The 144,179-nt window shown below is 39.5% G+C and overlaps 2 protein-coding genes across 4 annotated transcripts; both read left to right on the top strand.

Moving 5' to 3' along the window:
* On the top strand, positions 47,585-54,566 carry SPP1 (secreted phosphoprotein 1). Of its 2 annotated transcripts, XM_013964504.2 has the most exons (7): positions 47,585-47,691; positions 48,778-48,845; positions 48,966-49,004; positions 51,370-51,450; positions 52,003-52,044; positions 52,829-53,128; positions 53,817-54,566. In XM_013964504.2, the coding sequence occupies exons 2-7, from the start codon at positions 48,786-48,788 to the stop codon at positions 54,132-54,134; spliced, it is 840 nt and encodes a 279-aa protein (XP_013819958.1). In that variant the 5' UTR covers positions 47,585-47,691; positions 48,778-48,785; the 3' UTR covers positions 54,135-54,566.
* PKD2 (polycystin 2, transient receptor potential cation channel) lies at positions 75,915-142,871 on the top strand. Of its 2 annotated transcripts, none has more exons than XM_018049318.1 (15): positions 75,915-76,599; positions 85,473-85,586; positions 112,364-112,497; positions 114,157-114,407; positions 118,447-118,671; positions 121,562-121,790; positions 124,143-124,310; positions 126,814-126,995; positions 128,559-128,679; positions 132,111-132,209; positions 135,178-135,299; positions 135,553-135,670; positions 137,037-137,197; positions 140,168-140,315; positions 140,672-142,871. In XM_018049318.1, the coding sequence occupies exons 1-15, from the start codon at positions 75,999-76,001 to the stop codon at positions 140,906-140,908; spliced, it is 2,910 nt and encodes a 969-aa protein (XP_017904807.1). In that variant the 5' UTR covers positions 75,915-75,998; the 3' UTR covers positions 140,909-142,871. The 2 variants fall into 2 exon arrangements, with proteins under 2 accessions (XP_017904807.1, XP_005681506.3); XM_005681449.3 differs by having other exon boundaries at positions 137,034-137,197.

The raw sequence follows: 144,179 nt of genomic DNA, 5'->3' as shown, positions 1-144,179 counted from the left end.
TTCTCTATCTATTGCTTTAGTAGTCTAAAATGGCCAGAGGGAAGACTCATTTCTAATTCAATGGAATTATTGAATTCCTTCATGGAAGCACCCCTCTCTCCAGTAGTATAAACCCACTCAGACCAAGGGTGAACAGACAGGAAGAAAAAATTCCCCAATTATACATTTGGTATAATAGTTGGAAAGTCCGTTCCCAACTCCAACTCCAGATACATGGATACATGGAAGATAGTACCTTATATTGGATCTGGCTTAAGGTGTTAACTGAATCTTGTACACAGCATCCTCACCTCTTAGGACTTTACTCCTGATGGTGCCAAAAATGAGCCTTCAGATGCCATCCCACGATTCCAGGAGACTAACATGAGCACCATGCACGGTACCATATGGAGAGCAAGCCACTGGCCTTTGGTACAGGTGAACTGGACACACAGTGATGCTGTTGACAAATCAGTCTTGATTTGAGTGTACCCCTGTTGGTGAGCCTAGACATAGTCTCCATTCCTGCCATCATATCGCCATTGACCAATCATATAAAAGTTAAGGGCAATAGGCTGACTGACATCCTGAGGAGTTATCATCTTATTCTCTTAATTTTCAAAAGCATTCATCCACCAGTATGATACCCTCTAGTGGACCTTTACATGGAACACAAATATCCCCCCACCTCTGCTATGCTGAAAGGCCTATCCGCATACCTCTCCCCAGACCTTGTCACCAACATTCCTGTTTTACCTCCCAAAGCCTTAACTTCTGGCCTATCTAGTTTATATAAATTCATACAGCAGGCTAGCTCTCCTTCCATATTAACTGGACAATCAGATGACTGCTTAAAGTTCTGCCCATTGAAAATACTGTCTTTCATTGCTGTCTTTCAGTGCCACTCCTAAGTGAGGCTATACATGGTAACTATCCATTTCTGTTTGATGCCCACATACTATGCATTCACAAACCATCCTCTTTTATCCACTTTCAGCTGGTCATAGGGAGTTCCCCATGACACTTTTGGTGTCATTTGAGGGAATGGCAGGAAAGCAGTAGGAACAGTGACATGGGAATCTAAGCTACTCATTCATGCCATTTATTTATGCTTTCTGACTCTCCTTGGCACTGTCTCACATACACCATTTTCATTTTATATTGGAATGGTATGTACATGTCTACATTATGGTGCAATGGATTGGGTGCAATGTTCTCTAAACACGCAGTACACAAAGAGCAGTTTGGGTCACATTTTCACTTACATTCAAAGATCAGGTTTCAGTCTTTACCATGCCCAGTAGCAAGTTAAAAGATATTTTTTAAGTGGAGAATAGTTGTCAGAAGAGGTCAAGTTTTCCAACCACATAAGGGTCTCCACTGTGAGCCTGAAGGCAGCCCTGTACACCTCTACCTGAAACAAATGCTTAACACCATCAGGTCTAACAGGTCACAAGTGTGACCAACACAGTCTTGCCAAAGAGCCTTTTTTGTTTTTCTTACTCCAAGCTCTGCTCAAAACTGGCAGCATTACACATTTTCCAATAAATGGTAAGACTAGCATCTCCACATGTGGTATATGTGGTCTCCCAGATCCAAAAAGGTTCACAAAGAGGTGCCTGTTCCTTGGAGTGAACCATGTAAGGCACAAGGACTTACATCTCAGTTTAGAAGGGGTATTCCAATAGATCCATGATGACTGATACCTAAGAAACTCCACCTACATGACAGGCCCTTGAAATCAGCAGTTTTTCACTCTCCCTCTGACACATATCTCTTTTAAGATGGCACGTAGATGCTTCATAGTTGCTGTTCACTAGGTCCAAAAACATAATTTCATCAACTTAATGCACTAACATCATGTGCTACAGAGAATTCAAGATGATTGAATTCCCCCTGAACCATATTATAAGAGGACTGAAGTGGGCTGACAGAGATTAGCTAGCCTTTAGGCAAGTCAGTATTCTCCTATCCCTGCTACTGGAAAGCAAAGTACATCTTACGAATTTAGCTGATAGAGATGCCAAAAAGCATTTACGAGGTCAACAGGTATGTACCAGGCAGGGGACTATGCTTATTTCTTCCTTGAGTGAAGATATACCATCCAGAATTGCAACTGCAACCACATTATCATCTTCTTATATCTGTGATGATCTACAGCCATTAATAAAGGGTAAAATATAAAACAAAATCTTAATGAATTTCTCCCACTGCTAAATGGACTTACTAGCAAAAGCATGCAACTCAAAAGCATGCAATGCCCAACTGGCATTGGCAATGCCAGTGGGCAATGGCAACCCCACTCCAGTACTCTTGCCTGGAAAATCCCGTGGATGGAGAAGCCTGGTAGGCTGCAGTCCATAGGGTCGCTAAGAGTTGGACACAACTGATCGACTTCACTTTCACTTTTTACTTTCCTGCATTGGAGAAGGAAATGGCAACCCACTCCAATGTTCTTGCCTGGAGAATCCCAGGGACAGGGAAGCCTGGTCGGCTGCCGTCTATGGGGTTGCATAGAGTTGGACACGACTGAAGCGACTTAGCAGCAGCAAAAGCATGAAAAGGTCATTTCCTCAAATAGAAATAATACCTGGCCTCTTTTTCATGAATGCTGGGATCTCTTGCCCAGGTAGGTGTTAATATGCTGTGAGTTCAGGCCTAGAGTAGTAAGAAAGTAAATTGCCCTATTAGTGGTCGGTGGAGATCTTGGACTTTGAGGTCAAAGGGAGGTCTGATCGTACTCCAGGAGACAGTTGGTTTCCTTGAGTTTAAAAGGATGGTTAAATGATGGTTTCCATAAGAAGTAGAATTCTGTATCTTATCCAGGGTAGCACCCTTGGGAATTGCCAGACCTCTGAATGGAGTGGCAGCATGGATCTGGAATTAAGCCACTCAGCGCCCGCACATCATGCAGTGAGGGTGTGGACAGCCAAGCCAGTGGAATTTCCCATCTGGCAATGAGGGTAAAAGCTCAGGCACAGAGCACATCCATGGTGACTAGAACAGACTCAAACCAGAGGCCAGGTCTCGTGTAATCCCAAGAGACAAGGAAAAAAGGTCCATGAAAAATTCTTGGATTTGGATATCACCTTACTCTGGCAACCTGCAGCTGAGACAGACTGCACATATTCAGTAAGACTCTGACAGGTATTTTGTCTGAGTGTATAAAGCATGTTGACACCTTGATATAAAAATACACAGAAAGTAGACTCCTAACCATACTCTGACAATGTGTCTAAACCCATGGATGATGATGCAGAAGTGAGCTAATGACAATGGGACGGCCCTTTGCTTTCCTTCTCTTTGTCTGTCACTCTTGCTTTCATGCTGCTTCTTCTCAAGTCTTTTCATAGCAGTCATAACAGTCATGTCAAAATACCAATATTAAATATAGTTTAAGAAGCACTACTATTGGAACACTGTATTCAAAGGAAAGGTTGATCCCCTGCTGCTCACATCCCTTGGATCAAAAAATCTTATTTTAAAAAGAACTAAAACTAAAATATTTTGTATAATATTTTCACAAGGGATATTTTTTAAATCACCCTTGCTATAAAAACAATGTAGCTCAGTCCATCAGGCCAGAGTTAATTAAAGGCAGACCTCTCTACACACTTTGAGAAGTAATTTGCCCAATGTCTGTGGCTTTCTGCATTATTCTAGCTCCAGCACAAAGAAAGCATTCTCTGCTTGCATCTTGCCAGTTGCATAATGGCTAAAAAACTAGCCAGAGAATTTTTAGCCCAAAGTTGGAAGCTATGTTTTATTGGATTTTAAAAACACCCTTAAAAACACCCAAGAATTACATATTTTTTACAAAGTCAATGGTTCCTCTCTAGTTGGCAAAACTAATGGCATCTTATTTAACTCAATAGATGTTATACTTGCAATCTACCTGTCAGTTCACATTCTCTTCTTAGGGTTTGAAATGATGCAAATCCCTAGAGAATTTTTTGTTGTTGTTCTAGATCAACGAATACTTAAGCATACAAAAAACTGCAGAATCATCCCAAAAATAACTCTATAAAAAATATTTTTTAAATCCTACTGCATGATAGTCATGGAAACCAAGAACATTTAAATCATGGCCATTATCGATTCAAGAGTCATGACATTCCACAAAGGAAAAAAGAAGAAAAATTGGCATCTAGGTCATTATATGGTCCAAGCTGGGATGCTCAGGGATTTAAAGGGAAAAGACTCAAAATGCCCCCCAGAAGCTTCTGTATACACATTTTTATAATTTATTCCCATTTGCTCTCACTTTTCTACTTGTGGCCCAATAATGATGTAATAGGATCTGTAAACATCATTCATCAAAATAGCAGGTAAAGGTTTTTTCATCAACATAAACTCATACATGGTACATGGTATGGCAGGAGGTCACTGCTTTTTGGGTCTATGAGCATCAAAATTTTGTTTTAGTTTAACTAAAATACTATACTCTGGTGTCTCTCTAGATCATGAATGTTCAAAACACTTGGAAATAGTGTTCTCTAGGATGTTGTCCAGAGAAGTTAGAGGTCCAGTGCTGGATGCCTCTAAGAGGTGTTTGTTTCTAATATGTACCTTTACAGCTTTTGCAAAGAGGAGTCCATGTCTGCCTCCTGGGACACCACAGCCTTAGAGCTGTAACAAGCAACTATAAAAAGGTGATTTCTCTCAGGATTCATAGTCAATGTTTTAAAGCTTCCTTTCCTTTCTTCAGCCAAAATTTGAGAGAATGTATACGCCCTTAAAAGTTGCAAATAAAAGAGTACCACTAAAAACAGCACAGTGGGAAGCACTGGTAGAGAAGCTTTCAAATCTACTATCAATAAGGGAACTGAGTAAACAGAGATGAATATGACCCGTGAGAGCCCTTCTATAATTGCTTTAATTAAGTAGCATCCTAAGTGAACCTAAAATTAGTGAAATGTATTAGAATCAGGACCAGATGCCTCACTCGTAGCTTGCTGACCAAGAAATGAGATCCTCAAAGTTCACACTGGTGCTAAGAATCTAAAATGTATCTTCAATAGATGGATAAAGGATACTTCCTTCTTTTCAGAATTTATCTTCTCTGTAGTACTCTTGCGGCACAAGAACAGTGTGTTGCAGGTTTGGGCACAGTTCCTTTGCAAAGAAAGACTTCAGTGGTAATAGTCATTGTTGATTAGTTTTTAGGGGCAGTTCTGCTTTCTCCCCATGAAAGCAATGTGAATTCAAGCTTGATGTAAGACCTACAGTAACCCCATGTTGGCAAATATTTTATGATTAAAATGAAAACACATAGATTTTACTTCTGAATTGATGATGGACTCCTCGGAGATTAAAAAACAATACAGAGCAAAGATTCAGTTTCTAGTTTCAGGGCAACCATATCTTCCTTTGTCACTGACAATTGCCTGCAATTTATCATCTCCCCAAAAAGGATTGCATAGGCCCACAGTTTGGAGAAGTCAATGGCACCCCACTCCAGTACTCTTGCCTGGAAAATCCCATGGACAGAGGAGCCTGGTAGGCTGCAGTCCACGGGGTCGCTAAGAGTTGGACACGACTGAGCAACTGCACTTTCACTTTTCACTTTCATGCACTGGAGAAGGCAATGGCAACCCACTCCAGTGTTCTTGCCTAGAGAATCCCAGGGATGGGGGAGCCTGGTGGGCTGCCATCTATGTGGTCGCACAGAGTCAGACACGACTAAAGTGACTTAGCAGCAGCAGCAGCAGCAGGCCCACAGTTACTGCACCAAAAAATGCTAATTTGTTTGCTCCCATTCTCCATCTCCAGCCACACCACTCTCATAACTTCTGATTCCTGTTGTTACATAAATTAAACATGTAATCAAACTCATGTGTCTGTGTGGTAGGGGAAGGGACAGTAAATGAGTTGGGAGTGCTTCTTCCTACCCATCTGTCATCAACCTGAAAAGATTTGATTGAAGTTGGATTGTTTGTTTTACTAGAAAAGACTTACTAAAAGGAAGTCAAGTAATGTTATGGGTTGGGTAAGGCTGGTCAAGGCAATTTACTTGACCAGAACAGCATTCCTTTAAGAAAGAGCTCACTACTTTCTTCAGGACCATGTCTGTGTTCTTCTAAGAACAGACATGTATGATCCATCCTGGTTGCACACTGGCAAGGCAAGTCTGAACTAAAGCAAAAGATGTCTACTTGTAGGTACCTCCTATCTAATATAACTGATTTAATCAAGTCAGGAGCAGAGAGAGTACAGTTCAGTTCAGTTCAGTTCAGTCGCTCAGTCGTGTCTGACTCTTTGCGACCCCATGAATTGCAGCACGCCAGGCCTCCCTGTCCATCACCAACTCCCAGAGTTCACTCAGACTCAACGTCCATCGATTCCGTGATGCCATCCAGCCATCTCATCCTCTGTTGCCCCCTTTTCCTCCTGCCCCCAATCCCTCCCAGGATCAGAGTCTTTTCCAATGAGTCAACTCTTCACATGAGGGGACCAAAGTATTGGAGTTTCAGCTTTAGCATCAGTCCTTCCAAAAGAAATCCCAGGGTGGATCTCCTTCAGAATGGACTGGCTGGATCTCCTTGCAGTCCAAGGGACTCTCAAGAGTCTTCTCCAACACCATGGTTCAAAGCATCAATTCTTCGGTGCTCAGCCTTCTTCACAGTCCAACTCTCACATCCATACGGGACCACTGGAAAAACCATAGCCTTGACTAGACGGACCTTTATTGGCAAAGTAATGTCTCTGCTCTTGAATATGCTATCTAGGTTGGTCACAATTTTCCTTCCAAGGAGTAAGCGTCTTTTAATTTCATGGCTGCAGTCACCATCTGCAGTGATTTTGGAGCCCAAAAAAATAAAGTCTGACACTGTTTCCACTGTTTCCTCATCTATTTCCCATGAAGTGATGGGACCAGATGCCATGATCTTTGTTTTCTGAATGTTGAGCTTTAGGCCAACTTTTTCACTCTCCACTTTCACTTTCATCAAGAGGCTTTTTAGTTTCTCTTCACTTTCTGCCATGAGGGTGGTGTCATCTGCATATCTGAGGTTATTGATATTTCTCCTGGCAATCTTGATTCCAGCTTGTGTTTCTTCCAGTCCAGCGTTTCTCATGATGTACTCTGCATAGAAGTTAAATAAGCAGGGTGACAATATATAGCCTTGACGTACTCCTTTTCCTGTTTGGAATCAGTCTGTTGTTTCATGTCCAGTTCTAACTGCTGCTTCCTGACCTGCATACAGATTTCTCAAGAGACAGGTCAGGTGGTCTGGTATTCCCTCTCTTTCAGAATTTTCCACAGTTTATTGTGATCCACACAGTCAAAGGCTTTGGCATAGTCAATAAAGCAGAAATTGATGTTTTTCTGGAACTCTCCTGCTTTTTCCATGATCCAGCGGATGTTGGCAATTTGATCTCTGGTTCCTCTGCCTTTTCTTAATCCAGCTTGAACATTTGGAAGTTCACAGTTCATGTATTGCTGAAGCCTGGCTTGGAGAATTTTGAGCATTACTTTACCAGCGTGTGAGATGAGTGCAACTGTGCAGTAGTTTGAGCATTCTTTGGCATTGCCTTTCTTTGGGATTGGAATGAAAACTGACCTTTTCCAGTTCTGTGGCCACTGCTGAGTTTTCCAAATTTGCTGGCATATTGAGTGCAGTAGTTTCACAGCATCATCTTTCAGGATTTGAAACAGCTCAACTCAAATTCCATCACCCCCACTAGCTTTGTTCACAGCAATGCTTTCCAAGGCCCACTTGACTTCACATTACAGGATGTCTGGCTCTAGATTAGTGATCACACCATCATGATTATCTGGGTTGTGAAGTTCTTTTTTGTACAGTTCTTCTGTGTATTCTTGCCACCTCTTCTTAATATCTTCTGCTTCTGTTAGGTCCATACCATTTCTGTCCTTTATCGAGCCCATCTTTGCATGAAATGTTCCCTTGGTATCTCTAATTTTCTTGATGAGATCTCTAGTCTTTCCCATTCTGTTGTTTTCCTCTGTTTCTTTGCATTGATCGCTGAAGAAGGCTTTCTTATCTCTTCTTGCTATTCTCTGGAACTCTGCATTCAGATGCTTATATCTTTCCTTTTCTCCTTTGCTTTTCACCTCTCTTCTTTTCACAGTTATTTGTAAGGCCCCCCCAGACAGCCAAATTTGGCCTTGGAATGCGGAATGAAGCAAGGCAAAGACTAATAGTGTTTTGCCAAGAAAATGCACTGGTCATAGCAAACACCCTCGTCCAACAACACAAGAGAAGACGCTACACATGGACATCACCAGATGGTCAACACAAAAATCAGATTGATTATATTCTTTGCAGCCAAAGATGGAGAAGCTCTATACAGTCAACAAAAACAAGACCAGGAGCTGACTGTGGCTCAGAACATGAACTCCTTATTACCAAATTCAGACTCAAATTGAAGAAAGTAGGGAAAACCGCTAGACCATTCAGGTATGACCTAAATCAAATCACTATGATTATACAGTGGAAGTGAGAAATAGATTTAAGGGCCTAGATCTGATAGATAGAGTGCCTGATGAACTATGGAATGAGGTTCCTGACATTGTACAGGAGACAGGGGTCAAGACCATCCCCATGGAAAACAAATGCAAAAAAGCAAAATGGCTGTCTGGGGAAGGATGTACAAGTGAAACCAATCCCGGTACTTGAACAACTTCATGGAACAATATCAGAAGATCTAGTAAAACATATCAGATTAAAGACATCTTTCTCTTCCCAAACTCACTACAATGACCATAAAAATACCAAAACTTACAAATTCAGAGAGAGAAAATAGAAGATGCTGACCCATTAGAAGACGGGAAGTAGAAGGAGTGGTAATAACTGACATGGCTGATACAGGAGTGGCATCCGAAGGAGGAAGTGTGACAGTCCTGCCAGGATAAGAAAGGCTTAGGGCATTGGTTACTGATGGTGGGATAAGGTGTGAGGTTGATAGCAGGAGGCCAGTTGAAAGCCAGGTAATTTCCTCCACTAGGTTGATCAGGGCAAATATTCCTTCTTATCCCACCACCTACACTGCAACATATAAACCAAAGGTAAATTTCCTGGAGACATTCAATCAGAAAGGCTTCAGATTGGAAACACTGGCTTCAATGAGTATGCAGAGACTTGGGGCTGAAAGTGAGAATAAGTGAAGTCTGCTTAGGTTTTCATTGCCTTCCCCCATTGAAACTTCTCTCTAGTTTCAAATGCTGGGAGCCAGAAATGTATCTACCATGAAGGTGACTGAAGGACTCCTCTCTGGAGAAATTAGCCACAAAGAAAAGAGCTAGAGTTGTAGACATTAAGGAGTATCCCAATTTTAAAAGAGCACTTCAACTCCCTAGTCAAGCTCTAATATGTTAGACAACAAATCCTGCCCAAAGACAAGAATGTCCAATCAGAAAGGGAGTAGAACACTGGTGAAGGGCTCAGATTCAAGTATCCCATCCCCCTAATGGCCTTGGGCTAATATTTAACCTCCCTGTGCCTCTGTTTCTTCATGTGTGAAATGAGGATAATAATGATTTCTTTGTCGTGGTTACTGTTATTGAGATAGGTGTTAGTTAGCCACCTACACACTGGGTGATGTACACAACAGAAATGCATTGTCTCTTGGATCTGGAGAATAGAAGTCCAAGGTCAAGTTTTTGGCAGAGTTACTGCCTCTGAGGCTTCTCTTCTTAAGTTGTAGTTGACCACCTTTTCTCTTGCCTCTATCTGTGTCCATGTCCTAATCACCTCTGTTTATAAAGACTCCAGTAATATCAGATTAGGGCCTATTCAAATGCCCTCATTTAACTTAGCTACCTCTTTTAAAAACCTTGTCTTCAAATACAGTCACTTTCTATCATCCATATCACCATATTACTCATACTTTGGTATAATTTTTTTAATTAATTTATTTTTTACTGAAGGATAATTGCTTTACAGAATCTTGTTGTTTTCTGTCAAACGCCAACATGAATCAGCCATAGGTATACAAATATCTCCTCCCTTTTGGACCTCCCTCCCATTTCCCTCTCCATCCCACCCCTCTAGGTTGATACAGAGCCCCCTGAGCCATACAGCAAGATCCCGCTGGCTATCTATTTTACATATGGTAATATAAGTTTCCATGTTACTGTTTCCATACATCTCACCCTCTCCTCTCCCCATGTGCATAAGTCTATTCTCTATGTCTGTATCGCCATTGTTGCCCTGCAAATAAATTCTTCAATATCATGTTTCTAAATTCCATATATATGCTTAAGAATACAACGTTTATTTTTCTCTTTCTGACTTACTTCACTCCATATAATAAGTTCTAGGTTCATGCACCTCATTAGAACTGACTCAAAAAAAAAAAAAAAAAAAAGAACTGACTCAAACGTGTTCCTTTTTATGGCTGAGTAATATTTCATTGTGTATATGTACCACAGCTTCTTTATCCACTCATTTGTCAGTGGACATCTAGGTTGCTTCCATCTTCTAGCTATTGTAAACAGTGCTGCAATGAACAGTAGGATACATGTGTCTTTTTTAATTTTGGTTTCCTCAGGGTATATGCCTAGGAGTGGAATTGCTGGGCCATATGGTAGTTTTATTCCTAGTTTTTTAAGGAATCTCCATACCATTTTCCATAGTGGATGTATCAATTTACATTCCCACCAACAGTTCAAGAGTGTTCCCTTTTCTCCACATCCTCTCCAGCATTTATTGTTTCTAGACTTTTTGATGGTCATTCTGACCGGTGTGAGGTGATATCTCATTGTAGTTTTGATTTGCATTTCTCTAATAATGAGAAATGTTGAGCATCTTTTCATGTGTTTGTTAGTCACCTGTACATCTTCTTTGGAGAAATGTCTCTTTAGGTCTTTTTCCCACTTTTTGATTGGGTTGTATGAGCTGCTTGTATATTTTGGAAATTAATCCTTTGTCAGTTGTTTCATTTGCTATTATTTTCTCCCATTCTGAGAGTTGCCTTTTTACCTTGCTTATAGTTTCCTGTGCTGTGCAAAATATTTTAAGTTTAATCAGGTCCCACTTGTTTACTTTTGCTTTTATTTCTGTTACTCTAGGAGGTGGGTCATAGAGGATCTTGCTTTGTTTATGTCATCGAGTGTTCTGCTTATGTTTCCCTCTAAGAGTTTTATAGTTTCTGGTCTTCCAAGTGGGTCTTTAATCCATTTTGAGTTTATCTTTGTGTATGGTGTTAGGAAGTGTTCTAATTTCATTCTTTTATATGCAGCTGTCCAGTTTTCCCAGCACCATTTATTGAAGAGGCTGTTTTTGCCCCAGTGTATATTTTTGCCTCCTTTGTCAAAAATAAGGTCCCGTAGGTGCATGGGTTTAATTCTGGGCTTTCTATCTTGTTCCATTGGCCTATATTTCTGTTTTTATGCCAGTACCAATACTGTCTTGATGACTGTAACTTTGTAGTATAATCTGAAGTCAGGAAGGTTGATTCCTCCAACTCCACTCTTCTTTCTCAAGACTGCTTTGACTATTCTGGGTCTTTTGGGTTTCCATATCAATTGTAAACGTTTTTGTTCTAGTTCTGTGAAAAATGTCATTGGTAATTTGATAGGTATCACATTGAATCTGTAGATTGCATTTGGTACTATAGCCATTTTCACAATATTGATTCTTCCTACCCAGGAACATGGAATATCTTTGACTTTTTTCATTAGTGTCTTATAGTTTTCTGTGTACCACTCTTTTGTCTCCTTAGGTAAGTTTATTCCTAGATATTTAATTTTTTTTGGTCACAATGGTGAAGGGGATTGATTCCTTAAATTCTCTTTCTGATTTTTCATTGTTAGTATATAGAAATGCAAGTGATTTCTGTGTATTGATTTTGTATCCTGCAACTTTGCTAAATTCACTGATTAGCTCTAGTAATTTTCTGACACTATCTTTAGGGTTGTCTATGTACAGTATCATGTCATCTGCAAACAATGAAAGCTTTACTTCTTCTTTTCCGATCTGGACTAATTTTATTTCTTTTTCTTCTCTGACTGCTGTAGCTAGGACTTCCAGAACTATGTTGAATAATAGTGGTGAAAGTGGACACCTTTGTCTTGTTCCTGATCTTAGGGGGAATGCTTTCAGTTTTTCACCATTGAGAATAATGTTTGCCACAGGCTTATCATATGTGGTTTTTACCATGTTGAGGTATGTTCCTTATGCCCATTTTTTGAAGAGTTTTAATCATAAATGGGTGCTGAATTTTGTCAAAGGTTTTTTCTGCATCTATTGAGATGATCATATGGTTTTTGTCTTTCAGTTTGTTAATATGGTATATCACATTGATTGATTTGTGTATGTTGAAGAATCCTTACATCCCTGGGATAAACCCAACTTGATCATGGTGTATGAGCTTTTTGATGTGCTGCAAAATTCTGTTTGCTAAAATTTTGTTGAGGATTTTTGCATCTAGCTTATCAGTGATATTGGCCTGCAGTTTGTGTGTGTGTGTGTGTGTGTGTGTGTGTGTGTGTGTATGTATGTGTGATCTTTGTCTGGTTTTGGTAGCAGGGTGATGGTGGCCTCATAGAATGAGTTTGGAAGTATTCCTTCCTCCACAATTTTTTGAAAGAGTTTTAGAAGGATAGGCATTAGCTCTTCTCTAAATATTTGATAGAATTCTGTGAAGTCATCTGGTCTTAGGCTTTTGTTTTTTGGGAGATCTTTTATCACAGCTTCAATTTCAATGCTTGTGATTGGGTTGTTCATAATTTGTATTTCGTCCTGGTTCAGTCTTGGAAGATTGAACTTTTCTAAGAATCTGTCCATTTCTTCAAGGTTATCTATTTTATTGCCGTATAGTTGTTCATAGCAGTCTCTTAGATCCTTAGTATTTCTGTATTGCCTGTTGTAACCTTTCCTTTTTCATTTCTAATTTTGTTGATTTGATTCTTCTCTCTCTTTTTCTTGATGAGTCTGGCTAAAGGCGTGCCAATTTTGTTTATCTTCTCAAAGAACCAGCTTTTAGTTTTATTAATCTTTACTATTGTTTCTTTAATTTCTTTTTCATTTATTTCTGCTTGGATCTTAATTATTTCCTTCCTTCTGCTAATTTTGGGGATTTTTTGTTCTGTTTCCAGTTGTTTTAGGTGTAAAGTTAGGTTGTCCATTCAATGTTTTTCTTGTTTCTTGAGGTAGGATTGTATTGCTATACACTTCCCTCTTAGAACTGCTTTTGCTGCATCCCACAGGTTTTGTTTTTTTTGTTTTGTTTTGTTTTGTTTGTTTGGTTTTTTTTTTTAGTTTTTTATTTTTTAAATTTTAAAATCTTTAATTCTTACATGCGTTCCCAAACATGAACCCCCCTCCCACCTCCCTCCCCATAACATCTCTCTGGGTCATCCCCATGCACCAGCCCCAAGCATGCTGTATCCTGCGTCAGACATAGACTGGCGATTTAATTCTTACATGATAGTATACATGTTAGAATGCCATTCTCCCAAATCATCCCACCCTCTCCCTCTCCCTCTGAGTCCAAAAGTCCGTTATACACATCTGTGTCTTTTTTCCTGTCTTGCATACAGGGTCGTCATTGCCATCTTCCTAAATTCCATATATATGTGTTAGTATACTGTATTGGTGTTTTTCTTTCTGGCTTACTTCACTCTGTATAATCGGCTCCAGTTTCATCCATCTCATCAGAACTGATTCAAATGAATTCTTTTTAAGAGCTGAGTAATACTCCATTGTGTATATGTACCACAGCTTTCTTATCCATTCATCTGCTGATGGACATCTAGGTTGTTTCCATGTCCTGGCTATTATAAACAGTGCTGCGATGAACATTGGGATACATGTGTCTCTTTCAATTCTGGTTTCCTCGGTGTGTATGCCCAGAAGTGGGATTGCTGGGTCATAAGGTAGTTCTATTTGCAATTTTTTAAGGAATCTCCACACTGTTCTCCATAGTGGCTGTACTAGTTTGCATTCCCACCAACAGTGTAGGATTATGCACCCAATATAGGAGCACCGCAATATGTAAGACAAATGCTAACAAGTATGAAAGGGGAAATCAACAATAACACAATAATAGTGGGAGACTTTAATACCCCACTCACACCTATGGACAGATCAACTAAACAGAAAATTAACAAAGAAATGCAAACTTTAAATGATACATTAGATCAGTTAGACCTAATTGATATCCATAGGACATCTCACCCCAAAACAATGAATTTCACCTTTTTTTCAAGTGCTCATGGAACCTTCTCCAGGATAGATCACATCCTGGGCCATAAATCTAAACTTGATAAATTCAAAAAAATTGAAATCATTCCAAGCATCTTTTCTCACCATAATGCATTAAGATTAGATCTCAATTACAGGAGAAAAACTATTAAAAATTCCAACATATGGAGGTTGAACAACACACTTCTGAATAACCAACAAATCACAGAAGAAATCAAAAAAGAAATCAAAATATGCATAGAAACTAATGAAAATGAAAACACAACAACCCAAAACCTGTGGGACACTATAAAAGCAGTGCTAAGAGGAAAGTTCATAGCAATACAGGCATACCTCAAGAAACAAGAACAAAGTCAAATAAATAACCTAACTCTACAACTAAAACAACTAGAAAAGGAAGAATTGGAGAACCCCAGAGTTAGTAGAAGGAAAGAAATCTTAAAAATTAGGGCAGAAATAAATGCAAAAGAAACAAAAGAGACCATAGCAAAAATCAACAAAGCCAAAAGCTGGTTCTTTGAAAGGATAAATAAAATTGACAAACCATTAGCCAAGACTCACCAAGAAGCAAAGAGAGAAAAATCAAATCAATAAAATTAGAAATGAAAATGGAAAGATCACAACAGACAACACAGAAATACAAAGGATCATAAGAGACTACTATCAGCAGTTGTATGCCAATAAAATGGACAACGTGGAAGAAATGGACAAATTCTTCGAAAAGTACAATTTTCCAAAACTGAACCAGGAAGAAATAGAAAATCTTAACAGACCCATCACAAGCACGGAAATTGAAACTGTAATCAGAAATCTTCCAGCAAACAAAAGCCCAGGTCCAGACGGCTTCACAGCTGAATTCTACCAAAAATTTCGAGAAGAGCTAACACCTATCCTCCTCAAACTCTTCCAGAAAATTGCAGAGGAAGGTAAACTTCCAAACTTCTATGAGGCCACCATCACCCTAATACCAAAACCTGACAAAGATGTCACAAAAAAAGAAAACTACAGGCCATAGGTTTTGAATTGTTGTGTTTTCATTGTCATTTGTTTCTAGAAATTTTTTGATTTCCCTTTTGATTTCTTCAGTAACCTGTTGGTTATTAAGAAATGTGTTGTTTAATCTCCATGTGTTTGTGTTTCTTACAGTTTTTTCCTTGTAACTGATATCTAGTCTCAAAGCACTGTGGTCAGAGAAGATGCTTGATATGATTTCAATTTTCTTAAATTTACTGAGGTTTGATTTGTGACCCAAGATGTGATCTATCCTGGAAAATGTCCTATGTGTGCTTGAGAAGAAGGTGTATTCTTCTGCATTTGGATGGAATGTCCTGAAGAAATCAATGAGACCTATCTCATCTAATGTATCATTTAAGACTTGTGTTTCCTTGTCAATTTTCTCTTTTGATGATCTGTCCATTGGTGTGAGTGGGGTGTTAAAGTCTCCTACTATTATTGTGTTACTGTCAATTTTTCCTTTTATAACTGTTAGTGTTTGTCTTATGTTTTGTGGTACTCCTATGTTGGATGCATAGATATTAACAATTGTTATGGCTTCCTCTTGGATTGATCCCTTGATCATTTGTAGTGTCCTTCCATATCTCTTGAAATGTTCTTTATTTTAAGGTCTATTTTGTCTGATATAAGGATTGCTACTCCAGCTTTCTTTTGCTCTGAATTTGCATGGAATATAGTTTTCCATCCTCTCACTTTCAGTCTATATGTGTCTTGAGGTCTGAAGGGGGTTTTTTGTAGACAGTATATATGGGTCTTGCTTCTGTATTCATTCAGCCAGTCTGTGTCTTTTGGTTGGAGCATTTAATCCATTTACATTTAAAAAATTATTGATATATATGTTCCTATTGCCATTTTCTTAAATGGGGTTAATTTTGTAGATCTTTTTTCTTCTTTTGTATTTCTTGACTATATAAGTCCCTTAAACATTTGTTGTAAAGCTGGTTTGGTGCTACTGAATTCTCTTAACTTTTGCTTGTCTGAAAAGCTTTTTATTTCTCCATCAATTTTGAAGGAGATCCTTACTGGGTACAGTAATCTTGGTTGTAGAGTTTTCCCTTCCAATACTTTAAATGTGTCCTGCCATTTCCTTCTGGCCTAGAGAGTTTCTGCTGAAAGATCAACTGTTAAGCGTATGGTGTTTCCCTTGTATGTTCCTTGTTGCTTCTCCCTTGCTGCTTTTCTTTCTGTTTAGTCTTTGTTAGTTTGATTAGTATGTGCCTTGGAATGTTTCTCCTTGAGTTTATCCTGTACGGGACGTTTTGTGCCGTTTGGACTCGATCAACTATTTCCTTTTCCATGTTGGGGAAATTTTCAACTATAATCTCTTCAGAATTTTTCTTATACCCTTTCTTTTTCTCTTCTTCTTCTGGGACCCATATAATTCGAATGTTGGTATGTTTGCTATTGTCCCAGAGGACTCTGAGATGATCCTCAGTTCTTTTCATTCTTTTCACTTTATTCTGCTCTTCAGAAGTTATTTCCACTGCTTTCTCTTCCAACTCACTGATTTGCTCTCCTGCTTCAGATATTCTGCTCTTGATTCCTTCTAGAGTATTTTTAATTTCAGTAATTGTATTGTTTTTCTGTATGTTTATTCTTTAATTCTCCTAGGGCTTTATTAATTGATTCTTGCATTTTCTCCATTTTGTTTTCAAGGTTTTTGATCATCTTTACTATCCTTATTCTGAATTCTTTCTCAGGTAGTTTGCCTATTTCCTCTTCATTTATTTGGACTCCTGGTTTGTTCCTTCATTTGTGTAGTATTTCTGTGCCTTTTCATTATTATTTTTTAAACTTATTGTATACGAAGTCTTGTTTTCCCAGGCTTCAAGGAAAGTTAAATTCTCTCCTTAAAGGAGTTTGAAATCTTTCTTCCTTTTTGTTTCTGCCCTCCTAAGGTTGGTCCAGTGGTTTGTGTAAGTTTTATATAGAGTGAGATTTGTGCGGAGTTTTTCTTTGTTTGTTTTTCTTCTGACGCGCAAGGCTGAGGGAGGTGGTAATCCTGTCTGCTGATGACTGGGTTTGTATATTTGTTTTGTTTGTTGTTTAGACAAGGCGTCCTGCCCAGGGTGCTACTGAGGGTTAGGTGATACTGGGTCTTGATTTCAAGTGGTTTCGTTTTTGTGAGTTCTCACTACTTGATACTCCCTAGGGTTAATTCTCTGGTAGTCTAGGGTCGTGGAGTCAGTGCTCCCACTCCAAAGTCTCAGAGCTTGATCTCCCAGACAGGGACGTAGATCCTCTGGAAGGTGCAGTGGCTGTGAGCTGGAATTTAGGGATTGTGGAACAATCCCAGGGCAAGGGCTGCTGTTGACTGTGGAGAGACGGATCAAGGGGATACAAGGGAGGAGACTGTGGTGGGAAACGCCTGTGGAGGAAAGCTGGGCAACCATGGAAGCAAGGCGATCTGTATTGTTTTTCAGTTAGGTTTTCTCCTAGAAGAGGATGACTATTTATATGAAGAGTTTGAATCCTATATGCTAATTATTGCTGAATATTTTTTAAATTTTCAAAAATTAATAAATGTTACATTAAAGGAGAATTTAAAATGCAAGTCTGAGCACGTCACCACTCTGTTCAACATCCTTCTTTGGCTTTCCACACAGCCTATCATATACATTTAGAGGTGGAATCAATCTATGAGTCCTCATTCCTACAGCTTCACTCTGCAGTGGTATGTTGGAAATGTTCAGAAGAATTCTGCCACATGTATTAGCAAACATATATAAAAGCAGGTGTTAGCAAACATGTATAAAAACACTCACTGATGAATGTTTTGAGAAAGAAATGAATCAGACTTCCTTGTTCTGTTGAAATTTTCTCATGGGGAGTTCTGTTAAAGAATCATGCCAATGAAAAGATAGGTGAACTAACATTCCTAGTCCAGTCTACTCTTATCTTTAGGATAATACATAAAAGAAGAACTACTTGCAGGAAAACATTTTGTTCAGAAAGTACCCTCTCCTCTTATCCACACTGTCTGAGGTACAAAGATCATCATGTGGATTTTAACATATTACCCAAGTCTACTAGTTCTTTAAAAATGTCAGTGTAAGCAATGAATCACTGTAGCGCTGGATATCTAGAATTTCTGAGACAAACCATAACTTGAATGGAACATCCCAGCCCTGTAGAGTGGGAATGTTGTTAAGACAGTGTTATTTTGTAAAAGAAACATTGGAATGAATCCTTGTTCATGTATTACTTTCAGTTTCTGGGTAATGACAGCAGTATCATGGGTAATATTTATGTGAAAGGGCAATCAGAGGTAATATTTATATGGGCACCAAGTTGTGGGATGACACATAGAAGATACATCATCTCGTTAGCAGAGCTCTCCTTCATCCTTATCCAAGCAGAATTCATTGGATACTCATTTGTTTACACTGTATCATTATTTTATCTCTCAACACATTGCATAGTAATCAGTTCAGACCCTTGCCATGCCACTTACCCTTTGTGCAACCCTGGGTTGGGAAGATCCCCTACTGAAGGAAATGGCAATTCATTGCAGTATTCTTGCCTGGGAAATCCCACGGACAGAGAAGCCTATCGGGCTACAGTCCATGGGATTGCAAGAGTCTTAATGACTAAACAACATGGGGCTGTTAGTAGGATTTAAGCATTCAATAAAAATTAGCTATTGATTATGTTTATGCCTCTCTTCCCTACCATAATGACTTAGGAAAGAAGGAATTCAGAAGAACCAAATATTAATAATACTCATCAAGCATTTAACTTAAATACCTATATACAATGATTCTTTATTATAGGCAGATTAGGTCCAAAAGTTCCAGTTCTGGTGACATTTTAACTGGGCCCTAATGACACACACACAGAAATGCATGAAAGGCAATATCAGCACAATCAAAGGTTTTGTTCTTAAATCCCTTTTCAACCTATGTTTATTTCCTTTGGACCCTAGCCACCGTGCTTCATTCTCTTGTCTCTCCTACTGGGTTTTTCATCTTGATTCACCTTTTGAACTGTCTCTTGGTTCATGAATGTTTCATTTCTTTCCCAAAACCTTCACCGACTTGCGGCTTCCTGGAATAGTGTCTCATTATTTACTGTCCTTTGGCACTGACCCAGGACTCCTTCCCTTCAGGGCTTCCCACCAACCACTGTGCCCCTCCCCCGGCTGTATAGGGTCCTGACTGGCGTGACTTTTTTTCACCCTGCTGAAACCAGGAGGGGCTGGCCACAATTGCCAATATGTAAACTGATGTCAACTAGAATGGGAAAGTAAAATGCAAAATTACTAACAGTAATCTTAGAAGATTATGATTTAGGGATAATCCCCCAAATATTCTTTTTCATATTTAGAAAGGGTCAAGAGGAATGTAAATTTGGACAGACCTTATTTGGTATCCAAATATTAAAGACAAGACTTAAGAGTGTTGAGAATTCCAAACTCTTGTGAGAGTTTGAAAAGTGGAAGTCTCTTATTTCTACAATTCTTGTGCAGTAAAAAGAGCGGAGACAGTAGGACCTGGCAGACAGAGATTAAATTCAGATTCTGTCACTAAATAGCATAAGACTGAGACTCTCACCAGTTAACTCTTGTCTGCATGTTTAATAATATCTACCTTACAGGAATGCTGTAAAGATTAAAGACAATATAGATCAATTGTTCAATAGAGACTTCTTGAGTGATGAGTGCCAAGAGTGCCCTTGAACTGAAAAGGAAGTCTTCAGTTCCAAGTAGAATTGAAGGAAGAGCTGTCAGGAGAGACTGTGGATGGAGAGGCATGGTGAGTTAGGTGTTACTTTGACTTATTGATGGTGAGTAACAGTTATGCAATGGATAAACTTTTATTTAAAAGAAAAATCCTGAAATGTATGTATTAGCAACTGACAAGGTATTCCCTTTTCTCTGAGTTAATTTTTATGAGTTTTTTTTTTTTTTGTAACTTAAGTGAATAAATTTAAGAGACGATATATGAGTTGGAAGAAGGAAAAACTAAGCATCTCAGCCAACTCCTTCCCATTGGGTCTTGAGGGAACTCTGGGACAAGAAGAATAATCATATGTGTTCCTCACATGTACAAAGACTGATGGAGTACTGCCATAGAAATTATTTATATTGGAGGAGAAATTATACTTTTGAAACTTTCACCTGAGCTAAAAAAATGAAATCTGAAAATAGACATCATTTTGTTTCAAACATACAGAGAGGTTTTTTAATAGAAAACAAAGTTGTTCTGCTTTAGAAAAGGAATTGAAATTTGGGGATTGAAAACTGGCAATAGAACATAAAAAAAAGGACTTGGGAAATAGTAGACTTAATTGTGTCCCTCCCTCCAAGTTCTTATGTTGAAGGCTTAAACCCTCAGAATGTAACTGCATTCTTATGTTGAAGGCTTAAACCCTCAGAATGTGACTGCATTTGAAGACAGATCTTTACAAAGATGATTCAGTTCAAATGAAGCTGTTAGGGTAGGCTACATTCTGACCGGTGTCCACAAAAGAAAAGGGGATTAAGACACAGGAGAGTCCCCAGGGATGCATGCACAGAGGAAAGGCCATGCCAGGACACAGTGGGAAGACGGTCATCTGCAAACCAAGGAGAGACACCTCAGGAGAAATAAAATCTGCCAGCACCTCGATCTTGACTTCCAGAGCTCAGAGACAATAAATTTCTGTTTTTAAGCTACCTGATCTGTGATATTCTGTTCTGGCAGCCTGAGCAAACTAATATGAGAGACAACAGGGAAAGGTCAGGAGATGGAGGGTGAGGCCTTGACCAAAAGTGAAGGCAGCAAGCCCAAGGAGACAAAGCCAGTAAAAAATGTTGGATGAAGGCCATGGTAGGACCATGATGACTCCTGTTAAATTTTAATTTTTGGCTTGTAGTCAATAATGTATTTGCACTGTAAAACTTTGAAACTTCAGCATGGTCTGCTAAATATAAAATGCCTTTTGTTATTGGTATTTTATTCAATAAAGGAATGGGACAGAGTTCAGAATGGAGAAAAGTGACTCAGAGAAAGGACTATAGTTGCAAGAATCAAGAGAGAAGTTAAAAACTAAAAATCAGCAGATCCAGGTATCAAAGCAAGAGGAGACAATAGAGATTTGATGACATCCAAACAGCTGCTGGTATAACCTGACGGTACCATACGAATACCCTATGGGAAGGTACATATCTACTCTAAATAGCCCAGAGGAATTTTAGAGTTCCTGGAAAGTGAATCTTAGGTAGATATGGAAAAACAAAATGTTTACTAGGTAGTTACCACTTGGCATATTACCTTACACTGAATTTCACATTAATGCAAGACCCACTGAGACTGAGCTCAGATTCCTTCTGAAAAGCTCCAGTGAAGTAGATCGTCAGCATTGTGCTACCATAGCAATAGCAGAAAATAGGCACTTAGGTAATATGTGTTTCATCTCTGCTTAGGCTTCCCTGATGGCTCAGCAGGTAAAGAAATTGCCTGTAATGCAGGAGACAAAGGAGATGCAGGTTCAATCCCTGGGTTAGGAAGATCCCCTGGAGGAGGACATGACGACCCACTCCAGTGTTCTTACCTGAAAAATCCCATGGACAAAGTAGCCTGAGGGACTATGGTCCAAAGGTTCCCAAAGAGTTAGACACAACTGAGAGACTAAACATAACCTTGATTAGACTAATGTCTCAGCACTCATCTTTGTCTTGATAGACTGTCACACAGTCACTAATAAATAAATTATCCTAGTACATAATGAAGAATAAATATCCCAGTACACTGATGTAAAAGATAGTGAAAAGAATGAAAATGGACTGAAATGATTCTCACATTCTAAATACTTCTGTACCTCTAAAGCACAATTAGATAACTGTCTTGTCTAACATATAAAACAAAGTACTATTTAACAGACTACTTAATTTTACATTTCACTTTATTTTTCCAGTCAGCTAAAGAAGTGTTTCTATATAAAAGGAATAGAATTTTCCATCTAGTGACCACTTTTTGAAGAAGAAAAATTTTTTATTATTGAATTTTGCCTCTAGTAATTACTATTCTAAATAATGACTTTGGGGTGCTCAAGAACTGCTCTTGTTATAATCATAATCTTTGTCAGTTTAGGTTTTCCAGTATAATTCCTAACTTCTAAAATTGGAATGTGGATAGCACAAGTTTTGTCAATTCAGCAAAATGTACATATATGCTGTGGTGAGGGTTTCATCTTCTTAATGCTATGCTTATGGGCAGGAAAAAAACAAAGTTTGCCAACAAATAAACTGTCATTATCGCTTGGTCAATAGTAGACTTTCCTAGACTTCTGTTCAACTACTTAAACAGGAAGTTAAAGAGACAAGAGCTTTCTTCACAAACCTAACTTTATATATTTGAAAAAAATGTTTAAACTAGAAACCAAAAATAACTGCTTATTTAGCTCCAAGTTACTTTCCAAATTTCTATACCTTATAAGTTATTTGACTGCATTTTACAAAGGAGTATGCTTTCCATTATTTTCTAAAAAGACAAAAATTAAAGTTTTATAACAACCAAATCTGAATATAAGTACATTGATAATTAATACTATGAACACAATCCACTACTTTAATACATTTATCATTCAGTTCAGTTCAGTCGCTCAGTTGTGTCTGACTCTTTGCAACCCCATGAATCGCAGCACACCAGGCCTCCCTGTCCATCACCAACTCCCGGAGTTCACTCAGATTCGCGTCCATTGAGTCCGTGATGCCATTCAGCCATCTCATCCTCTGTCGTCCCCTTCTCCTCCTGCCCCCAGTCCCTCCCAGCATCAGAGTCTTTTCCAATGAGTCAACTCTTCGCATGAGGTGGCCAAAGTACTGGAGTTTCAGCTTCGGCATCATTCCTTCCAAAGAAATCCCAGGGCTGATCTCCTTCAGAATGGACTGGTTGGATCTCCTTGCAGTCCAAGGGACTCTCAAGAGTCTTCTCCAACACTGCAGTTCAAAAGCACAATTCTTTGGCGCTCAGCTTTCTTCACAGTCCAACTCTCACATCCATACATGACCACTGGAAAAACCATAGCCTTGAGTAGACGGACATTTGTTGGCAAAGTAATGTGTTTGCTTTTGAATATGCTATCTAGGTTGATCATAACTTTCCTTCCAAGGAGTAAGCATCTTTTAATTTCATGGCTGCAGTCACCATCTGCAGTGATTTTGGAGCCCCCAAAACTACAATGTTATATTGCATATTTATTTGTTAGCTTTGTTGCAATTAGCTTTGTCACTAAAATTCAGACTCTGAAGGCAGAGATTTTGTATGGCTCACTGCAGTTTTGTTAATGGAATGAATGAATTTCTGATAGTTATTAGTACGTGCTTGTATATCACATTCCTTTTGTTCTAGAAATAAGTAAATTAATTGCACCATAAAATTAAGCTACAAAATTAAATATTTCTGTCACTTCATAACTACAAAGCTTAACAAAATTAATCAAAAGATATTTTGTGACCACTTTGGGTAGTACATTGCTCATATATTACTTTTCTATGTTCAAATACATAGGCAGAAAGTAGACGACACAGTAATAAAGATCCTTCTTAAGACCATATATCTCTCAAGATGATGAGGTAACAAAAGGATGCATTTTGCAAAAATGTGATTATCTTGTCTTGAACTTTCAGTATATTTTTAAATGGAAATGCATCCAAAAAATTCCATACACATTATGAACAAAACTAAACTTTTTAAGTATAAATTTGAATTGACAATTATCCTTTCCTGTTCCAAGCTTTCCAGTAATTAACAAGTCATTTCTGCATTATCTTCATTATACTGAGCATGCTAAATAATATGAATAAATCTACTGTGTCTAGTCAAGCACTACAGTCCAGAAAAAAATTATTGTTAAAAACCATTTGACCAATGAAATTAGATGTGGTACAGTCAGGCCCTCTTTTATTTTTGGGGAGATCAGGGGATATTCTGTGGCCAATGGTTTGGCTGGGTGATCAGGGACTTGGAAGAAACATGATTGGGAAACTGGGGGCAAAGAAACTAGGGGAAGAGATATATGGATCCATGACCAGAATAGCAAAAGATTGTGAAGGTATTTGTGTCCTATGTGAATCCTCACCAGCAGAGGCATACTGTAATAACCAGTAGCAGAGGATGATGTGTTCTGTTGACACCAGTCAGCCACATTCTCTAGTCATCACTGTAATCACCCAGTGGGCTCATGAGCAAGCCTGGAGGTTATGCATGGGCTCAGCAGCACGATTCCCATTCACCAAGGCCCACCTGCTATGCCCACTGCTGAGCACCTGATCTGCTGCAGCAGAGATCAATGCTGAGTCCCCTTATGGTGCCACTCCCCAGCACAATCAGCCAGCTCCCAGGTAGCCAGTTTATTACACTGGAACATTTCCATTATGGAAGTGAAAGGTTGTTGCTGAGCTGTGAAAGACACCAGGATTCTTGGCAATCAGAGGAGAAGAATTCGGGGCCACTGACGAGGCTTGATCACTCAGAGCTTTTGTGTAATAAAATTTTATTAAAGTATAAAAGAAATAGAGAAATCTTCTGACAAAGACATCAGAAGGGGGCAGAAAGAATGCAGCCTGCTAGTCTTTAGCCAGATGTTATACAGCTACTAGCAGTCTGCTAATTGGAGAAAGGAAATGTCTCAAAACTCAGAGACTGGCACCAAGCCCCTCAACCACAACATGCACTTTGAGATAACATTGGCACAAGGTGAGTTGTCCCAGGCCATAAAATGACTGACATGAATCTTGAAGAAAGGCAGGTTTCCAAGCAAATGGAGCCTTCCCTAAGGCTCCCTTCTGCTATGAATGTTCACTGAGTTCCAGTCAGATTGGCCTGCAATCAGCTCCTCATACACACCCACGGTCCTTTCTTTCCTTGGGGCCTTTGTGCATGCTGACCTTTCTCAAACATTCTTTCCTCTGCTTTTACAGCCAGTTCCTGCCCATTCTTTATATATCTATTCCTCAAAGAGGCCTTTCTTGAACATACTATCCAAATAACTTATTTGTAATTACCAAATCTGTTTGTTTAGATTCACTCGCTGTATTTTTTTTTCCTTTTTTCCCACCCTCATCCAACTGAGGGGGAGAAGAGATGTGAGTTACCATAAAGGGGGGCATTTTTATGTTCTACAATAACTTAGAGAGAAATATTACTACTTTGAGGATGGCCTAGAAAAACTGTGTAGGAGAGATGCTGCTCCTTGCACACAGTGGGTGAGATGGCATTCCTCCATGCCCAGGTGGCTCATGCAATGTGTGAACATTCAGGACAAAGGGAAGAGTTGTCCCATGTGAGTCTAACTTCCTGTCTCCCATTAGCTTTGTAATGTTGGTGCCTAGTTGTCAATCTCACTACCTTCACTATGTTCATTTTTCTTTCCTCTGTTCATAAACTAGTTATTAAAATGTTGTGATTCATCACATTTACCTTAGCTGTTCTGAGGCTTCATCCTTCTGAATGTTTGCAAAATGGCACAGTCACATGGGAGGCAGGAGTCCAGGGGCAGTGGTACAGTCACAAATCCATAGAATATGTAAATGAAGCCAGAAGAAAGAGTGAGACGGCTGAGAGAGTAGTATTGAAACTAATACATTAACATATGTAAAGTAGACAGCCAATGGGAACTTGCTGTATGATGCAGGGAACCCAAAGCTGGTGCTCTGTGAAGACCTAGAGGGGTGGGATGGGGAGGGAAGTGGGAGCGCAGTTTAGGAGGTGAGGGACCTATGGCTGAATCATGTTGATGTATGGTGGACACCATCATAATATTGTAGAGTAATTATCCTCCAATTAGAAATAATTTTTTTTTAATGGTACAGAGTGTCATGGGAGGTGGGAGTCCAGAAGCAGTGGGTATGGTAACAATTCCACAGACTGTGTAAGTAAAAGCAGGAGAAAGACAGTCAGATGGGTTTTTTGAGTCCCCCCAACCCATCCCTGCTCAGGCCCAGGCACATAATGACTGTTCACCCTCACCGCTTTTACTCACAACCATGTACTCTCATTTCTTGTTCTGTAAATTTTGCTCTACACTCATCTTTAATCAATGTTCTGTGCTACCACTGCACATGTGAGAAAGTGAGGGCATTAAACTATTCAAAAGCCACAGGTGTTTCCCAATTCTAAGGAGGAGGTATTGGTGTCAAAATACGGCCCGTGTTCTACCTAAAGTGTCACAGGTATATCACTGAGTTTACTATAAAGAACAGCTCAACACTTAATGAGCTCAAAATCACTTGCCATATTTTCCTAGATTCATGGGACTATCCCACTGGCTTGGAAATTTGTTCCAGTCAGATGAATTGTGAGAGATGGAAACACCAGCTGATTTGAGCCACCAAGTATTAACTTTGTTCTAGCAGGGGAAATTATGACTGTAAGGTCCCTGACAGTATGAACACGGTTATTTACACTTTCCTAAACTTGAGTGTATTTACAAATAGTGCCACTTAGCTATTTTTAATTAAGTCTTTCATTTCCACAGTTCTCATACAGGAAATCCTGCATGGACCTGATCCACCATTAAAGTCATTCTAGCAGAACTTGGTCAAAATCTGCTAAAAATTTGTGTTTCAATGATGATAGTGATAGAATGCATGTCCACTCAAAATACAGCTGGTAGCCTTTATTGCTGGGTTGATATTTGTTAATATGAAGACTGAGACTACCACCCATCAGAAGGAAGGAAGGTGAGGGTAGAAAGAGGGAAAGAGAGAGAGAGGGAAAGTTTCTATCAATTGTTTTCTATCTAAACACTTTTTAAAATTTTCATTTTCACTTCTTATGGAAAAGGTGATGGTGCTCAGTTAAGACATGTGCTTATTTTCCTAAATAGCTCATAATTTTCCATCGGTTAACAAAAAAGTCATTTGACTTAAGTACGCTAAAAATGCTCAAGAAACAGAGAACGTAAGATGAGTATTAATCACAGTTTCAGACCTAATATATGTGCAGCTAAATGTGGTGACTGTTTTGCTGCAGATTCCCCAATGCCAGTTGTTCTGCTTTCTTTGCCACTGTAACAGAGAGTCACTTTTTTCTTCAATATGTACGTGCAGAATGTGCCTGTAGAAAGGAATTTCATTTTTTAGTGTTTTAAATATTTTTCTATCACTATTTGTCAAATCTCCCAGCTGTCAATACAGTGTTTTGTTTTGTTTTTTTTTCTTCTCCTTGGGCTCGTAGAAGTTATAAACCAATATAATTTTTACATCTAATATCATATATAAATGTATGCATTTAGCTAAAATATATTTTCTATGCTTTGAACTTAACACAGCTCTAAAATCACAGGTATCACTTCTGAGCTATAATAATGTTTAGCTTTTATTGTTCACTGAATTACAGGTGATGGTCTAAGCTGTATATGTAGGCACACATTTAATCCTCACAACAGAGTTCTGAAGGACGTGTTATTTCTGCCCCTACTTAACAAAGGAGGCCCAGAGAAGTTAACTTGCTCAAGATGCCTCAATTAGGAAGTGGTCAAAGCAGCGTAACAGCAAAGCTCTTGTGGAAAATGGTAAACTATATAGCAATAACGCCTTGGGACATTTAAGAAAGGCATTTATATTTGATGCCAGAAAGCAGTGAGTGGATCTGTGACTTCCACAAATTCTAGTTCAGAGTTTGACCTTGCCTAACAGGTCAACTAACAAGGCCCTTAGCTCACAAGATGAAAGGCAAATTTTCTGGAGTAAGGCATTTTACAGTTACACTAACCAAGGCTATGTTTGTACCACCCCTCCATCAGGTTTGTGCCATTGCTGCCCATTTGTCAAGGTCACTGCTTTCACTATGAAAGATTTTTCCTATCCTTTGAGGGCAAACAAAGAGTTCACTGAGAGGCTGTGATTATTAATATTTACTATGTCTATAACAAATATCATTTTCTATATTGTCTATGGCTTATGATTTCACTCAAATAACTGAAACGTGTTATCGAACCTACAGGGTGATGAGCAACATTTCTGAGAAAATAGATTTTTTAATCCCCCTTTAATCAAAGCTATTGCCCTTCTCCATTATCCTCTCAAGAGGATAGCTTATTACCTGATTTCATGTCATCTTCCTATTTTCCCCCTTATCTCTGAACTCCTTTTCCCCTTCCATTTCATTCTTTGTTCTCTTCTCCCTTACATATTAATTTTAAGAATTATTGATCTAGAAATGATAGCATCTCCCCTCCACTAGAAAGAATGGAATTGTCTGTATTCCTTAAGAAAATAATGGAAGACCTTGTTTGAGGCCAAGTGCAGGTTCATGCTCTACTAGCCAAACATTCTTAGGAATTGTTTTCTCTGGAAGATCCTGATCCAGAGCACTCTTGAAACAGAAATCATTAGTGCTATAGGAACAGTTGTTCACTCATTTATTTGAAATTCCCTGAAGATGATGTCAAGGAGAAAAGAACATGGATCTTTGATTTTCTGATATTCTCTTAAAAATTTCCATGTTCCCTGTATCGAGCTAGGTCTATCCAGAAAACTAGAAACCAGTACATAAAACAGAAAGACTTTAACACAGGGCTACCATGGAGAGGCCAAACAGGCTCCATGAGGCAAACCCTCAGGGGCCACTGCCCTTCTGAAACCAGAGCAGAGAATGGGAATGGCAAGAGAGCCCAGGGACTGGGGCCACCAGGGGAAGGCTAAGGATAGGGGGAAGGCTAAAGCTAGGAGGAAGTCATGGATTCTGTCAGAGCTGCTGCCCAATGCAGAGAAAGAGGAGAAATCCCAGGCTGCTCCCTTCTTCCAGCCTGCCTATCTCCTGTCAACACCATCCTTTAACTTTTGAAACTAGCCAAAGGCAGGATGCTGCAGGGGCTGGGGGGATGTGCTTGGGAATGCGGCCTATGGGGCCATTCTCTCTGATTCAGAGCTGAGCCCAGAGAATGAGAGGACTGGAGCTGACAGCAATCAGGTCCTGGATGGCACACACTCCTATCTTCCACTTTTCTGTGGCTACACAGTCATCTTTTCCCCACCAGAGAGCTATTAGTCAATCTAAAAAAAGTGGAACTTTAGAACTCATGTGGTAATTGGTCAGTCATCCAATCACATTACATCATCAAGATAAATTTCAAGGAATAATGTGTTTAAAACTGCAAAAAAGTCTCCTAAATCAATGTACAAAGGACCTTGACACAAAGCTCCATCTCTAGGACATTTACTGAAATTTAGTTGCAGACTATTTCCTTATTGAGTTTTGTTTTTCTATTTTCCTGGAAAATAGTTACAAAGTCAAATTTGGCAAACTTATACTGATAAATCATATTCTGCAAAATTACATTTCTTTTTTATACTTCCACAGAGAGACTTCAGTGATTATTTCAGAAGGGTAGAAAAGTTGATGAAGACACAAAGAAAATAATGCAATGTTTGAACTCTAAATTTAAAATTTTTTTTTAATTTCTCAGTTTTCAGAAAAACATTCTAGTCTAAGCATTCACTATAGTTTTAAATTAAACTATAATTTAATTATAAATTAAAATTTATCATTTTAAAAACTTTGTTGTTCAGTTACTAAGTTGTGTCTGACTCTTTGCAATCCCATGGACTGCAGCATGCCAGGCTTCCTTCTCCATCACTATTTCCCAGAGTTTGCTCAAACCCATGTCCATTGAGTCAGTGATGCCATCCAACCACCTCACCCTCTGGTGCCCCCTTCTTCTCCTGCCCTCAATATTTCCCAGCATCAGAGTCTTTTCCAATAAACCGGCTCTTTGCATTAGGTGGCCAAAGTATTGGGGCTTCAGCTTTAGCATCAGTCCTTCCAATGAATATTCAGGGTTGATTTCCTTTAGGATTAACTGGTTTGATCTCCTTGCTATTCAAGAGACTCTCAGGAGTCTTCTCCAGCTCCACAATTCGAAAGCACCAATTCTTCAGCACTCAGCTTTCCTTATGGTCCAACTCTCACATCCATACATGACCACTGGAAAAACCTTAGCTTTGACTATATGGACTTTAGTTGGCAAAGTAATGTCTCTGCTTTTAAATGTGCTTTCTAGAATTGTCATAGCTTTTCTTCCAAGGAGCAAGCGTCTTTTAATTTCATGGCTGCAGTCACCATCTGCAATGATATTGGAGCCCAAGAAAATAAAATCCATCATTGTTTTCACTTTTTCCCCATCTATTTGCCATGAAGTGATGGGACTGGATGCCATGATCTTAGTTTTTTGTATGTTGAATGTTAAGCTAGCTTTTCCACTCTCTTCTTTCACTCTCATCAAGAGGCTCTTCAGTTCCTCTTCACTTTGTGCCATTAGAGTGGTATCATACGCATATCTGAAGTTGTTGATATTTCTCGCAGCAATCTTGAAACTCATGAGTCATCCAGTCCAGCATTTTGCATGATGCACTATGCATATAATTTAAATAAGCAGGGTGACAATATACAGCCTTGATGAACTCCTTTCCCAATTTTGAACCAGTCTGTTGTTCCCCTGTCCGGTTCTAACTATTGCTTCTTGACCTGCATACAGGTTTCTCAGGAGGCAGGTAACATGGTCTGGTATTCCCATTTCTTTCAGAATTTTTCAGTTTGTTGTAATCCACACAGTCAAGGGCTTTAGCATAGTCAATGAAGCAGAAGTAGATGTTTTTTTCTGGAATTCCCTAGCTTTTTCTATGATCTAATGGATATTGGCAATTTGATCTCTGGTTCCTCTGTCTTTTCTAAATCCAGCTCGCACATCTGAACTTTTCAGTTCATGTACTGTTGAAGCTTAGCTTGAAGGATTCTGAGCATTACCTTGCTAGCATGTGAAATGAGCACAATTGTGTGGCAGTTTGAACATTCTTTGGCATTGCCCTTCTTTGGGAATGGAATGAAAACTGACCTTTTCCAGTCCTGTGGACTCTGCTGAGTTTTCCAATTTTGGTTAAAAAAAAAAAGACAAAACACCCAAAACACTAAATTTAAATTTAACAAGGCTTCTTATATTTTCATTTGCTAAATCTGGCAACACTGTTTTATCATGGTTTAAAAATGGCTTAATTATCAAACATACTGAATAGAGATTGCCACCTAATGAGATTATCCAGGCATCAGAAAACAAACTAATATCTATCATTCTTATAAATAATTTAGTAAGTTTTCTGAATAAAACAATTCAGTTCAGAAATAAATAATCCAATAAATAAACAGGAAACAAATCTGTGACATTTAGGAAAATTATGTTTGAGTCCTGATCCTATGACTACATGAACATATGTCATTGGAATACCATTTATCCTCTATAACTGTATAAAATTATTCTAATTTCTTTTTCTTGGAAGAAAACAAAGGCACAGATTAAACTATTTAATTTCCTTTATACTCATTTCTCTCACACTCCCTTCCATAGAAGTAATTACTGCTATAGTATGAATATTTTTTGTCTTTTCAAAATTCTATATTGAAGCCTAATCCCTAGCATGTAGACTTTAGGAGGAAGAGTCTTTGCGAGGTTCTTAGGTCATAAGGGTAGATTGCTTATGAATAGTACTAGAGACCCCAGAGAGCTCCCTAATCAATTCTGCCATATGAAGACACAGCAAAAAGGTGGCCATCTATGAATAAGGAAGCAGGCTCTCATCAGACATCTAATCCGCCAGTGTCTTGTCTGGGACTTTTCAGCCTCCAGAACTGTGAGAAATCAATCTTTGTTGTTTATATGCCACCCAGTATTGTTATAACACCTTGAACAAAGACAAATCATTGCTCTGTATCATTCCCAACATTTTGTGTGCATTTATAGACATATATGTATTTATGTGCATGTCATTTTTTATTAAAAAAATATTTCACACATTATTCTGAGACTTCATTTTCATTTGTCTTCAATGCCTAAAATTATTTATTTCATTTAATAATAATACACACAGGTGTGACAAGCAGACTCTAAAATGACCTCTCTAGGATCCCCAACTCCTGGTATTCATGCCCTCAAGTAATTCCCTACTTGAGTGTGGGATGGTCTAATGACTTGTTTTAGCAGAAACAGGCAAAGATGTCCCACAAAAGTATACGATGTAAAATTTTGACTTCTGTGTTGCTATCAGACTCCTTCTATTGCCTTCTCAGCTTGCATGCTTTGATGAAGAAAGCTGTCAAGGTGGAGAGGAACAGAGGCCTCCAGCCAACAAACAACTATGAACTGAGGCTCTCAATCCAAAAGTTCTCAAGGAGCTGAATACTGCCAATAATCATGTAAGCCTGGAAGCAGGTCCTTTCACAATCAAGTCTTCCAATGAGACTCCAACCTCAGCCAACACTTCACTTACAGCTTGTGAGGGCCCTGATACAAGGGACCCTGCTAAGCCATTCCTGGCTTCCTGACCTACAGAAACTCTGAGGTAATAAATGTGTGTTATTTTAAGCTTCTAAAAGTGTGGTTATATTTCTGTTCAGTAATAAGTAACTAATACACATACAATACAAAATTTAAAAGCTATACAAGTTAGGTCTGTGAAAATTTAAGTCTCCTTTGCATCCTTGTCTCTAGCCAATCAGATCCCTTTCCCACAAACACCACTGCAAGGTCAGTTCACATCATCAATGTGAAAGCACTTTAAATGTTTACAAGACAATAAATAAAGGTATTAAAATTATTCACACTTAAATTCCCAGATTTACAAGAGATACTAAGATTTTGAGTCGCTGGAGAGTAGGAACAACAGGTGTCATTATACAATTATCTCAGAAGGGATCATATGCAAGAGGCAGAAAAAGTGACAGGTTTCAGATGAGCACAAAGAAGAAGGGCTATTTACACACAAGAGAAATTACAAAGATATTTACCAGATTGTATCCAATGAACAATTACTTATAATCAGAAAGAGTTCCAAAGATCATTAAATGCTTGTCTTTAATACAGTTGATTCAGTGTCCTGTGCTCACTGTAAAGCAGGACATTATGAGGATGAGAGAAAACAAAATAGAAAGCGTTGTATTGCATGATTCAAAGCCAGGTCCCTTTATCGGACACAACACGTGGAATACTGTTCACAACTCAAAATTGGCTTGAAGTAGCTAGAAATGACAGTGCTAGAACCAGGGTGAGACACTGACTCACATCCCTCCAATTAAAATAAATAAATTAAAAAAAAAAAGAACAGATTTTAAAAAGAAAGATCTTTCCTCTGGAACAGGAGTAAGCCCTTAAAGGGACAGATGGTATTCAATATTTTCAGCTTTGCAGGCGAGATGGTCTCTATTCCAACTACTCAACACTACCCTCGTAGCTCTAAAGCAGCCATGAAAAGTGAATGTGAAGTCACTCAGTCGTGTCCGACTCCTTGCCACCCTATGGACTGTAGCCTGCCAGGCTCCTCTGTCCATGGAATTCTCCAGGCAAGAACACTGGAATGGGTTGCCATTTCCTTCTCCAAAAGCAGCCATCAGTCAGTTCAGTTCAGTCACTCAGTCATGTCTGACTCTGCAACCCCATGAATTGCAGCACACCAGGCCTCCCTGTCCATCACCAACTCCCAGAGTTCACTCAGATTCACATCCATCGAGTCAGTATGCCATCCAGCCATCTCATCCTCTGTCGTCCCTTTATCCTCCTGCTCCCAATCCCTCCCAGCATCAGAGTCTTTTCCAATGAGTCAACTCTTCACATGAGGTGGCCAAAGTACTGGGGTTTCAGCTTTAGCATCAGTCCTTCCAAAGAAATCCCAGGGCTGATCTCCTTCAGAATGGACTGGTTGGATCTCCTTGCAGTCCAAGGGACTCTCAAGAGTCTTCTCCAACACTGCAGTTCAAAAGCATCAATTCTTCGGCACTCAGCATTCTTCACAGTCCAACTCTCACATCCATACATGACCACTGGAAAAACCATAGCCTTGACTAGACGGACCTTAGTCAGCAAAGTAATGTCTCTGCTTTTGAATATGCTATCTAGGTTGATCATCACTTTCTTTCCAAGGAGTAAGCATCTTTTAATTTCATGGCTGCAGTCACCATCTGAAGTGATTTTGGAGCCCAAAAACATAAAGTCTGACACTGTTTCCACTGTTTCCCCATCTATTTCCCATGAAGTGATGGGACCGGATGCCATGATCTTAGTTTTCTGAATGTTGAGCTTTAAGCCAACTTTTTCACTTTCCACTTTCACTTTCATCAAGAGGCTTTTTAGCTCCTCTTCACTTTGTGCCATAAGGGTGGTGTCATCTGCATATCTGAGGTTATTGAGATTTCTCCTGGCAATCTTGATTTCAGCTTGTGCTTCTTCCAGTCCAGCATTTCTCATGATGTACTCTGCATAGAAGTTAAATAAACAGGGTGACAATATACAGCCTTGACGTACTCCTTTTCCTATTTGGAACCAGTCTGTTGTTCCATGTCCAGTTCTAACTGTTGCTTCCTGACCTGCATACAGATTTCTCAAGAGGCAGGTCAGGTGGTCTGGTTTTCCCATCTCTTACAGAATTTTCCACAGTTCATTGTGATCCACACAGTCAAAGGCTTTGGCATAGTCAATAAAGCAGAAATTGATGTTTTTCTGGAACTCTCTTGCTTTTTCCATGATCCAGCAGATGTTGGCAATTTGATCTCTGGTTCCTCTGCCTTTTCTAAAACCAGCTTGAACATCGGGAGTTCACGGTTCACGTGTTGCTGAAGCCTAGCTTGGAGAATTTTGAGCATTACTTTACTAGCATGTGAGATGAGTGCAATTGTGCGGTAGTTTGAGCATTCTTTGGCATTGCCTTTCTTTGGAACTGGAATGGAAATTGACCTTTTCCAGTCCTGCGGCCACTGCTGAGTTTTCCAAATTTGCTGGCATATTGAGTGCAGCACTTTCACAGCATCATCTTTCAGGATTTGAAATAGCTCAACTGGAATGCTAACACCTCCACTAGTTTGTTGGTACTCATGCTTTTTAAGGCCCACTTGACTTCACATTCCAGGAAGTCTGGCTCTAAATGAGTGATCACACCATCGGGATTATCCATGTCGTGAAGATCTTTTTTGTACAGTTCTTCTGGGTATTCTTACCACCTCTTCTTAATATTTTCTGCTTCTGTTAGGTCCATACCATTTCTGTCTTTTATAGAGCCCATCTTTGCATGAAATGTTCCCTTGGTATCTCTAATTTTCTTGAAGAGATCTCTAGTCTTTCCCATTCTGTTGTTTTCCTCTATTTCTTAAATAAATGGGCCTGGCCATGTTCCAATAAAACTTTATTTGCAAAAATAAGTAGTAGATTTGGCCCAAGAGCTTGCTGAGAGATATCCAGAAAGGTATAACAAAAGGTAAATACAGTTGATGTCTTTCAGTTTGGCACCTGGTTAAAAACAGATACCAAGAAGAAGTCCCCCAGCTCATGCCAATTCCCATAATGCATTCTGAATACACTGATATGACTATATTTGAAGATACCTTTCTTTGTTTTATTTTTTATTGAAGTATAGTTGATTTACAATGTTGTATTAGATTCTGGTTCACAGCAATGTGATTAAGTTATGTGTATATATTCCTTTTCATATTTTTTTCCTTTATAGATTATTATAAGATATTGAATATAGTTCCCTGTGCTGTTCAGTAGGTCCTTGTTTATCTATTTTGTATATGGTAATGTGTATCTGTTAATCCCAAATTCCTAATTTATCCCCCTCCCTTTTCCCTTTGGTAACCATAAATTTTTTCTGTCTGTGAGTCTGCTTCTGTTTTGTAAATAAGTTCATTTGTATCATTTTTCTTAGATTCTACATATAAGTGATACTAATGATATTTGTCTTTGATTTACTTCACTTAGTCTATGATAATCTCTAGGTCCACCCTTATTGCTGCAAATGGCATTCTTCCACTCTTCTTCATGGCTGAGTAGTATTCTAGTGTGTGTGTGTGTGTGTGTGTGTGTGTGTGTGTGTGTGTGTGTGGGTGGGTGGGTGGGTGTATGTGCCACAGGAGATATCTTTTTTTTGAACTGAGATTGGTGCTCTAATCTTCATTTTTAGTTATCTTCTGCCATCTAGAATCTAAGCAGTCTTAGAACTAGAAGAGAGCCACAAGTTAAGAACTACCCCTCCTTTTCTCAATGCCCTGCCCTGTTACCATTTCTCTTCCAGGTACTTGGGAGATTCTAGGAAGGCAATGGCACCTCACTCCAGTACTCTTACCTGGAAAATCCCACGGACGGAGGAGCCTGGTAGGCTGCAGTCCATGGGGTCGCTAAGAGTTGGACACGACTGAGCGACTTCACTTTCACTTTTCACTTTTATGCATTGGAGAAGGAAATGGCAACCCACTCCAGTGTTCTTGCCTGGAGAATCCCAGGGACAGGGGAGCCTGGTGGGCTGCCATCTATAGGGTCGCACAGAGTTGGACATGACTGAAATGACTTAGCAGCAGCAGCAGCAGCAGCAGGACTGTAACAATAGCTTAGATTGGGAAATGCTATCTTTAATAAAGTTCTCCTCTTTATCTTTTGGGATTCCTACTACCTATTTTTTTTCAAATAAAATTTTTTATTAGCTCAACAGTATATACAATCCACATTTAAAATTTTTATTGACTAAATTAGTGTTTTTAAGCATTTAGTACTAAGTTATATTGCTTCAAGGCAACTAAAATTAATATTTATAAGCTCACATATATAGTGATATTTTCTTATTTTCTATTTTTCTGCTAAATTTACTCAAACATCTGTTTTATTAATTTCATAGCATTTTCCCCAGATCTCTCAAGTATTTATTATATATTTTTATGTTTTATCAATTTTTGTTTAAAAAAGGAAAAAGACTCCAATCCTTCCTATGAAAGAGCTACACACAGATAGCTTTATGTTCACACATACCTGGTACAGTGGAATAAAATTTAACTGAATTTATTTCCCAATCCTAGTTCTCTTGCTCATGTGGTTAACACTCAGGAGAGAAGATAGGACCACCAGAAATAAATCAGTTCCCCAATTTAATGAAAATACTATGAAAGTAAAATATATTAATACACTTCCTGTGTGTATGATTCTTATCTTTTTCCTTAAAAAGAAGTTAAATGCTTTCATTAATTTACATCCCCAAGCATTCAAAGATTATGAGGTTTAAATGAAAGTGTGTCTCTTTAATCTTTCTAAATTCAGAATACTATCACCTCTAAAATACAAACAAGATCCTTAAGTGACCAAGCTTGATGAAGCAAGATATAAGTCTGAAATCTTACTAGAGGTTAAGACACCACAATTTTACTTGTGTCTGAACCAACTCCACATAAACAAAAATAAAGTGAAACCCCAGCCTGAGACATTCTGGCACTGTCTAAAAGCGGGAAAGGGCTGCTCTCCTGACCCCAGCCTCCACTTCCTCCCAACCTAGACGAGTGGGTGTACCAGCTCTGCTGAGATGCCATATGCCACTTCTTTCTCTGCCTCACTAAGAATTCTGGCTCACCTCCTGGCTAAGCTATGATCCACAGACCAAAAGACCACTACGGTTTGGGGAATATCAGTGAAATATACAGGAAAGTGTCAAAACTCCAGCTCCCAACCATAGACAGTTTCTAACTTAATCTACTGTTTCCTCTAATTATGGTCATCTCTATAGTGGGAACCATGGTAAAATGTTTTAAAACTCTTTAAGTTTCCTCGAATTTACCACTTACACAATATTTAATCTGGTAAAAGGCAACTGAAACTAAAATTAATCTATAAATACATTCCTAGCAGCGAAGAGAAGTCATCCAAAACCTTCAGAGGATATGACTTCAAGTCCTCAAATATAACTAGGTAAATTGATTTTAATTTTATCCCTACTTGCCCACCCACCCCTTGATGAACACAAGGCCCAAAAGCAAAAGGTACCCAAACAACCCTAATTAGTCATCTAATTAAGAAGTAAAAGCTAATGATACTGTGCGAATAGTCAGAAGTTCCAATATCAATTTATTATTTATTGGGAGATAACTGTAGCCTCTCTCTTTTCACAGGCAAACTAACTGAATATTTAATAGAGCTTGTGGTATAGTCAACATAGACCTCAGGTTCCCTGGTTTCCAACATCAGACTCTATTCACTAAAACCTGTACCAAGGCTAATCCTCCTCTGTTAAATGTGGGAAAAACAAAAATAGACAATCAAGAGAAACCTGTTAACCTAATCACTTAAAATATCTACTGATACTACACATCATCTCCTTTTAGAATTGAAATACTTAATGTATAAAGTAATTAACTCCAATTTAATAGATGAGAATTTCACAAAGATTTATTCAGTGTTTTAGAAATGGGGAATCAAAAATGAATAGAAATTTAAATAAACAGAAATTATAAAATAGAAATCATATATATATATGTATAATATATACATGTGAGTCATGGTATCACAATTTAAATCCAAACTCATGTGTCTAATGATCTGTTAGCATTCAAAAACTATGGACTGAGAATTATGATGTGTACAGAGTTGCATTAATCTGTTACACCTATTATTTTAACAGATAACAGGAATATATGGTAATAGAAACATGTTTTTCCTTCATACAGTATTCAATACCAGGGTCCCTAGTCAACAGACAGTTCAAGCTATCTCCTTGGATTTCTGCCCTCCAAAAATGCTTCATAATTCTTTCCATTCAGCCAAACAGTGAAGAAGACTATGGAGGAGACATACTTAGTTTTGAGGCACTTCAGCTTGAATGTGAAACATACAACTTTGTTTCACATTTCATTGGCAACAGCTAGTCACTCAGCCACACCCAGCTGCAAGGAAGTCTGGGAAGTATAGTTTCAGCTGGGCAGCTGCTTCCCAGCAACTACTTGAAGATTATGAATCTTCAGTGTACAGCCAGCAGTACACCAGTACTTACCACAACTATTATGGTAGGTATATAAGTGCTTAGTCATTCGGTCACGCTGGACTCTGCAACTGTAGCCTTCCAGGTTTCCAGTCCATGAAGATTCTCCAGGCAAGAATAGCGGAGTGGGTTGCCATGCTCTCCTCAGGTATCAGTTCAATTCGGTCTCTCAGTTGTATCTGGCTCTTTGGGACCCCATGGACCACAGCACACCAGGCTTCCCTGTCCATCACCAACTTCCAGAGCTTGCTCAAACTTATGTCCATTCAGTCAGTGATACCATCCAACCATCTCATCCTCTGTAGTCCCTTTTCTCCTCCTGCTTTCAATCTTTCCCAGCATTAGGGTCTTTTAGAATTAGTCAGTTCTTTGCATCAGGTGGCCAATTTATTGCAGTTTCAGCTGCAGCATCAGTCCTTCCAATGAATATTCAGGACTGATTTCCTTTAGGACTGACTGGTTTGATCTTGCTGTCCAAGGGACTCTCAAGAGTCTTCTCCAACAACACAGTTCTAGAGCATCAATTCCTCAGCACTCAGCTTTCTCTATGGTCCAACTCTCACATCTATACATGACTATTAGAAAAACCATCACTTTGACAATATGGACTTTGTCAGTAAAATAATGTCTCTGCTTTTTAATATGCTGTCTAGATTTGTCATAGCTTTTCTTCCAAGGAGCAAGCGTCTTTTAATTTCATGGCTGCAGTCACCATCTGCAGATTTTGGAGCCCAAGAAAATGAAAGTCTCTCACTGTTTCCATTGTTTCCCCATCTGTTTGCCATGAAGTGATGGAACTGGATGCCATGATCTTAGTTTTTTGAATGCTGAGTATAAAAGTACTAAATGTAGTAAACATAAGGCTAACTACGAAATATGCCTTTGTCTAGATTTTTGGTCCCTGTCAAAATATGATGAGTGATTCACTCAAAATTTAGCTAATCAAAACTAATATTTAAAGTCATCATATGTATTAAGTATGGGATTCCCAGGTGGCACTGGTGGTAAAGAACCCGCCTGTCAACACAGGAGACGTAAGAGATGTGGGTTCAATCTCTGGGTCAGAAAGATCCCCTGGAGAAGTGGGTTGCCTGGCAACCCACTCCATTATTCTTGCCTGGAGAATCCCATGGACGGAGAAGTACAGTCCATATGGTCAAAAGAGTCAGACACAACTGAAGCAACTTAGCACACACACATGCAATGATATTAACCCACAATCAGTAAACATTGAATTGCTGATTCACAACAGTATGAGATTAGGAGAGACGTACTAACCTTCTATCACACTGTGTGGCTCATGACTATACCACGACATTAGCTGCATAGCATATGTGGAAAAATAAAGCTTTACATTTTTATTAGATTTGAGCCTATTAATGAACATGTTATTCACCCTCTAAAGGACTTCTCATCAATATCATTGTAACTTACAACTTTTGCTCTATGCTTGGTTTTTTTTTTTTTTCCAAGAAAGATTGGTCAAAGTTGAATGCTTCTAATTTTGATTCACATCTTAGAAGTTAGTTTCTCAAAACTACAATTCAAAAAGATACATATATACCTATGTTCACAGCAACACTATTCACAATAGCCAAAACATGGAAATAGCCTAAATGTCTATCTGTAGATGAGTGGATAAAGATGTGGTACAAAGATACAACGGAATACTACCTAGCCATAAAAAATGAATAATGCCATTTGAAGCAACATGAATGGACTTAGAGAGTATCACACTAAGTAAATTAGAAAGAGAAAGATGAATACCATATGATATCACTTATAAGTAGAATATAAAATATGACACAAATGAACCTACCTATGAAACAGAAACAGACTCACAGAGAAAGGCTTGTTGTTGCCAAGGGGGAGAGGGGAAGGGGCGATTGGGAGTTTGGGGTTAGCAGATAAAAACCATTATGTAGAGAATGGATAAACAAGGTCCTACTGTATAGCATAGGGAATAATATTTAATATGCTGTGATAAGCCATAATGAAAAAGAATTTTTAAAAAAGAATGCATAAATATATGTATAACTGAATCACTTTGCAGTACAAGAGGAATTAATACAACATTGTAAATCAACCTTTTTTTTTTTTTTAAATAAAAAGATGCCTGATGCACTATGGACAGAGGTTCGTGACATTGTACAGGACACAGGGATCAAGACCATCCCCATGGAAAAGAAATGTAAAAAAGCAAAATGGCTGTCTGAGGAGCCCTTACAAATAGCTGTGAAAAGAAGAGAAGTGAAAACCAAAGGAGAAAAGGAAAGACATAAGCATCTGAATGCAGAGTTCCAAAGAATAGCAAGAAGAGATAAGAAAGCCTTCTTCAGCCATATATTAGGAGGTATTTCTCTACTCTTAAAAAAAAAAAGAAAGGTTTTACTTTTATTAATATTATAATAAAATTATATAAAAATTTTTATCCATGATTTAAAAGATAGCGAAAAACACATGATAGTTTACTAAAAAACACCTTGAAGACTCTTCAACTTTTCACATTAGGGGTTCTTTGTGTTTAAATCTTCCCTTTTTACTGATGGACCTATTTGCAGGGCAGGAATAGAGATGCAGACATAGAGAACACACTTGTGGACACAGCAGAGGAAGGAAAGAGTGGGATTAATTGAGAGAGTAACATTGATATATACACCCTACAGTGGGTAAAACAAATAGCTAGTGAGAGGTTTGCTGTGTAACACAGGGAGCTCAGCCCAGTGCTCTGTGATGACCTAGAAGGGTAGGGTGAGGGGCAGGGTAGGAGCAAGGCTCAAGAGGAAGCAATATATGTATACTTATGGCTGATTCACACTGTTATATGGCAGAAACCAACACAGCATTGTGAAGCAATTATACTCCAATTAAAAATAAATTTTTAAAAAGTCTTCTTTTTCTGGTTTTTAACCTGAACTTCTCTTACAAGCTTGACATCATCTCTATTTTTAAAACCTGTTTGTTTTTTCTATTGTTTTGGCAATATTTGATTACTCATGGGCCTATAAAAAAACAAAATTGCAAACTTTTAGAGCTTTTAAAAATCATCTCAATTAACTATATCAAGAAACCTGAGACCCAGACAAGTTAAAGAGCTTGGCCAGAACCTCTTAGAGAATGAAAGAAGGGGCTGGCTCTTCAAAGTCTGCAATAGCATTTTTAAATGTATATATAAGTTGTTCTGAGGACCCAGCAGTTGTGCAGCTCTCTGGAGCTGATAGTAAAATTAAGTGTTAGTTGCAGCCCCCATAGGTATAATAAGTATTATTAAAGTAGTGTTCCTTCATTCACTGTTGTCCATTTACTGAGTACTGAGCGACTTCACTTTCACTTTTCACTTTCATGCGTTGGAGAGGGGAAATGGCAACCCACTCCAGTGTTCTTGCCTGGAGAATCCCAGGGACGGGGGACCCTGCTGGGCTGCCGTCTCTGGGGTCACACAGAGTTGGACACGACTGAAGCGACTTAGCAGCAGCAGGAAAATACAGATGCAAACATGAATAAGATCCATATAGACTCAAGCATAGCACCCACGCATTGTATTGATACACAAGAACTATATGCTCAGAATTAGTTGCTATGGATGGAGAGTTGAGTGCTTACTCATTAACAGTTTATTGAATATTTATTTACTCTATAACAATTCTATGGGTCTAAAATGAAACTTTTTTCTTTTAAGTGACATTAATGTTTTAAGTGACATTAATGTTTGCCAACTAAGGTCCGTCTAGTCAAGGCTATGGTTTTTCCAGTAGTCATGTATGGATGTGAGAAGAAGGCTGAGCACTGAAGAATTGATGCTTTTGAACTGTGGTGTTGGAGAAGGCTCTTGAGAGTCCCTTGGACTGCAAGGAGATCCAACCAGTCCATTCTGAAGATCAGCCCTGGGTGTTCTTTGGAAGGAATGATGCTAAAGCTGAAACTCCAGTACTTTGGCCACCTCATGCGAAGAGTTGACTCATTGGAAAAGACTTTGATGCTGGGAGGGATTGGGGGCAGGAGGAGAAGGGGATGAGAGAGGATGAGATGGCTGGATGGCATCACTGACTCAATGGACATGAATCTGAGTGAACTCCGGGAGTTGGTGATAGACAGGGAGGCCTGGTGTGCTGTGATTCATGGAGTTGCAAAGAATTGGACACGACTGAGCGACTGAGCTGAACTGAACTGAATGTTTACCAATAGACTATTTTTTAAGGAGCTGAATTTTGTTGCCTAATTTATTGAGCAATAGGATACAAAGTTTGGGGGATTTTTTTTTTGTATTTCTGAAATATTCTAATTTCATGTCTGAACTTTTAAAAAAATTCAAATGAGTTCCCTTTTATGGCTGAGTAATATTCCATTGTATGTATGTACCACAACTTCTTTATCCATTCATCTGTTGATGGGCATCTAGGTTGCTTCCATGTCTTGGCTGTTGTATACAGTGCTGCAATGAACATTGGAGGACATGTGTCTTTTTCAATTATAGTTTTCTCAGGGTATATATCCAGTAATGGGATTGCTGGGTCATATGATAGCTTTATTCCTAGTTTCTAAAGTATTATCCATACTGCTCTCCATAGTGGTGGTATCAATTTATATTCCCACCAAGAGTGCCAGAGAGTTCCCTTTTGAGTCAGCTGTAGTGAGGTAGATGAACCTATTGCCTGTTATACAGAGCAAAGTAAGTCGGAAAGAGAAAAACAAATATCATATATTAATGTATATAAGGAATCTAGAAAAATAGTACTAATGAACCTATTTGCAGGATAGGAAAGATCCAGACATAGATAACAGACTTGTGGACACAGTGGTGGAGGAGAGTGGGACAAACTGAGAGGGCAGCATTGAAACACATACATGACCGTATGTAAAGCAGATAGTTAATGGGAAGTTGCTGTATAACACAGGGAGTTCTACTCGGTGCTCTGTGACAACTTAGAGGGGGAGGGGGAAGGTCCAAGAGGGAGGGGATATATGTATACCTACGGCTCATTCGCGTTGTATGGCAGAAGCCAACAAAATATCGTAAAGCAATTAACCTTCAATTAAAAACAAATTTAAAAAAACCCTTATCATCAACCCTTGTTTCCCTCCAATAAATAATTCCCTTCTTCCCTAGACCACATATGAGTAAATAATTGAATAGTAGGCTTCCAATTAAATATAATTCCCAACTTCTCAATGACAGATAGCAATGGCACAAGATCAGCTTTTTATGTGAACCTTTACTCAAGGGAAAAAATATTTACAGAGCTGAAAAAGTCAAAATTATTGATTATACTTAGTAAAATATAATTACAAAAATCCAAATAAACTAGAAGTCAATATAATAAAGTTCACCAAAACAGTTGGACACAAATTTTCTTATATGAAAATTTTCATGTAATTTGTGGGAAAAAAAAAATAATGTTCTTTATGCCTCCATACATTCTCTTACAGTGTTTATGATCACAACTCACTCTTCATTTCACTTTAACACTAAATTTATTCTCTTTCTGGATACAAATTTTACAAGGAATTTGATCATGTTGACCTTTTGATTATATCAACCAAGGATTAAACTAATTCAAGAATGGAAATAGTGTGGAAATGCTACAGATCAAGCCTTTCTTGATTGATTCAAGTTGATTCAAGTCATTCAACATGCTAATTCTGACAGCTGGAAAATCTTACTCAGAAAAAAAATTAGTGTCAGCAGCATGTTTGAGTATGAAAAGCTGGAAGCAGGAGTCTCTTCAAAAATCAGATTGGGGATTTCTCAGTGTCTTAGTGCCAAGAACCCGCCTGCCAATCTAAGAGACCCTCAGGTGCAACTAATCCTGTGAGCCACAACTATTGAGCCTGGGCTCTAGAGCGGGGGTAACTGCAGATACTGAAGCCTGAGAACTCTAGAGCCCGTGCTCCGCAGCAAGAGACACCACTGCAACGTGAAGCCCAGGCATTACAACTAGAGAAAAGCCCAGCAGCAACAAAGACCCACCTCGGCCAAAAATAAATACGTAAAATTATTCAAAACAATTAGAATGACGCACTATACATCTCATACTTCACAGAACTGTCTCTGCCACAAACCGTTTTATCCTCTCATCTCTGAACATGCCAGACGTGTTCTTTAACCATGAATTCACAAGCCTTTACTCTGAGTGAGCATTGCGATCAGTAACCTCTTGAGCGAGTGTGTTAAACAGGGAAGGAGTCCACAGCTTACACCTGGGGTTGCCGAAGACAACACAGCAGAAAAGAATGTTTTTCTTCTCGTGGCCTCTGTGTCCCCTGTTAATGTGTAGCGGGTCATTGTTGGGAAATATATCCTCACCTGACATTCCAAGAAATGGAGGGCCTCAGGGTTGTTTTATAGCTCAGTCATTAAATGCATGAACGTTCCATCCTGCCGGAAATCACTGATGCAGCCAGACTGTGAAGTCCTTCTCAGAAACGCTGCCACCGTGTGGTAATTTGGAGCTATGACCGGAAGAGCCGTATGGGTCATATGGTTCATCTCAAGATGGCTGGGCTCCAGCAGAATCTATTCCCATAACTTTCTAACTTCCTATTAAATCATTCCCGTGGGCACAGAGTAAACCATAGTGAATCCTGTGGAAATCTTGGGGTTTTTTTTTTAGAATGTGTGAGCTTCCCTCCACTACATTGACAATATGACAGTTATGCGGGTAATGTGTTTAAAGGGAAACAACAGTTTTTAAGAGCAGAAATAAGAAATCTGTTTTTGCAACTTTATAACCTATGTTTTTATATTTTATAGAGATAGCTGCCACTTGAGTTGTTAAAATGTGTGGTTAGAACCCACAAGTCAAAAACATCAATTTATTTGAAATGCATCCAATTTAAAAGAGACATATTCCACCTGCTCCCCACCCTCAGCCTGCCACCAAATACCTACAAACCTATGGATTTAATCAATTAAATTTTGATTTTTAAAAAAGTATTTTTTATTAAATAATCAAAACATTATTTAATTAATATTTGTATTAAAAGGAAAATTGGGGGAACTTCTCTGGTGCCCTGGCATCTAAGACTCCACACTCCCAATGCAGGGGGCCAGGGTTTGATCCCTGATGAGAAAATTAGATCCCACATGCCACAACCAAGAGATCCTACATGCACCTAGGACCTGGTGCTGCCAAATAAAAGTTTTCTAAAAAGCAATTTTGGTAAATAGGAACTGACATCTTACATAGGGCCATTTACAGTAAATAGGGCCATTTATCTTTACTCTCACTTTTTACATGATTCTTACAATGGAAGTGTGAGATAAATGAATAGTGCAAACCTCATTTCACAGCTGAGAAAGGTAGATGAAGAGGTTAAGTAATCTTGAAACAATATTAAATGTTTAAAATGAACTGAGAGCTCTGCTACTCCTAATTTCTGTTCCAATATTCAACCTTCATCCATAATTTTCTTTCAAACAACTTTTAAATGCCCAGCACAGTTTTTTAATATAGAATTTTTATTTTTCATATTCAGTAACCAATTTTGTATATCCTGAGAGAAAAATTAGAAAATGACAATTAAGAAATCTAAGCCAGTCCTTCAGAGGCGTGCAAATTATCCTGTTGACATACAGTATAAAAATCTTACATCCGATCTCATTACAATAAACCATTCCATTTAGAGTTGATACAAATCATGACTACCTTCTTCTCCTAAAAATCTTAATAACTCTTAACATACAATTAAATATGGTTAAGATATGCAGGGTATTTGCAAATATGTGGGAGGTATTTTTACTTTTACACATTCTAATTCACTTAAATCTCCCAAAAACCCCACGAACTCTGCATTTGACAGAGGAAGAAACAAGTATAGATATGCTAAATGATTTGCCCAAGGTCACACAGCTAATTTGTGCAGAGTAGAATTCAAAGCCACATGATGGCTCCTGAAACAGCACTTTCAAGCAGTAACGCTGCTCTCGGTCATAAACTGCTTTACTTCTGCCACACTGAGAATAAATTACCATTTTTTTATTTTATATAGCAGTTATCAGATCCATCAGCTCCAAATAATTCAAACCATGCAACAAATATCCATGTCCTTGAAAGTCATTGTGAATCCAATTTAATGAACGTGACTAGGGATTTTAATGTTTCTAATGCCGTTTGTCTAAATGACAAGCTGCTGCACGCTTGAAACTCAAAATGAAGCTTAAGTAAAAATGGAGGAAGGGTATCTGAACTCTTTGTGGGTATCGGAACTCTTTTTATGTATCCGAACAATAGCCTGGTACCTCTTAAATAAGTATAATTCCGTTGCATATATCACATTAATCTATTATTTAAAACAAAAGAAACAAGACTATTGTGTTTAATTTTATCTAGGACTGATTTAGATAATATCTTCTTCTAACTCAGAAATAAACTCTTTTCCCTCCCCCTACGTTTTCATGGGCCCTCTAGATGCCCTTCCAGGATGCTGAGAGTCAGTGCTATGAACGAAAAAGATAGTTAATGATATTGTACATAAGTAATGTTTTAACTGCAGGGTAATGGGTGTTTGTGTGCGTGTGCGCGCGTGTGTGTGCATATGTTTGTTCTGTGACCACAAAACCAGAGGGGGAAGTGTGGGAGCAAGTGGGCTGGGTAGTGGCAAATGCCTCATGACACATCTCTCCGCCCCCTGTGTAGGTGGAGAGCATCTGGAGCAGCCTTTAAATTCTGGGAGATCCTGGTTGTCAGCAGCAGGGAGAGCAGGCCAGGAGGGCAGCACTGTGCACTGCATCAGCATCACAGGGGACTGGACTCTTCTCTGCCGCTGCAGACCAAGGTAAGCCTGCAGTTTGCTACATGACTTCTGTCCTCCCTGTGCGCTGCCTCATTTCGCTGGGAAGGTCAGTTTGTAAGGAAAAGAGTACAATGGTAAACGCTGTTAATCAGACTTGAGTTGTTCTTGTCTTTTGAATATGCATGCCAGATCCAGGGCTGATGTCCTGCAGGAAAGGTGGCTGGTTATTTTGAAAGGCAGTCGAATATAAAACTTAAAAATATTTCCATGGAGTCCTCAAAAGAACTGAGACTACTTTTTTTCAGTCAGGAAATAAAAGAAAAATTCTATGCCCCTTTGGGATGATTGTATATACATCATTTTAAATGGATAGATGACCAAGCATTTTAAAAGGAAAATGCTTTTTAGTATTCATATAAGCTGATGTTAACACTAATTTTTAATGATTTGATTTATCCCTTTTTCAAGGAAAAAAACTTTTTCTGAATATTTTCACCTCTGTATTTAGCTATTAAAATTTCACCCAAATATCTATATGATACTGTTCAGACTTACAAATAGAAAAGCTGTTGACTTCAGTGTTTTCGTTTTCATTTCAAACTTCTAGAATACCTTGAATTACTAACTTTAGAGACAGCTTCATTTCACCTAAGTAATACCTTTTAAATAATTGAAAATCACATTTGAAATGCACATTGGAAAATGGAGACAGCAAGTTTCTCTTTCTTATATTTATTTTCTCTCTTCGTGTTTTTCTTCTCTGAAAAGTAAATATTCTCATTCTTGCTTGATTATTTTAATTCAATTACTGCTGATCTGTTTTTAGGTTTAGATAGCTGGAGATATCAGGAAGTAATGGTGTAATCTCTGAAACTCTAAATGTTAAAGTTGAATAAATATAGACTTGTAAAATTCCTCTCTCCCTTGCCTAATAGTGAGAGATGGAAAATAGAGGTGGCAGTACAAATATTAACTCAAAAGATCATAATAGTTAAAAGAAATTAGTCGAGTATTTCCACACAAAATACATATTTATTTGTGATGATTTTGTAATGTGGTAGCCTCAAAAAAAGTATCACTGTTTTGACCTTAAAAAAGATAAAATATTTCTTACAAAATATTTTGCAGAAAATATCATGACCATGAGAATTGCAGTGATTTGCTTCTGCCTCTTGGGCATTGCCTCCGCCCTTCCAGTGAGTACAACTGAATCTTTTTTTAAAAAAAAAAAGTCCTTAAAATAAATGAATTGTGTGTTTCAATGTTGCTAGGAACACGTTCACACTGTAATCTTTCTTCACCGTTCTATTTCAAAGGTTAAACCGACCAGTTCTGGCAGCTCTGAGGAAAAGCTGGTAAGCATCTTTTCGGTTTATTATATAGTTATTTATGCAACTGCTGCAAGATGTACTACAAACATATGACAATTTTACTTATTTGCACAAATAAAATAACTGAAAAGTATTTATTGGGTGCCTGCTAGGGTTCTAGTGCAGTACCAAGCATAGCATTGCTTTTAATTAATACAGTCTCTTAAAACTATACTAGATTTCTTAATACAATAAAATGATGCTTTAGGTCGATCATTTCTATAAAATGAGTTCTGTGAAGTTGTGTGACTTTATATTCACAGTATCTCTGAAGATATTTGCTAAGAAACCCATTATCTTAAAAAAAGTATATTTATGCTGTTTGTATCTATTGTGCTTATCAGATGACTTTAGATTTTTCTAACCAAACATAAGACCAAATCAAACTCTTCATAATTATTCCACCCAGCACCATAGATGTACCTGTCCCTCCACAATAGGTGAAAGCGTGCCAGCCAAACAACAAATGGGTATTGTCCCAAGGAGCTTGAACAAAAAGGCACACAGGGTTCAATTCCAGATAAACAGAATAAAGGCCAATACAGAGCTGTCTGAGGTCACTGCAGTTAGATTGCTCAATGAAGATGTTAGGAGAAGTTCTGCAGTGGGTGTTTAGATGTGCAAATAGGCATGTGTAAGCGTGTCTGTTTTCCAACTGATCTAAGAACACAAGTATTGAAATTACAATAATAAGCCAGAAAATTAACATTTTCAGAGAAAATAGAGGTCACACTCTTTGAGGTAAGAATTAGTGCCTTTTTAATAGAATAAAATGGGGCACATGAAGCTATGGCAGTGTAAGTGGTTAAATGTTAACTAAGAGATAAGTGGAGAGCAGAATCTTCTAGAATCCTAGAAATGTAGAGCTAGTAGGAAGTATGGAAAGTCTAGAAAGAGACACCCCTGAAGATGAAAACACTTGTTATCTATGAGTGATATGATTACTGAACAATTTTAGTTTGTTTTTCTTATCTGTATGTTCTTCATATTACTTTTTTAAAATTATAAATTTATCTTATAAATACAGATAAAGAATGATTACATATATCATCAGGAAAATATATTAATTATATATCAATTATAACATTTCTGTAAATATTATATATATATTTATATAAATACATATTTTAAAGAAAAAGACAGGGAACCTTTGAACTCATCTACAGCAATAGTTTTCACATTTTTTAAAGAAAACCCTTCTTTCAGCAAAAACCTTCATAGAAGTCCAATATGAAACTGCTCCGGTTAGAGCCAGACATGGGGAAACCCAAAGTGCTACTGACTAGTTTCCTTCCTTTCTTCCCCTCCTTGCCTGTGAAAGAATTCTTGAAACCCCTAGGGTAACTCTTCTCAGTGACAGAGATGTGAAGTGATTGCCCTGGGCCATGCAGCCCACCAGATGACACTTATTTAGAGCAATTTCCACTCCTCTGCACTAGCATCTTATTGCTATTTCCCAGATAAATAATTTGGCTGAGTGAAAGATCATTCCATTCATGTCTTTGGCAGCTTACAACAAGAGAACTTTTATGCAATGGTGTTGATATTAGATTTCTGCACTGTCCACAGGTAGCCATAAACACATGCGGCTGTTGGACGCTCACAATGTAGCTAGTGCCAGAGAAGATAGTTTTCTTTATTAACTTAAATAGCCATGTGTTTCATGGCTAGAGGATACCATTCACCACAGCACAGCCTGAGAGAGTTTCTTCTTACATAGAGGAAGGAAAAAAGGAAGACCAGTGCTAATTAAGGGCAGCTCTGCTTTAGTTGTGTTTCATCTGAGGAATTTCAACTATCAGACATAGAACAGGAAGGCAGTGTATCATAAGTGTGAGGAGCCACTGGAGTTAAACCCTGGCTCTGCTACTTATTATCACTTAACTTTATTGTGGGCTTCCCATCTGGTGGCTCAGATGCTAAAGAGTCTGCCTGCAGTGCAGGAGACTCGGGCTTGATCCCTGGATCAGTCAGGAAGATTCCCCTGGAGAAAGGAATGGCTATCTACTCCAGTATTCTTGCCTGGAGAATTCCGTGGACAGAGGCTGAAGGAATAATAATGATGATGATGATGATACTCATCTCAGGATTAAATGAATTAGTATTTATAAGTTACTTTGAAAGTATGCCTGGCTTACAGTAAGTGCTATGTAAAAGTCTGTTAAATGAATCTATCAGAAAGAATAATTATGAAAGACATCACTAAGGTTCTAATTGACTAAATAATGCATATTATGCTTATCTGTCAAGATTGGGGAAGAATAGTTGTTATTTCAGCTTATCACTTAGAGACCCTTGTTTCTTTAAAAGATAATAATAATAATGACAAATATGCAACTCTCTTTTGTAGCTTAACAACAAATACCCAGATGCTGTAGCCACATGGCTAAAGCCTGACCCATCTCAGAAGCAGACTTTCCTAGAACCCCAGGTATTTTTCATTTTAATTAAGTCTAAATATTAAAATTCTCACAATTAAAGAACAACCACTCCAAAAAATAGCCACCAAGCAGGCCATTTGAGCTGGTTAAATGGATCTTTCCTGCCTGTCGCACTTCCCTGATAGCTCAGTTGGTAAAGAATCCTCCTGCAATGGCTTCCTGGTGGCTCAGACAGTAAAGCATCTGCCTGCAAACTGGGAGACCTGGGTTCAGTCCCTGGGTCGGGAAGATTCCCTGGAGAAGGAAATGGCAACCCACTCTAGTACTCTTGCCTGGAAAATTGCCATGGACTGAGGAGCCTGGTAGGCTACAGTCCACGGGGTTGCAAAGAGTCGGACATGACTGAGCAACTTCACTCCACTTTCCTGCCTGTTTGTAAAAGTGAGCTTAGGACACCAATGGATCTGTCAGGTTGTCTGCCCGCTTAATCCTTCCACCAAAGAGGCTAGAAAAATAAGACCTGCTTTGGATGGAAAAAGCTAACTTTTGAATAAAAAGTTAAGTTGTATGATGTACACTGATTTATGTCTTTTCTTCTTCAGAATTCTGTGTCCTCTGAGGAAACTGATGACAACAAACAAAATGTGAGTTTTCGCTTTGATTCTGATGTCTGCTGTGCCTTAGACTCAGGAAGGCACTCTTTCTCGTAATGACATTGCCCAGGTTCAAATTCTGGCAAAACTCCGTTAGCAAATCCTCCAGGAACTAGTTTTTATTGGGACTATTCATATATTTGCTGAGCAAAGGGATAAGTTAAATTTGCTTAAGATTCTATTTGAAGATACTGAGAATCTATCAAAGAAGTTAGATAAATGACCCAGGATATTTGCAAATCAGAAGTGTAATAGACATTAACTGGTTAACTGAGCTATAGTTTCTACACATGGATAAGAGAGTCACCTTTTGATTATCCAGGCTAATAGGGAGGTGATTTTCGTTTTGGGGGTGTGCATTAATACATGGATTCTCTGATCCCCTGAGAATTTTCATTTCAAATAGAAAAGGTAACCTCACAATTATGTATGTGTATTTATTGGATTATTGAATTTGGAAATTAGTGTTTAATATGAACAAGGAAAAACAGTATCATTGATACAAGTATTATAACTCATACGTTTGGCCTGAAAATATCTATGAAAATAGTTTTTATGAGAAAGCAAGAAAAATGCCTTAGAATAGGATTCCATTTACCCTTGTGCTAAAGGGGAAATTGGAATAAGCTCATTTTAGCATTTAAAAGTTTAAGTGCTTTGTTGTGAATACAAAGATTCTAAAACTAAATAAAGATAGTAAAATGCTAATGCAGTGTAAAGACTAAGGGGCAATAAAAACCCTGACACCCATTTTTCTGGCCATCTTGATTTCTAGACCCTCCCGAGTAAGTCCAATGAAAGCCCTGAGCAAACAGACGATCTAGATGATGATGATGAAAACAGCCAGGAAGTCAACTCTGATGACTCCGACGATGCTAACCCTGATGACTCTGACCATTCCAACGAGTCTCACCATTCTGATGAATCTGATGAAGCTGATTTTCCCACTGACATTCCAACAATCGCAGTTTTCACTCCACCTTTCCCTACGGAAAGCACAAATGATGGCCGAGGTGATAGTGTGGCTTATGGACTGAAGTCAAAATCGAAGAAGTTCCGCCGATCTAACGTTGAGGTAAGTCTTGAATAGACACATCAGATGGTTATGATTAGAGCCCAATTCTAGGAAACTAGAGTCTGCGTGCTCACTTATGTATTCATTCAGCAAGTATTATTACTTTATGATCACTGAATACAAAACCTTTCCCACTTGGTTTTTGCATTCAAGTCCACATAATTTCTCCTTAATTTTGTCTCTCAACCACAATGCAATTTTTCCAAATCCTGCTTATAAAGCACTTATTGTATTCACTTTTTTAATTGAAAAAGACTTCGGAAAAGAGTCATTATTTTCACAATATAGTGGTCATATCTTGAAGTTAAACACCTAAGAACTGGAGAGTTGCAAATCACACTGACTTTATAGTCAAAGGATCTGGATATGGCATATAGCCTTGCCATTTTACTACTGACCTTACTTTTAACTTTCGATCCATTTTCTCTTTATGTAAAAGATAATGAGACCTACCTCATAGATTTCCTCACATACATAATTCATGTACTTATTAAACTAAAGGAGATGACATAATGAAAGAACTTGGTTTTTTAAAAGGTAACATGCTAGTATTTTCCTTTTTTGCCTCAGCCAGATTTAGACATTTTTATAGAATACTTCGGTGTGGAAGTTAGAAGGCATTAGAGAATACAGTGCTTCCCTCCCTAGCTGTTCACTGAATTCTTCTCCTGTTTGTGCTGTGATTCAGAGTCCAGATGCCACAGAGGAGGACTTCACATCACACATAGAGAGTGAGGAGATGCATGATGCACCTAAGAAGACGAGTCAGCTGACTGACCACAGCGAAGAAACCAACAGTGACGAGCTTTCCAAAGAACTCACACCAAAGGCCCAGGAGGAGAGCAAGCATTCCAATCGGATCGAGAGTCAGGAAAATTCCAAACTCAGCCAAGAATTCCATAGCCTTGAAGACAAGCTAGACCTAGATCATAAGAGTGAAGAAGACAAGCGCCTGAAAATCCGCATTTCTCATGAATTAGATAGTGCCTCTTCTGAGGTCAACTGAAAGGAGAAAATACAAGTTCTTATTTTGCTTTTAGTAAAAAGAAAAGGATATGTTAAAGCAGGGTGGGAGACAATATGAAATGCGTATTTCTCAGCTTAGTTGGTGAATGTATATGTGTGTAGATCTGGAAACAGATCATGTTTTTGATCATTAGTTTAGTGTGTGGCTTCATGGTAACACCCTTATAAACTAAAAGCTTCAGGGTTTAGTCTATATTCTTTCCACATAAAAAATGCAAACCATCACAGCATTTTAATGTTTGCTACCCTTTTATGAATAGAAATTCATGTAGAAGCAAACAAAATACTGTTACACACTTTTAAGAAGGAATATAAAATTTCACGTCACTATGATCTTTTGTTTTTTAAATTAGTATATATTTTGTTGTGATTATTTTTTCTGTTGTGAATAAATCTTTTATCTTGAATGTAATGAGAGTCTGGTGGTATCAGTTGTGTTTCTTATTTGGTTTCCTACAGTTGTCTAGCAATTATAAATGTAATCATTTTAATTACATTAACATGCTGGACATAATACAGAGCAATCTAAGACCTGCTGGGTCAATTATACAGACTCTGACTGAGCTAAAGTTCCTGTCGAGGGAAGAAGAGTCAAGCAGAGGTTGATATTCAATCAGGAATGCTCCAACCATGCAAGGGTCCCTGGGTCACTTCCACCCGATGAAAGCAGCCTTTTTCTAATTTTCACAAAGCTGATACAAAAGTTAATAAGGGCTTCCCTAGTGGCTTAATGGTTAAGAATCCTCCTGCCAATACAGGGGACATGGGTTCAATCCTGATCCAGGAAGATCCCACATGCCGCCCGAGCACCACAACTACTGAGCCCACATGCCTAGAGCCCACGCTCCACAGCAAGAGAAGCCGCCACAAGAAGCAGCTCCTGCACTGCAACCAAGAATAGCCCCCACTCCCCACAACCAGAGATAGCCGGCGTGCAACAACAAAGACCCAGCAGCCAAAAAAGTAAATAAATCTTTTTTTAAAAAAAGAAAAGCTAATGAGTGCCTAGATGCAACAACAAATCAATTTCACTGTTTCTTGTCATTCTCCATTGATTCTCTCAATATTGGTTCCTTGCCCTTGGATGACAACTTGGTAGTGCCCATAGCTATTCTGATCATCTGTAGATAGTGAACAAATAGTCTTTTTTTTAATTGGAAAAAACCTAAATGCAGTTTCAGCTAATACTCAAAATTTTCAACTTCATTCAAAACTAAAAGTTCTGGAAACCTGAAGTGGAGCACATTCCTTTATTTCATGCTTAGCTCCTCTGCTCTTCCTAAAACTAGAAACCCCATTGGAAAATTTTTAATTCTTTATTAAACAACTCTTGGGATAAAGCGGAAAATTTTTAATTGCAGAATTTCTTTAAAAGTGTTGTAATGAAATGCAAACTCAATAGAGTACAGTTAAACTGGTGATCACAGAAAATCCATAGCCTTAAATTCTTGCAGCAACAACAAAATAAAAGAATGAAAATAAATATATAAATACATTGAGTTCCCATCTTAAAAATTAGAAAAGAACAACAAAGGAAAAGAAAGCATAAGGAAGGAAATAATAAAGTTAAAAAAAGAGTAATGAGGTAGAGAACAGAAAAGCAATAGAAACTAATCAAACAAAATGCTGATTCTTTGTTAAAAAAACAAATCAGCACAACAGATAAACCACTAGCTGACCCAATAAAGGAAGAAAGGGAGAAAACACAAATAAGAAATAAAAACAAGGAGACAACCAAGGACATGACAAAATTTTATAAATCAAAAGTGACTCACTTTGCACAAGTCAAACAGAAAATATAAGTGAATTGGATTATTTCCTAGGAAAATACAATTTACCAAAATTGACTTTGCTAATCATAGAAAACACAAGTGGAAATTTTCTATAGTGGAAAAAGAAAAAGTTATCAAAGAACTATCCATAAAAACTAGGCCCAAATGATTTTACAGCGGACTTTTATCAAAACGTCAAAGACTAGATAATCCCAATACCATTTAAATTGTAGCAGAAAAGGAAAACTTTCAAATGACCTGTATAAAACAAGTATTACTTTGACACAAACCTGGTAATGATTGCAAACACATACACACACACACACAACCATAAATCAGTCTCACTTGTGACTGGCAATGGGAAAATCCTAAATAAAATGCCAGCAAACACAATCTGAAATCAAGTTTAAAGAATGCATCATAATCAGGGGGATTTATTTCCAGAAAACGATGCTTCAGTATCAGTAAATTCATTCCTATAATGGACCACATCATTAAATCTAGATTGAAAGATGTCATATGATTAGATCTCCATCTGAATACTAGCATCATTATTAATGGAGAAGCATTACAGGTATTTCCGTTAAGAACAAGGACCAATTAAGCTTCTCCTTTCTCTCTGCTATTATATAACATAGCTTTGGAGATATAAGCTAGCAATCATAAGCATTTAGAGGCATAAGAAGTGAGAAATAAATTATGTTTTTATGTAAACTAATACTGCACCTAGAAATCACAGAATAAGTACTAAAAATAACAACTAACAAGTTCTGTAAGGAAGCATGATATAAAATTTAGCTGAAAGCATATTTATAAAAAAACACTAAGTGATCATTTAAAAGATACAATGTTATTAATATAGAAACAAAGAAAGATAAAATACTTAACAGAAAATGTGCTAAAACTATTTTGGAAAACTGTGAAACACTCCTGTAAACTAAAAAAAAAAGAGGCCTGAAACAAATGGAAAGGCTCTGTTTATTCTCACACAGGAAAATCCATCATTAACATATCAATACTCCCTTCATAACATATAAATGCAATGTGATTCCAAATAAAATAAAAGTCATTTTTTCCCTGAAGCTATGCAAGCTAATTCTATAATTCATATGGAAAATTAAACATACAACAATATGAAGGAAAATCCTGAAAAATAAAAGCAGTAAGCACGAACAAGCCCTAACAAATATTAAGACCATAAAGCCTCCTTAATAAAAACACTGTGGTATCAGCAAATAAATACATTTGTTGTTGTTCAGTTGCTCAGTTATGGTTAACTCTTTGCAACCCCATGGACTGCAGCATGCCAGGCTTCCCTGTCCATCACCATCTCCTGGAGCTTGCTCAGACTCATGTCCATTGAGTCAGTGATGCCATCCAACCATCTGTCCTCTGTCATCCCCTTCTCCTCCTGCCTTCAATCTTTCCCAGGATCAGGGTCTTTTCTAGTGTCAGCTCTTTGTATCAGGTGGCCAAAGTATGGGAGCTTCAGCTCCTTCCAATGAATATTCAGGACTGATTTCCTTCAGGATTAACTGGTTTGATATCCTTGCTGTCCAAGGGACTCTCAAGAGTCTTCTCCAACACCACAATTCAAAAGCATCAATTCTTCAGCACTCAGCCTTCTTTATGGTCTAACTCTCACAATACATGACTACTGGGAAAACCACAGCTTTGACTAGATGGACCTTTGTTGGCAAAGTAATATCTCTGCTTTTTAATATGCTGTCTAGTTTTGTCATAGCTTTTCTTCCAAGGAGCAAGCGTCTTTTAATTTCATGGCTCCCGTTGCCATCTGCAGTTATGTTGGAACATAAGAAGATAAAATCTGTCACTGTTTCCATTGTTTCCCCATCTATTTGCCATGAAGTGATGGGACCAGATGCAATGACCTTCATTTTTTGAATGTTGAGTTTTAAGCCAGTTTTTTTCATTCTGCTTTTTCACCTTCATCAAGAGGCTCTTTAGTTCCTCTTTGCTTTCTGCCATAAGGGTGGTGTTATCTGCATATCTGAGGTTATTGATATTTCTCCTGGCAATCTTGATTCCATCTTGTGCTTCGCATAACGTATTCTGCATAGAGGTTAAATAAGCAGTGTGACAATATACAGCCTTGACGTACTCTTTTCCCAATTTGGAACCATTCTGTTGTTCCATGTCTGATTCTAACTGTTGCTTCTTGACTGAAATAAATAGGTAGAATGAACCAAAAAGCAAGCTACATCAAATCTACTGATGCTCTGATGTACTTTCCAGCCTCCATAACTGTTGGTATTTGTAAGGCACCAGTCCATAGTAGCCCAAACAGACCAAGACACCACCATCCTTGTTGTCATCATTAGTCAAGTATATTGGACTCCCAATATACTTGCTTTAATTGTCAGTTCATCACAACAAACTGTAGGTAATATCTATATTAATTGCTATGGTATACCAAAGAAGACAAGAACTCATTTCCCATTGGTAAGTGGTTTAGCACTATACTCAAATCCAAGGACATGACCAAGTTAATCCTGAAACTGCAGTTTTGAATGGTGGTACCATTGAAGACCATCCTCTGCACTGTATCGGTTAAGATTCAGTGAGAAGACAAGGAACACATCAGTTATTTTAAGAGGGAAAATTTAATATAAAGACTTATTAACAAGAAGCTGGGGATGAACCAGAGGACATTAAAAAAAAAAATCACCTTAACAATACCATAGGATTGCCTGCTTACTCAGTCATATCTGACTCTTTGCAACCCCACAGACTGCAGCCTGATAGGCTCCTCGGTAGATGGAATTTTCCAGGAAGAATATACTGGAGCTATAAAAAGGAACACATCTGAGTCAGTTCTAATGAAGTGGATGAACTGTTATATTATACAGAGTGAAGTAAGTCAGAAAGAGAAAGACAAATGTCATATATTAATGCATATATATGGAATCTAGAAAGATAGTACTGACAATCCTACTTGCAGGGCAGCAAAGGAGATAGACATTTGGGGCACTGTAGGAGAAGAAGGTGGCATGATTTGGGAGAATAGCACTGAAACATATACATTATCATATACAAAATAAACAGCCAGTGGAACAATGTATGATGCAGTGAACAAAAAGCCAGTGCTCTGTGACAACATAGTGGGGAGGATAGGGAGGGAGGTGGAAGGGTTCAAGAAGAGTGGTTCAAGGTTCAAGGGTGGGAAGAGTTCAAGAAGGAAGGTATATATGTATACTTAATGCCGATTCATGTTGATGTACGGCAAAAACCATTACAATATTCTAAAGTAATTATCTTCTAATTTTAAAACATTTTTAATTAAAATTAAAAAAAAAGAATACTGGAGTGAGTTGCTATTTCCTCCTCCAGGGCATCTTTCCGACCCAGGGACTGAACTCATGTCTCTTGTGTCTCCTGCATTGGCAAGCAGACTTGTTTACACTGCACCACCTGGGAAGTCCACCCTAGGATTGAGAGTACTCAAGGAACAATTTGGAAAGAGGGGCCCTCTCCCCAAGGCTGAGATTCAGACTTCATTAAAGAGAGTGTAGCTATAGCGCAGCGGATGACGGAGCAGTTTGTGGTGTTACCCTGGGCCAGACCTGGTCCATAGCTGGTGGGCTGAAGTTGTCAAACAGGGCACTTCCCCCTGGAGTGTCCAGGTCTGCGCAGGAAACCGTGGGCCACGACTGAGCAGGGGACTGAGTAGGAACTGCCTGCCAGCATGACAGCAAAACCAGCTGGAGGGTGAGCTGCACTGAACATTCTGCAATCACATTACGGCAACTCTTCCTTGGAGCAAAAAGAGAGGACCTACACGAGCACGAGCAGCCCGTTCGTGCGGTGTCCTTCCAGTGCCCTCTGCTGACGAAGCCTGCCATCGTGCCAGCTGGCAAAGCAAACATGCTCACAAGGTCCAACTCCGTTATTACAAAGCAGAGCAGAGGCAATGGACTCAGAAGGACAGCAGTCAACTGAGAGCTGTCACAGGCCATTGGGAGGAGGAAAGGTTTATTCCTGTTCTTAAGCAAAATGAGTTAAAAATAGGCCTGGAAAATTGCTTTGATGATAAAAGCAAGGAATCATTCAAAGACATAATGAAATCATATACAAGGGACCAAAGAGCAGACTTCAAGGAGACTTCTATTGGCCAAAACTGGAGTAATTTGAGAATAAAAAGAATAATGGAAGTAATAGATTATGACAAATTGAATTTCTTAATTCCATTAGTATATAGTGAGACTGTAAGAGAGCATGAAAGAAAGGTCTTCTTTGTAGATGAATGGCAGTTAATAATAATAAATGTAGAGGAAAGAGAAAATTACAAACTCATTTTGCAACCCACAGTGTAATATTGATTCAGGAAATGATCACTAATGAATGGTAAAAATCATTGCAGAGAAGGTTATTGGGAACAGGAAATTCGACTGGTCTCAGAACATTACTCCACTAATTACTAATTCCAAAGGAAGAAGATGCTTTTAACTAGAAAGATTTACTACTCACTCTCTTCATCCAGTAATCAGACAGCTTCACTAATGGAACTGCTAAATATGTGTCTTCTGCCGCTGCTGCTGCTAAGTCACTTCAGTCATGTCTGACTCTGTGCGACCCCATAGACGGCAGCCCACCAGGCTCCCCCATCCCTGGGATTCTCCAGGCAAGAACACTGGAGTAGGTTGCCATTTCCTTCTCCAATGCATGAAAGTGAAAGGTGAAAGTGAAGTCGCTCAGTCGTGTCCAACTCTTAGTGACCTCATGGACTGCAGCCCACCAGGCCTTCTAATGTGATCCAATAAGAAGATATACCATCACATATGAAAAAAATTTTTCAAAAACTGTTTAACTGATTCAAATCAGAAGAAAACAGAAAAAATCTAGAAACTGAACTGCTCAGTTATACAACAGGCCTCAACTTTCCAAAAAGTAGAGTTGCCAGATAAAATACAGGACACTCATTTATATTTGAAATTCAGACAAACAACAAAGCATGTTTTAGTATTAGCACAGGGCATATGATAATAAAAGATGATTCATTGCTTTTCTGACTTTCAAATTAACTGAGCATCCTGAGCATAATTTTATTTTCTAAAATTGTTCGATCTTACCCCCCCAAAAAAAGTCAATGTGATGAGAGAAAAAGGAGGAAGAAGATGAGAAAGGATGCTAGTTTAAAAGTTCAAACAGGCATAGCCAAGGGCAAAACAAGAATTTAGATTGACTCTTGGATTAAAACAGAAATAAAGCTACAAAGCACATTTGAGGAAAAATTATGGCAATTTGAATATACACAGTATGTTAGGTGATTTGTGGAATTATTAATAATTTTCTTAGGTGTGATCATCGCATTACATTTTGAAAGTGGTTCAGGCTTTATTCTTAAGAGAATTACAATCAAATATTTAGGGGTAGATCTAGGAAAACCTCTAAAGCAATCTTGAGAAAGAAAAGCAAAGCTGGAGGCATCATTTCCTGATTTCAAACTATTTTATGGTACTGGCATAAAAATACACACAGACCAATGGAACAGAATTAGGAGCTGAGAAATAAGTATATGGTCAACTAATCTTTGACAAAGGCACCAAGAATACTCAATAGGAAAAGGATAATCTCTTCAGAAAATGATGCTAAGAAAGCTGGAAGTCCACATGCAAAAGAATGAAATAAGATCCTTATACCAAACACAAAAATTAACTCAAAATACATCATACAGTGTATTATAGTGCTGGTGGAAATGTAAATTGGCACAGCCCTTAAGGGAAAAAAAAAGGAGGTTCCTAAAAAGTTCAAAATAGAATGAACTAATAAGCTGTATGAACTAAAAATCCCACTTCTGGATACATATCGAAAGGAAATGGGATCAGGATCTTGACGGGATATCTGCATTTCCATTTTCACAGCAGCATTATTCACAATTGCCAAGATATGGATACAACATGTCTTTTGACAGATGAATGGATAAAGAAAAAAGGGTATGTACATATATAGTGGAATATTATTCAGTCATTAAAAAAAAACAAGGCAATCCTGCTGTTTGGAACAATATAGATGAACCTAGCTGGAGAAGGGCACGGCACCCCACTCCAGTATTCTTGCCTGGAGAATCCCATGGACAGAGGAGCCTGGCGGGCTATAGTCCCTAGGGTTGCAAAACGTCAGACATGACTGAAGCGCCTGAACACACATGCATGCATGCAGATGAACCTAGAAGACATTATGCTGAGTGAAATAAGACAAGACCCAGAAAGACACATACTATATGATCTCACCTATACACGGAATCTAAAAAATCCAGACTCACAGAACCAGCCACTGCCAGGGCTGGGGTCTGACAGAAATGAGATGTTGGTCAATGGTACAAACTTTCAATCACAAGGTGAATAAGTTCTGGAAATTTGATGCACAGCAAGGTGATTATAATTAATAATACTGTATTTAGTTGAAATTTGCTAAGAGTAGATCTTTAGTATTCTCACCATGACACACACACCTACCCACAAAGTAACTATGTGAGCTAATGGGTTTGCTAATTAACTTGATTATAGTAATAATTTCACAATAAACAAGTATATTAAATCATCATATTCTACAACTTAAAAAAAATCACACCATACAACCTAATTATATACAACTTTTAATTAAATCAAATCACAATAATGCTGAAAAAAATAAATGTTAATAGATGAAGCTCCTAGTTCAAAGAGAGATCAATATAAGGAGAAAAAAGTAATAATTATAAAAAATGCTACATCATTTTTGTTTCTCTTTGTTTTATGTGTTTTCCTTATAAACAGATTCATTTTTAAAAAATGATTGAAACATTACTGTCAAATAAGTAGAGTTAAAAAGCAAATAGTATGCAATGCAGCTATAAGTTTATTCTGTATTATTAAAGGTCTAATAAAAATAAAACTATTATGAACCATTACACACCAAATAACAGGAAGACAAAATGTTACATAATAAAAACTATTATAATCACAGTAAATAATTGATTAAAACATAATAATAGGAAAACCTAGATGACCTTGGGTATGGTAATGACTTTTTAGATAAAATACCAAAGGTGTGATCCATGAAAGAAAGGATTTGTAAGCTGTACTTTATTAAAACTTAGAAGTTCTGCTCTGCAAATGATAAAGTTAAAAGAACAAGAAGACAAGATACAGACCAGGAGAAAATATTTTTAAAAGACAAATTTGACAGAAGACTGTTATCCAAAATATAAAAAGAACTCTTGAGACTCAACAATAAGAAAACAAACAACACAATTAAAATATGGTCCAAAGACCTTAGCATATATCTTACCAAATAAGCATATAAAAAATTCCATATCATATGTCATGAATTCAGTTCAGTCACTCAGTTATGTCCGACTCTTTGTGACCCCATGGACTGCAGCATGCCAGGCTTCCCTGCCCATCACCAACTCCCGGAGCTTGCTCAAACTTATGTCCATTGAGTTGGTGATTCTATCCATTATCTCATCCTCTGTCTTTCCCTTCTCCTCCTGCCTTCAATCTTTCCCAGAATCAGGGTCTTTCCCAAGGAGTCAGTTCTTCGCATCAGGTGGCCAAAGTGTTGGAGCTTCAGCTTCAGCATCAGTCCTTCCGATGAATATTCAGGACTGGTTTCCTTTAGGATAGACTGGTTTGATCTCCTTGCTATCCAAGAAACTCTCAAGAGTCTTCTCCAACACCATCAGGGAAATACAAGTTAAAACAATGAGATACCACCACATACCTATTAGAATGGTCAAAATCCAGAACACAGATGATATCAAATGCTGGCAAGGATCACTGTTGACAAGAATGCAAAATGGTACAGCTACCTTGGAAGACAGTTTGGTAGTCTCTTACAAAACTAAACATACTACCTGCGTTTGTGCTCAGTAATGTCCAGTTCTTTGCAACCTCATGGACTGCAGCCCACCAAGATCCTCTGTCCATTGGGATTTTTCAGGGAAGAATATTGGAATGGGTGGCCATTTCCTACTCCAGGGTATCTTCCCGACCCAGGGATCAAATCCTCATCTCCTGCGTTGGCAGATGGATTCTTTTACCACTGCGCCACCTGGGAAGGCCCAGTTATTACCCCAGGATACAGCAATAGCACTCTTTGGTATTTACCCAAATGAATTGAAAACATAACCACAAACACCTGCACATGGATGTTTATAGCAACTTTATTCATAATTGCCAAAACTTGGAAACAACCAAAATATCATTCAGTAAGTGAATGGCTAAATAAACTGTACTTTTTCAGCACTGAAAAGGAATGAGCCATTAAAGCCATTAAAAGACACAGAGAAAAATTTAATGCATAGTACTAAGTGGAAGAAGCCAATCTGAAAAGTGTATGACTCTTAACTAGACGACATTCTGAAAAAGACCAAACTATGGACACAGTGAAAAGATCATCCCTCATGGAGGGATGAACAGGCACCACTCCGAAGATTTTTACAGCAGAGAAACTATTCCATATATGCTAAAATAGGGATATAATACATGTCATTATGTGTTGTGCTATGCTGTGCTTAGTCGCTAAATCGTGTCTGACTCTTTGCAACCTCATGGACTGTAGCCCACCAGGCTCCTCTGTCCATGGGGATTCTCCAGGCAAGAACATTAGAGTGGGTTGTCATGCCCTCTCCAGGGGATCTTCCCAACCCAGGGATTGACCCCAGGTCTCCTTTATTGCAGGCAGATTATTTACTGTCTGAGCCACCAGGGAAGCCCAAGAATACTGGAGTGGGTAGCCTATCCTTTCTCCAGGGGATCTTCCTGACCCAGGAATTGAATCAGGGACTCCTGCATTGCAGGTGGATTCTTTACCAGCTGAGCTACCAGGGAAGTCCATATGTCATTATACACTTGCCCAAAACCATATAATGTACAACACCAAAAGTGAACCCTAATATAAACTCTAGATTTTGAGTGATAATATTGTGCAAATATAGGTTCATTAATTGTACTTCATGCATCATTCTGATCAGTATGTTTATAATTGGGAAAGTTAGGCAAATGTGGAGGCAAGGGTTAGATGGGAACTCTATTTTCTTCTCAACTTTTTGTGAAACTACACTGACAAAAAATACAAAGTTGTTGCTGCTGCTGCTGCTAAGTCGCTTCAGTCGTGTCCGACTCTGTGCAGCCCCATAGATGGCAGTCCACCACACTCCTCTGTCCCTGGGATTCTCCAAGCAAGAACACTGGAGTGGGTTGCCATTTCTTTCTCCAATGCACGAAAGTGAAAATTAAAGTGAAGTCGCTCAGTCGTGTCCAACTCTTCGCGACCCCATGGACTGCAGCCTACCAGCCTCCTCTGTCCATGGGATTTTTCAGGCAAGAGTACTGGAGTGGGGTGCCATCGCAGGGAAAGAACATAACAGTAGTAAAAAAAAATTAATGTATCACTTAGATTTACTTAGAAAACAGATGACATACTCAACAGACTGTTTTGACTAGATGTTCTATGCTAATGGGTTTGTAGGTTAATGAGTTGGGGCAAGTTCTGGGAGATGGAGAAAGACAGGAAAGACTGGTGTGCTGGAGTCCATGGGGTTGCAAAGAGTCAGACAGGACTGAGCGACTGAACGACGATGAATCCAGCCCCATTACTGAGGCATGACCCTTCTGAGGTTTCTACTCAACACCTGTGTATTACAAAGTTTCTCTACTCTGGACGTTTGAAGAATTTAAAAAATTCCCCATTCCATGAAAGCACTGAGAATTTTTCTACCTGCTGGTAGTTTAGTTGCTAAGTCATGTCCAACTCTTGCAACCCCATGGATAGAGAAGCCTGGCAGGCTACAGTCCATGGGATTCTCCAAGCAAGAATATTGGAGTGGGTTGCCATGTCCTTCTCCAGGGGATCTTCCCAACCCAGGAATCGAACCCAGTCTCCTGCATTGTAGGCAGATTCTCTACCAACTAAGCTACAAGGGAAGCCCCAGATTTTTATTTATTTTTAAATTTATGTTTTTGGCCACGTGGCACGTGGGCTGTTAGTTCTCTGACCGGGGATCAAACCTGCATCCCCTGCATTGAAAGCATGGAGTCTTAACCATTGGACTACCAGGGAACTCCTGGTAATTCTTCCTTTTGCCTCAGGCAGATTCTTCAAATGCTTTGAAGACTCAAAGGCAACACCCTGGACATCTCTGGAGCTCTTTGTGCAGCTCTCGCCTCTCTAGTACTCTGTCTGTGACTTCCATAAACCTTGGCTTCCCCAAATTCTCAACTTACTCTGCCTTTTCAACTAAGGAAGACTGTACTGTAGCCTGGAATCATGAGTTAGAGAATTACTGGGGAAACCGTAGGAATCATGTTGTTTGTTTTTCTTCTTTCAAGGATTACTATTCATCACTGTCTATTGTCCAGTGTTTGAAACCATTTTTCATATGTTTTAATTGGTTATTTATTTCAGGGAAGTGGGTAAATATGCTTTTGTTGCTCCATGAGGTCTAGGAACAGAAATCCTTTAAAAATAATATTAACTTAACAAAAAAAAAAGGAATGAAAAAGATCAAATAAAATATATGGCCATGCAGAAATGAAAAGTGAGCTGGCATAATTCATGAAGAGAATTAAAGATTTAAAATAAATAGCTAAGTAGCATTTAAAACTACAAAAATATGAAAGGTGGAGATGAGGGACAGGATATGTAAAAATCCTATTGAAAACAAAACCAGAAAATGATAAAAGGAGAAACCACTGGAAAGAGGATAATATGTAAATTAAATAATAGCTTCAACATATGCATAATTGGTATTTCTGGATTAATGGAACAAAACAAATGAAAGAATATTTCAAAAGTATAAAAGTAGAAAGCCTTTCTAAAATACATGGAAATCTTGATTTACTGATTAAATTATACAGTATTTTCCAGAAAAACAGTTATGCAGAATGATCAACCCATATATATAATTCTTAGAGCAGAGTTATTTTAAACTCACTAAACAGGTAACTTTTGGACAGAAAAATCAACTCATATGAAAGTTGAGTTGAGAGAGAAAAATGTGGGTTTAATCGGACCTCCTACTTCTCCATAGCAACATTTAATGACAGAGGAAGGTGGAAGAATGTTTCCAGAATCCTGAAAACAAGAGAGAAAAAAAAAAAAGAGATTGAGCCAAAAATATTGTGCCCTGCCCATTTGTTTTATGTTTATGGCAACAGAAAAGCAGTCTCAATTTTGTACAGATTCTGGGAACAAAGAAGCATTAATGAGTCCTTCTTTTAAAAACAAAAAAAAGTAAGAAAGAAAAGAAACTACTTAATAAAAAAATCTATCCCTAAATGACTAAATCAAGAGAAGTAACCCAAAAAGGGGCAACTCATATTTTAAAAGTCCTGGCAATGAGTATTGAGCATATCTAAATATAAAAAATAGATATTATATTTATTATTTAAGGAAAAAACGAAAGTTTATAGACTGGCTACATAAAAGCTACTATTCATTTTAAAAAGTGTTTGTGGAGAGTATACATTTGCTAATATACTTATCTTTCAAAAAAAGAGTCAAAGGTTACTGAAAATTGATGAATTAAAAAATAATTGCTTGCCTCATTAAAAAAAGGTGATTGACATTAAGAGTTTGTAAATAATTTCAAAATATCATTTAGACAGAAACCCAACATAGATCACTAATGCTCTGTGATAAACTGATGAGCAACAGCCCTTTATGGGTTAGACCAAAGTAGGGACTGAGAGTGTCATTCAGTAAAATTAAACTCTTAAAATTTACAACTTCAAAAGATCTTATATAGCCAGTGAGGGAGAATGTGAAGGTAGCTACCATAACCAAACCAGGAAGGAATTAGTAAAGGTTAAACACCTGAGTCAAAGGAACAGACCAGATCACCTAGAAATAAACTCATGCATATGTAGCCCATTGATTTTCAGTAATGGTGCAAAGGTGATTTAATAGAGAAGGGATAGTCTTTTTGCTAACAGTGCTGGAACAACTGGATATCAATATGTGAAAAATAGAAACAAACCCACCCTCCATACCTCACATCATATACAAAAATTATCTCAAAATGGATTATATGCCAAAATGTAAAACATGAAATTACAAAACTTCTAGAAGAAAATATAGGAGAAAATGTTCATGGCCTTCAGTGAAGCAAAGATTTTTTAAATATAATATCAAAGTTTCACAATCCATAGAAAAAAGTCATAAATTGGATTTTAACAAAATTATGAAGTGATGCTATTAAAAATACTGTAAGAATGAAAGATATTTTAAAAAGGCCCTTTGGAAATTACAGCAAAGATTTCAAAGATATTAAAAAAGAAAAGTAGGGTTCAGCATCCCTTCGAATCTCTAACCTCTTAACCCTTGCAGAGTGGTCTAGCCTACTAGCCATCCTGTATGCCCTACTTAGCCGACTTAGCTCAGATTATCAATTGTTCATATAGCATCTTACTTATATCATTACCACAACCCTTACCAGTCTGTATGATCTACTTCTATTCAAATCTATTAACTAGTACTATTTCAAGTGCAAGGGACAAAAACTCTAACCAAAAAAATAATCAAAAAAGAAAGTACTGGTTATTAAAGCCCAGGAATAGATCTAATTTCAGTGCAGCTTTCACGGGCTTAAAAGATGTCATGAGAACCTGGTAATTCTCCACCTCCTAGGACCCACCCAACACATAATCGATCAGAATCCCTAGGAGCTAGACTCCAGACCCTTAAATAGCAACCAGAATAAAAACAACAACAACAGCAAAAACCTTCCATATAGCACTCACTGAATAATTGCTTTATCTGTGTATAGCTTGTCCCTGCAAGCTAATTACAAATGTTGTGGGCAAGGACAATTTCTTTTGCACTCTAATGATATATAAATTTATGCTAGATGGATATAAAGCATATATTCTGGCAAGTCTGATAAACCTGGGAAAGCTGTAAACATCATGTGTGTTGGCATCAAAAGGTTCTGGAAAAAAATCTGACATCCTTTTGGAAATCGAACTAGTGAAAACAGAGCTATATTCAAAATTTTTGAACAACTACATCCAAATTGTAATAGTGAAGAAGTTTATAAACTGGTAAAGAGAAAAGCTTCACACAGTATTCCAAAGAGCTCTATTATTGATCCTATATTATTCAAAATCTTTTGACTGTGGATAAAGATATATATATATATCTGCATCTGACAAAACTGGAATATAGTAAATTATAAAAATGTATTTTACAAAGTTCTTGAATAGCATGGCCACCCAAATATTATCACCAGTTCAATTTTGGTATTCTTCCAGTCTTCACATTATATATTTTTATGTATATATATTGTTGGCTTCTATTTTTCCCCTGGCATAAACATTTTGGCTGCCAACTTGTCTAGACTTACATCCTTACAACTCCAAATCTAGTGGGAAGAAAAGCTTTTCTTTTCCAAGAGCTCAAAAAAAAATTATGATGTCCTAATTTCCATTGGACAGAGCCATCTCCCATGCCTGTTCTTAAATACCTTTCACAGGTGTCAAGGGGATGATATACTCTGGTTGGCCAAGCCTGAGACCCACAGCTACCACTTAGGAGCTTAGTGATAGTGTCAGTCACATCTGAGGAGCTCATGGACTCAGAATGGGAGAGAGGGTGGCTCCCCAGGAAAATATGATTATTGCTATAATAAGAAAGGGAACTGGCTGCTAGGCTGCTAAACTACAAATGAGCCAGGGTCTCTGCTCCCCAGGGATTATGTTCCTACCTGGAAAAACTACTGTGTTAACAGATAGTTTCAATATAAGGTGTAAATGTTGTAATAAAGGTTTGCAAGGTAGAGGGACAAGTAAATTCAAACAGCAAGGCCAAGGTTGTGCCTAAAGAAGTTTCTGAAAGGAGATGATGCCTGACTAGATTCTTAAGTCTTTACCAGGTTAGAAGAGGACTTGGGAGTGATATAAAGATGTTTGTTTTCGGGGGGAGGGAGGTGGGAGGGAGGTTCAAGAGGGAGGGGACTTATGTATACCTATGGCTGATTCATGATGATGTATGGCAGAAACCATCACAATTTTGTAATTATCCTCCAATTAAAACTAAAATAAAAAAATTTTAAATGTTTGTTTTGTCTTTTTATTGAGGTATTGTTGATTTACAATATTATATTAGTGTCAAGTATAAATGGCACCCTTGACTGAGAAGACTTGATCCCCTTGAAGGCAGGAATCATATCTTTTCTTTGCCTCCCCAGAATTCCACATGGTGCCTGATGACTAGTCTGTGTTTGACGAATTTATTAACATTCCCTCATTATGTCTTCAACAAAAACTCTGCAGTAATCTGTAAGGTTGATATTTAATCTCACTATTCAAAGCCAGAAACAGAGGGAGAGATTAGATCATCAAAATCACAGTGCCAACCAACAGTGGTGCCATGGTAACCCCCCACAGAGGTAGGGACATATCCAAACCAAACTCCAGACATGAAGAAGAATACCACAAATCCCAGCCTTGCATTAACAGAGCAGTAAAGTGAGAAATTAAATAAAGTCAACATTTTAGTATGCTTGGCAGTTCTTATAAAGCCCCAAACACCAAATTTTCTTCTACTGATTTCAGATGTCAAGTGATAAAAATTTATTTTAAAATGTTCTTGAATAAATAAGGACTGAGAAAAAAATCGAAAGGGAAATGTGTTTGTTTGGGTGAGTTGCTAAGCAACCCCACACATGCCAGAGACTCCTTTTGGATTTCCGTCTGAAGGTGGAATCTGTGGGACCGATGGTACTTTGGCTTGCGTCTGTTTCATTGGTTCACACTGGAAAATTAAAGCAAAACAGGAAACAAACAAGCAATTCTAATAGTACTGAAGTCAGAGGTGTGGAGAATACTAAGTATTAAATTAAGCTAGACTATTTTGAAAGCTGCCTTTCAGATGGCTTCTGAGTGTCCTCGGTGGCACTAACATTAATAGGTGAGGTTTTACAAGTGTGTCCCCAGAAGAATCAACCACACAGATGAAATACAACCAAACTGCATTCAGGCAATTTATCTATTTATCTATTCCACACAGTGTTTTAGGTCCTATAGATGCCTGAAATTTGTAATATGGCAATAGAACGTAGCAACCAGATGAAGAAAAATAGGAGTTGTGCATTTCCTTTCATTTAAAAAGTGATAACTTCTTAGAAAAACAGTTTTACACTGGGTACTAAAGGAAGAAATTCTGTGAGAAAAGAAATTTACAACCTCAAGGCCTGCTTGAGCAAAAGCTAGGGAGCTCTGAAGGGGCAAAACATGTCAAGGTAAAAGCAGAAAGAGAATACTGATAAGCCGGAAAGAATGAATAAATATTTGAGCAGGAAATGTATTCGACAGCTGGAAAGGGTTTATAAAGACTAAGATAGAAATTAGTACTGAAATTCCTGGAATGTAAGATTTAAAGATGCTATGGATCAAATACTATCCAAGTTACCTTACACAAATATTGCTGCACATTTTAAATAATCACATTTTTTTTCAATGATTTGTGTATCAAGTTTCAAGTAAACACACATCTAAGTTTGAATTCTGTATATGTGGACACATTTCCAATCTGCATTCTTTAGAGGACGGGGGTATCATCTTAGAATATTTCAGATATGTTTTAAATAACTGATACTGTAAAAGGGGATGTATGTTATTATTATTAATTAGAGAATAAAGTCTGTACTCCATATCATGTGTCTAAGGCTTCCCATGATTCAGCTTGCCTACCTGCCCCTCCCACACCAGCCTGAGTAGTTTCTCCTCTCATTCCTCCCATGTTGAAAATCTTCACTACTGACCTGATACTAAATTATATTCTCTTGTCTATTGTCATTTAGACTCAGTGTGTGTATCTCTCCAATGAGATTATAGCTCCCTGAAGGATCTGCCCAAATAGTATTTTGTTTTGTATATTCTAACTAATATAATAATGTTACTTACTATGTATAGTTAACACACAGAATTTGAACCCACAAATATCTTCCTCCTTATGTCTCTGGACTCTAGGCCTGCTAGCAGAAAATATTAATAGAAAGAGCAAACAAAAAATGAATAGGCAGAAATTTGCCATCTTCTAAACCTTGAACTCTGGAAAACCAAAATATCCTTGGGGGTCAAATATCACAAAACTGAAAACAGCATTTTGAGCTGGGAATATGATAGCTTCATGTAGGCATAAGCTATTCCAAGGGCCCTTGGAGCCCAGAGGAGAAATGGTGGTCTGCAAAAGTTAAAAAGAGATCTATATGAAGAATTAGGAACTCCCTGTCAGCAGTCTAGCTGTGTGGCTTAAATGATTGTATCTGACTAGATTCATTCATTCCTCCAACCAATCTGCAGGGAATACAAGCTCTGTAAGGGTGGGGCTTTTCACTGGTGTCATCGCTTGCACTCTCTCCTGGTGTTGTGCCTGGCACCTAGCAGATGCTCCCTTAGTACTTGTTATGGAATCCTCTGTCCTGGTCATGGAATGGCCATCCTCAAGAAGTTCACTGTCTGGTTAGGACAAAGATTTCCAAATAAGCAATTATCACAAATGAAAACATTTATCATGAATAAGCTATAAGAGTGTATAATGCTTATACTTGAGCATTTACCCTGTGCCAGGCAGTGTTCCACATGCCCTTACATGTATGCTGCTGCTGCTGCTGCTAAGTCGCTTCAGTCGTGTCTGACTCTGTGCAACCCTATAGACGGCAGCCCACCAGGCTCCCCCGTCCCTGGGATTCTCCAGGCAAGAACACTGGAGTGGGTTGCCATTTCCTTCTCCAATGCATGAAAGTGAAACGTGAAAGTGAAGTCACTCAGTCATGTCCGACTCTTAGCGACCCCATGGACCGCAGCCTACCAGGCTCCTCTGTCCATGGGATTTTCCAGGCAAGAGTACTGGAGTGGGTTGCCATTGCCTTCTCCGCCTTACATGTATAAATTCACCTAATCTTCGCAACAACCTTATGAGATGAATACCATTATTATTTTCATATTCACAGACACAATAAGGTTAAGCCACCTGCCCAAGGTCACAGCTAGGATGCGGCAGAGCAGGAACTGAAGCAGGGTTCATAATTAGCACACTGTAGGCACAAAGAGTTCGTCAGACTTAAGGACCACTGATGTTTCTTCTAGACCTGGGCTGCAGATGATGGTACCACTGGTGATAACAAACCACTAGAAATACCAGGGAAATGTTTCATGAAACCCTATCCATTTGGAACATATCGGGACTTCTCAATGTAGGGTGCTCCAGAATTCTTCAAGAAGATACAGAATTTTAGGCCTGAAATTCTGGAGCTTCTGAATCAATAAGGTTGCAGTGGGGACGTAGAATCTGTATTTTTAACAAAGCATCACACCAATGTTAATAATCATATTTTTAAAAATACTACACTAGCCCCACTCCAGTACTCTTGCCTGGAAAATCCCATGGACTGAGGAGCCTCGTAGGCTGCAGTCCATGGGGTCACGAAGAGTCGGACACAACTGAGCAACTTCACTTTGACTTTTCACTTTCATGCACTGGAGAAGGAAATGGCAACCCACTCCAGTGTTCTTGCCTGGAGAATCCCAGGGACAGGGGAGCCTGGTAGGCTACCGTCTATGGGATAGCACAGAGTCGGACACGACTGAAGCGACTTAGCAGCAGCAGCAGCAGCAGACCTATTTGGACACAATTTAGCAGTTCAACAACAACAGGACCTATTCTACAGTAGAACCGTTTGGTTGAGATTCTGCCCTCTTTTTTCAGGTCTGGCTCTCCTCTGGCCAGATATCTGACTACTTGACCTGATAATGCTCTGCTGGGGGCACTGACATCTTTAGACGCTCCTCAAATGACAGGCATCACAACCCTTACCCAAGACAATCATTTCTGATTTATTTATCTATCTTCTCTTGATGTGGCTCAGATGGTAAAGAATCTGCCTGCAATGTAGGAGACCCGGGTTCAATGCCTAGGTCAGGAAAGATCCCCTGGAAAAGGTAATGGCTACCCACTCCAGTATTCTTGCCTGAATAATTCCATGGACAGAGGATTCTGGTGGGCTACCGTCCACGGGGGTCACAAAGAGTCAGACATAATTAAGTGACTAACACACTTTTCTTGAGGGGCAGGGGCTGTGTCATACTCTGCTCTACATGCTAGCTCCTAATTCAGCAAGAAATGTCTTCTAAAGGAATTGATGGGTGGCATGAGCCAGGCCAGTAATTCACATCCACCAGCCCTACCCTTGAGACCATCATAGTTAAGTGAAGGATACAGACACCTGCAGATAAACTGCAGGATTAGATGATAAGATGGCTGTGATTACCTAAATACAAACAGCATTTGATGAGGGCACAGGGAACCAGCAAAAGGTGCTGCGTAGGTGGCTGTATGGGGTGGGAAACCATGCTAGAAGAGCAGACTGGGAGCTTTAATGGGCTGAATTGTGTCCCCCTCAGAAATTCCCATGTTGAAGTCAAACACCCTCCCCTCCCCTACCAGGGCATCTCAGAATGTGACTGTATTGGAAAACAGGTCTTTTTGAAAGGTAATTAAGTAAAAAATGAGATCATTAGAATAGGCCCTCATCCAGGAATCTGACTGGTGTCCTCATAAAAAAAGAGGAAATTAGGACACAGATGCACACAGAGGTAAGGGCATGTGAAGACGCAGGGAGAAGACAGCCACCTACAAGCCAAAGAGAGAGGCCTCAGAAGAAACCAACCTTGTCAACACCCTGATCTGAGACTTCCAGCCTCTAGAATTGTGAGAAAATAAATGTCTGCTGTTTCAGACACCCAGTCTGTGGTACTTTTTTATGATGACCCTAGCAAAAAATATAGGAGCAGATTGTGAAAATTTACTAAGTCAAACTACAGAAATTAAATGCTATCCTTTAAGCTGTCAGAAGCCTCCATAGAAGTCTAAGCATCAACGTGACATGAATAGGTTTGGTTCCAGAACATGATTTGGAAACAGTGGATATCAGGAAGTGGAGAAGGAAGGTGGAGTTGGCAGATCCACTGTTCCAATGAAGAACAAAACAAGCTCTAAGGGCCCTGGACAAAAATCATTGACAATGGGAATGAGTATCAGAGGTCCCATCAGAGAGATATTTGTGGGGCAGAAGTAAGACAGTTTGGGGAAAATGGAGTGTAGGACAAGAGTAAGCAGATGAGGATAACATGCAGTGTAGTTTGGGGAGTTGAGGGATGCCTCAGATCTCAACCGGGGATACAGAAGGTGAAGCAGGCTTAGAGAAGAGGTGAAAAGATAATAAATGTCATTTGCGATGAATGAAGTTTGAGACAACTGCAGAGTGTCGAGCTGGATCTGTAGGATTCCGCTAGTCACGGGTGGTGGGGTGGTGGGAAGGGATCGGCGGACCTCACGCGGAGCACCAGCCATTCAGAAGCCCCGAGACCATATTCTTGGGGTCCCCACAAAGTGTGGAGAGGGAAGCCAAAGAGACCATCCAAAAAGCAGCAGAATCGGGGCGAGGAGGGCCGCCCTCCAAAGGCCAAGGAAGTCAGCGCTAGGAGTTAGTCGGTATTGATAGTTTTCAGATGAAGGAAAGATTTTGCCCCTGCTGCAGACATCAATTCAGGCTGGATCTCGTTTTCTCTCACTATCCCATAAAGCGGTTTACCTCTCGCCCCGCACTTTGGTCAATCGAGGTAGAAGTGGCTGGCGGGTAACGGGGACCCAAGCATTATCTCAAGTCACGCAGGCAGTGACAGCTCCCGAAACCCTTTCCCTGCGGGCAGGCAAGCGGGCGGGTCAGCGACTCCCACCCCGCCCGCGCCCTTCCACCAGAATGGAATGCGGGCGCGCGCGCCCGGGCTCTGGCTGCACTTGGAACTCCGGCCCGGACGCCGCTCCCCGAGCGCGCCGGCTGCGGGGGCGGCTTCCTCGCGCCTCCCCCTGCATCGCGCCGCGGCCGCTGGGCGAGGCGAGGCTGGGGGAGGCGGGCCGAGGGGGCGGGAGAGGGACGCGGGACTGCAGGGAGGTCGGGGGCGGGGAGCAGGAGGCGGCGGGCCCGAGGAAGAAAGGAACATGGCTCCTGCGGCAGGCGGCGCCGAGCACGGCGCGCGGCGAGGGCGCCCCGGGCACCAGTGACCGTGATGGTGAACTCGAGCCGCGTGCAGCCGCAGCAGCCCGGGGACGCGAGGCGGTCGCCGGCCCCTCGAGCGCCGGGCCCCGGGCGGCTGATGGCGGGCGGCGCGACTGCCGGCGCCGGCCTCGCTGCCCCGGGCGGCCTCCGCGAGCAGAGGGGCCTGGAGATCGAGATGGAGCGCATCCGGCAGGCTGCCGCGCGGGACCCCCCGGCCGGAGCCTCGGCCTCCCCGTCTCCTCCGCTCTCGTCGTGCTCGCGGCAGGCGTGGAGCCGCGACAACCCGGGCTTCGAGGCCGAGGAGGAAGAGGAGGAAGAAGAGGTGGAGGGAGAAGAAGGGGGAATGGTGGTGGAGATGGACGTAGAGTGGCGCCCCGGCAGCAGGAGGTCGGCCTCCTCCTCGGCCGTGAGCTCCGCGGGCGCCCGGGGCCGGGGGCTGGGGGGCTACCACAGTGCGGGCCATCCGAGCGGGAGGCGGCGTCAGCGAGAGGACCAGGGCCCGCCGAGTCCCAGCCCCGCCGGCGGCGGGGACCCGCTGCATCGCCACCTCCCCCTGGACGGGCAGCATCCCCGAGTGGCCTGGGCCGAGAGACTCGTTCGCGGGCTGCGAGGTAAGAGCGCGACCCTCAGCGGCTGATGCACAAACCAGATCTGCGGGCGCTGTCGGAGCCATCCGCGCTGAGGGCAGCTCTCTCGGGCTCCAGCTCGCATCCCCTTTGCGTCCCCGCCTCCCTTGGAAGGGTCTTCCCCACCTCTGCTAATTCTGCTCTATTTCCGGTACCTAGCGCGGAATTCCACGGCGCCCTTGTTGGTGCAAATTTATTGGATACCTCCTTCTAAAAGAAAATCTGTCATCTTATAAGATGGTGGTTGCAACTGCATATTTGCTAATTTCACTAAATAAAAACAAAAATTCTCTGCTAGCACCCATGGTCTTCCACTGGCCTGGATGTCCTGTTGCTCCTTATCCCGTTCTGGAAAGGGTAAGCAACACAGTGTCCCAGTTGTGGGAGGAGTGTCATTGGGTAGTCACTGATGTTGTTTTGGTGATGTCTGTGGTTGTTTAGGGGAGAGGGAGCTGTTGAGAACACTACGAATAGAATAAAATGTTTAGGAAAACAGTTACTTGGCCATTTCTAATTCTAGGCATTTTTTTCCCCTAAACAGTTGCAAAGTAAATGTTAACATTGTTTGAAAAACTTGAAAGTATGTTTTTAAATAACTAAATTAATGTTCTTTGACATTCCAATGAAACAGTGAAGTCATCAGATACCAGCTGTGTGGAAATATGTCAGAGTTTGGTGCACCCAGCTCTCCAAAAGGCAGGAAAGGAATTTTCAAAAATTGCCAGTGCCTTTTAAGAGGACACAAATTTTCCAGGAGCAGATGGGATCCTGTTTTTGCAAAGTTTTGTCAGAGGCATCCTTGGAAAAGAGTTGTATTTGCTCTTACATTCCAAATGATTTTAATCTCTACTTTTGAGAGTTTTTCCAGTCTCAGTCTTTTGAAATTCTCCCTTCCCTTCCGCTCCTGTCAGTTTTGAAAATCTTGCACAAAAAACTATCCAGATATTTTCATAGCAACATGATTAGTACCAAGTCAGGCTTATACCTGAATCCCAATTACACCACAGGTTGACTGAATGACCTCTAGCAAACTGCTTAACCGCTCTGATCTCCAGTTTTTTATTTTGTTTTAAAAAAGAGATAATCATAATACTTAGCTCTTGACATGGGAGAATTAAATGAGATGAGACATAAAATATGTAGCAAGTCTGCCATGTTGTGAGTGCTTCATAAGTAGAAATTAAATCATGGATTCTATAAGTGTACATTTTGGTGCTCTTACATAGTGATTATGCTAGTTTAATTGATTCAGGGCATGGTGGGGACCAAAAGACCCTTTTTAGTCACCTGTGTGAGAAAATTAGTGAAAAAACTCATTAATACTTTTTTAAGGTTCCAAATTATATTCAAACAAAGTTTATATTATTTTACTTCGTATTAACTGTGCTTTTTAAAATATTCACTAAAATGAGAGGTTTCTTATAAGTTAATAAGCAATGGAAAGTCATGATCCTTTTAACTCAGCTTAAGTGTTTAATAACATATTTCATATTGTCTGAAAAAGCTCAATAATGGAATATAACTATGTGAAATATGTGAGTGCATATGTAAGTTTATTTCTTTTAAAGAAAAGTTTCAAAAAATTTACAGTGAATAAAGTAACAGTAAAACTTCTGGTCCAACCTTATCAATGGTTGATAAGATCTCCTAACCTTATGAATTAGGAGAGTAGAATCATGAGAATCTTTTTTTATAGAAAATTTTAGAAATAAATTTTATTACTTTGTGAAGAAATATAATTGATATCCTTGTCACTTATTAAATAACCTTTGTTAGATAATTAGTAGTACCTACTGTGAAAATAGACTGTGCTAGTTGCCACCAAAAAAAAAAAGAAAGAACTAAAATAACACATCACCATTTACCTGAGGACAGAAACCCAGAAATGTGAAATGAGTAACCATGAATGAGTTGTGATATTTTTTCCCTCATCGGATATTGTTGTTGTTTAGTTGCTAAGTCGTGTCTGACTCTTGTGACCCCATGGACTAGCCTGCCAGGCTCCTCTGTGCATGGGTTTTCCCAGGCAAGAATACTGGAGTGGGTTGTCATTTCCTTCTCCAGGGGATCTTCTCAACCCAGGGATCAAACCTGAGTCTCCTGCATTGGCAGGCAGATTCTTTACCACTGAGCTATCAGTGATCGAACCCCCATCTTGGGGTTCAATAACAGAAATCTTTACTGCATTATATAAGTAGTGCCCAGGGTCGCAAGAGAGAGGGTGACTTGGAATTTTCTAAAGATAGGAGCCAAACTCAAGTTTGGCGTTTTCAGGCGCTTCCCTGGAGGTCTCACATCAGAATTCCTAGCCTTTGTTTGTCATTCATAAAATGGAAGAGTTGAACCTAATCTTCAAGTTCCCTTCTAGCTTCAGTTGTTCAATGACACAAATCTGAGTGGGAAAACAAATGATCATTTCTCCTTGGACACTGAATAGATCTGTTCTCTTATCAGGAGTAAGATGGCAAAGAAGTTTGAGGCCTGATTATAGAAAGCATTGTGTCTAACCAAGGAATTAAATTATCTCTGAATATTAAGAAGCAGTTGAAAGTTTTGGGGCAGAAGCAGAACATGCCGAAAGGGAATATGAGTCAGGCCTCATGCTGTGCAGGAGCGCTTACAGAGGGAGAAAGGGAGGCAGGAGGACGAGGTAGGGGGCAGCCAGTGAAGGGGAGATGATGACCTGGACCAGAGGCGAAAAAAGAAGGCTAAAAGACTGAAAGACTGCTCCAAGCTTAAAAGCATCTCCAACCCAATGATCTTGTTTACTTTTTTCTTAGCAAACACTTTTTAACGCAGAGATAAAATTTGAGAATCTATATGAGTTATCAGATTTTCTGAATTTCCAAAGTTGAATGTGTTTTATGGATGTATCAATTTATTACAGTCACTTTCTGTTTACTGTTTCAGACATACGTCATCACTGTCCATGTCCAGAACTTTTTCATCTTCCCAAACAAGTCTACCCATTAAATACTACCTCCCAGCTCCCCTTTTCTTCCCTGCCCTGCAACCTCTCTGTCTCGATGAATTTTCCTGTTCTAGGTATTAGTGGAATCATACAGTATTTGTCCTTTCACATCTGGCTTATTTCACTTAGTATAATGTTTTTAACGTTTCCCAATGTCGTAGCATGTATCTGAACTTCATTTGTTTTGATGACTGAATAGTATCCTCTTGTATGTATACAACACATTTTGTTTATCCATTCATCAGTTGGGAGAAGGCAATCGCACCCCACTCCAGTACTCTTGCCTGGAAAATCCCATGGACAGAGGAGCCTGGTAGGCTGCAGTCCATGGGGTCGCTAAGAGTCGGACATGACTGAGCAGCTTCACTTTTGCTTTTCACTTTCCTGCATTGGAGAAGGAAATAGCAACCCACTCCAGTGTTCTTGCCTGGAGAATCCCAGGGACGGGGGAGCCTGGTGGGCTGCCGTCTATGGGGTCGCACAGAGTCGGACACGACTGAAGCGACTTAGTGGCGGCAGCAGCAGCAGCATTCATCAGTTGATGAACATTTGGGTTGTTTCTACCTTTTGGCTATTATGACTTTCCCTGTATTTTTAATCCAACCCTCACTCCATAATTTTTCCCTTTTTATTTGCACTATAATTGTGAACAAATGAGACTTTGTATTTTCATTGTGAGGGGATTTTGTTTGAGGGAGGGCTGTTACTCTGTGCGGTATGATAAGACTCTGCTAGTAACAGCATTTGTGCAGTCAACAAACATTTATGGAGCATCTTCTTTGTGGTAGGTACTAGGGATACAGAGATGAATAATATTAAGATCCCAATTCCCAAGGAGTTTAGAGTTTAGTAGGGGGATCACAGGTGTAAGTAAATAATTGCAGTGCCAGGTCAGGTACCCAAAGAAGAGAGGACCAGTTAGTTCTATCTGGGGAGGTTAGAAATAAAACTTGAGTTACACTTTGAAGAATTCAAAGGGGGGAGTTGGGAAGGGAAGAATAGCAGAAGACCAAGATGGCTGGTACCTCATTGGTATTAATACTTTTTCCTATAGACAGAGACAGTGAGGGCTTCAAACAGGGGACTGATACAGTCACACGCCAATCTGAAGATGATTCTAGCAAGGATGCAGGGAATCGGGTGAGATGGAGAACAGGTTAGGAAAAGGTGACAAAGGCTGCAGCCAAGGATTGTGAGCTGGGATGGAAGAAAGCTAGATTAAAGAGAGGCGGAACCCATCAGAATTGTGGACCAGCCCCATGTGAGGGTTATGAAAAGGGCCTATTCTCAAATGAAACCCGTGTTTCTGACTTGGTACCGTTAACCCACCTATTTAGCCACAGGGAAAACAGTTCTCTAGACAAAGGAAAAAAGACAGAAATCTGTTTGTGGCATGATAGTGTGAGTTGTCTGTGGAATATGCGTGTAATCTGTGACACATTCCTGTCTTCGCCTCAGGAGGAGGCTGTCTAAGAATTGGAGGCTCAAAAGTCAGTATCATTTAAAGTAGCAACTGACTGTTCTATAGAAAATGGACCAATAATAAAAAGTCACTTCCCCTTCAGAAGGTGTCCAAGCAATTCAAATGACTATTGGGAAGGATTGTATTCATCTTTCTAAGCAAGGTCCACATGTGTCCAAGCACAAAAATGGGATTCTTTTATAACATGAATCCAACGAGAATTCAGTCGGGCTATTCACAGTGACTTCAAAGTCTGTATGGATTTGGGTCTTCACACCAACTTAGCATCAGAAGTAGGATGCCTCACAAATTTGAACCTATTTCTGAAACTATAAATGGGCCTCTTCCAACCACTCTAAATGTTGTACACATATAAAATTTCTTATTCCCAGAGCAACCCCACAGAGAAGTACTCTTATTCCCTTTCCAAATGAGGAAGTGAAGGCTCATGGTTTGAGGTAAGGTCTCATAGCCCTTAAGGGGTGATGCTTCATTTAAACACAGCTCAGGCTCCAGACGGAGAAGGCGCGAGCAACCCACTCCAGTACTCTTGCCTGGAAAATCCCAGGGACGGAGGAGTCTGGTGGGCTGCTGTCTATGGGGTCGCACAGAGTCAGACACGACTGATGCGAGTTAGCAGCAGCAACAGCAGCAGCAGACTCCAGACCCCCCCCCCCCACCACACCTTGTCATGATCAAGGAGTTCTGAGGGGTTCATGCATTTCAGATGAGACAGGGTTAATGTGAGGCACTGAGAAGGAAATGGCACCCCACTCCAGTACTCTTGCCTGGAAAATCCCATGGATGGAGGAGCCCGGTAGGCTGCAGTCCAGGGGGTCGCTAGGAGTCAGACATGACTGAGCGACTTCACTTTCACTTTTCACTTTTATGCACTGGAGAAGGAAATGGCAACCCACTCCAGTGTTCTTGCCTGGAAAATCCCAGGGACGGGGGAGCCTGGTGGGCTGCTGTCTATGGGGTCACACAAAGTCAGACACGACTGAAGCAACTTAGCAGAATGTGAGGCAAAAGATCCACACTGAATCTTTTTACCATAGAACTGAGAGATACTATATTAACAAGATGAGTTGATATGATCACTGCAGTTAGTTTCAGAATAATTGAGGAGGACTTCCTTGGCAGTCCAGCGGTTACCGTTCAGTGCTTCCAATGAAAGGGGCGTAGGTTCAATCCCTAGTCAGGGAACTAAGAGCCCACATGCCCTGTGGCAGGACCAAAAAGAAATACAAAGAAACAAAAAAACTGAGGAGTCGGTGAGGGTTTTGAAGAATCAAGGTTGGTGTGGAGTTGATGGTAATTGTTAAAGCTGGGTGAAGGATATATGAGAGTTCATTATATCATTCTCTCTGTGATATTTTTTATAAATTGCAAAATAAAAAGGGCTTAGAAGCATTTGGGCTTCCCTGATAGCTCGGTTGATAAAGAATACACCTGCAATGCAGGAGACCCAGGTTCGATTGCTGGGTTAGGAAGATCCTCTGGAGAAGGGACTGGCTACCCTCTCCAGTATTATTGGGCTTCCCGTATGGCTCAGATCGTAAAGAATCCACCTGTAATGCAGGAGACCTGGGTTTGACCCCTGGGTTGGGAAGATCCCCTGGAAAAGGGAAAGTCTACCCACTCCAGTATTCTGACCTGGAGAAATCCTTGGACTGTATAGTCCATGGGGTCGCAAAGAGTCGGATATGACTGAGTGACTTTCACTTAGAAGCATTTGGATAAAAGAGTTGCAAAATGGCATTTTTTCAAAATCTTTTTTTTGGCTGTGCCACACAGCCTTTGGGATCTTAGTTCTCCAACCAGAGATCCAATCCATGACCCTTGCATTGGAAGCCTGTAGTTTGGTTTGTTTTTTTTTTTTTTAAGATTTTTTTGTAGACCTTTTTTTTCAACGTCTTTTATTGAATTGGTTACGATATTGCTTCCATCTTATGTTTTTTGACTGCAAGGCAGGTGGGATCGTAGCTCCCCGACCAGGGATCAAACCCACATCCCCTGCATTAGAAGGCAAAGTCCCAACCACTGGACCACCAGGGAAACCCCATCAAAGTCAGTTATGTTGGAGACGTTTTTGGTGTTTTGGATTATCCATCTCAGAATTCCCCCATATGCGTATTAATAAGGAACACTATTTAGGTAATGTGCTCTGACTTTGGGCTCTAACATTGACTAAGCACCTTCTTACACAGGAAGGAAATTGTGTATTGTCCCCTGTCCTCTCAGATCACATTCTCCTAACAGATGGAGACACATTATCTACAGAACGTGAGTGCCTTCAGGTACTCCCTCCACAGCTGGGACAATGGTGGGAAAAGACAGTTACTTTTGAAGAATGCTGCCATTTTGGACTTGAACTCTACCCTTAACCATTCCTGTTGTATCATTCCTGCTAAACATGGGAAACATGTTGGCTATAGGACAGCTCTTTTTTCCATTTGTAGTTGCAGCCATTTCTTACCTATCAAGATGTGAGGGGGTCCCTGTATCCAAAGACTGACCCTACATATACACCCAATGGAGAAACTGTATGAATTTTTTATAGCAATCATATTTGAGGAGGTAGCTAGAGTAATTTAGAAAAAGTAAATCCATAAAAATATGTTTTTATAAAATATAAATAAACGGGCTTGTTTCTTTTTGTTTGAAATGTTTCCTTCAAGGGCTAGAATTAAATTACTATCGACCATTGCAAATTTAGTTTAAAGAAAATTTGATAGGAGTTTGGTTTTTCTATTTATAGGTCAAGCAAAACCATTTGTAAATATTAAGAACTATGACTTTTCCTTGGTGCATAATTGTTTATAAACCATGGGAAAGAGTGAAATCACTGACCAAGTGAAGCAAGGCAGCCGTCTGTCCTGATGGTCAAGGGACTAGCAATTTCCGCTTATGTGTATATTTTAGGCCTGGCCTCCAAAAGAAATACACCCAAAGAAATGGTGTGGTCGTGTCCAGGGCTACTGAGCCTAATATTTGGCTGCCTCTCTGTTATTTTGAGTTGTAATTTTCCATGTCATCTAAATTTGTAATAATTCTTTAATATGATAGAGTTTCAGCGAACAAACATTCTACTTGCTGCATTTCTTCTGAGTGAGTAATTCCCTGACAACTACCAGATCTTGGCAGAAGAAGACCTAGTCATAAGTTATGCTCCACTTTCGGCGTGGTGAAACCTAGGACGCGTAACACAGTGTCTTTGAAGGCAGATGCTGATTTTTCCAAAAGAAATTTGGGAGAGAGGAAAGGAAATGAAATACCCCAATTTAGGAGTAGAACTGATGTATGATTATAAGACTTAAAAAGTACATAAACGCTAGAGATGAAGTCATTTCTTCCGAGTGCAAGACCATATACCATTTCCCCCCGTTCTCTGTGGCTTGATTGTGGCGTCAGTGGCTGTGTGAGTTTCCATGAGGAAGGGGTTAAAGTCTGTGGACTCAAGTGTGAGGCAATTTGCCATTAACAGCCGAGTTAATCTAACAAAAAGGATTGAGAGGTTTGTCATTTTTGGAAAGGCTCGTCCAAGTAACCAGCAATGTGACTTGACCACACTGTTCACTAGTGGGGGTTTGGACGGCCACCATGTCTGTCTGCCGGCCGCGTCCAAAACTGCGGGATCTGTCTCCAGCCAGCTCACCAAGGCTTATGTCATCTTTGCTCAGCTGGCCCAACAGTTTTTCCATCTGCTAAAATATGGAGCATGGTTGCTGATTTTACTCTTTCTCCAAAGAGAGAGAGAGAAGGCGGATGAGTTGTTGCTTTTAATTTAAAAATCATATGCTAATTGAAATTTTAGAAATCTGTTCGGCTAAGCATGTTTTTAGTGTAATCACTCAGCGTTGAATTTCCTAAAAGGCAAAAATGGGTACAGAGCAGAGATTTTACATCAGTGTGTTAGAATATTGATAGATGTTTCCACGATGAAGTGATGCTCCAACCAGGACTTCTTTTTATCAGAGGTGACCTAAAAGGTATCATTTACAACGTAGTTACTTAAGAGGATAATTAATTTAGTAGTACGATAATTCTTCCTGCATATAGGCAGAGCTGATATGTATGCACAATTATTTAACCTCCTCTCATAAGCTGCCCAAATTTCCTCTTCTCTTTCTAATTTTTTACTAAGATATTTTCTAATGAGGTTGGGAGCTTAGACAGTGATCAGATTGTTGCCTTGTGTTTTGCACATCTTGTGGGGGTGAGACAGTGGAGACTGATGTATTCCCAAATTAAAGGTACTTCTACTAAAACCCTTTCTCAGTTGTTTTTAGAGCATGCTAAAAAAAAAAAAAAAAAAACCAGGAGAACCTCCCTTAAAGTATACTATTTTGTATGTGTTTTTTTCTTTCACCATTCATGAGATTTTTGAAAAATAAAATGACATCTTTTATTATTATTTTAAAGGTCTCTGGGGAACAAGACTCATGGAGGAAAGCAGCACTGACCGAGAGAAGTACCTTAAAAGTGTTTTACGGGAACTGGCCACATACCTCCTTTTTCTCATAGTCTTATGCATCTGTAAGTAGAACATTTTCTTCCAATAAAGGAAAAGTTTTGAAAATATTTGACCTGTCAAATCATGACTAAAAGGAACTATGGAGGCACCTAAACAGTTACTTCAGAAGTTCTCCTCTCTGTTATTAATTCTAGTTTAGAATTTGGTAAAGTTCTCATCTCTCCTCAGATAAACGTTGATCAAAATTTGGCATTATCTGATTGGCCACTTTGTTATCAGCTGTGACCATTTTTACTGTGACATGCACGGAGCAGACACCAAGACTCCCAGACATCAAGAAACCAAGTAAAAGGACTATTGTATCAGATGTTTTGGCAATAATTATAGTGTCAGTATCATTTCATCAGTTAGTGTAAAGTCTATATAGGAATGAAGTAGAGTATGTAGTTTAATTTTCAGAAAATACATATAGTGTCACCTAATATTGCTTTTATGGCTCTATATATTTTAAAGTCCCCTTTTTCTGGATTTGGATGTGTTGTGTGAATGTTTTCGTTCTCATTATTTCTTCCAAATCTTCAGTAATTGTGGATTGTCACTCTACAGGAAACTTACTGCAGACTCATCTCCTTTTTTCAATACATACCCACATCCTCTGAGAACTGGGGAGGGATGGCTTAGCTAAAAAACATGTCTTTGAAACCACGTGCCTCAAAATCCAGAAAGTCACAGGCAACGAATTACCTCTGAATCAAAGGATGTTGGTTGATGGAGTGCTGTCCTATCCCATCTAAAGCCCTTTATGAGAACAGAAAGGAAAGAGGTTTATGACCAAAGGCCCTCTTACTATATTCCTCAGGGAAAGGAGTTTGTTCTTACAGTGTCCACTAAGAAATGCTTAAAAACCAACACCACCCTTGGAAAGTGTCCCCTTCTTTGTAAATGGAGAGAGTTAGGATTTAATCAATACTTTAATAATGCCATTCTTATTATATTAAAATTGACCACCTTGAATTTAACTGAGTGCTAAAAGCTTCCTTAAAAAATGGGGTTTTTTTTACTAGATTTATAAAAAGATGTGTAAGTTGAACATAAAAGATTAAGGAAACATTTAAGTTTTGATATTTGTAATTTTAAGAAATTAAATATTGACTTATTTAACATCCCCACACAGGTTTTTATTAATACTAGTAAGCTTTTAATGAGCTTTAACAGAGCATGACTTCTTACACTTTCTGAGACTTTGCCTATCTGCATGGGAACTTAAGGGGGAAAAAAAGTTAGTTAAGCTAAAAAGTGTATATCTGTGAGGGGCTTCCCTGTTGGTTCAGTGGTAAAGAATCCACCTGAAATGCAGGAGACACGGGTTCAATCTCTGGGTCAAGATCCCCTGGAGAAGGAAATGGCAACCCACTCCAGTATTCTCACCTGGGACATCCCATGGACAGAGGAGTCTGGTGGGCTATAGACCATGGGTCAGAAGAAAATTGGACACGACTCAGCAACTAAACAACAGCATGTATGTCTGAACAACATCCATTTTCTTGCTTTTTTCTACCTAATTATCTGAAATTTTCTGTTATTTGTTTAGGAAAAAATATTTCATTACTTCTGAAAACATGTGTTATCTAGGCAGTGCTGAAAATCTAGAAATGATCTATTCAGTTCTTTAAAGCTTATAAAGTAAGAGATGGGATATTTTGAACTTTTATGTTCTACGCCCTTAGAACTTAAATACTAAAGGCAAGTTTGCTTCCACTGTAGAAATGGTGCTTAAATATTAAACTATGTTGTTTTTGTCCAGTCACTCAGTCGTGTCCAATTCTTTGCAACCCCATGGATTGCAGCTTGCCAGGCTTGTCTGTCCTTCACCATCTACCAGAGCTTGCTCAAACTCATGTCCATTGAGTCAGTGATGCCATCCAACCATCTTGTCCTCTATTGTTCCTTTCTCCTCCTGCCTTCAATCTTTCCCAGCATCAGGGTCTTTTCTAATGTGTTGGCTCTTTGTATAAGGTGGCCAGAGTATTGGAGCGTCAGCTTCAACATCAGTCCTTCAGTGAATATTCAGGACTGATTTCCTTTAGGTTTGATCTTACAGTCCAAGGGACTCTCGAGAGTCTTCTCCAACACCACAGTTCAAAAGCATCAATTCTTTGACACTCAGCTTTCTTTATGGTCCAACTCTCACATCCATACATCGCTACTGGAAAAACCAGAGCTTTGGCTAGACAGACCTTTGTGGGCAAAGTAACGTCTCTGCTTTTTAATATGCTGTCTAGGTTTGTTATAAATTTTCTTCCAAGGAACAAGTGTCTTTTAATTTCATGGCTGCAGTCACCATCATCAGCAATTTTGGAGCCCAAGAAAATAAAGTCTCTCACTGTTTTCATTGTTTCCCCATTTATTTGCCATGAAGTGATGGGACCAGAAGCCATGGTCTTCATTTTTTGAATGTTGAGTTTTAAGCCAGCCTTTTCACTCTCCTCTTTCACCTTCATCAAGAGGCTCTTCAGTTCTTCTTCACTTTCTGCCATTAGGGTAGTGTCATCTGCATATCTGAGGTTATTGAGATTTCTCCCAGCAATCTTGATTCCAGCTTGTGCTTCTTCCAGCCCAGCGTTTCTCATGATGTACTCTGCATATACGTTAAATAAGCAGGGTGACAACATACAGCCTTGACGTACTCCTTTCCCAATTTGGAACCAATCTGTTGTTTCATGTCTGATCTAACTATTGCTTCTTGACCTGCATACAGGTTTCTCAGGAGGCAGGTAAGGTAGTCTGGTATTCCCATCTCTTGAAGAGTTTCCACAGTTGTGATCCACATAGTCAAAGGCTTTGACATAGTCAATAAAGCAGAAGTAGATGTTTTTCTGGAATTCTCTTGTTTTTTCTATGATCCAACAGATATTGGCAGTTTCATCTCTGGTTCCTCTGCCTTTTCAAAATCCAGCTTGGATATCTGGGAGTTCTCAGTTCACATACTGCTGAAGCCTGGCTTGGATAATTTTGAGTGTTATTTTGCTAGCGTGTGAAATGAGTGCAACTGTGCGGTAGTTTGAACATTCTTTGGCATTGCCCTTTGTTGGGATTGAAATGAAAACAGACCTTTTCCAGTCCTGTGGCCACGCTGAGTTTTCCAAATTTGTTGGCATATTGAGTGCAACGCTTTAACAGTATCACCTTTTAGGATTTGAAACAACTCAGCTGGAATTGCTTCATCTCTACTAGCTTTGTTCGTCATGATGCTTCCTAAGGCCCACTTGACTTTGCCTTCCAAGATATCTGGCTCTAGGTAAATGATCACAGTTCATGGTTATCTGGGTCATTAAGATCTTTTTTGTGTGTAGTTCTTCTATTTATTCTGGCCACCTCTTCTTAATATCATCTGCTTCTGTTAGGTCCATACCATTTCTCTCCTTTATTGTGCCCATCTTTGCATGAAATGCTTCCTTGGTATCTCTAATTTTCTTGAAGAGATCTCTAGTCTTTCCCACTCTGTTGTTTTCCTCTGTTTGTTTGCATTGTTCACTGAGGAAGCCTTTCTTATCTCTCCTTGCTATTCTTTGGAACTCTGCATTCAAACGGATATATCTTTCCTTTTCTCCTTTACCTTTTGCTTTTCTTCTTTTCTCAGCTGTTTGTAAGGCCTCCTCAGGCAACCATTTCCCTTTTTTGCATTTCTTGTTCTTGGGGCTGGTTTTGATCATGACCTCCTGTACAATGTCATAAACCTCCGTCCATAGTTCTTCAGGCACTCTGTCTATCAGATCAAATCCCTTGAATCTATGTGTCACTTCCACTGTATGGTTGTAACGGATTTGCATTATGTCATACCTGAATGGCCTAATGGTTTTCCCTACTTTCTTCAATTTAAGTGTGAATTTAATTAATTTAAGTAATTCATGTCTGAGCTACAGTCTGTTCCCAGTCTTGTTTTTGCTGACTGTATAGAGCTTCTCCATCTTCGACTGCAAAGAATATAAGCAACCTGATTTTGATATTGACAGTGTGGTGAGCTCCATGTGTAGAGTTGTCTCTTGTGTTTTTGGAAGAGGATGTTTGCTATGACCAGTATGTTCTCTTGGCAAAACTCTGTTAGCCTTTGCCCTGCTTCATTTTGTACTCCAAGGCCAAACTTGCCCGTTACTTTAGGTATCTCTTGACTTCCTACTGTGCATTCCAAATGCTAAACTATAGTGGCCTTAAATTTCAACAGGTAGATTAGAATCATTATTATTACTGTTTTTTTCAACATGACATATTCATATGTATATATTATGCAAAATACAAAAATTTGTATAAGTAAGTCTAAAATTCCAGTGTTCCCCCAAATTGCCTGAACAGCAGAATCACTGAGAGAATTTTTTTTATAATTATAGTATGCCCAGAACTGTTAGGTCAAAACCTTCCAGCTGTGGCTCAGAGAAGTGAGTTTTCAGATACACTGACAAGGTTTGGGAACTAGGTCAGATAAATAAACTAAATAGCTAGCTAGAGTTTCAGGGAACAACCTTGTCATATAACTGACTTGTCATTTCTTGTTTATTTTAGAATTTTTATGCTTTTTGTTCTTTTTCATACTCATCCCATTTTTTTTCTTATATCAGCTACCTTTTTTCTACATCGAAGTTTTATTTTCAGAATATTGTAGAATCTCTGGTAAGAGGGAATTTTGGCAGTCATGGATCAAACCTCCTCTGAATGGTAAAATTCCCTCCTCTGCCTGGCAACATCTTTCCCAAAAGGTCAGTCATCCTTGCCTCTGACTGACCAAGAGTTCCAGATTAAGAAATTGAGTCCTTTGAAATAGTTCATTTCATTTTTCTATGGCTGTGTTGGAAAGTTCTTCCTTATGCGAAGCCTAAGTCCATCCTCATCTAACTTCCTCTCTTAGCTCTACTCTCCAAGCCCACCTAATACCAAGGACTTTTTCCTTGTCTCTCCTCCAGCCCATCAGAAGTTTGGAGACAAACATTCTCTCTCTTCCCAGTCTGCTCTAGGTTAAACCTTTCCAGTTCTATTAACTATTGATCATGTGATTGGAGACATGCTTTTAAACAACCCACGTGATAGAAATTCCCTCCAGTTTATCGCAGTCTTTGAACGTACAGCAGGAGCCTCACCATGAAAGAGTGGGGCCATCGGCATTCTCATCCAAATACTACACTGCAGTCCGTGCATCCTACCATGGCCTGACTCTTCGGATACAACATTCCTTAGTCTCTTCACCACAAACTATAAAGCACTGTGTCCCCCAGCTAGTATTTGAGTATTTTTTCTGGAATGTAATGAAGGCCTTCCCTTTCAGCTCTGTTCAATTTCAGCTCATTAGGATCTGCTCATTCCAATCTGTTGAAATTATCTTGGATTTAGATTCATCCATCTCATATATCAGTTAGCCCTCTCAGCTTTACAGCATCAATAGAGTTGATATTATCCAAGTCCTTATCCTAGTAAATTAATAAATCAAAAAGGTTTGGTCTAAGAACATCAGTCCATTAGTCAAGGCTCTTTGGGTAGAGTTCACTGAATTATATTATCTTCTAGCTCAAACTGCTCATGAAATAAGGTAAAGATTTTTTCAAATGCTTGCCTGAGGAACTCCACAGTTCTTCTGATCTGTGAGCTGGACTCTCAGCTGTTGACCAAGCAGGCCTCAAACTCCAGGCTCTTCTTGAAACCATGAATTGACAGCCACACTCGATGGAAATCTCTACACTCTGGAAATAAAAAGCCAGCGGGCTATCCAGTGTCCTCAGGGCAGCCCTCTCAACAGCTCTACACTGGGCCATTTGTGATACAAGAAGAGGCATTTGGCTGGAAACAAGCTTTAAGTTCTTAGCATTAGTTGGTCAATGGGGCGTGGGCCTAAGGGGAGTTGAAAATAATGGCCTTGTACTTGAGAGTGTGTGTTTCCAAAGCCTCTCATCTCAGGCACTCAGCTTCTCTGACAAGAACTATTGCTCTTATTTCAGAGATAAGAGGCAGAGAGGCCAGGCCACACAAATGGTCCCTACTGCCAAGTTTAGGAGCTGGCACTCTAGTTGGCATCCCAAGATGTAGCTGTTTGTTTCTGTCAGATGATGATGGAAAAGGGTGGTTAGATTAAGTTCCACCCAATTTGGCCAACATTTTGAGTGTTCTGTGAAAGACTCCATGTGAAAGGACTGTACAGGACCCAGCTGAATGGGGCACAGATGAAGGGATTGGGGACAGGGAAGGGGTTAGGGTCATTCCAGGCAGAGGGGATTGTGGAAGCCAAGGTCCTATGTCTTGTGTACATGGGAGGGGTGGGAGGATTATGGGGTATGGGTGGGGGTGGGGGTGGCCCCGGGTGGAGTAAGAGTCAGAAAGGTAAGCTGTGGCTTCCCTGAGGAGGCCCTGGATGCCAAGCTGAGGAATCTGTTATTGATTTTAGTGGGGCACATGCCTGAGAGACACATCCTATCTGGAGAGCAGTTTGGTGGGGCCTAGCAGTCCATGGGGAGAAGGCAATGGCACCCCACTCCAGTACTCTTGCCTGGAAAATCCCATGGATGGAGGAGCCTGGTAGGCTGCAGTCCATGGGGTCGCTGAGAGTTGGACACGACTGAGTGACTTCGCTTTCACTTTTCACTTTCACTCATTGGAGAAGGAAATGGCAACCCACTCCAGTGTTCTTGCCTGGAGAATCCCAGGGACGGGGGAGCCTGGTGGGCTGCCGTCTACGGGGTTGCACAGAGTCAGACACGACTGAAGCGACTTAGCAGCAGCAGCAGCAAGGATAAGTAGGCATGATTTACTCTAAGCAGAGCCTTTCCCTTTTGTTCAAAATCATCTTTTTAACTACCAGTTTTAAAATCTTTACCAGCAATATCAATATCAAAAGACTACTAATAATATCCATCTCATTACTCTGTGCATAAATAAGATAAGTACTTATCGTTGTGCCTTGCATATTAGAAGCCCTTTATATGAGGTAGATAGGGTTCGAGACTAGGTAGGTGAAGTCTCTCAGTCGTGCCCGACTCTTCGTGATACAATGGACAGTAACCTGCACCAAGCTCCTCCGTCCATGGGATTTTCAAGGCAAGAGTACTGGAGTGGGTTGCCATTTCCTTCTCCAGGGAATCTTCCCAACCCAGGGATCGAACCCAGGTCTCTCACATTGTAGACAGACACTTTACATCTGAGCCATCAGGGAAGTCCAGGGTTCGAGAAGGCAGCCTAAATAGTAGGAAATGTGATTCTTTGGCATCACAGAGATCTAGGTTCAAATCCCACCACTTATACACTAGGTGAACCTGAACAAGTTATTTAACCTTTCTGAGCCTTCGTTTTCTCATCTGTAGAGTACATATATTGAAAGATTCTTATTTTAAAAGTGGCAATTAGGAGTAATACACAAAAAGTTCTAGGATCTGTCTGTCATTTATTAAATTAATAATAGTGGTGATGGTGGTGGTGGTTTAGTCGCAAAGTCATGTCCGATTCTTGCAACCCCATGCACTGTAGCCTGCCAGGCTCCTCTGTCCATGGGATTTTTCCAGGCAAGAATACTGGAGTGGATTGCCATTTCCTTCTCCAGGGGATCTTCCCAACCCAGGAATTGAACCCAGGTCTCCTACATTGCAGGCAGATTCTTTACCAACTGAGCTATAGTAAATAAGAGCAAAATTTGTCCCAAAGATTGTTGATAATAGCTGACTTCTTTCATCAGTAGGTTCTACAGAACTGTAGGTTCTAATTGATTGAACATTCATTTGGAGCAGTTAAGTGCCCATAAAGAGCTTATTTTCCACCTTAGCAGTGTTGGTTCTAACCTCTATGGCTTTAACATCAGTCTGATTAACCAAGAGGATAGGAATACCATGGAAATACCAAGTATTCCCACTTTCCCTGTAATTTAGATTTTGTTCTTACTTGAAACCTAAGACTCCTATGAATTGATCATCAAAGTGCTTACTTATATATATATATGCTGTTGTTCAGTCCCTAAGTTGTGTCTGACTCTTTGTGACCCAATGGATTGCGGCCTGCCAGGCTTCCCTATCTTTCATTATTTCCCAGAGTTTACTCAAGCTCATGTCCACTGAGTCGATGATACAATCTAATCACTCATCCTCTGCCTCCCCTTCTCCTTTTGCCTTCAATCTTCCCCTGCATTAGGGTCTTTTCCAATGAGTTGGCTCTTTGCATCAGGTGGCCAGGAATTGGAGCTTCACTTTAGCATCAGTCCTTCCAATTGTTCAAATCTCCTGTGTTTAAACATAATAATAGAAATCACACAAGAAGTTCAGTCAACATCATAGAAATTAATAATTTCTATATCTCAAAGGAACAGACAATTAAAAGGCAGAAAACAATTGTAAAGAATACTTACAAGAAATATGACAAAGGATTAACATTTTAACATGTTTACTATCCATCAGTCACTGAGAAAAACACTAAGATTACACTAAATATTTTACAGAATAGAAAATAAAACCTATTTTACAGAGTAGAAAGTATAAACAATTAGCGTGGGAAAGTCTTTAGTCTTCAGTCTCTAGCAGCTAAAGAAGTAGTGAAATGGAGAGAGAAACAGCATTATCACAATGCAGTATGATATGCCCTAGGGCTCCCCAGGTGGCGCTGGTGGTAAAGAAGCTGCCTGCCAATGCAGGAAACATAAGAGCCAAGGGTTTGATCCCTTGGTTGGGAAGATCCCCTGGAGCAGGACATGGCAGTCCACTCCAGTATTCTTGCCTGAAAATTCCCCGTGGACAGAGGAGCCTGGCAGGCTACAGCCCATGGGGTCTCAAAGAGTCGGACACGACTGAAGCCGCAGCATGCACACACGCATGTCCTAGGGCAGGAAGGGCCCTTTTAACAAGAAACCTGGGAACCTCCATTTCTTTATCCTCGAAAGAAGGAGACTTTGCCTTATATTCTAAAAAGAGAAATAAATAGTATCAAATCCACACATTGTACACCTTAAACTTACACTATAGTATTTGTTAATTATATGTCAATTAAAAAGGGAATGAATGTTTTATTTTACTTGTAAAAATCTTGTAAGCATGATAGTATACAGATAGGATTCTTAATTCATAAGAGAACCCATGCAGATTAATTGTTGACAACCTGGTCAGTGAAGTGGAAGGCAGTGGGTTAATCATCACACTGGCGGGAGCTAATTCCATTTCTGGTGACAAACATTCAGCTCCCCATGGAGGTCCCCATAGCAAACGTGCAGTTTTAAGTTCGCAGGCTCCAGTCTGTGTAACTACTGAAGACCCATTGTGGCTGGAAAGCTGTTTGTCCTTTTTGGTAAACTAGACAAAAGCTATAACAGCAAGAAATGTATATCCACATATAAATATTACTTTAAGCATGGCCTTTACATGCATAGCTTTCGTTTATTTCTTCGTGGTAACTTCTTTGTAAATATCACATATCCTTCTCTCTCTCTTTTTTTTTAAGTTACACTACTTAATACAGGCATTCACTAAAGCACTTGCATTAACAACCTCTGTCCCTCAGAGATTCCCATCACAGCTTGTTACTTACAAGTTCCTTTGAATATTAACCAAAACTGGATCCCAAGATGTAGCTGTCTGTTTCTGTCAGATGATGATGGAAAAGGGTGGTTAGATTAAGTTCCACCCAATTTGGCCAACATTTTGAGTGTTCTGTGAAAGACTCCATGTGAAAGGACTGTACAGGACCCAGCTGAATGGGGCACAGATGAAGGGATTGGGGACAGGGAAGGGGTTAGGGTCATTCCAGGCAGAGGGGATTGTGGGAGCCAAGGTCCTATGTCTTGTGTACATGGGAGGGGTGGGAGGATTATGGGGTATGGGTGGGGGTGGGGGTGGCCCCGGGTGGAGTAAGAGTCGGAAAGGTAAGCTGTAGCTTCCCTGAGGAGGCCCTGGATGCCAAGCTGAGGAATCTGTTATTGATTTTAGTGGGGCACATGCCTGAGAGACACATTTTATCTGGAGAGCAGTTTGGGAGTTTTACTAACTTTACTTCACTAACTTTTTAGTGACTAAATTTTACTAACGTTTTCCGCAGCCTCACTCGGCCTCCTGAAAGGCCCTCACCCAGGTCACCAGGACCTCTTAATTGCCAGATTTCGGGGGCTGCTTCTTAGCCTTTCTCTCACATGGTCCCGTGGCGTTTGGTACTTTAGAAACTTCCCTCTTTGGCTTCTGTGACACTGTCTCTTTCTGTATTCCCCCTTGCTCTATTCATTTTCTTAATTTTTTTTCTTCCCAGAAGGTGTCTAGACAGAGGATTTTCTGTGGCTGAGTCTCTGGCTTTCTCTTTAAGGGATCTTTTCCACAGCTTCAAGTGGTCCTGTGCGCTGCTGCTCCCAAGTCCCTCTCAGCCTCTTGCGTGAACTACGAACCCCATGCTGACTGTCACTGGACCCTCCCCTGCTGCGTCTCACAGCCATCTCATCCTTAACATTCCTCAACCTGCACTCATTATCCTGCCCTTCCAAACATGCTTCGCTCACATTCTCTAACTAGATTAATTAGATTACTTAATATTAATCTAATTGGATTAATAATGCTCAAACATGGGCATCATCCTAGATGCTTTCCCTCACTCTTCTCGTGAGATTGTTCCACATAACTCTTCCTCTATGGTGCTTTTCAAATCTCTTTCTTCATATATTGCTGTTATCCTTCTTAACCTTAATCATCTCTTTCCTGGTTTATTCATTTATTGATTCAGTGGACTGTTCAGTAATATAATTTAAAAAAAAATTATCCCTAGCTTTAGAGGTGTTAGTAAGTGATAAAAAAGACAATTGGGAAGAGGGTTTCCCTGCAAGGAAGGCCTCTCAGACCTGAAGCAAGAATAGGAGCCAGTCAGTTAAAGAAGGGACAGCAAGAGTGATTAGTATGAGGCAGGATAGGATTCAGAACATTCTGGAAGCTGAGTGCAGTGACTGGAGAGAGTGCCATCAGATAAGTATGGAAAGGTGGTCAAAGGTCAGGCCCTGCAGGTCCAGTGGGCTTTGGTAAGGGGAAACCAGGGTTTTGAGTGGGCGGCTGATAAGGTATATTTAAATCTAAATTTTAAGAAGATGGCCTTGAATGCCATGGGACCACATACTGGACAGCACCCGATGTCTGGACTTTCAGCTCCCAAGTACTGCCTCCAGACTTCCGTCTCTGACCCAGATTAAACCAGGTCATTCAACCATTGAACATTCACCTCACCTTCCAGATAAAGTCTGAATCTTTATGTAATAGATTTCACTGTATGGTCTTTACCTATTTTTCCAACTTTCTATTCCTTTTGAATATCTGGTACTTTCTGTTCAGTTCAGTTCAGTCGCTCAGTCGTGTCTGACTCAATGTGACCCCATGGACTGCAGCATGCCAGGCCTCCCTGTCCATCACCAACTCCCAGAGTTTACTCAAACTCATATCCATTGAGTCAGTGATGCCATCCAACCATCTCATCCTCTGTCGTCCCCTTCTCCTCCTGCCTTTAATCTTTCCCAGCAGCAGAGTCTTTTCAAATGAGTCAGCTCTTTGCATCAGGTACCCAAAGTATTGGAGTTTCAGCTTCAACATCAGTCCTTCCAATGAACACCCAGGACTGATCTCCTTTAGGATGGACTGGATGGATCTCCTTGCAGTCCAAGGAACTCTCAAGAGTCTTCTCCAACACCACAGTTCAAAAGCATCAATTCTTCGACACTCAGCTTTCTTTATAGCCCACCTCTTACATTCATACATGACCACTGGAAAAACCATAGCTTTGACTAGATGAACCTTTGTTGTCAAGGTAATGTCTCTGCTTTTTAATATGCTGTCTAGGTTGATCATAACTTTTCTTCCAAGGAGTAAGCGTCTTTTAATTTCATGGCAGCAGTCACCATCTGCAGTGATTTTGGAGCCCAAAAATAAAGTCGGACACTGCTTCCACTGTTTCTCCATCTATTTGCCATGAAGTGATGGGACTGGATGCCATGATCTTTGTTTTCTGAATCTTGAACTTTTAGCCAACTTTTTCACTCTCCACTTTCGCTTTCATCAAGAGGCTTTTTAATTCCTCTTCACTTTCTGCCATAAGGGTGGTGTCATCTGCATATCTGAGGGTATTAATATTTTTCCCAGCCATCTTGATTCCAGCTTGTGCTTCATCCAGCCCAGCGTTTTTCATGATGTACTTTGCATATAAGTTAAATAAGCAGGGTGACAGTATACACCCCTGATGTGTTCCTTTTCTTATTTGGAACCAGTCTGTTGTTCCATGTCCAGTTCTAACTGTTGCTTCCTGACCTGCATATAGGTTTCTCAAGAGGCAAGTCAGGTGGTCTGGTATTCCCATCTCTTTCAGAATTTTCCACAGTTTATTGTGATCCACACACTCAAAGGCTTTCGCATAGTCAATAAAGCAGAAATAGATGTTTTTCTGGAACTCTCTTGCCTTTTTCATGATCCAGCGGATGTTGGCAATTTGATCTCTGGTTCCTCTGCCTTTTCTAAATCCAGCTTGAACATCTGGAAGTTCATGGTTCACGTATTGTGGAAGCGTGGCTTGGAGAATTTTAAACATTACTTTACTAGTGTGTGAGATGAGTGTAGCTGTGTGGCAGTTTGAGCATTCTTTGGCATTGCCTTTCTTCGAGATTGGAATGAAAACTGACCTTTTCCAGTCCTGTGGCCACTGCTGAGTTTTCCAAGTTTGTTGGCATATTGAGTGCAGCACTTTCACAGCATCATCTTTCAGGATTTGAAATAGCTCAACTGGAATTCCATCACCTCCACTAGCTTTGTTCGTAGTGATGCTTCCTGAGGCCCAATTGACTTCACATTCCAGGATGTCTGGCTCTAGGTGAGTGATCACACCATCATGATTATCTGGGTCGTGAAGATCTTTTTTGTACAGTTCTTCTGTGTATTCTTGCCACCTCTTCTTAATAGCTTCTGCTTCTGTTAGGTCCATACCATTTCTGTTCTTTGTTGAGCCCATCTTTTCATGAAATGTTCCCTTGGTAGTCTTTCCCATTCTATTGATTTCCTCTGTTTCTTTGCACTGATCACAGAGGAAGGCTTTATTATCTCTCCTCGCTTCTCTTTGAAACTCTACATTCAAATAGGTATATCTTTCCTTTTCTCCTTTGCTTTCTGCTTCTCTTCTTTTCACAGCTATTTGTAAGGCCTCCCCAGACACCCATTTTGCTTTTTTGAATTTCTTTTCCATGGGGATGGTCTTGATCCCTGTGTCCTGTACAAGGTCATGACCTCCATCCATAGTTCATCAGGCACTCTATCTATCAGATCTAGTCCCTTAAATCTATTTCTCTCTTCCACTGTATAATCATAAGGGATTTGATTTAGGTCATACCTGGACGGTTTAGTGCTTTTCCATACTTTCTTCAATTTAAGTCTGAATTTGGCAATAAGGAGTTCATGATCTGAGCCACAGTCACCTCCCGGTCTTATTTTTGTTAACTATATAAAGCTTCTCCATCTTTGGCTTCAATGGATATAATCAATCTGACTTTGATATTGACTTATCTGGTGATGTCCATGTGTAGAGTCTTCTCTTGTGTTGTTGGAAGAGGGTGTTTGCTATGACCAGTGCATTCTCTTGGCAGTACTCTATTAGCCTTTGCCCTGCTTCATTCTGTACTCCAAGGCCACATTTGTCTGTTATCCCAGGTGTTTCTTGACTTCCTACTTTTGCATTCCAGTCCCTATAATGAAAAGGACATCTTTTTTGGGTGTTATTTCTAGAAGGTCTTATAGGTCTTCATAGAACCTTTCAAATTCCGCTTCTTCAGCATTACTGGTTGAGGCATAGACTTAGATTACTGTGATATTGAATGTTTTGCCTTGGAAACGAACAGAGATCATTCTGTATTTTGTGAGATTGCATCCAAGTACTGCATTTCAGACTCTTTTGTTGACTGTGATGGCTACTCCATTTCTTTTAAGGTATTCTTGCCCACAGTAGTAGATATAATGGTCATCTGAGTTAAATTCACCCATTCAAGTCCATTTTAGTTTGCTGATGCCTAAAATGTTGACGTTCACTCTTGCCATCTCTTGTTTGACCACTTCCAGTTTGCCTTGATTCATGCACTGGCCATAGCAAACACCTCTTCCAACAACACAAGAGAAGACTCTACACATGGACATCACCTGATGGTCAACACTGAAATCAGATTGATTATATTCTGGTATGACCTAAATCAAATCCCTTATGATTATACAGTGGAAGTGAGAAATAGATTTAAGGGCCTTGATCTGATAGAGTGCCTGATGAACTATGGATGAAGATTCATGACATTGTACAGGAGACAGGGATCAAGACCATCCCCATGGAAAAGAAATGCCAAAAAGCAAAATGGCTGTCTGGGGAGGCCTTACAAATAGCTGTGAAAAGAAGAGAAGCAAAAAGCAAAGGAGAAAAGGAAAGATATAAACATCTGAATGCAGAGTTCCAAACAATATCAAGGAGAGATAAGAAAGCCTTCCTAAGCAATCAGTGCAAAGAAATAGAGGAAACCAACAGAATGGGAAGGACTAGAGATATCTTCAAGAAAATTGAAGAGATACCAAGGGAACATTTCATGTGAAGATGGGCTCGATAAAGGACAGAAATGGTATGGACCTAACAGAAGCAAAAGCTATTAAGAAGAGGTGGCAAGAATACACAGAAGAACTGTACAAAAAAGATCTTCACGACCCAGATAATCATGATGGTGTGATCACTCACCTAGAGCCAGACATCCTGGAATGTGAAGTCAATTGGGCCTCAGGAAGCATCACTACGAACAAAGCTAGTGGAGGTGATGGAATTCCAGTTGAGCTATTTCAAATCCTGAAAGATGATGCTGTGAAAGTGCTGCACTCAATATGCCAACAAAGTTGGAAAACTCAGCAGTGGCCACAGGACTGGAAAAGGTCAGTTTTCATTCCAATCCCAAAGAAAGGCAATGCCAAAGAATGCTCAAACTGCCACACAGTTGCACTCATCTCACACACTAGTAAAGTAATGCTCAAAGTTCTCCAAGCCACGTTTCAGCAATACGTGAACCGTGAACTTCCAGATGTTCAAGCTGGATTTAGAAAAGGCAAAGGAACCAGAGATCATATTGCCAACATCTGCTGGATCATGGAAAAAGCAAGAGAATTCCAGAAAAAACATCTATTTCTGCTTTATTGACTATGCCAAAGCTGTGTGGATCACAATAAACTGTGGAAAATTCTGAAAGAGATGGGAATACCAGACCACCTGACCTGCCTCTTGAGAAACCTATATGCAGGTCAGGAAGCAACAGTTAGAACTGGACATGGAACAACAGACTGGTTCCAAATAAGAAAAGGAGCACATCAGGGGTGTATATTGTCACCCTGCTTATTTAACTTATATGCAAAGTACATCATGAGAAACGCTGGGCTGCAAGAAGCACAAGCTGGAATCAAGATTGCCAGGAAAAATATCAATAACCTCAGATATGCAGATGACACCACCCTTATGGCAGAAAGTGAAGAGGAACTAAAAAGCCTCTTGATGAATATGAAAGAGGAGAGTGATAAGGTTGGCTTAAAGCTCACCATTCAGAAAATAAAGATCATGGCATCTGGTCCCATCTACTTCATGGGAAATAGATGGGGAAACAGTGGAAGCAGTGTCCGACTTTATTTTTGGGCTCCAAAATCACTACAGATGGTAATTGCAGTCATGAAATTAAAAGACACTTACTCCTTGGAAGGAAAGTTATGACCAACCTAAATAGCATGTTAAAAAGTAGAGACATTACTTTGACAACAAAAGTCCGTCTAGTCATAGTCAAGGCTATGGTTTTTCCAGTACTCATGTATGGGTGTGAAAGTTGGACTGTGAAGAAAGCTGAGTGCCGAAGAATTGATGCTTTTGAACTGTGGTGTTGGTGAAGACTCTTTAGAGTCCCTTGGACTGCAAGGAGATCCAACCAGTCCATCCTAAAGGAGATCAGTCCTGGGTGTTCTTTGGAAGGACTGATGCTAAAGCTGAAACTCCAATACTTTGACCACCTCATGCAAAGAGTTGACTCATTGGAAAATACTCTGATGCTGGGAGGGATTGGGGGCAGGAGAAGGGGACGACAGAGGATGAGATGGCTGGATGGCATCACCAACTCGATGGACATGAGTCTGAGTGAACTCCGGGAGTTGTTGACGGACAAGGAGGCCTGGTGTGCTGTGATTCATGGGGTTACAAAGAGTCAGACACGACTGAGCAACTGAACTGAACTGAACTGAGGTAGACTTACGGTGCAGCTGACCCCTGGAGTGTGTGGAGCTATCACTTGAAGATATCCCTTGGACCAGCCCACTGCTTGGCACAAGGGAGGGGCTGAGTTCCTGTTTGCTGATTGAACGTGTTAGAACCATCATCCCCTTCAATGCTAGGTGGCCTTGTGCCTCTGGATGTCCAGCAGGTGGCGCTGCATAGCCAAGAGTCTGTATCACTTCCCTTTAGTGAAGCTATTAGATTCCATACAGGTCCTGAGAATGTCAAAAGCAGTCTACTAAAAATAGAGGCTAATAAAGGAGATACATTTAGAAATCAGTGGCTAAAATATATACATATCCATTTACGTGTGTGTATATATATATGATATATACATATATATATGATATTTATAAATAAAAGCATTTAAATAGTTTGTCATAATTCTTTTTCAGCAACCAAAAACCCACTGGTAAAAAGTTTAAGCATGCTCCACATTAACCAGCCAATCGAAAGCAAATTGTGATTTCAAGTTAACTGAAAAATCAGTTTAATAATTATTTAGTTGACTCTGGGGAGTCTTCACACCTCCTCTTGAGTGTGGTATCTGCTTTGGATCTGAAGGCCTTTGTAGAGTACATTGTACTTTGTTCACGCCTGTGTGGGGACACCATGAGCTCCTCTTCTTGAGGACAGAGATCACATGTTGCTCATCTTCATGTACAACATCTTGTCCCATCAATGTGAGTGTATTAAAAGTCCAAACCTGTAACTCTGGTCCAATGTTGTTTTAAGAGGTGGCAAGCCATGTAACACTGAAAGAGGAGTATTCTTGTCCTAATTAGTGGGTCATAGGATGACATGGAGGGAGACTAAGGAAAGGGACTGGAAGATGTCCCTACTCTTCTTGATATAGTACTCGAGCAGTGTGGTTGTCTGTGTTTATTGCTCCACTGACTGCTCGAGTTGGACTTGCAGACTCATTCATGTTTGGTTCACTATTATCCACTCCTCCTTTAGTTCTCTGGTATGCTAGGGTGGGAAAGGGGACTAGGTGAGGGAAAGATTTTACTAAATACCATTTAAACCCCAAATCACTTACTATGAGGTTGTTTTTTTTTTCTAATATAAATTTATTTATTTTAATTGGAGGTTAATTACTTTACAATGTTGTATTGGTTTTGTCATACATCAGCATGAATCCACCACAGGTATACACGTGTTCCCCATCCTGAACCCCCCTCCCTCCTCCCTCCTCGTACCATCCCTCTGGGTTGTCCCAGTGCACCAGACCCAAGCATCCAGTATCATGCATCAAACCTGGACTGGTGATTCATTTCATATATGATATTATACATATATGATATTATACATTCATTTCATGTATTATTCATTTCATTATATATAATATCATATATGATATTTCAGTGCCATTCTCCCAAATCATCCCACCCTCTCCCTCTCCCACAGAGTCCAAAAGACTGTTCTATACATCTGTGTCTCTTTTGCTGTCTCACATACAGGGTTATCGTTACCATCTTTCTAAATTCCATATATATGTGTTAGTATACTGTATTGGTGTTTTTCTTTCTGGCTTACTTCACTCTGTATAATAGGCTCCAGTTTCATCCACCTCATCAGAACTGATTCACATGTATTCTTTTTAATGGCTGAGTAATACTCTACTGTGTATATGTACCACAGCTTTCTTATCCATTCATCTGCTAATGGGCATCTAAGTTGCTTCCATGTCCTGGCTATTGTAAACAGTGCTGTGATGAACATTGGGGTACACGTGTCTCTTTCAATTCTGGTTTCCTCGGTGTGTCTGCCCAGCAGTGGGATTGCTGGGTCATAAGGCAGTTCTATTTGCAGTTTTTTCAGGAATCTCCACACTGTTCTCCATAGTGGCTGGGGTTCCCTTTTCTCCACATCGTCTCCAGTATTTATTGCTTGTAGACTTTTGGATCACAGCCATTCTGACTGGCGTGAAATGGTACCTCATTGTGGTTTTGATTTGCATTTCTCTGATAATGAGTAATGTTGAGCATCTTTTCATGTGTTTGTTAGCCATCTGTATGTCTTCTTTGGAGAAATGTCTATTTAGTTCTTTGGCCCATTTTTTGATTGGGTTGTTTATTTTTCTGGAATTGAGCTGCAGGAGTTGCTTGTATATTTTTGAGATTAGTTGTTTGTCAGTTGCTTCATTTGCTATTATTTTCTCCCATTCTGAAGGCTGTCTTTTCACCTTGCTTATAGTTTCCTTTGTTGTGCAGAAGCTTTTAATTTTAATTAGGTCCCATTTGTTTATTTTTGCTTTTATTTCCAATGTTCTGGGAGGTGAGTCATAGAGGATCCTGCTGTGATTTATGTCGGAGAGTGTTTTGCCCGTGTTCTCTAGGAGTTTTATAGTTTCTGGTCTTACGTTTAGATCTTTAATCCATTTTGAGTTTATTTTTGTGTATGGTGTTAGAAAGTGTTCTAGTTTCATTCTATTACATTGGTTGACCAGTTTTCCCAGCACCACTTGTTAAAGAGATTGTCGTTTCTCCATTGTATATTCTTGCCTCGTTTGTCGAAGATAAGGTATCCATAGGTGTGTGGATTTATCTCTGGGCTTTCTATTTTGTTCCATTGATCTATATTTCTGTCTTTGTGCCAGTACCATACTGTCTTGATGACTGTGGCTTTGTAGTAGAGCCTGAAGTCAGGCAGGATGATTCCTCCAGTTCCATTCTTCTTTCTCAAGATTGCTTTGGCTATTCGAGGTTTTTTGTATTTCCATACAAATTGTGAAATTATTTGTTCTAGCTCTGTGAAAGATATCATTGGTAGCTTGATAGGGACTGCATTGAATCTATAGATTGCTTTGGGTAGTATACTCATTTTCACTATATTGATTCTTCCAATCCATGAACATGGTATATTTCTCCATCTATTAATGTCCTCTTTGATTTCTTTCACCAGTGTTTTATAGTTTTCTATATATAGGTCTTTAGTTTCTTTAGGTAGATATATTCCTAAGTATTTTATTCTTTTCGTTGCAATGGTGAATGGAATTGTTTCCTTAATTTCTCTTTCTATTTTCTTATTATTAGTGTATAGGAATGCAGGGGATTTCTGTGTGTTGATTTTATATCCTGCAACTTTACTATATTCATTGATTAGCTCTAGTAATTTTCTGGTGGAGTCTTTAGGGTTTTCTATGTAGAGGATCATGTCATCTGCAAACAGTGAGAGTTTTACTTCTTCTTTTCCAATTTGGATTCCTTTTATTTCTTTTTCTGCTCTGATTGCTGTGGCCAAAACTTCCAGAACTATGTTGAATAGTACTGGTGAAAGTGGGCACCCTTGTCTTGTTCCTGACTTTAGGGGAAATGCTTTCAATTTTTCACCATTGAGGATAATGTTTGCTGTGGGTTTGTCATATATAGCTTTTATTATGTAGAGGTATGTTCCTTCTATTCCTGCTTTCTGGAGAGTTTTTATCATAAATGGATGTTGAATTTTGTCAAAGGCTTTCTCTGCATCTATTGAAATAATCATATGGCTTTTATTTTTCAATTTGTTAATGTAGTGTATTACACTGAATGATTTGTGGGTATTGAAGAATCCTTGCATCCCTGGGATAAAGCCCACTTGGTCATGGTGTATGATCTTTTTAATGTGTTGTTGGATTCTGATTGCTAGAATTTTGTTAAGGATTTTTGCATCTATGTTCATCAATGATATTGGTCTGTAGTTTTCCTTTTTTGTGGCATCTTTGTCAGGTTTTGGTATTAGAGTGATGGTGGCCTCATAGAATGAGTTTGGAAGTTTACCTTTCTCTGCAATTTTCTGGAAGAGTTTGAGGAGGATAGGTGTTGGCTCTTCTCTAAATTTTTGGTAGAATTCAGCTGTGAAGCCATCTGGACCTGGGCTTTTGTTTGCTGGAAGATTTCTGATTACAGTTTCAATTTCTGTGCTTGTGATGGGTCTGTTAAGATTTTCTATCTCTTCCTGGTTCAGTTTTGGAAAGTTGTACTTTTCTAAGAATTTGTCCATTTCTTCCACGTTGTCCATTTTATTGGCATACAACTGCTGATAGTAGTCTCTTATGATCCTTTGTATTTCTGTGTTGTCTGTTGTGATCTCTCCATTTTCATTTCTAATTTTATTGATTTGATTTTTCTCCCTTTGTTTCTTGATGAGTCTGGCTAACGGTTTGTCAATTTTATTTATCCTTTCAAAGAACCAGCTTTTGGCTTTGTTGATTTTTGCTATGGTCTCTTTTGTTTCTTTTGCATTTATTTCTGCCCTAATTTTTAAGATTTATTTCCTTCTACTAACCCTGGGATTCTTCATTTCTTCCTTTTCTAGTTGCTTTAGGTGTAGAGTTAGGTTATTTATTTGACTTTTTTCTTGTTTCTTGAGGTATGCCTGTATTGCTATGAACCTTCCCCTTAGCACTGCTTTTACAGTGTCCCACAGGTTTTGGGTTGTTGTGTTTTCATTTTCATTCGTTTCTATGCATATTTTGATTTCTTTTTTGATTTCTTCTGTGACTTGTTGGTTTTTCAGCAGTATGTTGTCAGCCTCCATATGTTGGAATTTTTAATAGTTTTTCTCCTGTAATTGAGATCTAATCTTACTGCATTGTGGTCAGAAAAGATGCTTGGAATGATTTCAATTTTTTTGAATTTACAAGGCTAGATTTATGGCCAAGGATGTGATCTATCGTGGAGAAGGTTCCGTGTGCGCTTGAGAAAAAGGTGAAATTCATTGTTTTGGGGTGAAATGCCTATAGATATCAATTAGGTCTAACTGGTCTATTGTATCGTTTAAAGTTTGTGTTTCCTTGTTAATTTTCTGTTTAGTTGATCTGTCCATAGGTGTGAGTTGGGTATTAAAGTCTCCCACTATTATTGTGTTATTGTTAATTTCCCCTTTCATACTTGTTAGCATTTGTCTTAGATATTGCAGTACTCCTATGTTGGGTGCATATATATTTATAATTGTTATATCTTCTTCTTGGATTGATCCTTTTATCATTATGTAGTATCCTTCTTCGTCTCTTTTCACAGCCGTTGTTTTAAAGTCTGTTTTATCTGATATGAATATTGCTATTCTTGCTTTCTTTTTTGGTCTCTATTTGCATGAGATATCTTTTTCCAGCCCTTCACTTTCAGTCTGTATGTGTCCTCTGTTTTGAGGTGGGTCTCTTGTAGACAACATATATAGGGGTCTTGTTTTTGTATCCATTCAGCCAGTCTTTGTCTTTTGGTTGGGGCATTCAACCCATTTACGTTTAAGGTAATTATTGATAAGTATGATCCCATTGCCATTTACTTTATTGTTTTGGGTTCGAGTTTATACACCCTTTTTGTGTTTCCTATCTAGAGAATATCCTTTAGCATTTGTTGGAGAACTGGTTTGGTGGGGCTGAATTCTCTCAGCTTTTGCTTGTCTGTAAAGCTTCTGATTTCTCCTTCATATTTGAATGAGATCCTTGCTGGGTACAGTAATCTGGGCTGTAGGTTATATTCTTTCATCACTTTAAGTATGTCTTGCCATTCCCTCCTGGCCTGAAGAGTTTCTATTGAAAGATCAGCTATTATCCTTATGGGAATCCCCTTGTGTGTTATTTGTTGTTTTTCCCTTGCTGCTTTTAATATTTGTTCTTTGTGTTTGATCTTTGTTAATTTGATTAATATGTGTCTTGGGGTGTTTCTCCTTGGGTTTATCCTGTTTGGGACTCTCTGGGTTTCTTGGACTTGGGTGATTATTTCCTTCTCCATTTTAGGAAACTATTATCTCAAGTATTTTCTCATGGTCTTTTCTTTTTGTCTTCTCCTATGATTTGAATGTTGGGGCGTTTAACACTGTCCTGGAGGTCTCTAAGATTGTCTTCATTTCTTTTAATTCGTTTTTCTTTTTTCCTCTCTGATTCATTTATGTCTACCATTCTATCTTCTACTTTATAAATCCTATCTTCTGCCTCTGTTATTCTACTATTTGTTGCCTCAAGAGTGTTTTTATCTCATTTATTGCATTATTTATTATATATTTACTCTTTTCCCTGGTGGCTCAGAGGGTAAAGTGTCTTGCTTACAATGCAGGAGACTTGAGTTCAATCCCTGGATTGGGAAGATCCTCTGGAGAAGGAAATGGCAACCCACTCCAGTACTCTTGCCTAGAAAATCCCATTGACAGAGGAGCCTGGCAGGCTACAGTCCACTGGGTTGCAAAGAATCAGACTGAACGACTTCACTTTCACTTTACTTTCAGATCCTTGTTAAACCTTTCCTGCATCGTGTCAATCCTTGTCTCCAGGCTATTTATATGTGATTCCATTTTGATTTCAAGATTTTGGATCATTTTCACTATCATTATTCGAAATTCTTTATCAGGTAGATTCCCTATCTGTTCCTCTTTTGTTTGGTTTGGTGGGCATTTATCCTGTTCCTTTACCTGCTGGGTATTCCTCTGTCTCTTCATCTTGTTTATATTGCTGAGTTTGGGATGGCCTTTCTGTATTCTGGCAGCTTGTGGAGTTCTCTTTATTGTGGAGTTTCCTCACTGTAGGTGGGGTTGTATGGGTGGCTTGTCAAGGTTTCTTGGTTAGGGAAGCTTGTGTCAGTGTTCTGGTGGGTGGAGCTGGATTTCTTCTCTCTTTAGTGCAATGAAGTGTCCAGTAATGAATTATGAGATGTCAGTGGCTTTGGAGTAACTTTGGGCAGCCTGTATATTGGAACTCAGGGCTGTGTTCCTGTGTTGCTGGAGAATTTGTGTGGTATATCTTGCTCTGGAACTTGTTGGCCCTTGGGTGATGCTTGGTTTCAGTGTATGGAGGTGTTTGATGAGCTCCTGTTAATTAATGCTCCCTGGAGTCAGAAGTTCTCTGGTGTTCTCAGGGTTTGGACTTAAGCTTCCTTCTTCTGGTTTTCAGTCTTATTTTTACAGTAGTCTCAAGACTTCTCCATCTATACAGCACCATTGATAAAACATCTAGGTTAAAGATGAAAAGTTTCTCCACAGTGAGGGACATCCAGAGAGGTTGACAGAGTTACATGGAGAAGAGAAGAAGGAGGAGGGAGTTAGAGGTGACCCAAATGAGATGAGGTGGAATCAGTAGAGGAGAGAGCAAGCTAGCCAGTAATCATTTCCTTATGTGCACTCCACAACTGGACCACTCAGAGATGTTCATGGGGTTATACAGAGAAGAGAAGAGGGAGGAAGGAGACAGAGATGGCCAGGAGGATAAAAGGGGGAATCAAAGGGAGAGAGACAGATCCAGCCAGTAATCAGTTCCCTAAGTGTTCTCCACCATCTGGAACACACAGAGATTCACAGAGTTGGGTAGAGAAGAGAGGGGGTAGGGAGGAGACAGAGGCGACCTGGTAGAGAAAAAGGAGAGTCCAAAGGAGGAAAGAGCCGTCAAGCCAGTAATCTTGCTCCCAAGTAAAAATGGGTACTGAAGATTGGGTTCTTAAAGGTACAAAATTGATAACAAATATCAAAAAGCAAAGATTAAAAATCTAGAGTAGACTTTGGAACTTCAAAAATACAATATTAAAGAAAAGAAGAAAAAAAAGAGGAAAAAAGTCACAAAAATTATTAAAAATATATATATATGAAGTTTGCTTTAAAAAAAAATAGGGTTTTTTTTTTTTTCCTAAGTAACAGGTTATAAACGTGAAAATTAAAGTAGTAAACTTAAAAATTAAAAATATTAAAAAAAAAGAATAATCATAAAAATAGTAAAAATATATCTAGGACTTTCTCTGGTGGTGTTATGGGTATTGTGGGGTCAGTTCATTTTCAAATAGTTCCTTGGTCCAGCTTATATTTCTCGAGATCTATAGGCCCCTTCCTATGTAGTCGGTACTAATGACAGGGTTTTAATCTGTTTCACCTGTCCCTTCCAAGGCGGTTCCCTCTGTTTTAGCTTCTTCTGTTTGCTGGTCTCTTCAGTGTCTGATTTCCGCCCTGACACAAAGGGGGCGGTGGTGGACACTTTTTTTAGGCTCACTTGTTCAGTTGCACTGCGGGGAGGGAGGGACGCTGCAAACAAATAACACTGGCCTGTGCTCGCAGTGTCTCAGCCACACTGGGCCTGCCCCCCACTCACCTCGCGTGTGCCCTCCCTGCCCACACTGCTCAGGCTCTAGGTTGCTCCACCTGGAACCGTCCGAGGCCAGCCCTGGGCTGCATGCACCTCCCTGGTCTAAGCCGCTCAGGTTCAGGCACTCGGGTAGTCCTCAGAGGCGCAGACTCGGTTGGGCCTGTGTTTTGCGCCCTTCCCAGGTCGGAGCAGCTCAGGTGATGAGGTGTTTGGCGAGCGCGGTCGCTGCGACTTATCGCCTCCCCCGTCCCTGCTGCTCGGTTTTCTGGGTGTACAGCTGGCGCACCTTCTCGGCGGGTGTTGACTGTCCAGAACCCCACGAAGTCTTAGTTAGCAAAGAAGCCTGCTTGCAGTTTGGTAGATAATGTCTCTCTGGGGCTGCGATTGCCTCATTCCGGCTCTGGCTGCCTGTCACCGGAGGGGGATGGTCTGCAGCCGGCTAGTTCTGTTCAGTCCTTTGTTCTGTGCATGGGCCTGGCGGTGTCTTATGGCTTTTTGCGTGGTAGCTATCCCACAGTCTGGTTTGCCAGCCCAAGTTAGTTCACTCAGATTGCCCTCAGGGCATTCAGGCCAGATCCTTATTCTAAGCAATGAAGCCCTTGCCTCCCTGCCCAGCCCCAACTTGCTAGTGGAAAATGCAGGCGTCTGCGCTGCTTCTCCGCTGAGGGAGTTACCGTTGGGCTCGTAATCTGTGGGTTTTAATTATTTATTTATTTTTCCTCCCTGTTATGTTGCCTCTGTGCTTCCCAGGCTCGCCACAGACTCGGCAGTGAGAGTGTTTCCTGGTGTTTGGAAACTTCTCTCTTTTTAAGATTCCCTTCCTGGGACGGAGCTCTGTCCCTACCTCTTTTGTCTCTTTTTTTGTCTTTTATATTTTTTCCTACCTCCTTTCGAAGACTAAGGGCTGGTTTTCTGGGTGCCTGATGTCCTCTGCTGGCATTCAAAAGTTGTTTTGTGGGATTTACCCACCGTTTAAATGTTGTTTTGATGAATTTGTGGGGGAGAAAGCGGTCTCCCTATCCTATTTCTCTGCCATCTTCTACTATGAGGTTTTAAAATGCATTTTATGTTGTCCCAAAGATTGTTACAGGATCAATTAAGTATTCATCATGTCCTGAGTGTTGAGAACTGTGGTCAAAAGATGTATAAAACCTCTGTGATCAAAAGAAACATAAAAAGAAGTATTTCCTCCTTCTTGAAGTATATAGGCATGGTTAGGTATTATAGTGTATTGTACCTGTAGTCATTAGAGTTCAGCACAAGACAGCACTCATTAAAGTGTTGAGGTTTTGAATAGATTTGTTGTAGCAGTTTGGTTAGGGAGGAAGAGTCACCATTACTAGACTCTGAAGTATCAACCATTGTATTGGATAAATTTTAGTAACTTTTTTTTAAGTACCCAAAACTCCCATGAAATAACTCATTATCTCCATCTTATAGAAGAGGAAACTGAGGCTTAGAAAGTTTAAGCTACTTGTACAGGTTACAAGCAACTTGTACAGGTCACAGACCTGATATGTACAGATCAAATTCAAATCCTAATAATCTCCTGTGACCTACTCAGACTATGATCTCCCCACCTTTCTACAAGACCATTCAGAATGGGCTGGTAAGATTGGCAAGTCTGCGTGGCAGAGCTGTGGCTTGAGTTTAGAGTGTGCCATACAAGATCTGGTGGGTGGGTGGGAGGCAGATGTGTCTGTGTTAGTCAGCATCCCAGAAGGAAAGAGATGGGAGATGCAAGTGGTAATTAAAGAAAGTTTAATAGAGGGGCTGTTTACAGAGGTGTGGCAAGGTTACAAGAGTCAGCAAGGGGACATGAGGTGCTGGGAAGGATTCCCACTTGCAGGCCTGAAGGGACAGGAGATGGAGTGGCATGGCGTGAGGCCAGTGTGACTGGAGAAGAGATGCCCCCAGCAGCTGTGGCCACAGTTAGAGGGTCCTGCCAAACTGCATCCAGGTAGTGAGGGAGAGAGCAGAGGGGGAAACCCGACTCCTGGGCCCCCAGATCCCCTGTCCTGCCTCCTGTTGACTGAATGCAGGGGAACCCAGTGGCACAGTCTGTAGGGGTCAGCTGTGAGGCACAGAGAAGAATGGAGAATTGATCTGAGAATAAAGTGAGAATGGCCTGCCCATCCTATTGTGGAGAGAGTGAGCAGCAGCCCATAGCAGGAGGATGAGAAGCTCCAGGTAACCTCTGCTGGGGGCATCAGACTCACTGGTGTGGAGAGTGTTTTGGGAGGTGGTGGAAGTGAAGTTGAAGGGCATATTGGAAGTCCCAAGCATCAAGATCAGAGACGCCTGATCTTAATCTGATATTCAGTAGTAAGCCAATTCTGTTTCACGTAAGCCAATGTTAATTTATTTTTTTTAAAAGCCAGAGAACTGGGGAGGAACCCTGGAATAATGATGAAGGGAAGGAAGGCAGGATGGCTATCTGCGTGTTCACTGGGATGGTGTGAGCGAGTGTGCTGGGTCCTTTGCACAGTTCATTTGGCTTGTTCTGTCTTCCAGTGACCTATGGGATGATGAGCTCCAGTGTGTACTACTACACCCGGATCATGTCACAACTCTTCCTGGACACCCCCGTGTCCAAAATGGAGAAAACTAACTTTAAAACTCTTTCTTCAATGGAAGACTTCTGGAAGGTATTTGCAAATGACCTCTTTATCATTGAAAATTGTTCATTTGACTTCATAAATTCAATTCAGTGGTGTCTACAGATCCTGCTATGCACTTAACACTGGGTGAGATGCTATAAGTTATGGTGAGTTGTTAGCACTTCTGTTGAGAACCTTGCATGTACCTTGTCTCATACCTTACCTTGTTTAACCCCCATTGTAACCTAATAAGGTAAGCACAAAAATCATGTCCCAGATTGTAAATGAAGAAACTAACATGCAGAGTGCTTACATGTGGCTAAGAAGTAAGAAGAATGGACTTCTCTCTAGTGTGACAGAGACTTCCTCACCCTAGGTTGTCATTCATTCAGTCATTCATGATGCAGTAAATATCTGTTGCGTATCTCCTAGGATATAAGGCCCATGAGGGCAGAATTTATTGTTTTGTCTTCTTTTACTTCTGTTCTTGTCTCTTTTGTTGATGGTGGCATGTACTCCAGAACAGGGATTCATATGCCTAGGACAAGGCAGACACATTCTTTCAAAGATCTCTAATGTAAAATTCAACCCAGCCCCTCCTCAAATTGTCACAAATTCCAACATTAACATTAGAGGATAAGCAATAAGTGATATCATAGGAAAAATATTAAACTGATCTCGAAGGTATATACAGAATCTAAGAATATGGAAAGGGAATTTGGAGAGAAAATGCTTGTTTCCTCCTGGGGAAATACTTTCTAACATTCTTCTTAAACTCTGGCGTCACAGCTGTTGATTTTAGAGATAGAGAAAATAGATCACAAGAACCAGAGTACACTAAATAATGCTTAAAAATTCTTGGAATCAAAAACCACATATGTAAGTCTTCCCCATTTCAAGAAAGCAAAGCATTCCCTCTCGGTTGACCATCTGATAAAGATAAGACACTGAGAAACAACTCAGTGTGACAAATGTGAGTTTGTCATCCCTAGAGACCAACTAAGATGTCTCACATATACACAGTTCTGTGATGATGAATGCCAAACTCTAAAAACAGAGAGGAGGAAGAAGGGGTGGGGGGCTAGAGAGTTCACAATATGACAGAAAACTCCAGACAATTTAAAGGTCCACCAGATAGCAGACTGGTAATCAAGGCGATAGTCTTTTATCTCTGCAGTGAAAATGAACCATGATTACTATGTGGGATGCTGTTTTAATAAGGGAAAGTGAAATTGAGCATGGTTATAGATTCATGCAAATGGCACCACCACCCCCTGCCTTTAGAACTAGGGTAAAAATCCAAGTTACTATTTATGAAGTGCCCACTCTGTGCCAGGTATAGCAACCACACAAAAGACAGATATTATAGGGACTTTTCTGGTAGTCCAGTGGTTGAGACTCCACACTTCCACTGCAGAGTGCGCAAGTCCGATCCCTGGTTGAGGAACTAAGATCCCACATGCCACATGATGTGGCCAAAAAATAAAGTAAAAAGATAGATATTACAGATGTTCAAGTCCTTGCAGCTAGCAATTAAATGGTGGAGCACGATTGGAGCAAGATCCAGTTCCTCTGACAGCAAAACCCACCCTTGTCACTCTGCCCTGTTCACAGAGTTGTCAAACTATGGGTAACACAAGCATTCCAGGAAGAAACAAGGCAGCCTCTGAGCTTGGAGCTTTTCAAAAATGTTGCCTTTGCTTTCAGTTCACAGAAGGCGCCTTGTTGGATGGGCTCTACTGGAAGACGCAGCCCAGCAACAGAACAGAAGCTGACAACCGAAGCTTCATCTACTATGAGAACCTCCTGTTAGGGGTACCACGTATACGGCAGCTCAGAGTCAGAAATGGATCCTGTTCCATCCCCCTGGACTTGAGAGATGAAATTAAAGAGTGCTATGATGTCTACTCCGTCAGCAGTGAAGACCGGGCTCCATTCGGTCCTAGAAATGGAACTGCGTAAGTGTCTGTGGCTTGTGGACCTGGGCCCTGGCTTCTCACGGACATTCATTCCATCATTTTCTGACCCTTCACCAAGGAGAATATGCCCTTAAGGCTTATATTTAAGGCTGTGGCCAAACTTTGGCTTCTCAAGTTTTCTCTACTTTTTACATGCATCAGCTTCCACATATATATTTTTCAAAAGGCTTAATTATTGACCACATCCCCACAGGCAGAAGGCTACCTGGGCCTTCAGAGGTTTCTTTGGAGATGCCTGGATCCTATGTTTATAGATCCAGGGCCATGGTTCACTAGGTTGTTACTAGGAAGTTCTTTTGATACAGAAATTCTTTTTTATTAGCTGTTAGAAATAAATTTGTGTTCAGAGTACAATTAATTAAAGTGTATAATAAGTTTTTGAGGCAGTTTTTCTCTCTGGTTTAAAACCTGTTCTCAAATGTGTGTTTATGATTTTGAGTACATATCTACATTGTGTGTATTTGCAGGGATTTTTTAGTGTTCTTTGATAACCATACTTAAAACATCTTGTGTATTGAGGGAGGGCAGTCGTTATTTCTAGAATTATTATAAAAAGTAAGAAGAGCTCTCAGGCTGTCCCAAAGTGGATCTCTTGGGTCATGGGCCCTGGGTAAGTCACTACGGTTATAATTTTCTTCTAAGCTTTATTAAACTCTTTCAGTTTATCTAGATCCCTTTGTTGGGAACTAAGATACCAGACTCCATATTAGCTGACACACTTGAGGGCAAACACCTCTTCAATAACCAGGTTCTTTGTCTGTCATCCAGTGCACACCCTCTTTAATGCCCCGGCCTGTAAGAAACAAACTTATTACACATCAGATATAGAGTAAAGGGACTGAATCCTCAAAACACAATTTTTCCAGGTTGTGAAAAATGATTTTGTTCTCTAATGCTCCATTTTCTAGTTACCGCCAAGTATAAGAAAGAAAGAAAGTGAAGTCGCTCAGTCGTGTCCGACTCTTTGCGACCCCATGGACTGCAGCCTACCAGGCTCCTCCGTCCATGGGATTCTCCAGGCAAGAATATTGGAATGGGTTGCCTTTTCCTTCTCCAAAGCACATGTTTAAACTGCGGCTTCTTATCTCATATTTGTATTTATTTATTTTTTCTTATCTCATATTTTATTTCATGTCTTGATAAGAGAGATGTATGTAGCCTCTACTCCATGCCAGATGCTATTTAAAAAGTAAATTCATGCATTATCTCCTCTACTTTTCACAGAACAACTCTGAAATAGGTGTCCATTTCACTTTATAGATGAAAAGATGGAGGCTTACTTACCCAAAGCGTTTCTGTTAGTAAATGGAACCATGCTAGGATTTAACCAGCTTGACTCCAAAGCCCATGTTTCTTCTGTGATACCACATTGCTTCTTCCATATTAATTATGTTACTCTGGTGCCTGCTTGTTGCCCTAAGCTTCCTGTCAGAATTCAAGCTTCTTAATGGTAGGGACTCTGTTTTGTTCAAACAGTATATTTCCAAAGCTTTGAACAGTACCTAGAACATCCAAAATGTTCAGTAAATACCTGTTGGATACACAATGAATTAGTGATTTTTCATGCAGGGGGGCTATGCAGGGGTCCTTCCTGCATGTATTTCTAGACCATCCCTGGTCCTGCCAGAATCTGAGTTATTCCCATTTCACCTTCCCTTCATCACCATACTTCTTGAAAGAAGAGTCTTCACTGCTTCTTCCTTTGCATTACCATTGATTCACACCTTAATGCTTAAGCCTTTGCCTTTAACCTCTCTCTTGGAAGCTACTAGTGGGTTTGTTCTGTTTGCTGATCCACTGATCCATTACCAGCCTAATCCTCATCAACCCCCCTGCAGGATACGGTCTGGTTGGTTGCTTGTTCTTTTGACTTTGGCGAGTGATAGTGAAATTGAGCTTCTCTTAATTCTACAACCCCCTTCCTCTCTCTTAGTTCCAGGTTCTATATTCAGATCTCTATCTTTTCTTTCTTTATACTCTCTCCTTTGGTATTCAGATGGCTCCCATTCTCATCTCTGTTTGATGATTCATTGTTTCTTCAACAAATATACTGAGTGTTAACATGTGCCAGGCGTGTTCCTAGTGAATTCTCCCTTTTTTAGAAATGCCCTTGGTGCTGGCTGGAGTGAAGAAGCAATGTTCTATCACTGCTAACATTCGAGTGATAGAAGATGAGTCTGCATGCTACATGTAGCTCCCAACATTGAAAATGCCCCAAATTGAACTCATCACTTTCTTGTTGGATCTGAACTCCCTCCTGTACATAGCACCACCATCTTTGAATTGCCCGAAAAAGACTCAAGTCATTTTTCAGAGGTCTCCTCTCACTTGCCCCAACTTCCAAATCAGTGCCAGGCTCTGTTGACAGTCGTTGCTGTGGCCCTGTGTCAGTTCTTCCTTTTCCTTTCCACCTCACTGCTCTAGTTCAGGCCTCGTCGCCTCTTGGTTCTTGTAGGGACAGCTGGCTCAGCTGTGTTGGGGTCTGCGGGACCACCCCCAGGTTCACCAAGTTGCTCAGAGCTCCCTGGATTCAGCATATATTCACAGCTAAGGTTTATTGCAATGAAAGGATATATGCAAAAGCAGAGAGAGGGACAGGCACATGGGGCAGAGTCTGGAGGAAACCAGGTGCAGTTTGCAAAGGTCCTCTCCCAGCAGAGTTGCGCGGGACATGCTTCCTTCCTCCAGTAACGCACTGTGACAACTCATAGGAAATGTTGCTCATCAGAGACTTGGTGCCTGCCCTATTTTACTGGGTGCTGGTCACATAGGCAGGCTCTGCCTGGCACATCCTCAAATCCCAGACTCCCAGAAGCAAAGCAGGCATGCAGCATAAGCCACCTTGTTTTCACAGAAGCCTAGGTACCTCAAGCCACTGTTTCTGGTCAGAGAAAGAGTTTCAGAAGTGTAGGGAGCTATTTACCACCTAAATTTCATATACCGACTGAGGACCAACCTTGCAAGCAGGGCTTTTTAAGAAACGGTGGTCTAAGACCCACTATGTTGACTCTTTTCTGCCCACAAATTCTCTGTTCCTCCCCACTTCAGGCTTGTCTGCAGCCACCAGAGTAACCCTGTTCTATGCCTCCCAGAAACCTTCTCTTCAGTGACCCTGTGAGGCCTGCCCCTCACTACCTGACCACAGTGTATCTTTCAGCCCTCTCTTCTTCATCATCTGGGAGCCAAACCAAACTACTGGCAGACACCTTGTACTTCCTTGACTCTGCCAGGCTCAGGCTTAAAAATACCATCCCCATCTCCCTGTGTAAGTCTGAATCCTGCTTGCCTTCCACAACCTATGTTCAGCATATTTTCTTCCCAAATCCTTCTCTGATTCACATTTCTCTTCATCTCTGAAACTTCAAAGAAGACTAGCTTCCCTCAGATTGGTCCAAGAAATCTCTCTATGCTTCTTCTTCGGTTCTTATTATCTGCTACCTTGTATTTTCATGGTTTAATTACACCTTATAAATTTGGGAGAGAAAGGATCTTGGTTCATCTTTCTATCCTCGTTAATGCCAAATCATCATGTGCTTCCCAAGAGCCTCTGTAAATGTCTGTGGATTAAATTCCCAATGCTCTGTGGAGTCTCAACTTAGTTTGGTTGCTGCCAGTGGCACTTGATGAATTTGTATCCGTTTGGGCTGGAATTTTTGGGAGGCCTCAAGTCATCTAGTCCCAAAGTTACCCTGGGAAGGGAACCATATCAGCTGAGAACTAATAGAATAGACCTCTGAATACAGACAGTTCTGGGGTAGGTTTCTGACTTTACTGTAAAAAGATTTGAGACAGAACTGACCTCACTAAGCCTCAGGGCCCTTGTTCCTAGCAGGGGGATAATAGCTATTTGAGAATTATGTAAGAAAATGCAAAGCTCCGTGGAAAGCACATAACCCAGCTTGATGAGACTTGCATTTATTTTTATCAATACCTATTCTGTCTTACCAGGAACCAGTTGTCTCTGTAATTGCTCCAAGTGTTCCATTGATTTTACCTGTTTGTTTTGTTTTTTAATTAGTTGGATCTACACAAGTGAAAAAGACTTGAATGGGAGTAGCCACTGGGGAATGATTGCAACTTATAGTGGAGCTGGTTATTACCTGGATTTGTCAAGAACGAGAGAGGAAACAGCCGCTCAGGTTGCTAACCTCAAGAAAAATGTCTGGCTGGACCGAGGAACCAGGGCAATTTTTATTGACTTTTCAGTGTACAACGCCAACGTTAACCTGTTCTGCGTGATCAGGTGTGTATGAAGGGCACTCATTCCTTCCACTTCTGTGTATTTGTAAATACATCCTAGTCTGGATTTTAAGCCAGAAAACCATTACCTGCAGTTGTCTGCATGAGAGTGTCAAGGATCAAAAATGATAACAAGGAGGGATGAAAACCAAAAACTTATTGGGATGGGGCCATTTAGGGGAAAGGAGTTAGGTTCCCTGAATATTGCAAGTTAGGAAGAACCTTAAGTCAGATCCAAGTTCATCCCAAAGCTAGAACTTTCTCAGATAAAGCACTGTGTTTTGCTGGCATTTATCCTTTCCCATTATGAAGATACTCTGTTACCAAGGAGCCCTGGCATCAAATCTTGTCTCACTTTCCTGAGCTTCCCAGTCTCATACGATGCCCCTGCTACCAGAACATAAGCACAGTAGTCAGGGGCTATGCTTGGGTTGAGCAGGGTACCTAGGTATCTGCTCACACTTAAAAAGATTTACCAAAGGTACATAAAGTTCCTTCTGCCGATTCTGTGACGTCACCATCATGACCACTCTGCTGATAGTGAGGAAACTAACAAAAGATCTCACTGGCTTGTTTGGGCCTCTCATTCATCCATTCATTCAACAAACCTTTATTAGACACTTAGTATATGCCAGGCACTGTTCAAGTCTTCTGGCATGCATCAGTGAACAGAATAAATTTCCCTGTCCTTGTAGAGCTTGTATTCAATCAGGAGGAGATAATAAATGATAAACAATAAACAAAAGAAACAAATAGCATGTTAGAGAGTAGTGTGCTGTAAAAAAGCAGAACTCTGGAGATTCAGCAGCCACCCACTTTAATCCTCCTTGTGAACACTGTGGCAACATCCAAACACTGCCAACATGAATTACTTGCACATACATTTGTGTTGTCTGTGTTGTGTGCTCAATCGCTCAGTCATGTCCAACTCTTGCGACCCCATCAGGCTCCTCTGTCCTTGGAATTTTCCAGGCAAGAATACTGGAGCAGGTTGCCATTTCCTACTTCAGGGGATCTTCCCAACCCAGAGATCGACCTCCATCTCTTGAGTCTCCTGCCTTGGGAGGCAGATTCTTTACCACTGTGCCATCTGGGAAGCCCTGCACATATGTTTACCCACCAAATAATAAGGATAAATTGTTGTAGTAGCTTTATTTTTGAGACTGAACTCAAACTCTACATTATATAGCCAAGTAGATTTTCCCAGTCTTTATATCTAACTTTATTCACATTAAATTCCATTGTGATTTACATTAAATCAAGTAATAGATATTACTAGAAACGAATGAAAATTTGCCACAGTTATTATTGAACATCTGATTCTGGTGAGAACAGAAAGAGGATAAACACAAGCAAGCAACTCTGATTGACATTTAAGGAAGTAACAGATATATAGAAGGTATAAATGAATATGTCTCACTTCCTCACCATAGTTCACGAGTGAATATTGTCAAGGCAGTTGCTTCATTCTTCTGCATTGTTGCCTCAGTATCTGGAGGGGTTGACCATGCAGAACCAGAACGGGCAGAGAGAGATGACTCAGCACACAGAGGCCGCTTCCTGCCCTTGCGAGTTTATACTGAGACTATCACAAGGCTCTTCATTTCAGTATTGCTCTCTGGTTTGTGGTTCTCACTCCTACTCTCTAGCACATCAAATAGGAAGGAAACAGAATACTGATACTATGAAGGAAGGAAAATGTTTCACGCTTTGACCAATTCTAATTTGCTGTAGACCCTGCGTCTACTTGAGTGTTGCTCACGCTTGAGCCTTAGATACTCAGGTTCTAGAGGTCCTGTCCTGTCTATCCTGTAATGGGAGAGATAGTTATGCCTAATAGTTGACTGGAGGTCTTTTTAAAAATCTTAAAAGTTAAGGGTCTAGAGAGTCTATTTCTAGTGTGAAGGGAAATTATACCATTAAGTGAATCATTTAACCTTCTCACTGTGACACCTGCAAAGGTGAATTTGGCAAGAAGCATCTTCATTTCAATTATGATAAAGCACTAAAGACCAGTGCCTTCAGTGTGAATGTAAAAACATATGTTACTGTTTCAGACAATCAGACATTTACTAAGCACCAATTCACTATAAGGTTCTAGGAAGTTCCAATAGCAGAAAGGCTTTCCTAAGCAAATATTCAATGTTGATTCACCAAATGCATGAATAAGAAACTCGTTCCGTATCTTTATCTGTATACAAAACAGACATCCTACTTCTCAGCTGGGCCATAGGTGTTTTGAAAGATGACACAAACTTCTTATGTTCTTCATTGCCTAATTGAGTGATTTAATGGAAGTCTGAGAAAGGCTTGTTTGATTAATTTCTGTATTTGAAAAACAATTATACAGCATTCTGAGTAGTATGACTACAAGAAAAGTAAATGGGAGGCTGAGGAGAAATAATCTCTTTGGTCTGGGAGGATTTGGGAAGACAAGATTTGTTCTTCTTGTGACACAGAATTCTACAAGGAGGGGGTTACTGGCTGTGATAAGAACATTTTGTCACTTGTTTGGAGTGACTTGTGGTGGTCATCCCAAACTAGGATGACTAGGGCTTCCCAGGTGATGCTAGTGATAAAGATCCCACCTGCCTGTGCAGGAGATATAAGAGTTGCAGGTTTGATCCCTGGGTTGGGAAGATCCCTTGCAGTAGGAAATGGCAACCCACACCAGTATTCTTGCCTGGAAAATCCCATGGACAGAGGAGCCTGGCGGGCTACAGTCCACGGGGTTGCAAAGAGACACAATTGAGCACACATGCACAACTGGGGTGACTTGTGGTTGTAGTTTTATTACCTCCTAGTACAGGGACAGAGTAGATGATGTTCTTCCCTGACTGCATCCATGTGGTGTTATTGATGTTATTGTTTTAATTGTTCTTATTACAATGCAGGTTACTGATCGAATTCCCAGCAACAGGAGGTGTGATCCCATCTTGGCAATTTCAGCCTGTAAAGCTGATCCGCTATGTTACAACTTTTGATTTCTTCCTGGCAGCCTGTGAGATTATCTTTTGTTTCTTTATCCTTTACTATGTGGTGGAAGAGATATTGGAAATTCGCATTCACAAGCTACACTATTTCAGGAGTTTCTGGAATTGTCTGGATGTTGTGATCATCGTGGTAGGTTGGAGAACAACACCAAATCTCCTTTCTGTTATAGAAGCGTGTTAGTCTCTGCTGTCCTCACTGTTGTGGGTCTTTATCTTCCTGAAGGAGAATCTAAAGTTCTCCTCTGTGATAACAGCTTCAGTGTTCCTAATTGTCTCATTTTGCATGAGTAACCATTCTGCATATGAAGTGGAGAGGCATTTACAATAGGCTGTTGTTTGGCCACACTAATAAGAAGAATAGCTTAGTAATTCATATTTGGCTTTGGCATGCCATACGAGATGTGGGAGAGATTACAATGTTTTGTTTATTCTGTTTTGGTAGTGGTGTAATAGGTACATTTGCAAAGTCCTACACATCATAGAATTTTAAATATTTGGATAAAAATAAATACAAACAGAATTCTAACACTTTCTTATCACTTGTGTAGGAGTTTTAATATTTTCTTTCTTGTTGATATCATGAAAGTTAAGGCTAGTTTTTTGGCTCAGCAGCCACAGAATTTTGCAAGTATTTTCTTGGAAACTTGCTTCCCTATGCTGTTGTTATTTTTTTTAACTCTTAGTACTGACAAGACCACAGTTCAGACAGTGTGCTTTTATAAGTACAGGAAACAGTTACTAGAACCCTACTTCTCCTTTGAAACCTTTTCTGACCCTGTAGAAATAGGGCATGCTTTCTGTGAAGGTTATATCAAAAAAAGAAAATTCTTCGGTAGAAAGAGATGAGAATCTCAAAACTCAGAGTCACATAATGACCCAAACTCTCATAAATTCTCTTTCTTCTCTTTTCTCTCTCATTCTCTATTTTGAAGGAAGAGTCTCAAGGAAATTCAGTGTCTATGATATGACATTGATGGGCTTCCCTGATGACTCAGCTAATAAAGAATGTGCCTACATTGCAGGAGACCTAGGTTCGATCCCTGGGTTGGGAAGATCCCCTGGAGAAGGGAACGGCTACCCACTCCAGTATTCTGGCCTGGAGAATTCCATGGACTGTATAGTCCATGGGGTCGCAAAGAGTCAGACACGACTAAGTGACTTTCACTTCACTTTATTTCCGTATTTTTATAAACATTTGCCCTGGGCAGAGCTAAAACAAAGGGTACCTAGTGAGAGTTGGTAAAAGTTATTTTTAGATTCAGTCAGTCAGCCATTTTCTTTCAGCTAAGTCTATACAGAAAACACTTATCAGTATATTCCAAAAAGCTCAAAGGAAATATTCCTACCACCAGTGCAAAAAATACTAGGTTAAGACTGGGACTCCTTTACAGAGAAGAAAAGGAAGGTGGTGAGGTGTTCTTTTTCATCTGTGGTTGGCAGTCAGTCAGGTCTTGACTCTGATAATCACCAAGACAGCCATCCCAGCAAGGGCTGATGAAGTGGTCTGTGACCATGAGAAAGAAAGAGAATGAACAGCAAAGGTCACGGCACTTGCCACAGCCCAGCTGCCATGGATTCACGATCTACATGCGGGCCAGACATTTCTGGTTGACCCTTAGCACTTTCCACACATACACGTTCACCCAGTGGTGATGGATGCAAGTAGGGCCCAGTATTACCCTCAAACCTGGTTTTATAGCCCAGAACCAAAGCGGATATGAAGAGTTGTACGGTCATGAGTTAAAAGGACAGAAACAAGCAAGGGGGACCTCTGGGCTACGTCTTCCCACTGCAAGCCTTCTCAAACCCTCTGTGCCCATCATTCCACCATCTAAGACCAAGCTCCTTCTTTTTTCTCACGAGCACTCCTTTTAATACATCTCGATTCACCCTTCACCTGTGTTGTGTGATGTCAGCTTCTTCGAAGGTTTTGGTACTATTTGTCTTTGTGTGTTTATTTGCTCTTGAACCAGAGTAGAAGTTTCTCAAAGACGAGGTTTGTACTTCTTACTTCCATTTGTTCCTCTTGATCCCTACCACAGTGCTGTATGTGCAGATATCTATGTATTTGTTGAATAAAGGAAAGGATAGATGGCTAGAGAGTGAGGAAATAGCCCCATAAATGAAAACAGAGAGTGAGATGAGGCCTGAGAAAGCAGGTGGCAGAAAAAACAGAAGGCATCCCTGTGTGATTTGTTTTGTGATAAAGTGACATCTCAGGTGTGTGCACACACACGTGCTCTCACTGAATTCTGTTTCTAACTAGGGAAGTGCAAGCAGTGTATTGTTTCACTTTTTATGGCAGTACTTAACACTTTCTCTCTGGGTGTGTGAGTGACTTTTATGAATGCCATTGGGTGAATAGAGTGGTGAGCCCTAGAACTAATACACTGGTGAAGGAAAATAAACGAGTCATTTTAAGGTAAGCTATAGATTTCTAGAACACTGTAATAAAATCTTTATTTAATCTTTTGTTTTCCAGCTGTCAGTGGTCGCTATAGGAATTAACATATACAGAACATCAAATGTGGAAGTTCTGCTACAGTTTCTAGAAGATCAAAATACTTTTCCCAACTTTGAGAATCTGGCATACTGGCAAACACAGTTCAACAACATAGCTGCTGTCATAGTGTTTTTTGTGTGGATTAAGGTAATTTATAAATTTCACATTCAGATTTTTAATATTTTTTCTTCTTTTTGGTAGTGTGAGTCACAGAAAGTGTTGAAGGACCTGAATTTGCTTCTGTGGTGAAATTGAAGTAGCCAAAGCTGCTCCGTGTATTATGACTGAAACAAATGAGCAGGACTCTCATGATCTTTTATCTCACTGTTGAATGGGGCTCCTGATTGCTTGCACTCTTGCAAGAACTATCTTTGTAGGTTTTGTTTAATAGGTGCATTAAGAGCCCCTTTCAGTGTGTCTGCTTGCCTAGGGCCCCTGGCTATACAGAGACAGAGACGGGTTCGAATTTTACCTGATGTGGGGTGACCAGGTGAAGGAAAAGGAACTAAGAAGGGGGAAGGGTGGGGAGATGGAAGGGAGAGAGACTGCATTGGAAATGTTCTCTGGAAACATTGCCTCCTTTCCAGGTGGAGGTCTTAGGGAAGCTTTACCTAGAATTGAGATTGGACAGACACCTTCTCTGAGTAGTGCCTTCAGGACTCATTTCCTTCTTCTCCTAAAGCATCACGTGCATTTCCTTGTGTGTGAAAGCGTGAGTCATGTCATATACAATAAGCCTCAATTCTGGAGATGCAGGAAATTTTCGTTCTTAGACAGCTGTCAGACTGTCACCAGTCAAGTTTTGTGATTGTGCCATCCAGATAGTAACTGCTATTAGTCACAAGTGACTAGATTTTAATTTAGATTTTAAAGTTGTATTGAAGAACACCCTTATAGAAGGGACTTTCCAACAGTTACTAATTTTTCAGAATGATATTCATAGCTGGAAGGCCTGAGATTTATCAGGGGGTTTAGACCTTGTCCTGAGTCTCTCATTCCATTTTTTCATTTACATATTTGTTCAAGAGAAACCATCACTAACATACCAAGCCATTATCACAAACTGTAATAATAATCACAATTTCATAGAAATAGTGCTGGGAGCTATATTAAGTAATGTTTCAACAACCATCAAAAACATCTTGTTATGGCCAGAAACAGTGTATAAGAGGTCTTTAAGTAAAATGCTAGATATTTGCTTTCAGTATGTGCCTCAGGCTGAGTGTTTAATTTAGTGTTTCACCTGTGAATATTTTACTCCCAAGACCATGGGAACCATTAAGTTCTTTAAGGCAGGGATCAGAACTCTACTTCTGATGGATCTCTTCACGTCCTTCCACCAGGGCTCCTAGCTAGAGCTGTGTGGGATTCATGCCCTCTGGGTTGGAGCTGCCCAATTTGGGCAGCATCCTCAATGCCTTGTCTACAGAAATGCACAACGTGGCTGTGCAGTCAGAGCCTGGTACAGATCCTTACTCTGTACCCTGGCCAATGCCTGGCACACAGTTGATGCCCAGTAAATAACAGTTGATAATATTCAGTAAGTATTTTCTGGAGTTTTTTTAACTAGTGCTTTTTTTAGCTTAACTCTTTTTGTTTTTGTTGGACTATAGTTAATTTACAGTGTGTTAGTTTCAAGTGTGTAGCAAAATGATTCAGTTTTATATATGTATATTCAGATTCTTTTCTATTATTCCTAGAGAAGGGAACAGCTACCCACTCCAGTATTCTGGCCTGGAGAATTCCATGGACAGAGGAGCCTTGCAGGCTGCAGTCCATGAGGTTGCAAAGAGTCAGACACAACTGAGCAACTTCCACTTTTCCATTATAGGTCATTGCAAAATATTGAGTATCGCTCTCTGTGCCTTACCTAGCTAGTTTTCATTTGTGGGTTTTTTCTCTTTTAGTCTTTCCAGGGGAGAAATATCAGTGATCATTTTAATTATAATTAAACTTGTTTTCTCTGTGTTTTATCCAACATGTGAAATATAAGTGACATGAGGGCAGGGGCTTTGCTCTGTTCACTGGTGTGTTCCCAGCTCCAAGAACAATGTCTGGTATATGGTATTCCCTCAACAAATACTTCGTGAATGGGATAATATAAGTTGCTGGATTTGGAAAAAAAAAGCAAACATATTTTTTGTCTCTCTCTTTTTTTGCTGTAAAATATACGTGGAAAGTTTACCGTTTAAACTACTTGTAAGTGTATAATACAGTGGTATTAAGTATCTTCACAGTGTTGTGAACCATCACCACCCTGCATTTCCAGAACTTTTTCATCATCCGCACCGCAACCTTTTTATCCGTTCAACACTAACTTCCCATTTCCCTGTATCCACTCAACACTAACTATTTCTCGCTTTCTGCTGCTCCTGGGAACCTCTATTCTCCTTTTTTGTCTCTATGAATTTCCCTACTCTAGGCACCTCATATCAGTAGAATCATGTTTTTGTGTCTGGCTTATTTCACTTAGCACAGTGTTTTCAAAGTTCACTCATGTTGTAGCATGCATCAAAATTTCATTCCTTTTTAGGGCCGAATAAATATCCATTGTGTATACATACCACATTCATCTGTGGTATATTTTGTGGTGCTGGGTCATGTGGTATATTACCCATTCATCTGTGTATATTTTCCCTCTCTTGTGCAGCTCTTCAAATTTATCAGCTTTAACAGGACCATGAGTCAGCTCTCTACAACCATGTCTCGATGTGCCAAAGACCTCTTTGGCTTTGCAATGATGTTCTTCATTATTTTCTTAGCATATGCTCAGTTGGCATACCTTGTCTTTGGCACTCAAGTTGATGACTTCAGTACTTTCCAAGAGTGTATGTAAGTATATATGAAATTAAGACAAATTTAATCAGAGAAAACACTGCCTTCTCAAGGGTAAAGAAACCGTCATGGGGGCTGGGTAACTACCAAATATTTAAAAGTAGTGGTTTAAAATGAGAATTCATTCTCTTTCCAAAAACATTAACCCACCAGTGCAATTGTGACAATAATTTCTGAAATGCTAATGTTTAAAATAGAGCCTAAAAGTACCATAGTAAAATATAGAATAATAGTTATCATAAACCAGCTCTGTCCCAAAGAATGAGGTCTACTCAGCACCAAATGCAGATGGTAGCATTTAAGACACAATTTGTCTTGCATACAGGGTCGTCATTGCCATCTTCCTAAATTCCATATATATGTGTTAGTATACTGTATTGGTGTTTTTCTTTCTGGCTTACTTCACTCTGTATAATTGGCTCCAGTTTCACCCTGTATGCAAGACAGGAAAAAAGACACAGATGTGTATACCAGACTTTTGGACTCAGAGGGAGAGGGAGAGGGTGGGATGATTTGGGAGAATGGGAATTCTAACATGTATACTGTCATGTAAGAATTGAATCGCCAGTCCATGTCTGACGTAGGGTGCAGCTTGCTTGGGGCTGGTGCATGGGGATGACCCAGAGAGATGTTGTGGGGAGGGAGGTGGGAGGGGGGTTCATGTTTGGGAACGCATGTAAGAATTAAAGATTTTAAAATTTAAAAAAAATAAAAAATTAAAAAAAAAAAAAGACACAATTTGCCTCTATTTTTATACCTATCAAATATTGTTGCCATACATTTAAACTTCAGCTTATTTTCTAAGGAAAAAAGAAAGCTATTTCTAATATTCGAGGAGAAGCACAAACCAATACAGGAATTTTCACGTTTTTTCCCAAAATTCATAAATACAATGTTAGAAATAGGTAAAGTAGCCACTATCAGACTTCCATGGCCTGTAGAAAGAAGTTAGGAAAGATGATTGTCATGGTAATAGAAGTTAATAGGGCTTTGTGTACAAGAATGCCTAAATAATGTTACTGTTTCATGAAAGTTGGGAATGGAAACAGTTTTACGGATTAAGACCCAGCATCTGGCAACACATAGCAGTTCTTGACCCCGTTTTAAGTGCATTGAGAATATTGGATCTTCAAACACATACAATCTTGGCTATCCTTCAAAAATCTTTTTTTCTTAAGAGATTTTAAATTCATATGCAGGGTGACCATTGTGAAGATTTAGAGTTATCATCTTTTACCCAGATTATGTGTTAAATTCTTATAGTCAGTTGCTTTATAAGTCATCTAATAATAATTACTGTTTTATTTTTAATGAAATGAAAATAACATATTTTGCATGAAAGCATATTATTTTTATTCTAAAAAGCTTTTAATTGCTCATATAAGTAGCAAGAGTTTTCCCAAGGGGTTGACAATTTTCTGTTACTTGGCAGCTTTCTACATTGATTTTTACAAAAGGTCCAAAAGTATGAAATTATCTTTTGAGCAATGTTATGTCAAAAGAATGCTGGACACTCTTTGTTTTTGTATTGTGGTATTGTGTTTTGTTTTGTTTTTATAGCTTCACTCAATTCCGTATCATTTTGGGTGATATCAACTTCGCAGAGATTGAGGAAGCTAATCGAGTTTTGGGACCAATTTATTTCACTACATTTGTGTTCTTTATGTTCTTCATTCTTTTGGTATGTACACTTTTGTTTATAGTGAGGTGATTGAAACTTCATAAATCACCATCATAAATCATCTTTTCTTTTCTCTCACACTTTATTCTCTATCAGTTTTTTAAAGACCTGGGAAGTATAGAAAAAAGTAGATATTAGAAAACATGTTTTGTTTTATTTCTCATTCATTCACAGTTTTAAGTCTTCACCAAATATCTTTTCCATGATCTTTCATCTATATATATGTACTCAATTAAAAAAAAAGTAAATCAAGTGCAGATTTATGGTTACCTAAGATAGTGCTTTGCCTAAGAAATAGAATTTGCTTACACGCTTTTTTTTTAACACAAATGTCAGCACTTTCATGATCGCTTGCTTGCATGACTTTTCATTTCTCTCCTTCTTCTTTTCTTTTTTAAAAATAGAAAATGACAGAGCAAGCCAGATGCAGGGTACCAGGAGTGACCTTTGAGTGAATTGTTGTTTGTCGAGGTCAAGATAGGTTGTTTTAACTTACTCATATTTCATATATCTAGAGACTGCATGCAAAGAATATTTCAAATTTTAATTTAAAACTAAATCTCACAATGAATGGAAGTTATTTTAAATTTTATTTTCAAAAATATTCCTCATTCTCTTGGTTTGGTACAAATTCAGATTTTTAGCATTTTGGTCTTTAATTAAGTTTTTTTGAAAGGCATTTTGTTCTTTATCTTAGCATTTATACATTTATTTGTCCACTCCACTAAGTATTAACTTAGCTTAACCTGGGCTGTGGGTATTTTTCATTTTAAACACTGTCACTTAAGATTTTCCTTACATTAACTATATCTTAAGAAAAACCAGTGTTTCCATTTTTAGTTGATTTTGTAAAGATCCTTTGTATACAGTTCATTATTTCAGTTGTAGGAGCTCCAGAGTTGGTCCAGGTATTTAGTGGTCAAGTATATGGTGTTTACTGATTGAGAATTAGATGTATTTTAATTGGACTGAAAGAATCAGGAATAGCATTTATATCTTGCTGTCTGTATGTATCATGATTAGTTTTAAACTTAAGCCTCTTAAAAGTTTCTGTTTCCTGTCATATATTAAAGAAAAAAATAGAAGAGTAACCCTTTGTCACTCTCTTACATTAGTAATATTTTGAATACTGAAGCATCTGAATCCCAGAGTCTCTACTAAGAGAGCAGAAATCAGGAATTGAGAGTTCTGCGGCAGACCCTTTAGTTGACTTCAGGCCGCTAAGTTTTCTCTGTACATCAGTCTGCCAGAGAGAGACATGATCATAGCAATTGGAAATGCTCAAACGCGGACATATTTGAATGTTGGCTTCTAACAGGCAGTGCCTCCTAAATTGTTCAGTCATTTTATCAGATCAATGCCTGGAACATGAAAAGCTCTTAGTTTTTGTCTTTATACTGAAATATTTATTTGTACTACTTCACAAAAAGGAATTGTTCTCCCTGTACCTTCCAGAGAGAGGGGAGGCTACTATCAATACAAATCTTTTTTTTTTTTTTTTCCTTGTAAATGGCAAGCCAAGGGCAGGGCTGGCCACCATTCTGAGATGACTGCCAAGTGTTAATCTATTACCCTCACTTAAGAAACCACAGTGATATGAACTGGCTTGGCTTAGCCAGGAGCAAAAGCCCCCCCATCAACAAGGAAAGACCTTTTATTCAAAGTCCACCCCTCAGTCAAGAGACACAAAATGGAGAGGCCGTGAACTTCTTCTCCCCACACCTTCAAGAACCATTCTAGCCACTTTCCATTTTTTGAAATCTCTTCAGAAGAAGAGATTTCACTATAATCCATTTCCACTGACATTTGCAGGCATTAGTTATTGATCATTTGGAAAAGAGACATAAAGCATTGGATGCCTGTGTGGGAAGAACGAAGCTGGGTTACAGTCCACTGACTGCAGCTGTCTGCCCTTATTATTGAACATGAAGCCGCAAACTTCTGTGTATTTTATATTCTGCTCTCATTTCTGATACAGAATCCTAAATGATATTCCTCCTTACTTCATAGAGATTTAGTAGCTCATTAAAATAATGGAGCTCTGATTTGTTTATTCATCAGTCATCAATAAATATTTATGGAGCCACCACATTTCAGGCTATATACTGGGTACTGGGGATGCAAGCTCTTGCCTGGAAAATCCCATGGACGGAGGAGCCTGGTGGGCTGCAGTCCATGGGGTCGCGAAGAGTCGGACACGACTGAGCAACTTCACGTTCACTTTTCACTTTCTAGGAGAAGGAAATGGCAACCCACTCCAGTCTTCTTGCCTGGAGAATCCCAGGGATGGCGGAGCCTGGTGGGCTGCCATCTATGGGTCGCACAGAGTCGGACACGACTGAAACGACTTAGCAGTAGCAGGGGATGCAAGTAGTAAGGAAAATAGATACCAACCCTCCTCTCATGACGATTCTGTGGACTTGTATGGAAAACAGACATAATACACAACTGTGTAGTCACAGACCGTAGTTACATGCTAAAAAGGAAAACCAAAGGAAGAACATGTTAAAGAAGGACCTTATCAGTTAGGTGTGATACTTTGAGAAAATCCACTGGAAACAGGCATTGGAAATGCAAATCATTATAGTGGGGGAGGGAAAAGTCAGGAAAATGGACTAACCACTACTGAATGATAACAGTAGCTATAAATAATGTAGCACCTGCCATCTGTTAATTCTGTCCTAAGTCCTTTACATAGATGAACTCATTAATCCTTACTACAGATCTGTAGTGGAGATACTACTATTTCTCCCATTTTATAAATGCAAAAACAAATAAATTTTAGAATGAAGAATAGAAGAATGAATAGAGTGTGGCAGTGCCAAGGTAGAAACCCAAGTCTGCTTGACTGCAAAGTCTATGTCTTTCCCACTGAGCTTTTCTTGACTATCTTTTCTGCTAGGCCTACCATGTTTCTATTTGCGGAGGTCTTTTTAACTACTTAAAATATGTTCTGTGAACCTTAACTATTATAACAGTATTTGAAATAAACATAGACTCCACTTGTCTGGCTTGACTACTGAAATTTGAGAATCTATTTAGAGTTCTATACCTCTAATAACTTATGTCAAGTGAAAAATGTACAGAACATAGATAAGCAAAAGTAATAAAATACCCCCACCATTCCTAGGTAAATACGTTAATATTTTGTTGTATTTCATTCTTGTCTCTTTTTGGAAAATATTGCATTTGTAAGTAAGACTTACTGCATTTGTATTGCATTTGTAAGTAAGTATATTGCATTTTTATTTGCCATAACAAAGGAAAAACCAATTTTCCCAAAGAATTTGGTAGCAAAACTATTAATTGATGACTTCATGAAACAGATTGTTTTTTAAAAAAAGGTCAAATGTGTCAAATTTTAGATTGATGTTTACAAAATATATTTAGGTTTCTTCTTTAATCTCTAAATTTCTTTGATGTACAAACAGAATATGTTTTTGGCCATCATCAATGATACTTACTCTGAAGTTAAATCTGATTTGGCCCAGCAGAAAGCTGAGATGGAACTCTCGGATCTTATCAGAAAGGTATGACAAGCCCTAATTCTCAGAATCATTTTATTTTCTACGTGAAATAAATGTTGTTTCAGCCAGATTGCCAGATCAACATGATCATTTAAAATAAAGGATAGGTTGCTGTGTTCCAGGAATAAGTTAAATGTTCTCTACGTTGGAGATAGAGATAGACACACTGCTGTCTTGGATTTAAATTCTGGGAATCCTTTAATGCCCTAGAATTGAATTCTCAATAATCTCTTGCCTCTTAAGAGTTTAGCTGCTGGGTTCATCCTCTTTATTTATTTTGACACCTTCTCTAGTCAGCTCTCACTTTTAGATTCAGAGTTCAGAATAAACGGGAAGAGAAGATTATATAAAGACATTTTCCCTTCTTCTATCTTAATTTTGATTTTTTTAAAAAAGCAAAGAAGTTTTAGAGGCAAATATTTTGTTGTTCACACTTTACCCTTGACCTTCCAGGGAAGTTTTAAAAGTCAAAGGAAGAAGTCCTTGGATCAAGTCCACAGCCTAAGGTCCTGAGAACTTTCACTTATGCACCTTCTCAGGAAGTGTTTAATTGTTAAATGGAAGGGCAGGACAGGAAAGCTGGGCAACTTTGTTCTTCTCCATGTGACTTCTTTACTTGATTTAAAGTATAAAACTTCAGCAACAACAAATAACTACATCTGAAGTACACAGCTTGTTGCCAGTCATCATTCTGTGGGATACAGTGGTTCCTTGACCATAATATTTTTTTGTTTGGTTCAAACCACAGGACAATGTTGTCTGTGAATCATGTTGAAACAGAGAACTTCCGCTTTGTAAAAAACAAAGACCCCTGGACAAGACCTAACATTTGTGTTATCCTGAATTTTACGTAACAGTTGGTTATATTCCAGCAAATCCCCAGGGTAATTACAAGCAGTCTTTACTTTGCTCTTTGGGTCTGATGTGCACCGTTTCAGTGATTTCAGTTAAATAACACCAGCCTTTCAACACAGTTCAAATTTCAGTTACTGCAGTATACTGACTGAGTATTAGTATACAGTACAAACTTCACTTTCAGTTATCACAGTATAGTTCAGTTATCATAGCATATTAACTGTGAGTAATAGCAGGAAGGACAAACTTCACCACCAGCTCTGTGAGTCATCACACAAATAACAAATGTGCATCATCGTCAGTGACTCATAATGTCACTTCTTTCAGAGTCAAGGGTTGGTCCCTGAGCGTCTGCTATTCAGCTTATGCACAAAATTTATAGTCATATTGCCTCCTTATCTCCCAGTGATAAACCCATGTGACATTTTATAAATATGCATAATGAAAGGAGAGAATACGCCAGCAAAGAAGAAAGTGTTTCAAAGAAACAAAGAATGATAACACTGGAAGTGAAATTGAAAACAAACAGTGAATTTTTAGAAGAAATACATAGCTGGCCATGGGAGTGTTGACATTGCTCTCAAGAGCTTGAGAGCAGCCAGATGGTACTAGTGAAGGCACGTTTATCAAGATAAATGAGGAAAGAGATTGTGACAAATAGGATGAAGATGTCTTTATGCTGGCAACTAATTTCACATTAAAGGGGCTCCAGTACTCTTGCCTGGAAAATCCCATGGACGGAGGAGCCTGGTAGGCTGCAGTCCATGGGGTCGCCAAGAGTCGAACACGACTGAGCGACTTCACTTTCACTTTTCACTTTCATGCATTGGAGATGGAAATGGCAACCCACTCCAGTGTTCTTGCCTGGAGAATCCCAGGGACGGGGGAGCCTGGTGGGCTGCCGTCTATGGGGTCACACAGAGTCGGACACGACTGAAGTGACTTAGCAGCAGCAGAGATATTTCACAACTTCGGAAGGGCAAGGGATAAAATATTGGAAGCTGATCCAGGTTAAGAAAGGATTATAACTCATCAAGACGTAGAAAAGATGCTCACTTAATAGTGTATGTTATACAGTAACAAGAAGAAGGCAATTATTGTTTGGGGTACTCTGAATAAGTTTCTTACAAAGAAATAAAACTTCAGTTTTCAATGTTTCTACTGTTTAAAATGTCAGTGTACTAAAATAATCATTTTACTCTTTTTAAAATCTCCCCATAGATTTGTAGCCTACACCGAGGGAGTTTTTAATGTTTCAACAAAAGTTTCAAAGGTCACAGAACAGTCATACTTTTTCCCATTGATTAATTAACATTGCTTCACACAGTTGCACTGTCTTTTTGTACAGCCCTGCGCTGCCATGTATAGTAAGGACTGCAGTGTATAGTGAAAAATCCTCATCTCCTTGTCACTGAAGTGTTTTTTACACTCATGACTTAGGAAAGGAAATTATCAACTGTAAGATAATATAGAAAATAATTAATCTATGACTCAGGTTTCTTCGTTTTCTCAAGAAATATTGCACATTCCTACATACTCTGAGGCAGACAGCTGTGGAATGTACTGACTTTTGTCCTGTACACTTAACTTGAATACAAACCAAAAGATCCCTAGTTCTTCTTCATTTACTGAAAGACCTGACTCTTCCCACATGCTGCTGCTGCTGCTGCTAAGTCACTTCAGTCGTGTCCAACTCTGTGCGATCCCATAGACAGCAGCCTACCAGGCTCCCCCGTCCCTGGGATTCTCCAGGCAAGAACACTGGAGTGGGTTGCCATTTCCATCTCCAATGCGTGAAAGTGAAAAGTGAAAGTGAAGTCACTCAGTCGTGTCCGACTCTTGGCGACCCCATGGACTGCAGCCTACCAGGCTCCTCCATCCATGGGATTTTCCAGGCAAGAGTACTGGAGTGGGGTGCCATTGCCTTCTCCCTTCCCACATGAGCTTCATGGAAAACTCAGGATGCGTCTGTCATTTATCCAACCTGCACCTGTTTTGTGGTCCATTTATGTCAGATACTGTTCTGGTCACTGCGTTTACAGTAGTTACCACTGTAATTGAAAGGCAGAACAAATGAAAAAGGAGGATAAACTAAAACAGTCTTTCTTTCTGGCAGGGTTACCATAAAGCCTTGATCAAACTAAAACTGAAGAAAAATACTGTGGATGACATTTCAGAGAGTCTGCGGCAAGGGGGAGGCAAGTTAAACTTTGATGAACTTCGGCAAGATCTCAAAGGGTAAGAATCTCAGTTTGCCAGTGCTGGGAAAGTCCTTATGTAAAGATAAATCCTTAGTGCCAAGTCTCCTTCTAGCCCAAGTGCTCATAGAGACACGTTTGTTTCAGAGGTGGGTGTCTTTCTGGAATGTATTCTAAGAGGAGAATGGCCCTGACTCAGCAGTTTCTCCTTTCCTCCTGCATGTCAGTGTGTCTGTGTTTGGGATGGATCGTGTGCACGGATGAGTTCATCTGTAACCTCTCACTAATTTCAGGAAAGGCCATACTGATGCAGAGATTGAGGCAATATTCACAAAATATGACCAGGATGGAGACCAGGAACTGACTGAACATGAGCACCAGCAGATGCGAGACGACTTGGAGAAAGAGAGGGTGGGTCTGGTTTAGGAGAACATGATTGGTTCAGCACCTGCAATATTTCAAACAGCTTATTAAGTAGTGGGTTGTTGAGAGCATATGTGTGTCTCTCTCTCTTTCTCTCTATCTTTCTCTCTCTCTCTCCCTCTCTCTTTCTCTCTCTCTCTCCATTGATGTAGTAGTACCCTGCCTACTCCAAAAAGGATATATAACACCATAATATATTGAAAAGCATTAAGTTAGCATAAATGTAGAAAAAAAGAGTGAAGCGGAACAAAATTGAGTTATAAAGGCAAACCTGAATGAAACTAAAAAATGCACTTCACAAAAAAATATACTTTTTTAATTTTTAATTTATTTTTAATTGGATGATAATTACTTTTTAATGTTGGTTTCTGCTGTACAGAAACATGAATCAGCCATAAGTATACATATACCCTCCTTCCTGAACCTTACTCCTGCTACCCACATCCCACCCCTCTAGGCTATCACAGAACACCAGGTTGAGCTCCCTGTCATGCCTAATAAGATTGAGCAGCAGATTTAGCCCTAAGCTTTCTAGTAACCCATTTGATGAAAACTTTGAGTAGTTATATACTTCACAGTGTCCATGAGAATAAGGAAAAAAGATTTCTCAGAAGAGATAAATTTAGTTGTTCTCTAAATTATCATGTATAATAAAATAAAACTAACCAAAGCCTTCCATTTGAATACTTACTATGAAACTATTAAAAACAAGCTTACATGAGCTTTTATAATCAGAAAAAATAACTTAAAATTTTAACATTAACTTTAAAAATAAATAGTTAAACAAACCCCAGAAAATCCGTGCTGATTGAAATACAGAGAATGCAAATGAATGTTACACAAAAGCTAGTTCCTATGAGAAGACAGTATAGAACAGTGGGTTTGAAATGCTGCTCCACAAGACAATGCCCTTAAGTGGAAAAACTTCACCAGTCATACTGAAATATGAGCAAGAAGACAATGAATAATATTTTCACATGGCTGTATCTAGCCAAAATTCTTACTCTGAGATGGTATCTTTCCTTACTTCATAGCTATTAACATATGTTCCCTTTTATGAAAAGGTGAAAACATATTTCTTCATTTACTTTTTTCTTTGCTTTTCTGTATTTTTACTGTTCTTTTTTGTTCAGACAAGGAGTTAGCAACTTCTTGCTGGTCATTAAAATCTATTTTGAACATTTGCCAGTACGTGAAATTGAAAAGTGTGAGGATCACAGTCTTGGTGTTAACCTCACAGGAATCCTAGGTGAATGGCACACACCCATTTCCCCTTTGTCCCAGTCCTCCATGAAGCTTCTGTGGTGCTGAGGGCTTCCTGCCCGTCACTCAGTGATCCCGTGTTCTTCAGGAGGACCTGGACTTGGATCACAGCTCTTTACCACGTCCCATGAGCAGCCGAAGTTTCCCTCGAAGCCTGGATGACTCTGAGGAGGAGGATGATGACGACAGTGGGCATAGCTCCAGAAGGAGGGGCAGCATCTCCAGTGGGGTTTCTTATGAAGAGTTTCAAGTGTAAGTATTGAGGAAATGATAATTCGAGTTAACAAGGGGCTTCCCGTGTGGCTTGGCTGGTAAAGAATCCGCCTGCAATGTGGGATACCCGGCTTTGATCCTTGGGTTAGGAAGATCCTCTGGAGGAGGGCATGGCTACCCACCCCAGTATTCTGGCCTGGAGAATTCCAAGGACTGTATAGTCTATGGGGTTGCAAAGAGTCAGACACAACTGAGCGACTTTCACTCACTCATTCACTTGAGTTGACAAGAATCAAAATGACACTAACTAGCTTTTCCCACCTCTCTCATTTTGTCTTTTCCATGACTAATTGTCAGTTCTTTCTAATAAGTATTATTAGTGTTCTTTTCTGTTTATGAAAGTAATTTATTATATGAATTTTTCATTTCATTTCTTATTCTTTTCAACTCCAGAATTTCTATTTAGTTCTTTTTAACAATTTCTCTTCTTTTACTGATATTTTCTATTTGATGAGGTGGCATCATCACACTGCCCTTTATTTTTTATTTTTATACATGACTTAATTTAGTTCTTTGGCTATATTGATAATAGCTATGTGGACTGCTTTGCCTACTGATTCTATCTGGGCCCTCTGAAAGGCAGTTTCTGTTGCCTGCTTTTTTTACCCCCTGTGTTTGGGTCACATTTTCGTGTTTCTTTGTGTGTCATCATAATTTTTTTGAAAACTGGAGATGTTAAATAATATTATAAATACTTATAAATTCCCCTTCCCCTCAGAGCTTGTTTTTGTTGTCATTTGTGTATTTGTTTTTTAGTGACGTCTATTTCCCCCCCATTGTGAACCTCCAGTGTCAGAGGTCACAGCCCGGGCCACGCACACAGTTATCCTGGGGAGACAGGACTTGCAGGTCTTCCCCTGGTCTCTCCGTTAAGCCTTCTGCCTCTGTTGATACTACATCTGCCTCTGCAGTTCTCATAATTGTTGGCTGATTGGTCTTTGATTGTCATCAATGCCTTGGGATACAAATTGCTCCACAGTCTGATCCAGTGAAATTCAGGCGCCTTCTCACGGGGAGTTTTTGAAGCCAGTCTTTGGCTGACTTCTCTCTCCTGGTTCTCTCTGGTAAACTAGCTGGTAAATGGTTTAACTTGATGGGATCTCATGGAGTGACCAGCCTCCTCTTAACTGCTTATCACCACAATCTCCATTGTTTTCAAGAACACTCTTAGGCTTGAATTTACCCAAAGTTTGCTCCAAATAAAGCCAGTTCACTTGGGGAAGCTTTGGAGCTCTGTTCTGTGGCCTGACTCTCCTTCCAGGCAAAACCTTGGTGTCACTGCTCCAGAGCTAGTGGGCCATTTCTCTCACAATGACACCCCTGCTTCATGAATAAGGCATGAGCCTTTGGTGTTCTCAGCTTGCCTTTCCGGGCATGGAAGAATCTACCCTTCAGCTGAAAGTTGAGTGGAAGAAAAGAATCCCATCTCTTCAGCCATTCTTGTCTGAATTAAAGTCTCTGCAGTGTAGATTTGGAGGTGGAGGTACAGCAATGAGAAATACTGACAGCCTGAGCCTTCCTGGGAAATAAATATAGCCCTCCAATAGGAGCTGACAGGAGAGGGCTGGGTGTTCTTTGCTGACCCACCCCTGGAGGTGGTAAAGAATCCCCTTGCTGATTCAGGAGACGCAGAAGACACAAGTTCAATCCCTGAGTCAGGAAAATCCCCTGGAGGAGAGCATGGCAACCCACTCCAGTATTTTTCTTGCCTGGAGAATTCCATGGACAGAGGAGCTTGGCAGATTACAGTTCCTGGGGTCATAAAGAGTTGGACACGACTGAGTAAGCACGCATACACCCCTAGGAGAGCTCTGTCACACTGAGCTAGGGAGCAGGAGAGAGAGAGAGCAGATTATAGTTCAAATATTACTCAAAAAAAAAAAGCTGCTCATTGTATGCCCTTAAGAAAATTTCCAGAAAATTTTTAAAAATTAGTCATTTTCCACAGTTATGGTTGTTTCAATGGGGAGAGGCCCTCTAGGGCCCTCATGCTACCATTCCAAAAGTTTTGTCTCCTTTTTTAAAAGTATTTATATAACATTGTGTTTATTCAAAAAAAATGGGATCATAAGTGAGCATACTGTTTTCTAACTGCTGTATTTACATTATAAATAATGTCATTCTATTTCATGATTAGAATGTAAACATCATTCTATTGCATGAAACATTCTGTCACAGTATAATTTCTGGTGTCTTCAAATTTTATTGTATAAAGAAACAATAATATATTTAAGCAATCTTCTGTTAATTTTTAACCATTTTAATGACCTGCTATTACTAAGCAGAACCCCAGAGAATATCCATATAGTCAAAAATTACACATATACTTATTTCCTTTAAAACTTCTCAAAGGACAGCCTGGATGGGAAGAGAGTTTCAGGGAGAATAAATACATGTATATGTATGGCTGAATCCCTTTGCTGTTCACCTGAAACTGTCACAACATTGTTAATTGCCTATTGTTGTGTAGTCGCTAACTCGTATTGGACTTTTTTGTGATCCCATGGACTATAACCCATCAGGCTCCTCTGTCCATGGGATTTCCCAGGCAGGAATACTGAAGTGGGTTGCCATTTCCTTCTCTAGGGGATCTTCCTGACCCAGAGATCGAACCCTTTTCTCCAACATTGGCAGTTCCCCCAATATAAAATAAAAAGTTAAAAAAAAAAACTTTTCAAAAAAAAAGGAATATCTGAAAGATAGATAGGCATACCTTTTATGGTAGACATACTTCTGATAAAATCTTGATTTGGAAAAGAACTGTGCCAATTGGCAGTCCCACCAGCACTGTATGAAAAATCTCTAAAGTTCTAGACTATTTAGAAAGTGTTTTAGATTATAATATTGTTTAAGGAAAAAAATCTTAGCATTTCCATTTGATAAGCAAACTGGGCTGAAAAGTCAACAACACAAGATATTTTTGTCCCTCTCAACTGTGGTTTCCTGCAGCCTAGTGAGACGAGTGGACCGAATGGAGCACTCCATCGGCAGCATTGTGTCCAAGATTGATGCTGTGATAGTGAAGCTTGAGATCATGGAGCGGGCCAAACTGAAGAGAAGGGAGGTGCTGGGAAGGCTGCTGGATGGAGTGGCTGAGGTTAGTGGTCATCTGAAACAGAAACACCCTGATTCTATAAAATATCAAGGTCATAGTTTAAGTAACCCTTAATCTAAGAGGATGTTTTTCTCCATATGTGCAAATCAGTGCAGATAAAATGATAATCCAGAGCTGTTGCTTTCTTAATACTCTTCACACTGATGATACTGCCTTCACTGGAACCTCCCCTCAAAAAAAAATTGCTCCAGTGATTCTGAGAATTGTTGTTAAGACTGGTATTGTTCTAGCCTTACTGAAGTGGGATTATTGGATCCCCAGATTTCCGAAGGCAATTCCTAAATTCATGAATATACATCAGTCCACCTCAACACCTTATTTTCTTTTTCCTTCATTAGGATGAAAGGCTGGGTCGTGACAGTGAAATCCACAGGGAACAGATGGAACGGCTTGTGCGAGAAGAGTTGGAACGTTGGGAATCTGATGATGCAGCTTCCCAAATAAGTCATGGTTTAGGCACACCCTTAGGACTAAATGGTCAGCCACGCCCCAGGAGCTCTCGCCCTTCTTCCTCCCAGTCTACAGAAGGAATGGAAGGTGGAGGTGGAAACGGGAGTGCCAATATTCATGTGTAGGATGTGTTCTTAAGAGGTGAGAAGGTGCCTGTTCTGAGTTGCCATAACAAGTACACTATTTATGTGCCCTGACCACCATATGATGCTGGTCTTTGTGACCAATCATTAATTCTTCTGCACTTTAATTTATTTTTGATAAACTTTGCCCATGATCAAAGAAGATGTTTCTTTTTCTCATATAAGAAATTCAGGTGTAAATATTGAGTACAGAAAAAAATTCTTTGTAAAGTATATTGAGTGGTGTGCCCACTTGTTACCATGACTGAGTCTCCTCAGTTGACAATGAAGTAGCCTTTTAAAGCTAGAACTGTCAAAAGGCTTCTGAGTTTTATTTCCAATCACAAAAATCAGTATTGTCATTTTTGCTAAGTGTGTGAAGGAAAATAGGGGCATTCCTTTCCACTCAGGCTTAGCTCATAGGCTTAATGCATAGCTTTCTTTTAAGAAAGGAGGCTTCTATTTTAACTACCTTCCTGGGGTACACTTTTCTAAAAGATGAATTGGAAAAGAATCCCAAACCATAGAATGGGTATGTAGTCATTATGCTAAAATTTGTATGAATGGTTATGATAAATGTTGAACACTATGTTTTTTTGTTATTTTATCATATCTAATGCCTGTGGGACTAACCATTTCACTTAATTTTTACACTATTTTCACTCTTAATTGAAATGAGCTGCATGAAACCATCAAAGATCAATTGTGAGTTAAATGTCATTTCTCACAATAACATACGAGAATTGGAAAGAGCCAAATCACTAAATTTGATGTTTTCCTAAGAATTAGTTTAATATAAAGATTTATCTGTATAGTCTTTTGCTTATGTGGCTGAACTTATTTGCAACTAATCTAGGAAGATAAACTTACTAAAATTTTTAGGATGTATCAAAAGTTTTGATTCAGCAAATATGTTCATTTTAAACAAAATATTAAGAAATCTGGAAATTCATATAAAATATTATAAAACTAAGACTTGAGTTTTAGACTGTTTTAAGAATACAGAACTCAAATACTCTTGATCCTGCATTTCAAAATTAGAATTTATAACCTAAGTGGGATTCATTTTAATGAAAAAGAGTTTTGGTTATTGAAAGTTCAACCATCATCAGAAGGTATCAGCCAAAGTTTGAGTTTGCAGGGTTTTTTTTCGCCTCTTTTATTCATTAGGAGAGGGGCTCACCAAATTTATGGGGAAGAAATCTATTTCTTAACAAAAACTAAAAATCCTATTTTTCAAAACTGTTATGTATGCTGACCTTTTGAGAGCTAATGAGACAAGCAAGAGAGAATGCACTGGTGAATAATTCTTACTTGGAGAATAGCAGAGAGACCTGTTTCTCATACTATAGCTTAAATTCATATAGTTGCTTATTTAACTGGTAGACTTTGTCAGTCAAATTTTCAAAGAAAACCAGCAAAAAAACCTTTTTAAGCTGTCTTCTACAGAAGTGATACAGATTGCATTTCTTTAACAGTTATTTCCTATGGCTCGTCTCCATCTTTGCTTTCCTTTGAATATTTTTTTTGAATAAAGTTCTTTATTATTAGGTACTAAAATTTGCATTCCAGGGATATTGAGTGTACGTATTTATGTATGTGTACCATGTTGTTACATGTAAACAAGCTTCAATTTGAAGTGCAGCTATTATGTGGTATCCATGTGTATTGACCATGTGCCATATACCAATTATGGTCACTAGAAAGTCTTTTTATGATACTTATTATTATTCTGTTTCTTTGTTTCACCTGTAAAAATTTGCAGAGTTCTTTCTTTTTACCCATAAGTTACATTTTTTTCTTCTTCAGTCATGAAGAATTCCCGCCTTGTCCCTCCCCTATCATCTTCCTCTTTATATTGGTACCATTAAGAAACTGTTACATATATAAGTCTCAATCATTGGAAATTGCATTAATGTGTAATACTGAGCACTTTACTTCTTAATAAAGACTTGATATAATAGCAGATATAAGAGTTGGTCTGTTTCTTAAGTAGAAGCAATTGGGTGATTTGTTTTCTGTCATGAAACTAATAGTAAAAGCTTAAACCTTGAAAAAGTTATCTTTTTATGTTCAAACACAACAATGGACACATTACTTTTTCTGTAAGATGTACTTCTAGTAAATTATTCTAATGATTACATAATATTTCCTAGCATACAGCCACCACATTGTACTTAACCATTCTGATTGGCTCCAATATTTCTGCTATTTCAAAATCTTTGTTCATAATTCCCTTGCTGATTTTTCATTCTTTCCCCAATGGGTACATGAAAAGAGTTGGAAGGTTGAGTCCCTGGCACATATTTAATTTTACCCAGGACTGTCAGGTTGCTCTCCAGAATAATTGCAGCAGTCTACAACTTCACTACCTGCATTAAAGTACCAGTTCTACCCACATCCTTACCAGCATTGATACCATTCAGCTTCCCAAAATCTCTGTAATGGAATGGTTTTGAAATAAGGTCTTATTCTATTTGGCATTTCTCTGATTCTTAGTAAGACTGAACACTGCCACTGAACATTTGGATTTCCCTTTTTGTAAATTGCCTGTTCACATCTTTAAAATAGTACACTTTGATCTAACAGCAAACAGGTGTGTTTTTTTTCAGTGCCCATTTTTCCACTGAGTCATGATCTTTTTTGTTGATTAGCATAAGTTCCTCATGTGGCTTAATTATTAATCCTTTATTGGTTTTGGACTCTTAATATCTCTCATCTGACTGATAATTGTTTCGAGGTTTCCTTAGTTTTCATGTAGTGGTACTTGTTACTTATTTGTTAGTTGCTCAGTCATGTCTATCTCTTTGTAATCCCATAGACTGTAGCCCACCAGGCTCCTGTGTCCATGGAATTCTCCAGGCAAGAATACTGGAGTGGGTTGTCATTCCCTTCTTCAGATCTTCCCAACCCAGGTATCAAGCCCAGGTCTCCCACACTCCAGGCAGATTCTTTACCATCTAAGCCACCAGGGAAGTTACTTATCATTACATGCAGTGATATCTATCAAAAACAATTTTTTTTTGCTTTATTGTGTTTGGGGATTTTAAAGAGACCTTTGTAAGGTCATAAACTTATTAAACTTATAGTTTTATTTTCACATTTAATAAATCTTAAGAGTAACTTTGCATAAGGTCCATAGGAATTTTTTGCCATATAACTGAGCCAGTTTGTCAACACTGTATTAAATAAGTCATTTTCCTCATTATTTCATGGCATCACTGATGTATTTCAGGTCATGTTAATATACCATGTGTCTATTTTTTAATCCTTT

Source organism: Capra hircus, chromosome 6 (assembly GCF_001704415.2).
Source record: "Capra hircus breed San Clemente chromosome 6, ASM170441v1, whole genome shotgun sequence".
Lineage (NCBI taxonomy): Eukaryota > Metazoa > Chordata > Mammalia > Artiodactyla > Bovidae > Capra > Capra hircus.
The sequence above is the reverse complement of the archived record's forward strand: the minus strand, read 5'-3'. Positions and strand labels throughout refer to the sequence as shown.

Coding starts and splice junctions, on each gene's coding strand:
- SPP1 (XM_013964504.2), top strand. CDS start 48,786: ATGACCATGAGAATTGCAGTGATTTGCTTCTGCCTCTTGGGCATTGCC. Junction 52,045..52,828: donor CTGATGACAACAAACAAAAT/GTGAGTTTTCGC, acceptor CTTGATTTCTAG/ACCCTCCCGAGTAAGTCCAA. Junction 53,129..53,816: donor TCCGCCGATCTAACGTTGAG/GTAAGTCTTGAA, acceptor GCTGTGATTCAG/AGTCCAGATGCCACAGAGGA.
- PKD2 (XM_005681449.3), top strand. CDS start 75,999: ATGGTGAACTCGAGCCGCGTGCAGCCGCAGCAGCCCGGGGACGCGAGG. Junction 85,587..112,363: donor TCTCATAGTCTTATGCATCT/GTAAGTAGAACA, acceptor TCTGTCTTCCAG/TGACCTATGGGATGATGAGC. Junction 126,996..128,558: donor AGTACTTTCCAAGAGTGTAT/GTAAGTATATAT, acceptor TTGTTTTTATAG/CTTCACTCAATTCCGTATCA.